Source organism: Saccopteryx bilineata, chromosome X (genome assembly GCF_036850765.1).
Source record: "Saccopteryx bilineata isolate mSacBil1 chromosome X, mSacBil1_pri_phased_curated, whole genome shotgun sequence".
In the NCBI taxonomy this organism is placed as follows: Eukaryota; Metazoa; Chordata; class Mammalia; order Chiroptera; family Emballonuridae; genus Saccopteryx; species Saccopteryx bilineata.
This window is the reverse complement of record NC_089502.1, coordinates 116128574-116272752: the sequence shown is the minus strand read 5'-3', so window position 1 is coordinate 116272752 and position 144179 is coordinate 116128574. Positions and strand designations below refer to the sequence as shown.

Here is a 144179-nt window from a genome sequence, read left to right as displayed (position 1 = left end):
GGCTTTCCATCTACATTATCATGTCATCAGCAAATAATGACGGTTTTACTTCTTCTTTTCCAATTTGGATGCTCTTTATTTCTTCTTGTTGTTTAACTGTTGTGGCTAGTACTTCCAGACTATGTAGAATAAGAGTGATGAAAGTGGACATCCCTGTCTTGTTCCTGATCTTAAAAGGATTGCTTTTTATTTTTTGCCCATTGAGTATGATGTTGGCTGTTGCTTTGTCATATATGGCCTTTATTATGTTGAGGTACAATCCCTCTATTTGCACTTTGCTAATATATTTTATCATAAATGGGTGATGGATTTTATCTAATGCTTTTCCTGCCCCTACTGATATGGTCATGTGATTTTTATCCTTAATTTTATTTATGTGATGTGTCATGTTTATCAATTTGCAAATATTGCCCCTGTCATGTATCTCCAGAATAAATCCCACTTGATCATGAGATATGATCTTTTTAATGTAATGCTAGATCCAGTTTGCTATTATTTTGTTAAGAAATTTAGCATCTATGTTCATCAGGGAAATTGGCCTATAGTTTTCTTTCTTTGTGCTGTTTTTATCTGGTTTTGGAATTAGGACAATGCTTGCCTCATAAAATAAGTTGGGAAGTCCTCCCTCCGCTTGAATTTTTGGAATAGTTTGAGAAGGATAGGTGTTGGTTCTTCTTTGAATATTTCATAAAATTTGCCTGTGAAGCTATGTGGTCCAGCACTTTCGTTTGCAGTGAGGTTTTTGATTACTGCTTCAATTTCATTTGTTGTAATTTGTCTGGTCAGGTGTTCTGAATCTTCCAGGTTCAGTTTTGGAAGATTGTATGTTTCTAGGAATTTATCCATTTAGCCTAACTTGTTCAATTTGATGGCATATAGTTCTTCATAGTATTTTCTTACTTTTTTTTTTTTTTTTTGTATTTCTGTGATGTCAGTTGTACTTCTTCTCTTTCATTTCTAATTTTATTTATTTGGGTCCTCTCTCTTTTTTTTCTTGATGATTCTTGTTAGGGTTTTATCGATCTTCTTATCTTTGCAAAGAATCAATTCTTGGTTTCACTGATCTTCTGTATTGTGTTTTTAGCTTCTATGTCATTTATTTCTGCTCTGATCTTTATTACTTTCTTCCTTCTACTTTCTACGAGTTTTATTTGTTGTACTTTTTCTAGTTCTTTTAAGTGTAGGGTTAAATTGTTTATTCAAAATTTTTCTTGCTTCTTCAGATATGCCTGTAATGCTATGAACTTCTTCTCTCTAAGAACTGCTTTTGCTGTGTCCCATAGATTTGGGGTTGTTGCATGTTCATTTTTATTTTTTATTTCTTCCTTCATCTTATTGTTAACCCATTCATTTAATAGTATGCTATTTAGCCTCCAAACATTTGAATTTTCTTTTTTTTTTTTGTATAAGACTTTTTTGTGCTGTAGTTGATTCCTAACTTCATAACATTGTGGTCAGAGAAGATGCTAGATATGATTTTATTCTTATTAAATTTATTGAGTCTTCTTCTTTTCAGTAACATGTGGTCTATCCTAGAAAATCTACCATGTGCACTTGAAAAGACTGTATATTCTGTTGCTTTGGGTAAAGTTTTCTGAAGATATTAATTAAATCCAGCTGATCTAATGAGTCATCTAAGGTCATGTTTTCCTTGTTGATTTTCTATCTGAATGATCTATCTATTATTATCAATGGGGTGTTAAATTCCCCTATTACTGTATTGCTGTTTATCTTTCCCTTTATTTCCATCAAAATCTCCTTTATCTATTTAGGTGATCTGACATTGTAAATAAATGTTTACAATGGTTTTATCCTTTTGTTGGATTGCTCCCTTTATTATCATATAGTGACCTTCTTTGTCCCTTATTATACCATTTGTTTTAAAGACTATTTTGTCAGATATAAATATTGCTACCCCAGCTTTTATTTACACTTGTATTTGTACGTAATATTTTTTTCTAGCCCTTTCTTTTCAGTCTGTCTGTATCTTTTTTCTGATGTAGGTATCTTGTAGACATTTTCTTATCCATCTATCTACCCTATGTCTTTTGATTGGAACATGTAATCCATTTACATTTAATGTTATCCTTGATATGTACTTATTTATTGACATTTTATTTTTTAAACCTATAACCCTTTCTGTCAATTTCCCCCCCTTTCCTGTTTTCATTACAAGTCTTTTAACATTCCTTGCAGTACATTTGTTTATTTATTTATTCATTTTAGAAAGGAGAGAGAGAGGGAGAGAGAGAAAGAGAAGAGAGAGACAGAGAGAGAGAAGGGGGAGAGGAAGGAAGCATCAACTCCCACATGTGCCTTGACCAGGCAAGCCCAGGGTTTCGAACCAGTGACCTCAGCATTTCCAGGTCAATGCTTTATCCACTGCGCCACCACAGGTCAGGCCTCTTGCAGTACATTTTGATGATAATGAACTCCTTTAGCTTTTTTTTCTCTCTGGAAAGTTCTTTATTTCTCTTTCAATTTTAAATTATCACCTTGCTGGATAAAGTATTCTTGGTTGTAGTTCCTTGTTTTCCATCACTTTGAATATTTCCCATCAATCTCTTCTGGCCTAAAATGTTTCTGTTGAGAAACATTTGAAGTAATTAATTATTGATACTTCTCTCTTGCAGCTTTAAACTTTCTTTGTCTTTAGTCACTGTCATTTTAATTATGATGTGTCTTGGTGTGGGCCTCTTTGGGTTTGGTTTATCTTACCTGGCATTCTCTGTGCTTCCTGAACTTCCGTGAGTTTTTCTTCATTAGAATAAGGAAGTTTTCATCTATTTTTTCTTCAAACAGATTTTCTATCCCTTGTTTGCTCTGTTCTCTTTCAGGTACTCCTACATGTGGATATTGTTTCACTGGTTGTTGTTCTACAGGTCTTTTACTTTCCTCAGCTTTCTCAATTATCTTTTTTCATTGCTCTGTTTGGGTGCTTACTGTATCTTGTCCTCTAAATTTCTGTTTCAGTCCTCTGTTTCATTATTATCCTGCTGTTGATTCCTTCGAGTGTATTCTTCATTTCAGATGTTGTGTTCATCATTGTTGCCTGGCTTTCCTTTATCATTTCAATGTCCTTTTTAATGCTTACTATCCATTTGTTTAAGTTCTCACTGAGATCATCCATTCTTATCCTAAAGTCCTTGATCATCTTATAACTATTGTTTTAAACTTCATCTGGTAGTTTGGTTTCTTCCATTTTATTTATTTCTTTTTGGGAGAATTTCTCTTTTTGTTTCATTTGGGGCATATTTCTTTGTTTTCCCATTTTGTCTATATATAAGGTAGCTCTGCTCTGACTCCCAAACATGTTTGATGTCTTTATAATGAAGGTGTCTTGTGGGGCTTAGTGGTATAAACCTTCAGATTACCTGAGCTACTTGCTCTAGGAATGTTTCTTTGAATTATATGCATCCTCCTGCTGTATATGAATCTTGTATGTTGTTGGTCTTTTTGTGGGAGGAGTTAACCCTTCAGGTTGACTGGCTCTAAGAGTCAACCTTGATCACTGTGTACTAGATGCTGTGTACTGATTCCCCATTAGAGTTATTCTTGGAACGGTCTGGTACCTCCTGGAGTCCACCTTTTAATGTGCTACTTGTGTGACTAGTTGGGTCTAGTGCTGGTGCTGTCTGAATTTGTTGGCTCTGGGTGCACCTGAGTGGGGTTCAGCTATGGCCTGGTTTCAGATGTTGTTTGTAATTAGCCATGATCTATCTGCCTAGAGCTACCACTCTGTACACTGTTTGTGGCTGAGTCAACTGTGTGTGGGTGCATGTGTGAAGGGTCAACTTATGTATAAATTGTGACTTCCTCATGCTTAGGGGTTGAGAGAAGCTCTGTAGAAGGATCCAAGCTCCTTAAGACTAGCTTTCATTTTTCAGCTGTTCCACCTCTCCTTACAGTTGCCTGCTTTTCCTGCAGAGCCTTTTGCAGGAAGATGGCTGAAAGAACTTGAGCTTTCCTCACCCCACAGACCTGTCCACATATTGTGAGTTTGTTAAGGCAGAGCAACTGAGGTTAGAAGGACAACATTAATGGGTCCTCTACTTGAGAGTTTCTTATTTTTAACATAAAATTTTATTTTAATTTATTGTGTTTACATAGATTCTAGTGTTTCCCTGAATACATCCTCCCTTCCCCTGTGCATCCCTCCTATACCCCTCTGTATAACACCTTCCCCCTTCCCTCCAGGATTTGCTTTTCTGCTCTCATCCCATCCTATCATCCTATCATCCCCTCTCCCTCTGTCTGCTTTTCCTCTGGATCCTTTGATCCCGCCTCTGTCTCTGTTCCATTCCTCAGTTCATATTGTTCATCGGATTCCTCAAATGAGTGAGGTCATATGATATTTTTCTTTCTCTGCCTGGCTTATTTCACTTAACATGATAGTCTCTAGGTCCATCCATGTTGTCACAAAAGGTAAGATTTCCTTCTTTTTCATGGCCCCATAGTATTCCATTGTGTATATGTACCATAGCTTTTTAACCCACTTGTCCATTGATGGAAACTTGGGCTGTTTCCAGATGTTGGCTATTGTAAACAATGCTGCCATAAACATGGGGGTGCATTTCTGCTTTTTAATCATTGCTGTGTTAAAGATTTGAACTCAGAAAATTATAAAACATTAATAAAAGAAGTCAAGGAAGATACAAACAAGTGGAAGCATATACTGCATTCATGTTTAGGAAGAATAAACATCATTAAAATGTCCATATTACCCAAAGCAATTTAAAAATTCAATGCAATTCTTATTAAAATACCAATGACATACTTCAAAGATATAGAACAAATATTCCAAAAATTCATATGGAACCAAAAAAGAACACGAATAGCCTCAGCAATCTTGAAAAAGAAGAATAAAGTGGGTGGTATCACACTTCCAGATGTCAAGTTATACTACAAGGCCATTGTACTCAAAACAGCTTGGTACTGGCATAAGAACAGGCATACAGATCAATGGAACAGATCAGAAAACCCAGAAGTAAATCCGCACCTTTATGGACAATTTATATTTGACAAGGGTGGTAACAGCATACAATGGAGTAAAGACAGTCTCTTTAACAAATGGTGTTGGGAAAATTGGACAGCTACCTGCTAAAAAGTAAAACTTGACGACCAACTTACACCATTCACAAAAATAAACTCAAAATGGATAAAAGACTTAAATGTAAGTCGTGAAATCATGAGCATCCTAGAGGAAAACATAGGCAATAAACTCTCGGACATCACTCGCAGCAGTATATTTGCTGATTTATCTTCACAGGCAAAAGAAATAAAGGGCAGGATAAACAAATAGGACTATATCAAACTAAAAAGCTTTTGCACAGCTACTTGAGAGTTTCTTGATCAGGCACTCAGTGTTGAGAAATTGATCCCTACTCCAGAGCCAAATTCTTCAGTCATTGTGGAAGACTCTGATTCTATTTACCCCAAGAGGGGTGAGCAACACGTTCAGGTTGAGTGGGGACAGCAGTCCCCTCTGCAGTGGAAGAAAGATTGAGAGAATCTCCTACTGGGGTTGATTGTGGCTCAGCCCACAGGTGGGGATTAAGCTTTTTGTCTGGTCCCCAACAATAGGCTTTAAGGAACTCACACTATAAATATCTGAGCTTTAAGCCTCTCACCCTTTTCCTTGGGAACTGAGCCCAGCAGGGTAGGGTATCTGGGACACAGCTGGGTTAATCCAAACAGCTTCTACTTAGGGACAATGTTTGCAATCCTGTAGATGTGGTTGGGGTAATTTTTTGCTTTGTTGGTTTAACTTCGGCTAAGGTCACAGGGGAGGCAAGAACAACTTCCCACTGTAAAATTTCCACAAACCCCTCCACCCACCAGTCTGACTCCCAGACTAGAGCTTCACCTGAGTGACAAGTTTGGAAAGTCCTGGCTCTCTGCATTGCACTCTGCTTTCTCAGCACTCCATGCATTCCTGGCGGGCAAGGATGCCTCCTAAAGCGCTGCCTCTCTGTAGTACTCTGCTCTTCCAAGATGCCATGCTTTCTTTCCAAGACCTTGCCAACTTTCTCCCTTGAGGATGGTACATACCAGCCTGTAAAGGGGAGCTGGGACCTTTTCCCTTTCCAGGGGTGCCAGGGACTCTGCTTGCAGGAAGATAAGAGGTTTCCCTCACAATACCTCCACATACCTCAGCTTCTGCTTGTCTGGATCCCAGTTCAAAGCTTCCCTGGGGTGACAGGCTCAGAAAGTTCAGGCTCTATGCATAGCTCTCTGCTCTCGCAACAGTCTATGCTCAAGGTGAGCAAGGCCAGTCTTAAAGTTCTGATTCTCTGTGTGTCACTCTGATTTTCCAGTACTGCTCTACTCTGTTTCCAAGGCCCTGGCAACTTTCTCTGTTTGGGGATGGTTCTCACCACCCAGTAAAAGGAGAGCTGGGACCTTTGGTTATTCCCAGGGTAGCAGGGGCTGTATTTACTGAGGAGATAAGAGTTGTACCTTCATGATACCTCCACACAATCCTGGTTCTGCTCACCTGGTTTCAGTCAAAAACTTCTTCAGAGACAGCTTTGTGCTGGATGTGGGAGAAGTTAGCTTTCTTTGAAGGCCACATTATTTAGTCATTGTCTGGGTCTCTGCCAAAAGCCTCAGAAAAAAGGGCATCATAAAAGATATTGCTAGTACTGAGCATGGCAGAATGGTTCTGCAAGCAGTCGGAGATGGGTTGTGCATTCCCTTGGTTGCTTCCATAATAATAAGAGTACTGGTACTTGAGAATGTGGCATCTGGGTCTCTGATTTTTGCTACCAGATACTATGTGGATATCTTCCCATCCTGTTGTTCTGTGTTGGGGATTTTTGTGTGGGCTTGAGACCCCACTCTCCTGGAGGTAGAGAGCTTCTTGACCATGATATCTGTCTGACTTCAGGCACAGAACATGGATGCAGGGGCAAGCCCCTTCTGTGCCTCTGCTTTTCTTACCAGTTTATATGTGATTTCTTCAACAAATCTTTGGTTTTAGGGTTTTTAAAATATATTTAGTCTTCAGTTGGTTATCCTGATTGAACGTTTGATGTTTTAGTTTTACATCTGGTTTGCGGCTGAGAGCAGGTGAATGCAACATTCACCTAATTTGCATCTATGTTGAAATTCCTCTTGGAAGTTTTATTTTTAGCAATAAAAAATATATTATTCTCTGGATGTACCATAGTTTATTTAACCATTCATCTAATAGCATTATTGCTTCTAAATTTTGGCAAATTATAAATAAAGCTGCTATAAATATTTATGGGCAGATTTTTATATGGATATATATTTTAAACTCATTTGGGTAAATACCCAAGTGTGTGACTGCTGGAACCTATGGGAAAAGTATGTTTAGATATTTAAGAAATTATCAACCTGTTTTCCAAAGTGGTTGAACCTATTTCCATTCTCAGCAGCAGCAAATAACAATTTTTGTTGCTCACATCCTTGTCAACATTTGGAGTTGTCAGTGTTTTGGATTTCAGCCATTTTAATAGATGTGTAGTGGCATCACATTCTTTTAATTTACAATTCCCTGATGAAGTCAATATTGAGCATCTTTTTATATACCTATTTTCCATTTGTATTTATTCTTTGATAAGATGCTACCTTTTGTATTATAAAAATGAAAACTAAAAATAATTATAAGAACACAGAAAAATACTAAAAAAATTAACTTTGAAGGCAAAGGTATTTCTTCATAAATCAAAGACTTAAAATGAATAAACAGTGATCATATACCTACTTTATACACGATTGTATTTAATGTTATGAGAGATATAAAAATAAATAAATAAAATAGTTGCAGTGACTTCCTTGAAGACAAACCAAAGTAAAGCTCTCAAGAGCCTCAGTTAAGAAAAGACCTTGTCCTAGGAAAACCAGTGCACATCTATTTATGTAAGCCATTTTGTCTTAGGCTATATTGACTTTATTCAAGTGAATCAGTCAAAAATAAAAACAAAAAGTATTCTTGCACTTTTATAAACTGTCCCTCTAGCTACTATAAGAAGTTTTCCACTCAAATTTAATCCATTGTTTCTACATTACAATGAGATTCAACAGTTGCATTCAGAATTTCTTCATTAACCTATACCTAACAGAGGGAAATGCCACAAGAATTTGTGGTAGCATTGAAAATAATAGTTAAAATAACTTAGTCTCATTTAGTTGACATGTGACCCCTGAGAATGGTAAGGAAACTCAGGAGGGACTTTAAAAGGAGAAATGAGAACCTCTAATTCCAAAATGAAATGCATAAAACAAAATAAAATGAATGAAATGAAATGGGGCCATTGATGTATAGAAAATAAGCCAGAGAGGGTGTATAACTAAGACATTAGACCACGGGGTGACAGAATGTCATCCCTTTATCTTCTTGCACTCATCACATTTGCTATTGTGGTTACACAGCTTTCAGATACTTTCCACACAGTCATTCTGCTTGGCTTGGTGGCTCCTCATGGGCACAATTTGTAACTTCTTGAAAGTCCCATGAGTTGTGACTGGTTCAGGAAAACTGCAGGAGTCGCAGGGTGTCAGACAGAAGGCAAGGTTGTGAGCAGTTTCAATTTCGAGACAGCCTGTGCGTGAATGAGCCACCTCTGGACATTAGTGTGTTGGTTTTGAAGAAATGATCTAATGTCAACATTTTCCTCAAAAGAAGAAGATATGGGAATTCCACACTAAAAATTGGAAAAACAAAAGCCACACATTTTGAGTAATGTTTTCTCCAATAATATGCCATGTAGAACAATGACCAATTTTAATGCTGTGAATTGAATTGTATTTGTAGGTGAGTATTGACTGATGAGAGAAAGCTTGTGAAAAGACAGTTGTGTGGTCCCTTTGTCACTGTTTTCATTGTTCTCTCCTATCTCAATGCAGCACATTTTAGCCATTCATCGAAAATGTGGCTACTTTATGAAAACCATCTGTCTGAATCACATCTTGTCTTTCCTGGAGAATATCAAGAAAGGAATATATCTAAGAACCATTCTGCAAGACATAATCACTATATAAATTAAGTCTGATAGGTAAAGAGCAGCTGTGAGGGAGAATAACACATCTGCCAGCCTCCTTGATTCACTGGGATAGCAATGGCATCCAGAACAGGTGCTGAGCAGGAAGACGAGGGGACCAGGGGACCAGATGCAGGAAGAAAAAACATGGCAGCTCTCCTTGAATCCCTCTTGACAGACAAGAGGCTTGAGGAGACATCCTCTCAATTGATTCTTAACATTATTCCAGGAGACCACCCTCAAGGCTGTATTTTCTTAGGTTATATGAGAAATTTGTTATGATTCACTTTAGGGTTTTTTTTTTTGAGAGTCAAGGGATTTAAATAAATGAAAAATTTGTCAGAAAATGATTGACAGCTTGCTTCCCCGTCTAGTTTCTGAGGAGTTGAGAGGTGCTGCGGGAAGAGCATGGACCCTGGAGGAGGAGGTGTGCTATGAGAACCTGGCTCACTTTACATTAGACCCCATCCACTTGGACAAACTCAGCCCTTGCTGAGACTCAGCTTTCTCATCCATAAAGTGGGAGTATTTACCATACCTGTCTCATGGAATTATTGTAAGAAACACATGAGACAGTGTGAGAGAAAGCCATTTGTACAATATAAATCACTATACACTCATTAAAATTTATTTTAAAACTTGTGATACAGCAAGACAAAGAATTGACCAGGATACAGACCTAATAATCCCAAAATAAAATTGAGAAAATTAACTAAGGTGTCACAACGAAAAACTGATGATTAATGCTTCTCATCTCTCCGTTCCTGTCTGTCTGTCCCTGTCTATCCCTCTCTCTGACTCTCTGTCTCTGTAAAAAAAAAAAAAAGAAAAGAAATAAAACAGTCTCAGACACAGATGGTAATTTAATTTTTATAAACCTGTTAAATAACACAAATTCAACTAAGTAAGTTTTAAAGATTTAATTTGTTTTATTGAATGATTTATGGAAAGGAGCTCCAAAGGGCTAAAGAAAGTGATAAGTTTTTAAAGGCAAAGAAGGAGTAAAACAAGACAGTCATAAACAAAGAAAAATAAATTATTTCAGGCAAGATCACTTTCCTTTGGGGGACAATACAGTCTGTATGGTCTATTAGAAGGATCGCCTCATTGGTGCTGACCAGAAAATTCCAGACTGACAGGTTAAGATTACGTTTCTGGGGAAAGTTGAAACTACAAATAAACTAGGTATTAACCTTTGTCTGCTGATATGGGGTTTACACTGGTGACACTATTTAGTGCTTATTACTTCTTTTTAACAGGCCCATAAGAAAATAGATTACACACACACTTTTTAGTAACTAAAGATAAAAAACTATAATGTTCATGTCTAAATAATGTGTACATTATAAAACCATGTACATCACTATACCTAGTAACTTACGTTAATTTCATTATACTTTATTTTTTAGAGTTTTAGGTTTATAGCAAAATTGAGTGGAAGGTACAGTTTTCCCATATAACCCTTGCTCCCACACATGCAGAGTCCCCCCCATTATCAACATCTACATGAAATTTTTATGAACATATTAAAAGGAAATAAATTGAAATTATGGTTTTGAGAAAGGAAGATAAATCACAGGATAATTTGGGGAAGAAATGACTGAATGAAAATGAATGGAAATGAATGTGGGAGAAGTATTTGATATAATATCAAAGTGAGAATTGAACAGGGATGTGGACAAGCAAGACTTTCTGCTTTTCCTCCTTTTACACATGACGTCTTGTGTGATTTAATGGTTTTTATCTGAGGATTCATGTCTTCTCTGAGAATGTGAGAGAAACAAGATTTTAACTGTACAAATCAAAGCTCATTTTGTCCAGGCACAGCTTGTCATCGTAGGACTTAGTTATATTTCTCATTGATTTACATGCTCATATTTATGCATCTCTGGCCAAACTCTGAACTTGTAGAAGTTCTACAGTGTGTCATATTCTTTTTATATTGTGCATAACACTGATTCAACCTCTTAAATAAAGAATACACTTAGAAATTTTTTGGAAAAATAATATTGAGACTAGAAAGATCTATAAGTTGTAGGAGCTTGCAGGTCATTTCAGCAAAAGTGAAGTTCAAAGTTCAAAGGGAAGTTCAGAATGTCAGAAGGGATGTTGATCCTTCTTAGTACATCATGAGGAAGTGCAAGAAGACACTATGTCTCATTACTGGCAATGCTAACATTGATCTGTTGGCTAAGGTGGTGTCTGTCATGTTTCTTTACAGAGAAGTTACAATTTCCCCCTTTTCATTAATGTGTACCTTGTGTGGAGATACTTTGAGACTAGGTAAATATCTTACTTTTGTTTTACTTTCTCCTATTAATTTTAGTATCCAATAATAATTTCTGGGATTTACCTAATGTATATTTTCTATTTCCATTATTCCTTAGCCAAATGTTGATTAGAATTCTACTGTTAGAAAGACTTGTCTTCTTTCACACTTTATTTTACTATATATTAGAAAGATAAATTTATGAAAATATTATGTCACATGTTTTTTAATAACTGACTTTCTTTGATTTTCACATATGTGTCAATGGGTATCTGTGGCAGTGGTGGGATTCAAATAATTTAACAACCGATTCTCTGCACTAATGACCGTTTTAAGTATAAAAGAATAATATACCAAAAGGTAGTTTACTATTTCATGCATTTAGTACTTAAATAAGAACAATAAAAGAGATATACAAAACTATATTATGTTATAAGGAAGAGTTTTAAAATATTAATGAAAAATATTAAATAATACCTGACAACAAACAAACTGTTATTTAAGATATTTCCATATTGTCTGACCAGTAGGTGGCCAAGTGGATAGAGCATTGGCTTGGGATGCTGAGGACCCAGGCTTGACACCCCCAGTTTGAAGGTTTGGGCATGGGCTCATCTGGCTTGAACGTGGCTTGAGTAGTTTAATATAGTCCCATTTGTTTATTTTTTTCATTTATTTCCCTTGTCCAAGGAGTTATATCAGCAAAAATACTGCTATGAGAAATTTCTGAAATTTCACTGCTTATGTTTTTTTTTTTGTAGGATTTTAATGGTCTGATATTGATCAATACGAGTACATAAGTTTCAGTTAAACATTTCTATAGCATTTGAACTATTGATTGCATTGTGGGTCTAAAACTGAAAGTCAAGTCATTTTCTATCATTATATATTTGTCTCTGTATATCACTCCTTTCAACCCCTCCCTCTGCTAAATATTTCATTTTTATTTATGTCCTTGATTTTCACTTTCTTAACTTACCTATGTATGAAATCATATAGTTCTTAGGTTTTTCTATTTACTAATTTCACTTATTAAAAACTTCTCAAGGTCCAACCATGTTGTCATAAATGGCACTTGTCATCATTTCTTATGGCTGAATAGTATTCTATTGTATACATGTACCAAATCTTCTTTATCTAAAACTCTACCGAAAGCACTTTGGTTGTTTCCATGTCTTGGCCACTGTGAAAATGCTACAGTGAACACAGGGATGCATGTGTCTTTGCATACTGATGTTTACAATGTTTTTGGGTAGATACCTAGCTGAGATAGATATATGGTAGTTGTATTCTTAAGTTCTTGAGGAACCACTATACTTTCTTCCCTAATGGCTGAATCAGTTTATATTCTAACTAGCAGTAAATGAGGATTCCTTTTTCTCCACAGCCTCCCCAACACTTGTTACTACCTGTCTTGTTGATGACAGCCTATTTAATAGGTGTGAGGTGGTATCTCATTGTGGTTTTGATTTGCATTTCTCTAATACCTAGTGAAGATTAGTATCTTTTCATATATCTATTTGTTGTTTGCATGTCTTCATAGGAGAAGTGTCTATTCAGGACTTCTCTCTTTTTTTTAATTGAATTGCTTGACTGTTTGCTGCGGAGCTTTGTTATTTCTTTATACTTTTGAATATTAACTCCTTACCAGAACTGTTGTTTGTAAATATCACCTCCCATTTGGCTGGTAGCCTTTTTGTTTTATTGTCAGTTTCTTTTGCTGTGTAGAAGCTTTTTAGTTTGATATAGTCATCTTCATTTATTTTTGTCTTTACTTTTCTTACCTTTGGGGTCAAATCCATGTTTTGAAAAAAAAAATGTTCTATACAGCCAAGGTTCATAACTTTAGTACTTATGTTCTCTTCTATGTAATTTATTGTTTCAGATCTTATATTTAAATCTTTTTTATTGTTTTTTTGGTTTTTTCTTGTTGGCACATTTTATTCAGAGCTACAAATGTATATTACAAAGGCATTGATATTTTTTCTTTAATAAATCTACTGCTAGAAACAGTTTGCTCACATGATGATTTTCAAAAACAGAAAGGCCAGAGTGCAAGAAAAGGCAATTAAGCAATAATAAGGGAATTTTCTAATTTTTTGTATATGATACAAAATAACTTATATTTTGTAAACAAACACTGATTAATAATAATGTTATCCATTTTTCCTGTTGGAAATATTATGAAAAGGCTAATGTCACTCATTCATGGATGCTTCAGTATTAGTTTAATAATTGAGTACTAATGAAGACTATGAATAATAAATCATAGATAAGGTTGGGGTAACTATGGTATGGCAACATTTAAGCAAAGACCTGAAGTAAGTGAGGGAGCTTTTTGAGCATTGGTAACAGCAAGTACAAAGACCTTGAGGCAGGAGCATACATGGAATTGTCCAGGAGAAGCAAGGAACTCAGTGTGAATGGAGTGGAGTGAATGAGGAGAGGGGTAGGACATGATGGAGTTCATCTACTATTTAAATCTTTGATTCATTTTTGAATTTACTTTTGTGCATAAAGACAAACTGTATTCAAGTTTCACTCTTTTGTATGTGGTTTTCCAATTTTCCCAGCACCATTTATTGAACAGGCTTTCTTTTCTCCATGGTGTGTTTTTGACTCTTTTGTCAAAGATTATTTGTCCATATACAGGTGGTTTTATTTCTGGGCTCTTGATTCTATTCCATAGGTCTGTATGTCTATTTTTCTACCAATACCATTCTGTTTTGATTATCATGGTTTATAGTATAATTTGAAGTCAGTTAGTGTGATACTTCTGACTCTATTCTTTTTTTGCATGATTGCTTTGGCTATTTGGCTTCTTTTATGGTTCTGTATAAATCTGGTGATTATTTTGTTGTTGTTCAATTTTTTTAAAAAATGACATTGGAATTTTAATGGGGACTCCATTAAATTTGTGTGTTGCTTTGGGTAATATGGTCATTTTATCTATGTTGATTCTTCTGATCCATGAACATGAAATATTATATTTTTCTGCTTTATTGTGTCTTTTTCAATTTCTTTTAATAATGTTTTGACATTTTCAGTGTATACATTTTTCAAATTCTTTATTAAGTTTATTCTTAGGTGTTTTTATTTTTCATATTGTACTTGTAAATGAAATTGTATTTTTCAATTCATTTTCTGAAGTTTCATTGTTGGCAATATAGGTAAGCAGTAAACTTATATACATTGATTTTGTATCTAGCAACTTTACTGTATTTGTTTATTGTTTCTAATAGTTTTTCAGTGATGCCTTTGAAGTTTTCTATAGACAGAATCATGTCATCTGCCCAAAGTGATACCTTTACTTCTTTTTTCACAATATGGATACCTAATATTTCTTCCTCTTGCCTTATTGCTCTTGTTAAAACTCCATTATTATGTTGAGCAAGAGTGGAGGAAGTAGGCAACCTTGTCTTGTTCCTGATTTTAGAGGAAAAACTCTACTTTTTCACTATTTAGTATATAGTATTGCTTGATGCTTTGTCACCTACGGCTTTTATGATATTAAGGTACTTTCCTACCTTTCTTCTATATCCGTTTTATTGAATGTTTTAAACATAAATGGATGCTGTATATTATTGAATGCCTTTCTGCATTTATTGATAGAATCATATGCTTATGTCCTTTGTCTTATTGATGTAGTGTATTACAATGATTAATTTACTTATGTTGAACAATTCTTGTGCTCCTAGAATAAATTTCACTTGATCATAATTTATTATTTTTTGAAAAGATTTCTTTATTTAATTGCTAGTATTTTAAGATTTTTTTGTATTTGTACAAATTACAGATATTGGCCTGTAATTTTTTATTTTTGTGTTGTCCATGCCAGGTTTTGGTATCAAGGTTATGTTGGCCTCACAAAATGTGTTAAAGAATATTGCTTTTTCTATTTTTCAGAAGACTTTGAGAAGGATAGGTGCCAAATCATCTTTGAAAGTTTGGTAGAATTTACTAGTGTTGCCCTCTGGTCCTGGACTTTTACTTTTGGAGAGGTTTTCGATAGATGTTTCTATTTCCTACCTGCTTATGGGTCTATCTAGGTTTTCTAATTTTTGTGATTCAATCTAGAAAGGCTGTATAGTTTTAAGTACTTATCCATTTTTTCTAGTTTGTTGAATTTGGTGGCATATATCTTTCATAATATTCTAGTATGGTGCTTTGTATATCTATGATGTCTGTGATAATCTCTCCTCTTTCATTTTGGATTTTGTTTATGTAAGACTTTTTTTTTTATCTCCTTAGCAAGTGTATCCAAAGGCCTGTTAATTTTATTTGTTAATTTTATTGATCTTTTTCAAAGAACAATTCCTTTGCTGTATTAATTTTTTTGTCCTCTGTTTTATTAAGATAAGCTTTACTTTTTACTTTTTCATTTTTCTGTTGACTTTGGGTTACCTTTGTTATTTTTTTACAAGTTCTTTAAGATGTAATGTTAGGTTTTTTATAGGGATCCCTTTTGTTTCTTTTTAAATTTTTTTTCTTTATATTTTTTAAGATTTTACTAATTGATTTTAGAGAGGGAAGAGAGAGAGTATGAGAGAAAGCATGAGAAGAGTGAGAAGCATCAACTCATAGTAGTTATTTCTTATATGTGCCTTTACCAGGCAAGCCTAGAATTTTGAACTGGTGACCTCTGTATTCCAGGTCGATGCTTTATCCACTGTGCCACCACAGGTCAGGGTCTTTTGTTTCTTAATATATGCCTATAATGGTAGTTATACTTACATCCCTGTTGTATATGAGTCTTAAATGCTGTTGGCCCTTTTGTGGGTGCCTCGTCTTGATCTGGTTGCACATGAAAGGACCAAGCTGCACACTTAGGTTGGATTTTACCAGCACCAGTCCTAGGAGCAAGTCAGCAAAAGACCCATGGTTCTTTGAGATCTGTTTTGTCTGCTGGATACTTGGAGCTAATCAGGCATCAGGAAAGGTAGTGGGTGTGGTTCCTGCCCCAGAAATCCAGGTTTCTGTCTTCTCTGAGTTTTTTTTTCTCACAGGCCTTAGTATGGTGTGGCTACTAGGAGTCCAGTGGGTATGGCTTTTGAAACCCAGATATTTGGTCTGTGCACAGTTTGGACAGTTTTTACTGAAAAACTATGGGACAGAAGTTCCAGTCATATTCTCAGGAAAATGTGGGGGAAAGCTCCAGCCTCAATGCCACAAAACTGAGTTACTGTCACCGCCTGAGTCTTTTCAGCCCCCTGCTTCCTGGCCAAGGCCTATTTCTTCTTAGCAGAGCCTAATCTCTATAAGGTGGGGCAAAAGATACTCCTGAGGGTGGGTCAGTTGCTTTATCCCAACCAAGCTAATGCCGTTTGGAGGGAATTGCTCTATCCAAGAAAGATAGTGACTGTGGTATTGGAGAATAATTCAGCATAGAGTTTCCAGTGGTCATCCCTTATCATGTCTCTCCCCAAGCCATCAATTTCATACTATGCTCACATGACTACAGTTTTCATAGACCTCCTTTCACCAGAGCCTAGGGTAAAAGGCGTTAAACAAGATTTTCTGCTTTGGCCCTAGAAGAGGGTGCCTTCTTCTCTGAGATCTATAATCTCTTTCTCACAGACAGAAACCTTGCTTCTTTTAAATGTCAAAAGCTATGTGGGCAACTCTTTTGGGCTCAGGTGTTCCTGGCTAGGGCATCTGACCTGGGGCTTAGATTTCACACTTCTCAGTGAAAACTTCCCTACAGCTGAGATGTCTCTCTATACCCTCAGCTGCTATTCACTCCTAGGAGTGGGGGCAGCCCTTTACATGTGTCTGCTGCTCCAGCCTCAGTGTGGCTGCTTCTGTGAATTTTTGGTTATAGACTCCTCTTCATTTAGTCTTGAATTGGTTTTTCAGAATTATTGTTCTTTAGTTATAGCACCAGTTTGGTCCTGGGAGGGGACAAGTAGAATGTCTGTCTGCCTTCCTTATCGCATCTTGGATCTTGTTACTCTTTCTTCCCCTTATGTTCATTTTCATTTGTTTCAAAATAACTTTTGATTTCTTCCTTGATCTCTTTTTTAACCCATTCATTGTTTAATAACATTATTTAACCTTAATGCATTTAAAAGTTTTTCAGCTTTTTAAATTATAATTTATTTTTAGTTTCATGCCATTATGGTCAGATAAGATACTTGATATGATTTCAAACTTCTTGGATATATTGAGACTTATTTTGAGTGCTCTCATGGATCTGTCTTTGAGAATGTTCCATTTGCACTTGAGAAGAATATATATTTTTATTATTTGGTATAAAATGCTCTGTAAATTCAGTTAAAGCCATCCAATCCAGTGTATCCATTAAGATCACTGTTGCCTTGTTGATTTTTTGTCTGGAAGATCTATCCATTGATTCAGTGAAGTATTAACATTTTTTTTTCTGTATCTATATTGCTGTTGATCTTTCCCTAATGTCTTCCTAGCTTTTCTTTACATATTTAGGTGCTATTATGTTGAGTGTATATATGTTTACAAGGGTTATACCCTATTGTTTGATCAATCTCTTTAGTATTAAGTAGCTACCTTCTTTGTCTCTTGTTATGGTCTTTGTTTGTAAGTCTGTTTTGTCTGATATAAGTTTTGCTACCCTAGCTTTTTATTTATTTTCATTTGACTGGAATGTTTTTCCTGTCCCTTCATTTTCAGTCTGTGTAATTCTTTTAATCTGAGGTGGTTCTCTTGTAGATGGGCCCACTTGTTCTTGAAGTCATAACTGACTAAGAAACAGTGAATGCCACAGGTTTGACATATCCAAGGGGAAGTCAAACTCAGCACTTCTGTCATCATATACCATGATCAGAGAGACAAGTTCATCACATTGTATCCCAATACAGTCAGAAGGACTGTTGAAAAAATCTATATAGGAAAGCCCTTTGGGGGGAAAATGTAATAAAGTAAACTAGAGAGCAATAGAAAACGGTTATTTGAATTCATTATTTTTATTACATCTCTAAAGTAATAAACAACATTTAATCTAAGTCTGTCTTTTTTTTAATTTTTTATTTTTATTCATTTTAGAAAGGAGAGAGAGAGAGAGGAGAGAGAGAGAAGGGGGGAGGAGCAGGAAGCATCAACTCCCATATGTGCCTTGACCAGGCAAGCCCAGGGTTTCGAACTGGCGACCTCAGCATTTCCAGGTCGACGCTTTATCCACTGCACCACCACAGGTCAGGCCTAAGTCTGTCTTCCAAATGTACCTATATTACAAAAGTGTGAATTCATTTTAAATAATCTTACTCTGTATTAGACAGCATGTCTTACAAGACCTCCAAGTATCAATGAACTATTTTTGCTTCATTGAAAGGAGTTAAGTTATAGGACTTGGTCTGCACCCTAAGTTAGTTAAGAAAAAAAAATATATACTTTCTTGTATACAAATTACTTTAATATAAAGTCTGACAGAAATCCCGCATTGAGCCAGAAAAATTTCTCACATTTTTGCGCCATAAAAGAAGTAAAACACAGTACGATAAGAATCTTTTCCTGGTCATGATCAAACAACACATTCTAAAGATTTTGATTTTTTTTTTAAATTTTCCAAAGGCATTAGTCCTTCAGGTATTTTCTTAGGTACCAAAAGAACTAATTGATTTAATTTACTGAGCCAAATCTACTACCAATTATGAAAATTATCGAGTTTGGTTAGTTGTTTCAATTATTCAGAGTGCTTTGTATTTGCTGTCTAAGAGGTAAACAACACAGTACAGATACTATGGTTTGGCTACTCAAAAGCTATATACAACCCTATCTCCTTTGTCTTCCTCCACCTAAGGACAGGAAAGCTAAATTAGTCATGGGTTCAGCCTCTGAAATCTAAACAAACAATTCATACAGTGCAGCAAATTATAGTCTTGGGCATTCATCCCAGATAAATTAAAACTTATGTTTAAGGAGGAGGGGTACAAAGAAAACTAGATAGAAGGTGACGGAGGACAATCTGTCTTTGGGTGATGGGTATGCAACAGAATTGAATGACAAGATAACCTGGACATATTTTCTTTGAATATATGTACCCTAATTTATTGATGTCACCCCATTAAAATAAAAATTTATTTATAAAAAAAAGAATGTTTTTCTGTTTAATCTAAGTAATTAAATTTATGGGCACATTAAAAAACTTATGTTTACATAAAAGTTGTATATATTGTTTATAGAAGATGTGTTTATAATAATCATAAACTCAAAACAGCCATAATATCCCTCAATAGATGAGTGGTAAAGCAAACTGTGGTATACCCACACCATGAAATACTACTCAACAATGAAAAGAAGTGGATTTTTATTACACACAACAGCTTGGATAGATGTCAAGGGTTTTATTCTGAATTTTAAAGAATAGCCTCAAAAAGTCTCATACAGTATGATTCTATTTATTACAACTTTATCAGAATGGCAGAATTATAGAAATATTGAACAGGTCACTAGTTAGGGATTTGGCTGTGGTGGTGCAATTATAAAAAGGAAACATCAGGGATATATCTGACATGATGAAATATGCCCTTATTATGATTGTCATAGTGGTTACATAGTTGTACAAATGTCATGAATTGACATAGAAAACACACAAATATTTTATCAATGTGAATTTTTTGTTTTTGATTTCGCATTATAATTTTTTAATATTTAACAATTTGGAAAACTGAAGAAAATGTATACAGTTATTTTTTGAGGGTTAAAATGTGGAAAATATAAATGTCTAAGTATTTTTATTAAAAAATGAAAATTGTCAGTTTGGATATAAAAGCAAGATACAAGTATATGCTGCCAACCAGAGATAATATTTGACTCAAAAGATATAAATAAATTAAAGCAAAAAAAATGAAGAAAGTTATATGATGGTAACACTATTTTAAGAGAATTTGAGTGGTCATATTAATATTAAACAGGATTTTAGAGTAAAGAATATTACTAAGGATAAAGAAGGTGTGTTCACAATAACAAAGGAGTCAATTTATCAAGGCATTATAACACTCTTGTATGTTCATTCATCTAATAACTGAGCTTTAAAATACATGGTGCCAGAAACAATAGAACTACAAGGAGAATCAGATAATCTAAAATGATATTCAGAGATTTCAAAGATCCTTTTTCAATAATTGATACAGCAAGTTTGACAAAATCAGTAGAGATATAGAAAAAACATTAACAACAAATTTGAGTTCACTGATATTTACAGAACACTCCATTTAACAATAGTAGAACATACATTCTTTTCAAGTGCACAGTGAACATTTACCCAGATAGATGATATTCTGAACCATGAAAGAAATCTTGATATATTTGAAAATATTCAAGTAATAGAAAGTATTTTTTTCCACAGTACTTGAATTCAGGACATATATAGCTACAGTAATCAACATAAAGTGGGCTTGGCGTAAAGGTTGACAAATAGATCAATGAAAGTAAATGGAGATTCCAGAAATATACTCACACTTATTTCAAAAAATGATTTATGATAAAGTACAGAGGCAATGTTGTGGAGAAAAAAAATCTATTCAATACATGGTGTTGGCGCAAATGAATATCCATATGCCAAGAAATGGAATTTGATCCATACTTTGTGTTATACACATACACACAAACAAGACAAAACAAACAACAACAACAAAAACACCTGAAATGCATCATAGACCTAAATGTAAAACCTAAAACCATGAAACATCTGCATGAAAACCACTGTGACCTTGGTTTAGGCAAAGACTTGATCCAGAACAAACTGACAATTTGTATTTCATCAAAATAAAAAATTAGTGCTTTCTGAAATATTCCATTAAGAGAGAAAAAAGCAAGCTACAGAATGTAAAAAATTATTTGCAAGTCATACTTCCAACAGAGGACTTTTGTCTACAATATATAAATAATTTTTAAATGTAATTGATAGTAAATTAAATAACCTGATAAAAAATGGGTACAGATTTGTACAGACATCTGGCTAAAGAAGTTAAACAGAGGGAAAACAAGCAGAGGAAAACATATTCATCATCAATAATCATTCCTAAAATACAAGATAAAGTCACAACAGTATAACACTGCATATCTATCAGAATAGCTAAAATATTTACTTTAAAAAGATAACACCAAAAATCTGTGAGTATGTGCAAGAACTATAACTCAAACTGGTGGAGGTGTAAAATGATACAATCATTTTGGAAAATATTTTGGCAGTTAAAAATTAAGCAGGTAACTATCTTATCTGTTCCACTCCTAGATATTTACCCTTAAGGAATAAAATTATATCTACATATAAATACTGGAACATTAACATTTAAAGCAGCTTTATTTTTAATAGCTCCCGAATTGAAACAATTGTTGATGATGTAGGATTCATCAATAGGTGAAGGAATAAACAAATTGTTGTATATCTATACAAAGAAATACTACTCAACAATAAAATGAATTTTTTGAAATAGATTTAGGTTTATTTTTAAAAATTGCAAAGATAGTTTGTAAATATCCAATACCCTGTCTCTTCTACTGTTTTTTAACAACTTTATTGAGGTATAATTGATAGTTAAAAAACCTTTACGTAGCCAATGTATAAATTAGGTAAATTTGGCAAAATTCATACACCTGTGGAATCATCACTGCAATCAAGATATAGAACATATGCATCACTTCCATCAATAGGTGAAGGAATAAACAAATTGTCATATATATAAAAACAACAGAATACTACTTGACAAAAAATGGATTATTGATACATGCCACAACATGGGTGAATCTCAAAATAATAGTGATAAGTGAAAAAGGCCAGACAAAAAAGATGCTATACTGTATGACTCTATTTATAAAACCTGGTAGAAATTGCACACCAATCTATACTGACAGAATGGTCAGTGGTTACCTGGCAACAGGAGTGGGCTGGGAGATTACGAAAGGGAACAGAAATGAGGAAGAGGGTTTTTTTTGTTTTTTTTTAATGAGCAAACTATTAGGGGTGGTGGATACGTTCTTTATCTTGACCGTGATGATGTTTTTACAGCTATATGTCAAAACTGATTAAATTGTACAGTTTAAATATATTGGGTCTATGGTATGTCAATTGCACTTTAATGAAGTGCAAATAAACCAATACCATAACTTGGATGAGTTTGGTCAGCAAAGTTGGCAATATAGAGACTTCTAAAACTACAATTCGCTCAACAAAAACTGAATCTAGAAGCTGACTCTAATTTTCTGCCCCCAGGAAATAAAAAATGGTAATTAGTCCAATTAGTCTTATTGGGTAATTAGACAGATGCACTTCTTATTGCCAATTAATCTCATCTGAAAAGTGAAATACAGACACTCTTATGATTTAAAACTTGCAGTATATAATATAATCATTTACTGAAAACATGGATTTCAGCAGGAGCAAAGTAATGTTTATATTTGGAATTTAAGAAGTGAGACTATGCAGAGAAAAGAGACACTGCATATTAAAATTTGTCATATCATTTATAAAATAATGTTTTCTAAATGGAAATTCTCTAGGCAAAAGAGTGTGAAATGGAAAAAAAGGCTTTTGCTTAAGTATAGGGAATTTGAAATAAAAGAGGAGGAACAAAGGAAAAATAAGTGTATCAGCTAGAATTTTAGATTTTTAAATACCAGGTTGCCCAAAAGAAAAATATATTTTGGTGTTTGTTTGAGTTACTGACAAAGATAAATATGCTTCTATCAAACTAAAGTTTGCATAATTTAACAATAATAGAGTAAATTGGAAAGTTTTTTTATGCATAACCAGTTATATCAAGTCCTAAGGATATATTAACCCAACAGAAAAAAATAGCTAAAGTTTCAAATTTCTTCATTGGAGCTACTAAGTGTACCTATGATATTTCAAGGATATTATTATGAAGAAGCTTTCTTTATACATTCAGATACTTGCTCAAATTGTATATTCACCATAAGACAGAGTTAATGTGTTTATCAATTATAATCACAGAGCAAATGTTTTAACTAATTGAACCTCAAATGAATTTAGGCACAAACAAGACTTTATCTATAACTTTATCAGGCATTTTATATGAGTCTTTGCAATGTACAATCTATAAATGATACAGATGAGAAACCTGAAAGAGAAAAATGTGGCCTGACCAGGCGGTGGTGCAGTGGATAGAGTGTCGGTCTGGGACGCGGAGGACCCAGGTTCGAGACTCCGAGGTCGCCAGTTTGAGTGCGGACTCATCTAGTTTGAGCAAGGCTCACCAGCTTGAGCCCAAGGTCACTGGCTCGAACAAGAGGTCACTCGGTGTGCTGTAGCCCCCTGGTCAAGGCACATATGAGAAAGCAATCAATGAACAACTCAGGAACCACAATGAAGAATTGATGTTTCTCATCTTTCGCCCTTCCTGTCTGTCCCTCTCTCTGACTCTGTCTCTGCAACAACAACAACAACAAAAGAAAAGTGTAAAAAATTTCCATAAATGAGTGTTATTCTTTTTCCCTTTTCACAGGTGAGGAATTTCTAACCTATTTAAGCTGTGTTTCCCATGTACTTATAAACCTTACCACTGTCCAAACTAAAATATTAATATTCCCTCTTCATGTAAAGAAAAACCACAAAGCACCAGAGGAACAGAACAAAATAAAAAGATGTGAAGTCGAGGGAGGTCTCTAAACAATGGTTTACACCAATATTTATTGTGTTATTCAAATAAAAAAATCCTCATGTATTTTTTTTAAAAAAGAGCATATTGCTTGTATATGTAAAATATCTGCTTTCTCTGAGTCATATACATACCTCTCATTCTTTTTATATTTCCCTTCTAGGAAATGAATCACTATTTAGTTTTTTAAAAATTGTATCATTTAAGAAAAGGTTAAAGGTTAAGCAACCAATGGAAATTGGATAAGAACAACTGTAAGACACCAAATTCTTGGCTGGTCTGATTCCATTGATCACAGGGAATCACACTGCAACTGACCCCTGAAGGAACCAAGAGTATAACCTCAGAATTCACTCTTCAGAGTTGCTTTCCTTCAACTGTCCATTAGTGGCATAATTTCCTCTGACTGTTTATCATCCCTGGAGGCAGCACCTACTTCACAAATATAAAAGTTCTCCTTATTACAACCACATTCTTTATTCAGTTAATTATTCAATTATATACACAATTTAGTAGTCATTTGTTGCAAATTTATTATGAGCCAGGCCAGCACCCTGTTAAGGAATGAGGATATAAAGATGAAGGAAATACAGAACTCCATCCCTTCCCTCTGAGTTCACAGCTTATCAGGAATGTTAATTGTGGAGTAACAAAACGGGGTCAGTAAGTGAGTAACAAGGAAGGCTAACTTTTATTGAGCACTTCATATGCGCTGCTTACTGTAACTGCTTTCTCCATTAACTCAGTTAATCCAGGCCATAAACTGTGGGGTAGGTATGATCCCTGGCCTCATTTTACAGTTTCAGTAATTGAAATGCAAAGAAAGGACTTTGTTCAAAAAGCAGATAAACTGTGGAACTCCCACTGCAACCTGGGCATTCTGGCTTCCAGAACGCACGTTCCAGCCCTGGTACAGAGGCTGGAGCACATGTCATCTACAATCCTACTGTCTCCTAAAACTTCACTAGGAAGTCACTCAAGTTGGGTCTAGAAAAAGAGGACAGATTTGTAAACCAGTTCAAGGGCCACTTAGGTGGCTCAGAGAGAGTCTTTCTGGCAGAAGGAAGAACCAAACTAAAAAGAACTTAAATGGCAGACTTGAAGAACAAAAGAAGTCACTAAAATTGTGGGGTGAAGGTGATACCTGGGATGGGCAGCAGCAGTGTTTCTGGGGAAAATGGAAAAGGAAGAAGTTTGAGAGCCAACAGGTGACTGCTTAGAAACAGGGTCCTTGGCCACTTCACTGTCTCCCTGCCTTCACCTGTCCACTTGTCCGCAGGTGAGGCCCTTAGAGAAGCTGGGCTGGGCACTGCTGTTGAATGATTCTTACCTCCACCGCTTGGTATTTTTGTTCCTTTTTTAGGACACTATGGCTGTCATCAAAGCCTATGTAGCTTCTGCTGGTTATCACTGCCTCGCAGATGCTAAATCTCTGTTATCTGAAGAAATTAAAGATTATTTTCTTCTTTTCTGTGTTATGTGCTGTTAGGTATGGTAGGAGAGGGCAAGTCAGGGAATGTAAAGATCCTACTGCATTCTGCTTTTATTTTATAAAGTTTCAGAAAAATTAGCTTGTTGAGAGTGTACTCGCATTTTTTTCCCTTCAAACTCAGACATGAGTTTAGACACAGCTACCATCCTACACTGGTATTAGAATTATTTCTCTGCTAACGGATAAAGGTTTGGCTTGCCTACTTGGTTGAGGCTTCCTTTAAAAATATTATCTCCAAGAAATTTTCTAAGTGTTTCTTGTAATCAGGGTTCTGGTTGCTCATTTGCCTAGTTGATTAGACTGCCTGGACAGGCATTAATCCTGTAACACATAAGCATGGCTTCCACTACCACCCTTGCAATCCATGCATTGCACCTGAAATAATGCAATACTGTTAACCATCGTTAAAGGCCTCTTCTCCCATTATTCCATTAAATATCCCCAATCTCCCAGCATCCTCTGTTCAGCATTAAAAATAAAAAATAAATAAATAAACATGTTGCAGTCTTTTGAGGAAAATACCTTACAAATACAGGAGGGTACCGAAATCAATTTTGATAAAACATAAAATGCTAGGTAGGCACTTAGTAGACCATTAGCACTAAAACAGGGATAATCAACTAGCCGTTTGGAGGGAGAAGCATGAGTGGATATGAAAACAGATGTGCTATTCAACAAGAGTCTTGAAGGAAGAATCAGATAATCAAGACATGGGGTAGGAGTTAAAGGGGGTGGGGCTAGGGCAAAAGTAGGGATTGTGAGCAGTCTGAGAGAAAAAAGAGAAGGACCAAAGATACATGGATGCTCAATAAATATTGAATGGAGAAGAAAAATGTGAACAGATAATAATAAACTACGTTTTTTTTGTTATTTTTTTTTTTTGTTATTTTTTGTATTTTTCTGAAGTTGGACACAGGGAGACAGTCAGACAGACTCTTGCATGCGCCCGACCGGGATCCACCCAGCACGCCCACCAGGAGGCGATGCTCTGCCCATCTGGGGCGTTGCTCTGTCGCAACCAGAGCCATTCTAGTGCCTGAAGCAGAGGCCATGGAGCCATCCTCAGCACCTGGGCCAACTTTGCTCCAGTGGAGCTTCGGCTGCGGGAGGGGAAGAGAGAGACAGAGAGGAAGGAGAAGGGGAGGGGTGGAGAAGCAGATGGGCACTTTTCCTGTGTGCCCTGGCCGGAAATCGAACCCAGGACTTCTGCATGCCAGGCTGACGCTCTACCACTGAGCCAATCGGCCAGGCCCATAAACTGTGTTTTTATAATGCTTTGCTTCTTCTAAAATATATTTACATAATTTATTTAATTTTCACAATACTCATGTAAGAAGGCAGGTATTTAGATCATATTTCACAGATGATGAATTTGAAGTCCTAAGAGATATAAATGACTTATCTAGTGACACAAAAGTGACATAAATACAATTCCTCTGAGGCCCCATAATCATGTCATTGCCACTTCAATGACTGCAGAACGTCCATCAGAAGCAGCAATGGGGGCAAATGTGTTCCCTTGACCTCTCCATTTCTGTGCGTTAGCTTCAGCTTCCACTTCAGCTTTTAGTTTAAATACAAAACAGCGAAGGCATTGTCTGAAATGCTCTTTGCTGATGAGTCATGACATCACACCCAGAAACTTGAGAAGCCAGAACAATTTGTGTGGACATTTTAATTGTGAAGTAATCATCATGGCCACATCTGTGTTCTGAAATGCTACTATGAAGCAAACAAAATAAAATTATAAGACAAATTTTAATATTGAAATTAGATGTGATGAAACATATTACTATCTTTACATGAACTGATAATGCACAACACTGTTTATTGTACTGAAAGGTGTTAAAATTAATTGTCTTCTGGGTGAGAACAATACCCCTTGTCCTCTAATAGTTACCAATTTTTCCCACCCATTTTTGTTAAATCTTGCATATATCATCAATGATTATGATCAAGGTGAACATTAGCATTGTTATTAGCAACAGCAGACAATATCAGGACATTTGCTTGCAGAAAAGGAACAACTCAACTCAAGAAAGAAAGACATTGTAATTTGTTGTGCAAGTAAAAATTTGCATCAAATACTGAATGAGAGCATGATGTGGAGAAACGGTTGTTGATCTGTGTTTGTTTTGATTCCCCAGCTTCACAGGGCTCCCATTGTCAGCTTTTCCCTACTGATCTGCCCCCTGGTAAAGAGGGAGCCATGGCACTCTGGGTCACCAGGAACACAAAAATTAATGCTGAAAATAAGGTGAAGATTGGTATGGCAGGCACAAAGCACATGCCTATGGTGACTGTTGCAGCCTCCAAGGCCAGGCTGAGACCAAGAACAGCTCATGGAGACATCGGTAACAAGTCAATGAACAGCCACAGGTCAAATTGCCTTGGAAAAAGGAGGTAAAAGTTTAGCTGCTGGAAAGGTTTGAAACTAAAAAAAAGAACCAAACAGAGATGAGGAACTTAATACATAAATTGAAAAATTAGGTAGCAAGTTAACTAATGAAACAGGCCAGATAAGAGCAGAGAATCAGAGGCATCGAGACAGGCAACTAGAGATGCTACAAAGAGAAGACGAGAGAGAGTCAAAAAATAAAAATTGATAGACATTTACAATAATTGTCTAATATGATCAGAAAGAGCAATATAAGAATAATGGGTACATCAGAAGAAGAAGGGGAGAAGGGAGCCTATTCAAACAACTAATTGATGAGAACTTCACAAGCCTATGGAAAGAGTTAGTGTTTCAAACCCAAGAAGCAAACAGAACGCTGAGTTACCTCAACCCAAACAGACTTACTCCAAGGCACATTGTAATAAAACTGTCAAAAATCAATGACAAAGAGAATCCTCAAGGCAGCTAGGGAAAAAAGAGCGTAGCATATAAAGGAAAGTCCATTAGGTTATCATCAGACTTCTCAGCAGAAACTCTACAAGCCAGAAGAGAGTGGAGCTAAACATTCAGAATACTAAAAGAGAGGAATTACCATCCAAGAATACTATATTCATTAATGTTATCCTTCAAATATGATGAAGAAATAAAAACTTTTCCAGATATACAGAAGCTGCAGGAATATATCACCAGAAAACCCCCAATGCAGAAAATACTCAATGGGGTTATTCTATCAGATACAAAGAACAAAACAATAGAAAACTACAAGTAAAAGATCCAACAAGGTTAAAATAAAAACAAGGATAATCTGTGACAACAATGATATAAAACAGGAGAGAATAAAGACCTGTAGTAGCAAAGGAGAACTGAGTGCAGAAGCACTCATAAGACAAAGGACTCTTGTACATAAGGAAGTTTTTTTTTCTCAACAACTTAATGGTAACCACCTATGAAGAAAACAAAACTAAAATACATAGCATTAAAAAATAAGAAGAATTGGGACATAAGCATGAAATACAACCAAGCAAACAAACAAACAGACAAAAACTGACAGAAACCCAAAAGAGAGAGAGAGAGAAAAAAAAGGAGGCACAGAGCTACTAGAAAACAAAATATAAAATAGCTATAGGAAATTCTCAAGTGTCAGTAATTGCCCTAAATGTAAATGTACTGAACTCACCAATAAAGAGGCACCGAGTAGCAGACTGGATCAAAACGCAAAACTCAACCATATTCTGCCTTCAAAAAACACATCTAAGGTGCAAGGATAAAAGTAGACTCAAAGTGAAAGGTTGGAAAATGATTTTCCAAGCAAACAATAGAAAATTAAATGTAATGAGGTGATATTAGTCAATAAGAGTACATGGATTTCAGGTAAGTATTTTTATAGCATTTGAAATGCTGTGTTGTGTGCCCATCATCCGAAGTCAAGTCATTTTCCGTCACCATATATTTGTCCCTATTGACTCCCCTGCCTCCCACACTCCTCTCCCAAACCCTTCCCTCTGGTAAACACTTCACTTTTATCTATGTCCATGAGTCTCATTTTAATGAGAAAAATTTAGGAGAACAGAGCACTACGTTAATCCTTATTGAAAAGATAATAGAAAGGTTTGGAAAATATCAATGAATCAATTACCATTTACAAGGTGTAAGGAGCATTATATGGGTACTGATTTAACTAAATCTATACATATTCTTTATCTTGTCATTGTAAAATTGATTTTGGAACAAGTTTGTTGCAAATGAAGGAAATTCTTTTGTAACTTTCTGTTTGCATTCTCAGTTTTATTTTTATGTTTAGTGCAATGTAATCCTTACCCTTGACACTATAATTATTAGGAGCGTATTGTACATGCTTTTTTATATAGACAATGTTATCTGTTAAAGCATTTATTACAGGAAATTGTAAAACAAAAATTGTAAAACACACACTAGCCTGCTGATATTTAGCTCAATATCTATTTTGCCCTTGCAAAAAGTGGTAACACATCTACTATAATGTGAAATAATTGATTTACTTATCAGTCAGAAAGCTTTTTAGTTCTAAATTTTCTTTTCGAAACTCTTAGCAAGAATAAATTTATGACTCTTAACAGATGAATGTGTTAACAGAGATTTTTTTCTTCCACAGTGAGTGATAAATATAAAACCAATGTTAATTCTGGCTAGTAAGATTAGTACTTTAATTACTTATTCCTCTCTTTGACTATTTGACAACTGCCCTGAGATTTACAGAATAAATAAAGGAGATTAATTGCTTTCTTTTAGGGGGAAACAAAGTTTGACATGTCAGGGCTCAGAACTGAGTTAACTCTCCAGCTAGCTCCTGAGCTTTTGTCTTTATCCTTGTCCCTACTTTCTTAGAACAATTGCCTAGAAATACCAAGAGCCCCTTTAGAATTCGGGACCATGTCTACTCTTGCTATTTTCCTTACTAAATATTGATGTCCTAACTGGAAAGCCAAGATCATGGCTGGTGCCCAGCATTTGCTGAGAGTTCTCCACAAGTCGCAGTGTCTGTTGGTCTGTCTGAATCGCCAAACAAGATCTTCCCCAAGATTTCCTGAGCACTTGCCAGTAAAAAAACCCAACTATACACTGGCTTTTGTGATGTTGTGCCTTGATTATACCCCACTGTGAATAAAAACAAATGTAAAATCCTGCAGTTTGAATCATGTGCCTAGTGTTGCTTTTCCATCTGAGTGTAAGACTCATTCTAGCTAAAGGCATGAAGACAATTTACCAGGTTTGAATTGTCTGGGGAATTACTTTGTAAATTATATAATTGTCAAAATATTGTACTATGCTGTAGACAAGAAACTAATAAAAAATAATATTGAATGTCAACCGTATTTGAACAACAACAACAAAAAAGCCAGAAGGTGTCAGGTTAGTAATTGGATAGTCTCAGGAACAGAAAGGTAAAGAGAAACTCAACTGGTGAATTTGCTATCTTCCCTTATCCTCACTACTGAAAACAGCTTGCATTTAATTGTAATAGGATTGAGGACAAGTTACCTCAAAAGATGCTACTTTGCATATTGATTATTTTGAATTAAAATTACTTGAAAAGTGGCTGTTGCAAAAAGGACATTATGACCCTATTATGTTCTCCCTGAAAGCAGGAACTAAATTTCCCATATAAAAAGTATCCTCCTTAGCACTGGCCAGTTGGCTCAGTGTAGAATGTTGGCCCAGTGTGTGGATGTCCCAGGTTTGATTCCCAGTCAAAGCACACAGGAGAAGCACCCATCTGCTTCTCCACCCCTCCCCCTTCTCTCTCTCTCTCTCGCTCTCGCTCTCGCTCTCTCTTGCTCTCTCTCCCTTTTCTTTCCTCTCTCTCCTCCTCCCACTGCCTCAATCATGGCTCCAATGGTTCTAGCATTTGGCTCCTGGTGCTGAGGATGGCTCCATGACCTCTCTGTTCAGAGCAGTGGAGCTGCTGCTCCAGATGGGCCCCCTAGTGGGCTTGCCAGGTATATCATAGTTTCAGTGCACGCGAAGAGGGAGAGTCTCTCTGCCTCCCTGCCTCTCCACCCCTCACTTAATAAAAATTTAAAAATAAATTTAAAAAAAGGTATCGTCCTTGAACCAAGACATAAAGATTCATTCTTATTGCCAGAAATGAAAATTATGGCCAAGAAGACTGTGTAAACAAACCCTGTTTCGATTATTCACTAATTAAGTACCCACGCCTAAGTTTCCTTGTTCTGGGAATTCCTAAATGTATTGTTCCTTTGTCTAAAAAGTAAAAAAAAAAAAAAAAAGCTGCCTGCTTTGGCCACTTCTTAGGTCCCACATCTACAAGACCTCTATAAGTATAAATTAATTTTTTTTCTTTCTCCTGTTAATATGTCTTGTGTCAATTTAATTATTAGACCAACCAAAAGAACTTAGAAGGGTAAAGGAATTTGTTTCCTGCCTTAACAATTGTCACAAATATAAACTATAATTAAAGAGCAAACACGGTCTAACAAATATAACAGAGACAAACATATAGAATGACTTTAATGTCGTACTTCAGCAAATAAAGCCTAAATCACTAAAAACATAAAACTTTGATCAATAGTTTTAGAGGCTGATTTTTATTATTTTCCTCTAAATATTGCTTTATGAAAACACTTTATAAGTTCTAACGTAGTTTTGGAAAGCACAATACTTATTATTGCAGAAAATATGAAAATCAAAACACATCAAATAATCTCCTTACTTTTTGAAAGATAAACTGAAAGGTAATTTATGAATTTACTGTTTGCTTTACTGCTGCAACCATGGACTATTTTACAGTAATTTGAACCTTAGTTGCCTAAATTCCCACAAGTTATATAACCTCTTTGGCCCTCAGTCAACCCATCTGTAACATGATACTTAAAATATATGATTCTTTTTTTTTTTTTTTTACTCTTTTTTTGACAAAGAGAGAGATAGACAGGAAGGGAGAGAGATGAGAAGCATCAGTTCTTTGCTGTGGCACTTTAGTTGTTGGTTGATTGCTTTCTCATATGTGCCTTGACCGTTGAGGCTACAGCAGACCAAGTAAGCCCTTGCTGAAGCCAGCAGCCTTGGGCTCAAGCTGGTGAGCTTTGCTCAAACCAGATGAACCTGCGCTCAAGCTGGCAACCTCGGGGTCTCGAACCTGGATCCTCTGCATCCCAGTCTGACGCTCTATCCACTGTGCCACCACCTGGTCAGGCGAAAATATGATTCTTGAGGGACTAAAAAGCAAAAACATGTGTGAAGTGCCCTGCAAATGCTAGGCACACAGTAAACAGTGCATGAAATTACTATTACTATTACTGACCACAGAGCTGTCACACACGTCTGGTCACTATGTAGCAAATCTGTGTATTCTATGACGCTTAAGCTCCAAGACTCCAAATTTGCTCTCTTCTGTCCTCTATTGTGGGCAGCTCCAGATGTTATCAACCATCATGTTTCCTAATTTTACTGGACACATCTCAAGGAACCTAAATTTGTACCCTGGGGTCTTCTCCTTTATTACAGGGGAGTCTGCAGTCTCAGCAAACTGAAGGTGATGCTAGTGTGAAATGATGAGGCTCACATCTTCTCTTGGTTTCATTTACAAATCAGTCTGCTTCCCTGACGGTCAGTCTTCGAGTAGCTCAGTGGGGAGACAAAGAAAAAAGAAATTCTTGCAGTCTTACACTTTGTTTGGTTTTGGCTTTGACAATGTTGACTTTTATCTGAATCCTATGCTTCTGGAGAAGAGCAATGGTTAAAGAGATTCACCCCCTCCAAAGTTTGTGTTCAGGGAATGGTTTACCACAAAGAACTATCCTTCCCCACAAGCCTTAGATAAGGTTAACAGATGTTTCCCTTCTCAAAAAGGCATATTTTGGGGTGACAAACTCTGCTCCCCTTATTACTACAATAATTGAGTACATCGATTTTTATGGTCAATATTTGTGAATATTTTCTGTATTAATAAAAATAATGTGAATTGTGCTGTTTTGGGGTGAGATGATTTATACATACAAACACATAACCATTAGGTCATATTTCTTAATGACATTTAAATCTATATGCTAATTGATTTTTTGTGTGATTGTTAACAAAAAAAGGAGTATATTAAAACCTCCCACAATGACTGTGAAGTTCATCCCTTTCTCACTACAATTTTGTATGTTTTTGCCTCTGTGTGCATGTGTACATGTGCACATGTATGTGTACTGAGGATATGCTATTATTTTATCTTCCTGATGAAATTAATCATTTATCTTTATGAACTAACTCTATCACATATAATGCTTTTAGGCTTAGCAAATCTACAGTATGGCTGTTTATGGCCATATATAATTGATTTTTTTTCTTTCCCTTTTTTTTTCTCCCATTCTGCTCAGCACCAAGATGACTTTCTTGCATCCCCTGTAAATAAGTGTAGTTTGAATTTTCTCTGATACTAAAGATGTAGACCTTTTGGATCACAGACTTCCCTCCTTGGGCAGACCTTGACTCTTGGCTTCTGTACCCACATTCCTTCTTTCCCTCACTCCTACTTAAGCCAGAGAATCTAACTCTCAAAATAAAAGGAGCTCTAAGTCTCTCAGGGTTTAAGGGGCAGTGAAGTGAAACTAATTTTTCTGCTTTCTGCTAAACTCCCTGGGTTCTCACTGAATCATGTAGTCTCAGCCTAAAGCTTTTGTATCATCTTACCTGATCTTCAATGTTTTTAAAGTGATGTTTTATAAATTTTATCCAAAGTTTTGAATTACTTTTAGTGGAAAGTTAATCAAATAATTCCACTCTAAACAGAAATAAAAATTAAACAAATACAACATTTTAGTACAAAGGTTCAGAATGAGTCATCCCATGATGTACCTCTGTGGTGAGTGGATTGTTTGGAGCTAAAGACAAACAAGACTCTGCGACTTCAAAAAAAATTCTACTCCACATTAACTATTTAGAAAAATTTGAATTAAGAACCATGCCCAGAGATAACCTTTTTTACCTATCCATAGAGCCGGGTAAATTTCTAATTACTGAATATCTGCTCTTCTTATCATTATACAATGGCCTTCCTACCCTCTGGAGCCCCAAGATTATCTTCTGGTTAGAATGTTATATATATCTTATTTACCTTTTCTATCTTAGAACTTTTTATTTACGTGGGGTCACTGACTATCGCATGTATGTGCGGTTTCCATATATTTGTAAATAATTAAATTTGGTGGGGTTTTTTTGTTAATATGTCTCATGTTAGTTTAATCTTTAGACCAGTTGGAGAACTTTGAAGAGTAGAGGAAAATTTCTTTCTCAGCCACAATACCAACATGCGCAGTCTCACACTAGAAATGATGACAGAGAAAAAGTAGTTGTAAAGAAATTCTGACTGTCTCATGTTGGCTGCATCCCCAAATTTCTTGCAGTTGGATGACTGAGAATGAGGCAGATTTTGAACATTCTGAGATTCCCAGTCTTTCACAAGAGAGTTTGAGGAAGGTTCCGTGGATGTGAAAGGATTCGTTGTTTTAGATAAGGAAGATGACATTTATCTCTGTAGATCTGGCATCAGAGATCAGGTTAGAGAGAAGACAGCAAATGGAATTGATTACAAAGTCAGAGGTATCTCAGGAAAGGCAATAGTGAGCAGAAAAAGGCTGTGGACCCAAGACCAAACCAAATGTGACACATGTTCACAGTATATGTATCCCAGAGGAAAAGAGATGGTAAAGATGGAAATCTAAAATACCCTTCTTAAATAATACTAAGAAAAAAATTAGAAATTACCAAGTTTACCTATTTATTCAAATTTTTATGTGTTCTTTGCTCTGCAAATTGAAAAATAAAGAATAAAATATGGTACTTTAACTGTTTGCGCAAGTTACATCTCTGCCCACCAAATGTTTTTATTAAGCTAATTGTACTGTAAGTGGGGGCTAGTCTGAGATTCCAAAGATTTTTTTCATTTTTATTAAGGTGGAATTTACATGACATAAAACTAATCATTTTAAAATGAACAGTTAAGTGATATTTAATACATTCACAGTACTGTGCAACTATCATCTACAACTATCATCTATAAGTAGTTCCAACACATTTCAATCATTTCAAAAGGTAATTCTGCAGCTATTCAGCAGTTATTTACCATTTCCCTCTCTTGATAGCCCTTTGCAACTACCAGTCTGCTGTCTGTCTCTATAAATAGACCTATTCTGAATTTTTTCTATAAATAGAATCATACAATATGTGACATTTTGTGTCTGGATTTTATCATTGGGCATAATGTTATTCAGGTTCTTCTGCACTATAGCATGTATTAGACCTTAATTTTTTTCGATGAACAATATTCTAATATATATACATACATTAATTTGTTCATCTGTTGATGTACATTTGGGCTGTTTCCACATTTGGTTATTGTGAATGGTGTCACTATGGACATGTAAATGCATATATTTAAAATATATATATTTATTTAATGGCTTTCTTTTAATTCTTTTGGGTACATGCACATACTTAGGGTTGCAATTGTTGGAAATATGGCATTTTGTTATTTAACTTTTTGAGGAACTACTTTCCACAGAAGAGAAGCCATTTCACATTCTCATCAGTAATGTATAAGTGTTTTAATTTCTCCACATACATGTCAACACTTGTTATTTTCTGTTTGTTGATTATTGGCATTCTAGAGAGTGTTGGTTAGTTTGCATTTCTCTAGTGACTAATAATGTTCAATGTCTTTGCATGTCTTTGTTGTTTGTTTGTTTATCATTCTTGGAGAAATGTCTATTTAAGTCTTTCAGCCATTTTTTCAAATTAGGTTGTTTGACTTTTTGTTGTTGAGTTATATGAATTTTTTATACATTCTGAATGCTAAAATCTTACCCAATAGACAGTTTGAAAATATTCTCTTACATTCTGTAGATTGTCTGTAGTATAGTTAATTTTTATAAAGTCTAATTTATTTATTCTTTTTTTTATTTTGTTGGTCATACTTTTGGTTTCTTATCTAAAAATCCATCAGCAAATCCAAGCTTATAAAATTTACTCCTTTATTTCCTTGTAATAACTTTATAGATTAAAATTTATATATTTTACCTATATTGAGTTCATTTTTGTATGTGAAGTAAGGTAAGAGTTTAATTTCACTTTTATATATATGTTGATATCCAGTTATCTCAGCAGTATTTGTTAAAAGAGAATAGTCTTTCTACTTTTTATGGTGTAATAGAATGAATTGTATTCTCTAGCAATTCATATGCTGAGCCCTAACCCATACTGTGTTTATATCTGAAGCTGGGCCTTTCAAGACAGGTAAGTCAACTTAAATGAGGTCATACATATTAGGCTCTAATCCAATATACCTGGTGTATTTATAGGAAGAGAAAGAAACACCAGGGATACACAAAGAGAAAAGACCATGTGAGGACACAAGAAGATAGCCATCTGCAAGCCAAGGAAGGTGGTCTTGGAAGAAATTAACCCTGCTGGACCTTGACCTTAGGTATCCATCCTCCAGAACAATAAATAGCAAATTTTTATTTTTAATTTACTCAGTCTGTGATTTTTTGCCATGGCAGCCCTAGTAGACTAAAACAGATGACCTTGGTACCATTATCAAAAATCAATTGACTTTAGATGTATAGGTTTATTTTTGCACTCTTAATTCTATTTCATTGTTCTTTATGCCAGCAGCACACTGCTTGAATTACTGTAGCTTTTTAACAAGTTTTGAAATCAGAAATGCAAGTCCTCCGATTTTGGTGTTTGTTTTTTTTTTCTTCCAGGATTGTTCTGGTTATTTGTTGCCCCATGCAATTCCATATGAGTTTCAGAATTTGATTCTCCATTTTTTTTTCATATGAGAGAGGGGAAGATAGCAAGACAGACTCTTGCATGAGCCCTGACTGAGATCCACACAGCAACCCCATCTTGGGCCAATGCTTGGGTACTGAGCTATTTTTAGCATCTGTGGCTGATGCGTTCCACCAATGAGCTATCCTCAGTGCCAGGAGCCACACTCTAATAAATTGGGCCACTGGCTGCGGGAGGGGAAGAGGGAGAGAAGGATGAGAGGAAGTGGGAGAGAAACAGGTGGTCATTTCTACTGTGTCCCCTGACTGTGAATCGAATGCTGGATGTCCATACACCAGGCTGATGCTCTACCCACTGAGCATCAGCTAGGGTCAATTCTCCATTTTTTTCTACAAAAAAAAGTACCATTGGAATTTTTATGGTAAAGACATTGACATTGTAGATTGCTTTGGATAGTATTGTCATTTCAACAATATTAAATCTTCCAAACCATGAACACAGAATATTTTTCCATCTTTCAGGTCTTCATTAATTTATTCAGTTCTTCTTAATGAATTATCCTATTTGTCACAGTAAAAAATTCTTCTTTATACCTTGTAACAATTTTTACATAAATTTTAAGTCTTAATTTTGTTTGATTTTAGTATATTTATTCTAAATTTCTTTTGATCACTATTTATATGTAATACCTTTTTCCATTCTTTTGATTTCAACCTATTTTTGTCTTTGGCTCTAAAGTGAGTCTCTTATACAGTGCACATAGTTAGATGATTATATATATATTACAATATATATCATATATATTATATTATATATTATATATGTATGTGTATATATATCCATTGTATAAATATCTGTTAATTACTAAGCTTAACCAACTTACTTATAAAGCAATCACTGATGAAAGAGAATTTATTTGTGCCTTTTTGATATATTTTTTCCTGAATTTCTTTCTCCTTTTTTCCTCCATTTCTTTCATTTATGCTTTCTTCTGTTTTTAATTTTTAAAGTATATCACTTTGGTTTTTCTATGATTTCCTTGCATGTATATTCAAAAAATTATTTTCTTAGTGGTTATATAAGAATTGCAATTAGCACACTAAATGTATAACCATATAGTTTGAATTAATACCAACTTTCTTCAATAGCATACATAAACTCTGTTCCTACATAAATCCTCTCACTTTTATGTTATTGTTGTCACAAATTACATCTTTATACACTGTATGCACATTAAGGTAGATGTATAATTACTGTTTTATACATTTGCATTTTAAGTTATGTAAGAAATAAAAAGAAAAGTTACAAACAAAAAATTCAATTCCATTGTATAAGTTGTTTTGAATAAAATATTCATCATTTGAATAGAAACTTAATTGACATACTCATCAAAGTGTAGAGACAGCTGATAACAAATAAATAACTTTTTTCATCAGGGAAGCAGAATTGTTGAAAATAAAAAATATTTATCGAGTACAGTTACCAACTACAAAAGGACAATTATATCCTATCTTTTGCCTCTGTAACTGAACTAAAATTAGATCTTGAGTTTTTATTTCAGCTCAGTAACAAAAAATTTAATTGTTCAAAATTAAAGGTAAATTCTAGTTTGAAACTCAACCGTTTTTAAGGTGGCAGTCTCTAGTTCAGGGATTTCCTGTGTCTCTTTTCTTTCTATTTGCCCTGGAAGTGATCTATGTTCCAGGGGAATTTATAAATATGCTGGCACTTGGGGATATATGTAACTTATTATACATAGCTCAACACCAGAACCAACTAAAAACTGTCATTAGGCAAGATAAAATTGTATTATTGGTTGACATCTAGCCACTGCCTCTGTGGTTCAAATGTCCATAACCTTGTGTTCTGTTGAACCCAGTTTATTATACACCAATATCTGTCTCCATTTTTCTTCATTTTTAAGGTCCCTCCAAGTCTCCAGCACACTTTTAGTCATTTTTATGTCCCTCTGAAAGGTGTAAGCCACTATTGGATGTTCCTATAACCACTACATTGAGTGCATACACTCACAATTTATTACTCTAAAATGAGGTGCCAAAGTAGCCTTGGGACTTCTCCAAGAGCCTTACACTAATTTTGTATTTAGGTCCCAGTAAATCTGTCTGGATTTCTATCATACAACAAGCCCTAGGAAACAGGCTGGAAACATATAATCCACAATTTAACATCCTTGATCAATTCTGCTAATTATTTCTAATTTTCTAAAGGTAAGACATGGGTTCTTTATCAGGACAGGACAGGAAACTGTTCTTACATCTTTATACAACTCTTAGTAGAACATAGATAGCATAATCTCTAGGTCTGCTTCCTTCAAGGGTGAGTTTCTTGGAATGCCAGGTTTTCCTTGCTCTAGTGTGTTCTATCTGTTTAAACAATCCACTCAAAAAACTAACTTGCCCTGGCCGGTTTGCTCAGTGGTAGAGCGTCGGTCTGGCGTGCAGAAGTCCTGGGTTCGATTCCCGGCCAGGGCACACGGGAGAAGCGCCCATCTGCTTCTCCACCCCTCCCCCCCTCCTTCCTCTCTGTCTCTCTCTTCCCCTCCCGCAGCCAAGGCTCCATTGGAGCAAAGATGGCCCGGGCGCTGGGGATGGCTCCTTGGCCTCTGCCTCAGGCACTAGAGTGGCTCTGGTCGGGACAGAGCGACGCCCCGGAGGGGCAGAGCATCGCCCCCTGGTGGGCAGAGCGTCGCCCCCTGGTGGGCGTGCCGGGTGGATCCCAGTCGGGCACATGCGGGAGTCTGTCTGACTGTCTTTCCCCGTTTCCAGCTTCAGAAAAATACAAACAAAACAAAACAAAACAAAAAAACGAACTTAACTTCTGTATTCTCAAGTGGTTTAACCTTTGCCTGAATCAATTATCATCAATGACCCAATGTATAAAATATTCCAGATTATTAAAAAATGGGAGAAAGAAAAGCTTTGGTTATGATGAAAATATAGTTTCCTGCCACAACTACAACAAAGATATGTGGATAATTAAATTACTGGATTTGGGATAATATTTTGTTTGGATCTATATAGTAGCATATGTTTGAAATATTTTATTGTGAGAAAATTGAAGTTCTGATATGTTAATTGATGTGACTGAGAACCCAGTGCTAATTAATAACAACTCTGTGTACAGAAAAGAAAAATATTTTTTTTCTTTCTGGAAGCTTGAGAACTGGAGCAGGATAAATAGAAAGAGGCTTCTGGCTAGCTGAATATCAATAATTCAAAAACATGATTGTGCATTGTATTCAACTACACGGCTTTTAAAAAATATATATGACTTTCTTACAGCAAACATATAGTTTCAGGATGTCTGGGGTAGGTTCCTCTTACCCCTGTATTTAAAAAATAATCTCCACAGATAATTTCTATGCTTTATAAAATAAAGTTGAGGAGCATGCGTAATGCACATTCAATCTGCCTCAAATGTTACCTTTCCTGGGCTTCCTTCCAGCAGCTCTTTCCTAGTTTCTTTCAGCACCTGAAGACCATCTGGGCAGCAGCTGAGTCAGGCATCAGATGCACAACCTTAGGCAGTGTTTTTCACACTTTTGTGGGTTTCAGGATCATCTAGGATACTTGTTAAAAATACAATTATCAGATGCCACTTCCCAGTTGCATGAACTGCTTTATGGACATCTGATAATGAGTAATTAATAAATGAATCTATGCTAAAATTTGATCCAAAGCCTGCTTTATTATCACCTAGAAGGGAGGCTGTGGGCCCGTTGCAATTTTTACCTTCATCACATGTTTGGTAGATCTTGTATATATACCGAAAGAACTGAAGTTCGGCACAGGGAATACAGTCAATAATATTGTTATAATTATGTATGGTACCAAACGGGTACTTGACTTATTGTGATTATTGTACTGTAAGGTAAAAAAATGTGTAATCACTATGTTGGATATCAGAAACAAATATAATATTATATGTCAATTATAATTTAAAATTAAATAAATAAATAAAATTACACAGAGAAACAAAAAATAAAAAGAAGAACTTAATAGAAGCCTGTGACCAAGTTAGTTAAGGTCTTAAGACTTTATTTACCCAAGAGAGTGTCTCCAATAGTTGAACTCTCCTTCCTATGGAGGCTGCAAATAGTCTGTCTCCTGGTCCTGGTTTTGGAACATAGTCTGGCAGAGAGTGGGAAGTAAGCATATTTGCCTGTTGAGAACCTGGCAGGATGGCATGTAAAAACACTTTCCAAATTATTTCTATTTCTGAGCCTGCCCCTGGACATATGAACTGACTTCCACGCCTGGAAAATAAGCTGTAATGTTTGCTCAGTAAAGAGTTGGAAATCACTGTATTTGTTGATTGATAAATGCCTGTTTGCAGAATGGAGAATGCTTTCCATGCACAATCTGTCTCGCAATAATCCTCAGATAACACAGATGGCTAGAAAGTTTGGTCCTGAAAAGCTCTGGTATCCCAGGGGCTTGTGTAGGGTTTAATTACTTTACAGGTAAAACAGGGAACAGATGTATAACACCAGGTGCAACAGTAGAGTGAACCTCAGTATCAGTCCAAACCATCACTTCTTGGCTCTTTGTATAAATCCTGTGAACACATAAACGGGAGGCCAACATTTTGTGTGGTGAGGTCCAAGGCTTGTACTGCCAGATGAGGCAGGTGAAAACCATTAGGAGGAATACTTTGTCAGGATAATTATTAGGGCAGCCTCCTGAAACCCAGCAATCTATTTATTAGTGTATATGTATTGCATGTATATGGTCTTTGTGTATGTGTGTGTGGTCAGAAATCTTGGGGATTATTTTTAAATTTGAAAGTAAGAATTTTTTCATAATTTTTTTAAAATTATATTTATTGCAGAGAATTTCTGTGTACCCCAAAACTTAGTTTCTCTTCTTGTTAACATCTTTAGAACCGTAATACATTTGTCAAAACTATGAAACCAACACAGACATATTACTAATAATGAAATTACAAATTATATTTGGATTTCATTAGTTTTCTTCCACTTCTGATTTCTTTTTTGTTACAAGATCTAATCCAGGTCACCACATTACATTTAGTTGTTATGTCTCCTTTGTTACCTGGCTGTGGCAGTTTCTCAGATTGTTCTCATTTTCCATACACTTGACAGTTTTGAGGAGGACTAGTCAAATATCTTGTAGATTGTCCCTCAATTTCACTTTGTGATGATTTCTCATGATTAGACTTAGTTATGGGTTTTTATAAAGAATACCAAAAAAGGGGAAAGGGGAGGGGGAGGAGCACAAAGAAACTATTTAGACAGAAGATGACAGAGGACAATCTGGCTTTGGGTGATGGGTATGCAACATAATTGAACGACAAGATAACCTGGACTTGTTATCTTTGAATATATGTATCCTGATTTATTGATGTCGCCCCATTAAAAAATAAAATTATTTTTAAAAAAAAGAATACCAAAGTGGTAAAATGTTGTTCTATTAACATTATATAAATGTGTGCACACTGTCAACAGGACTTATCACTGGAGATTTTAACCTTGATCCTGGACCAAATAAGCATTTGCTTAATTTCTTCACTGCAAAGTTACTCTATCTCCTATCCATATCCTTATTATTTATTTATTTATGTATTTATGTATTTATGTACGTATTTATTTATTTATTTTGGCATCATGTCATTAACTCTAGCCCTCTCAACGTGAGTCAGGAAAATTTAGATGTACTTCCTGAGAAGTAGCTAATCAAATTATTTGGAATTATTTTGTAAGGACGATCTGTATCCCTTCCACTAATTATGTATTTATGTATTTATCCATTCAATCATTTATTTATTATATCAGTATAGACTCAGGCATACTGCTTTTATATTACATATTTTATATACATAATATGTATGGGATTGTTTTTTTAATTAAATTAGATTTCTTTCCTCATTGTTTTGTAATTTTTCACCTATAGATCTTGCACATAGTTTGTTAGGTTTTTACCCAAGAACTTAATTTTGGGGGTGCAATTGCAAATGGTATTATCATTTTGTAATTTCAAATTCTATTGACCTTATACCATGTGACCTTGCTGAACTCACTTAGTTGTGAGAATTCTGCAGTAGATGCAGATTTTTTTAGATTTTCTACATGGATAATCATGTTATTTGAGAATAAAGAAAGTTTTATTTCTTACCTGCCAATTTGTATATCTTGCATTTCTCCTCCTGCCTTACTTTCTAGATAGTACTTCTAATAAATGTTGAATAGCAGTGGTCAGAGAGGGAACCTTGACTTATTCCTAATATTAAAGTGAAAGCACTTAATCTTATAATATTTGTACAATGTTAGCTCTAGAATTTTTTTGTAAGTACCCTCAGTTGTGTTAAGAAAACTCATTTTTCTGCTATTGTTTTTGAGTGCTTTTATCATGGATGGATGTAGAATTGTTTCAAATAATTTTCGGCATCTATTAATATAATTATATATTTTAATTTATTTTGTTAATATGATGAATTATATTAACTCATTTTTGTGTGTTGAATTAGCTTTGAATTCCTGTAGTGAACCCCTCTTGGTTGTGATGTATTTCCATTTTTATATGTTTATGGATTCAATTTGATAATATTTTCTTATGGATATTTGCAACTATGTTAATAAGAGATACTGGTATATACCATAGCTGCATTTTATTTTAATACCTTCATTTGGTTTGCTTATTAAGGTACTGATGACCTTATAAAATGAGTTTGGAAGTGTTCTCTTGTTTTCTAGAAAAGGTTGTATAGAAATGGTCATATTTCTTCCTTAAATTTTGGTAATGTTTCTACAGTGAAATGACTCAAATTTCTGTTTTCTTTTCTGTGGGAGTTTTAACTATATATTCCATTTCTTTAATAAATTTAGGACTATTCATGGTACCTATTTTTGTTTGAATGACTTTTATTACCTTGTGACTTTCAGGGAATTGGTCTCTTTCATCTAAGTTATTGAATGTATGGGTATAAAGTTGTTGACAACATTCCCTTATTATCACTTTAATAGCAGTGGAATCAGTACTGTGTATGTATGTATGCATGTGTATGAGTGTAAAACTATCCCTTTTTAGTAGACATTTGGAATTTCTTCTTTTTCTTTTTTGTCATCACAAATAATGCAACAGTGAGCATTTTAGCACTTATTTCTTTGTATATGTGTGTATTATTTGGAGGATAATTGGTGAGCCAAAAAGTATGTGTTTTTAACCTATTTATAATTATTATTCAGATATTGCAAAAATTACCTTCTATTTTTTCTCAACAACAGTATATGAGAGTGTCTTTCCCCCTATATCTTCACTAATAATTGATAACAAGAATTACAACATTATTGTAAATCTTATAGAGGAAAAGTATTTCACCCTTGTTTGATTTTAAATTTATCTGATAATCAATGAGGTTGTCTATATTTCAAATGGCAACCTAATATTTACACTTGATTTGTTTGAATTTTGTGAACTTTCCCTTGAATTGCTTGGCTTATCCATTTAATTTGTAAGTGTTAATTGTGTATTGGATATCTGTCTCTGTGTGTTGAATATGATAAAAATCTTTTCTCCCAGTCTTTTAACTTCAAATTTTATTAATTATTTTTTCGTACAAATGTTTTTGATTTTTGTGGGTTTTTTTGTATTTTTCCGAAGTTAGAAGCTGAGAGGCAGTCAGACAGATGCCCGCATGTGCCCGACCAGGATCCACCTGGCAGGTCCAACAAGGGCTGATGCTGTGCCCATCTGGGGCATCGCTCTGTTGTGGTCGGAACCATTCTAGTGCCTGAGGCAGAGGCCATGGAGCCATCCTCAGCACTGGGGCCTACTTTGCTCCAATGGATCCTTGGCTGCAGGAGGGGAAGAGAGAGATAGAGAGGAAGAAGAGGGGGGAGGGTGGAAAAACAGATGGGTGTTTCTCCTGTGTGCCCTTACCGGAAATCGAACCCAGGGCTTCCACACACCGGGCCGACACTCTACCACTGAGCCAACCAGCCAGGGCCCAAATGTTTAATAAGACAAAGTCTATCGATCTTTTTATGGATTTTAGATATTGTGTTTTGCTTTAAAAATAAATATGTGCTTAATATACATGTTATCATGAGGTACAATAAATAAAATAGAAGATTACACTTCAATTTGCTGACAATGGTTATTTATAAGAAGAAAAATGTAGACCGAGGCATAAAGAGGGGTTTTTAAGTAAGTTTCCTTGTGTATAATTGTGATGCAATGCATAGATATTTTATAAAATACTATATCCATGGATTAGCTGCATATAAAAAATAACCTTCAAAAGCTATATGTAAAAATGAATCTTTTTCTCATTCTTTAATTTCTACTGTACTTACTTTTTAATTGAATTTATTGAGGAGACACTGGTTAACAAAATTATACAAGTTTCAGGTGCCCAATTCTGCAGCCAACCTTTATTGTTTGTTCATCCCCCAAGTTCAGTCTTATTCCATCACCCTGTATCCCCCCATACCTTCCTCCACCTCCACCTCCTTGGCAATCACCATACTGTTTTCATGCCCATGAGTTTTCTTTTTTCTTTTTGTCTCTGCTACATCACTGAGCCCTACCTAAACACCCTCACCCCACCAGACAACTATCAACTTGTTCTCTATGTATGAGTCTGTCTTATTTTTGCTTGTTAGTTCATTTTGTTCATTAGAGAGAAATCATACAGTACATGTCTTTCTCTGATGAGATTATTTTACTCTCTGGGTCCATTCATCCTGTAGCAAAAGAAAATATTCCCTCTTTTTTGTGACCACAAAGTATTCCATTTTGTAAATGTACCAAAGCTTTTGTATTCATTCATCTACTGATGGGCACTTGGGCAGTTTCTAGGTCTTGGTAAAGAACACTGCAATGAACGTAGAGGTGCATATTCTATTGAATTAGTGTTTCAGAATTCTTAGGATATATTCCTAGAGGTGGAATCACTAGGTCAAAACGCAATTCCAATTTTAATTTTTTGAGGTTATTCCATACTGCTTTCCACAGTAGCTTGCCAATGTTCATTCCCACTAACTCTACTCAACAGTTCCCTTTTCTCCACCCCCTCACCAACACTTGTCTGTTGATTTATTGATTAAGTCATTTTGACAGGTGTGAGGTGTTATCTCATTGTGGTTTTAATTTGCATTTCTATGATGATTAGTGATGTTCAGTGTGTTTTCATATGTCTACTGGCAATCTTTATGTTCTCTTTAGAGATTTAGGTCCTTTGTCCATTTTTTAATTGGATTGTTGTTTTTCTTTTGGTGTTGAGTTTTATAAATTTTAGATATTAATCCTTTATTGGATGTATTGGTGAATATGTTCTTCTATTCAGTGGCTTGTCTTTTCATATTGTTGATGGTTCCTTTTGCTATGCAAAAATATTTTGGTTTGATGAAATCCCATTTGTTTAGTTTTCCCTTTTGTTTCCCTTGCCCAAAGAGATATATCAGAAAAAAATATTTCTGTTAGAAGTGTGTGAGATTTTACTGTCTATGTTTTCTTCTAAGATTTTTATAGTTTTGTATCTAATATTTAAGTTATTAATACATTTTGAGTTCATTCTTGTGTATGATGTAAGAAGGTGGTCTAGTTTTTTTGTTTGTTTGTTTGTTTGTTGTTGTTTTTTGCATCTATCTGTCCAATTTATAGAAGAGACTGTTTTTACCCCATTGTATGTTATTGTTTTCTTTGTCAAATATTAGTGGACTGCATATGCATGTGTTGATTTCTGGGCTTTCCATTCTGTTCCATTAATCTATATGTCTGTTTTTATATTAGTAACATGCTATTTTTGGTTAGTATGGCATAGTTTGATATCAAGTATTAGTATAGTTTGATATCAAGTAGCGTGATTTTTGCAACTTTGTTCTTTCTCAAGATTGCTGTGGTTATTTGTGGTCCTCTGTGGTTCCACATAAATTTCTGGAAATTTTGATCTAGTTGTTTGAAATACACCATTGATATCTAGATAGGAATTGCACTGAATTCACCGATTGCTTTGGGTAGTATGGACATTTGAATGATGTTAGTTCTTTCTAACCATGAACATGATATATCCTTCCACCTATTTGTGTCTTCTTCAATTTCTTTATTCAGTGTCTTATAATTTTCCTGAATACAGATCATTTTTATCTTTAGTTAAATTTATTCCTGGGCATTTTATTCTTTTTTTAAGAAATTGTGAATGGATTTTTTTTTTATTTTCCCTTTTGGATAGAGCTATGTTGATGTATAAAAATGAAACAGATTTCTGGATATTTATTTTGTACCCTGCTGCTTTACTGAATTCATTTATCAGGTCTAGTAGTTGTTTTGGTAGAGACTGTAGGATTCTCTACATACAGTATCAAGTCATCTGCAAATAATGACAGTAATACTTCTTCCTCTTCATCTTGGATGCCTATGTCTTTACATACCAATGTTTTTGGTGTTGGATGTGCATCAAAGTTACTGTTTTGATCCCCAGTCAAGGCACACACAGGAACAGCTTATTGTTCATGACTCTCTCTCTCTCTCTTTCTCTCTCTCTCTCTTTCTCTCTCTGTTTCCTTTCCTCCTCTCTCTCACTAAAATCAATAAACCTGGTGTGAATGAATTAACATTAGACATAATTTTTGTCAGATCCTCAAAAAACAAATTTAATACATACTAATGTTTTTGAGTTTTGGGGATAGACATCCATTAGAGATATTACTGAGTCATATGATAATTCTATTCTTAAGTTTTTGAGGAACCACCAAACTTTCTTCCATAATGGTTGTACTAATTTGCATTCTCACCAGCAGTGAATGAGAGTTCCTTTTTCTCCATAGCCTCTACAACACTTGTTATTATTTGTCTTGTTCATAATAGCCAATCTAACTGGTGTGAGGTGGTATCTCATTGTAGTTTTAATTTGCACTAATCATCTTCGACAAAGGAGCCAAAAAAAAAAACAATGGAGAAACAAAAGCCTCTTCAATAAATGGTGTTGGGAAAATTGGAAAACTACATAAAAAAGAATAAAACTTACTACAGTTTGTTACCCTGCACAAAAATTAATTCAAAATGGATCAAAGACCTAAATATGAGACTTGAAACTATAAATTACATAGAAGAAAACATCAGTACTAAGCTCATGAACCTTGACTGTAGAGAATAATTTATAAATTTTACCCCAAAAGCAAGGGAAGTAAAGGCAAAATAAGTGAATGCCACTACATTAAACTAAAAAGCTTCTGCACAGTAAAAGAAACTCAGAACAAAACAAACAAGCAGCCAACTAAATGGGAGATGATATTTGCAAACAACAGCTCAGATAAGGGCCTAATGTCCAAAATATACAAAGAATTCACAAAGCTCAGCAACAAACAAGCAAACAATTCATTTAAAAAAATGAAGAGAAGACCTGAACAGACATTTCTCCCAGGAGGACATACAAATGACCAACAGGTATATGAAAAGATGTTCATCTTCACTAGTTATTTGAGAAATCCATAGTTGAATCTTAAGTCTTGGAAGAGACAAAACTGCTCTTGTCATTCTGAATCTTTCAAAAGTGCAATGAGATGTGAGTAAGGAGGTGATGAGACCATTTACAGTGATTTTCAGGGATTTATAGGGTCCAGCATAAAGTTATCCTGTGAGGAGCTAAAGTACTATAACTTTCTATACATGATTGAGCTTTAAAATTGCTCTTGAAGACATGGACAAGAGAGTGGTGGTTACCAGGGGTGGGGGGAGGGAGGACGCAGGAGGGAGGGAGGGAGAGAGTTAGGAGGAGGGGGAGGGGCACAGAGAAAACTAGATAGAGGGTGACGGAGGACAATCTGACTCTGGGTGAGGGGTATGCAACATAATTTAATGACAAGATAACCTAGACATGTTTTCTTTGAATATATGTACCCTGAATTATTAATGTCATCCCATTAACATTAATAAAAATTTATAAAAAAAAAAAAAGAAAATTGCTCTTGAGTATGCATGAAGTTTCTATTGGCTAAATAGAGCTGGGTTTTATTAATAACACTTTTTTTTAAATTTGTTTATTTTTTTGCAAGAAAGACAGCAAAAATATTGAACTGCTCTTGTATGTGCCCTGACCAGAGATTGAACCGGCAACCTTTGTGTGTCAGGACAATGCTCTAACCCAGTGGTCCCCAACCCCCGGGTAGTGGACCGGTACCGGTCTGCAGAGAAAGAATAAATAACTTACATTATTTTTGTTTTATTTATATTTAAGTCTGAATGATGTTTTATTTTTAAAAAATGACCGGATTCCCTCTGTTACATCCGTCTAAGACTCACTCTTGATGCTATCTCATAAGTTCGACAATTATATTTAAAAATACCACAGTTTTTACGCCAGTCACATAATCTTATTTTGTGCATTTATCCGTCTCACCCTAAAGGCCGGTCCGTGAAAATATTTTCTGACATTAAACCGGTCCATGGCCCAAGAAAGGTTGGGGACCACTGCTCTAACCAATTTAACTGTCTGGCCAAGGCTGTTGCTAATAACACTTTAATCAGGCTTTCTTGATGGGCATACAGGACTACTGCAGAAGATAGAATTATGATCCCATATAGGAATTAGTAGAAATCTATTTGTTTAATGGATAACCTACCATATTTAAATAAACTTTAAGTTAAACACCTCTGCTTTTCTATAGTCTAGGAACTTCTGAAAATGACGTTTTATATATATTGCCATATAATTATTGAATGCTTTATTATTTGTGATGTTTTGATTTCCTATGATGTTAATCAAGAAAACTCAGTTAAATGAATCACCTCAACTAAATCACCTTTCAGTTTGTTCATTTTCTTAGTTTTTACCTAATATTACTAATCTTATACTAAAGAATTTAATACAATTTGTTAAACCCTTGAGCTGTAGACTTTGATTGCCTGCTGCCACCATTCCCTTAACTGACTAGATTGGCATCCTTAGGTTACTTTTTTAAAGGCTCTCTTTCAGTTTTCTATTTTTTTAATATTTATTTTTAATTGAGACATAATTGAGATATAACATTTATAATTTAAGTTGTACCATATGTTTATATGATACATTCAGATATCATGATATGATTACTACTGTATGTTAGCTAACTATTTGCTAATTTAGAAAAGGGAATTGCTATTTACAATCTTTATCAACAGAGTTGTAAGAATTTCATTAAAAATCTTATATTGGGCTAATAATAAGCACTTTAAAAATGTTAGCTATTATAATACTCAGTATATAAAACTTTTTAGTGGTTTTTTTTCTCCCAGTAACTTGATTCTTAAAATAAACAGGTCATAACAAAATATGACAGTTTCTTACATGGATTAGTTTGATCACTTTACTATTCACTTCTTCTGCCTTTTTAAAAGCTGTCTTGAAAACTTCCCTTATCTTTTATGAAAACTTGTTGAAAGAGTACAGGATGTAATTCAGTCCTACTTTTGTGAAATCAAGTTTCCCATCTCCATTTAGGAGTAATTGTTTTGCTTAGGTTATTAGTGTATTTAACATATCACTTTACCAAGAATATTCATTCAAGAAAACAGAGGTAGGGGTCAATATTCTAGGCTACTCTTCACTTTATTTTATTTTATTTTAATTTTGATGTTTTTATTTTGCATTTCTACTCCATGCTGAACAATGAGATTAAAACAAAACAAGATAAAACTATTTCTAGAAATCCATCATTTTTTTCTTTTAAATCCTAATCCTTCTCTATATACTCGAGAGTCGCCTTGAACAAAGGTATGATAGGGACTTGGCTAACTCCAGTAACTAAAAGGAAAGTGGATAGTGGTGCAGCCAGGCCTCAGAGGCAGTGGGAACAGTGGTGTTGCCTGACTGTTTCATTGCAGTGTTCTGCTTTGTCTTTTGTAAGCCAACTTCTTCCCCAAGTCCTTCCACTTGGCTCCAACAGCTCTTATCCTCACAGGTTCACCATCATAGAAGGGCTGAGCAGAGCCCAAATCCCAGAGAATCACTCTGACTTCTTGACACAGTCCACATCTTTTTGTCTAAGAAGGCACGCAATTGTGATTGCCAGCTTTCATTAGAATCCCATCGTTGCAGTGAAAGAGTAAAAAGGTTGTACCAGGAGATTGTGATGCTTCCAGATCAGCTGATAAGGGTTGGGATGGGGGCTATAAAAAATATACATAGCCCTGGCCGGTTGGCTCAGTGGTAGAGCGTCGGCCTGGTGTGCAGGAGTCCCGGGTTCAATTCCTGGCCAGGGCACACAGGAGAAGCGCCCATCTGCTTCTCCACCCCTCCCCCTCTCCTTCCTCTCTGTCTCTCTCTTCCCCTCCCGCAGCCGAGGCTCCATTGGAGCAAAGATGGCCCAGGCGCTGGGGATGGCTCCTTGGCCTCTGCCCCAGGTGCTAGAGTGGCTCTGGTCGCAACAGAGCAATGCCCCGGAGGGGCAGAGCATCGGCCCCTGGTGGGCAGAGCGTCGTCCCTGCCCCTGGTGGGCGTGCTGGGTGGATCGCAGTCGGGCGCATGCGGGAGTCTGTCTGACTGTCTCTCCCTATTTCCAGCTTCAGAAAAATGCAAAAAAACCCCATATACATAGAGAGAGGTAACCTTAATGTTCACATGCCTGAATGTGTCATCTGAATTTTTGGTTTCAGTCTATGTGACTGTGGAGAAGTGATGTGTCTTCCTTAAAGCTTAGTTTCTTTATTTGGAAATGAAGATGTGTAATATCAAGTGCCTCATTCATGGGGCCTAGCACAATAATGTCACAATAAATGAGACTTCTTATCATGACTTCTGTATTGGCTAAATGATCTCAATCTTGCTAGTAAATAAAGCAAATATAACTTTTCACTTTGAAAACAGAAGGCTAGATCAAATTCCTTTTATTCAGGAGCTGAAATAATAGCCATGATAATCAATATTATTGAGGTTGTTGGAAGTATGGAAGATAGGCCTGTGTCCAGGAGTTAAGTTACCTTCCAAAAAGGAGTGACTTTTGGTGTCTTGTCAGGTGTTATAGCTATACTTGTAAACATAAAGACAGTCTATTTAAATCATATTGGAAAAAAAAACTTGTGGACTTAACCAGTTTTTAGCATGAACCCTTAGACCAGTTGACAGAGTGTGAGACTATCAGCAAGCTCTTCAAGAGTCAACATTCTTATGTTGGCTTTTTTCTGATGACTCTCTTGGATGGTTACTTATGTATGAGGGAATTTTAAGGCTTCTCCAGAGAAGTCATGTGGGTTTGCGAGGAGTTGGAAGCCAGTGGATTGGAAGGAAACAGTAGGATTTAGCCACTGTACATATCTCATGTAAGATAACTAAAAAAATATGTATTTCCAAACCTCTCAGTAACTTAAATTGCAACCAAGTGCCTGCTGAAAACAGCTTCAGAAATGTAGGCTTGCAAAGACTGGCAAGTTCGTTGATGTTTGGCACAATGCATTCTGTGTAGCCTTACACAGCTTTGCTAATACCTGGAATACAGGCATACCTCAGGGATATTGCAAGTTCAGTCCCAGACCACCACAATAAAGTACATATCACAATAAGACAAGTCACGGAAAATTTTTGGTTCCCCAGTACGTATAAAAGTAATATTTATATTATACTGTAGTATATTAATTATGCAATAACATTTTTGTATAATGAGTATATACTTTAATTAAAAAAAGAGTATATACCTTAATTAAAAGTACTTTATTATTAAAAAATGCTAACCATTATTTGAACCTTCAGCAGTCATAATCTTTTTGCTGTTGAGTCCTGACTTGATGTTGACAGCTGATGACTAATCAGAGTGGTGGTTGCTGAAGGTTGGGGTGGCTGTGGCAATTTCTCAAAAGGAGACAAAAATAAAGTCTACCACATCAATTGATCTCCCTTTTACAAAAAAACTTCTCTATAGCATGCGAGGCTGTTTGATACCATTTTACCCACAGTAGAACTTCTTTAAAAATTAGAGTCAATCCTCTCAAACCCTGCCACTGCTTTATATAATATTCTAAATCCTTTGTTGTCATTTCAATAATGTTAGCAGCATCTTCACTGGGAATAGGTTCCATTTAAAGAAAACTTTCTTTGCTTATTTATTTTTTTTGTATTTTTCTGAAGCTGGAAATGGGGAGAGACAGTCAGACAGATTACCGCATGCGCCCGACCGGGATCCACCCGGCACGCCCACCAGTGGCGAAGCTTTGCCCTCCCGGGGGCAATGCTCTGCCCCTCTGGGGCATCGCTCTGTTGCGACCAGAGCCACTCTAGTGCCTGGGGCAAAGGCCAAGGAGCCATCCCCAGCGCCTGGGCCATCTTTGCTCCAATGGAGCCTCGCTGCGGGAAGGGAAGAGAGAGACAGAGAGGAAGGAGAGGGGGAGGGGTGGAGAAGCAGATGGGCGCTTCTCCTGTGTGCCCTGCCCGGGAATCGAACCCGGGACTTCTGCACGCCAGGCTGACACCCTTCCACTGAGCCAACCGGCCAGGGCCTCTTTGCTTATTTATAGGAAGCAACTCCTCATCTATGAAAGTTTTATCATGCTATTACAGCAATTTAGTCACATCTTCATCTTCAGCCTCCACTTATAATTCTAGTTCTCTTGCTATGTCTACCACATCTGCAGTTACTCCTTCTACTGTAGTCTTGAATCCCTTAAAGTCAACTATGAGGGTTGTAATCAACTACTTCTAAACTCCTCTTAATGTTGATATTCTGATATCTTTTTTCAAATTACACATGTTCTTAATGACATCTACAATGGTGCCCTTCCAGAGGTTTTTCATTTATTTTGCATAGATCTTTCAGAAGAATGACTATCTATGGTAGTCATACAAAATGTATTTCTTGAATAATAAGATTTTAAATTTAAAATTGTTTCTTGCCTGACAAGGTAGTGGTTCAGTGGACAGAGCATCAGACTGGGATGCGGAGGGACCAAGTTGGAGACCCCGAGGTCGCCAGCTTGAGCACAGGCTCATCTGGTTTGAGCAAAGCTCACCAGCTTGGACCCAAGGTCGCTGGCTCGAGCAAGGGATTACTTGGTCTGCTGTAACCCCATGGTCAAGGCACATATGAGAAAGCAATCAATGAACAACTAAGGTGTCGCAACGAAAAACTAATGATTCATGTTTCTCATCTCTCTCCATTCCTGTCTGTCTTTCCCTATGAATCCCTCTCTCTGACTCTCTCTCTCTGTCTCTGTAAAAAAACAAAAACAAAACTTTTTCTTGATGTATGTGCTCCAGATAGATGTTGTGTTAGAAGGCATGAAAACAACATTATTCTCTTTGTTTTTCCCCATCAGAGCTTTTGGAAGACCAGGTGTATTATAAATGAGCAGTAAAATTTTGAAAGGAAACTGTTTATAAGCAGTAGGTCAACAATGGGCTTAAAAAATTCAGTTAACCATATAGTAAAGAGATGTACTAATATCCAAACATTGTTGTTCTATTTGTAAAGCACAGGCAGAGTCCATTTATAGCAAAATTCTTATGGGCCCTAACATTTTTGTAATGGGAAATTAGCACTGGCTTCGACTTAAAGTCACTAGCTGCATTAACCCCTAACAAGAGAATCAGGCTGTCCTTTGAAGCTTTGAAGCCAGGCATTCACCTTTCCTTCTAGCTATGAAAGTCTTAGATGGTATCTTCTTCCACTATAAGGCTGTTCTGTATATATAGAAAATCTGTTGTTTAGTATAGCCACTTTATTAATTACTTTAGCTATATATTCTGACTAACTTGCTGCTGCTTCTACATCAGCACTTGCCATTCCATCATGCACTTACTTTTGTTATAGAAGTAAAATTTTTACCTTAATCCTCATAAACCAGCCTCTGCTAACTTTAAACATTTCTTCTGAAGCTTCCTCACCCTCCCAGCATTCACAGAAATAAAAAGATTTGGGGTCACATTCTAGATTAGGCTTTGTCTTAAGGGAATGTTGTGGCTGGTTTGAGATAACCAGATGACTAAACCTACTTTTCTTTCTTATCGTTTGTGTGTTTATTGGAGTAGTACTTTTAATTTCCTTCAAAAACTTTTCCTTTGGGTTCACAACTTGGCTATTTGGTTCAAGAGGCCTCGCTTTCAGCCTATCTCAGCTTTCGATTTGTCTTACTCACTGACTTTAATCATTTCTGACTTTTGATTTAAAGTGTGAAGAAAGTGATCCTTTCACTTGAACATTTAGAAGACATTATAGGGTTATTAATTGGCCTACACACAAAATTATTGTGTCTCATGGAATGTGAACACCCCAGGAGAGAGAGAAAGATGGGTGAATGGCTGGTCAGTGGAACAGGCAGAACACACAGATTTCGTAAGTTCATCATCTTTATATGAGTGCAGATTTTTGTACCTTGAACCATTTACAATAGTAACATCGAAGGTCAATGATCACAGATTGCCATAACAAATATAGTAATAATGAAAAAGTTTGAAATATTATGAGAGTTACTAAAATGTGACAAAGGGACACGAAATGAGCAAATGCTGTTGGAAAATGGCACTGATAGATTTGCCTGAGACAGGATTGCCAGAAACCTTTAATTTGCAAAAAAAAGAAAAAAAAAAGAACCAAAACAAACAAAAACAATGCAGAATCCGTGAAGCGTGCAATGAAGCAGAGTGCAATAAAACAAGGTATGATATGCCCCGTAGTCACTCTATAAAAAGGGCAACGTGTTTTGATTGCTTACACAATCTGAAGGCAAAGGGTATTCTCCTTATTTTAAGTGCAAAACACTGAAGTTTGGTTATGATTTAAATGTTAAAACAATTATTTTTATGAAATAAAAATAGATTTGGAAGCATGTTCCCCAAATCCGCTGAGCCTATATTTAGTTGAGAAAAAAAGGTTAGGATCGATTCTAATATTATCCTGTGGGAGCATTTCTCAAAATCATTTTTCACCCAGATATTATTCCACTTCAAGGAGAAAGTTTAAAACAGCCTTGTTTGGAGTAAAAAAACTTGGTTTTCTATCTAGATATAATCATTTTTCTTTGAAAAATCATTCACCTGTAAGTCCTTGTTTTAAAATTATTACTTGGAACCTGCAGTTTTCTCCTCCTCCAATCTTCCATCCAATACGTGGCTGAATATTGTTTGTGATGTTTCCCATTTAGGCATCTATTCAGGTCTACTTGGTTAACTTGTTCCCCACAGGAAAGATAAATGCATTTTATAGAATGTTGTACGCAGCATTCATTCTAATTTACCTTCATATTATTGAACACAGATTTTTCTCTTCCTATATAACTTCATTATGGTGCTAAAGTGAAGTGTGAAGATTTACAGGTCTCTTTGCAAAAGAAGTATTATCTGTGAACTCAAAAGCAAAAAAAAAAAATTCACTGGCAAGTGCACCAGAATGAGGGGGAAATATTGATGGTGGGAAAGAAAAAGATCAGAAGTAGCATTTTGGTTTGTTTTCCCAAAAGAAGACAACCTGCAATGGTGAGCAGCACAGTGTGCTGTTCCGAGATATCCAATACTATGCACTAAAATGTCACCTTGTGCATGACAGGTGTTTGAGCCAAGTCATCAAGGCCAATTTGAATGTGAGAGGCTGATTTCTGCATAGTAGAAACATCCTCAAGGATTTTGTGTTGGAAGAAACAAGGCCATATAGGCTGAATCTAAAAATTCTAAGTTTCAATTCTCCCCTCTCTAAGTAAATCCTCCCTTTTTCTCCCAGGCAATCACACGTGTCTGTGGCTTTAACAATGAGATTCTGTTACTTCACTATTGATTTACTTGAGATGGTTATGAAAAGATAAATCATTTGTGAACATACAAAACTCAAGTCGCAGTGCCTAGTCTACTGACTACTACATGCCAGGTACAGGACTATTGCCTCAACGTTGGCAAATGTCCATGGGTCATTATAGAGAAACAAAGAAATCGTGTTTCCTTCTTAGTCATATAAATGTGTATCTAACTTAAGCTGCTGACTCCTAGGTGTCTGGTTAGGGTGGGTACTACTTGCTCATAGGTGTTACTAATGAAGAATAAATTATAACATCCCTATCAATAATTATGACCAATATATAAGGTGGCCACATTCCTTACAAAATTTAACACTCATTCCTGGAGAATAAAACTGGATCTGGGCTTATTGATTCTTGCAACTAATGCTTTTACTTGTGTATTCAAGCGTTTCTTTTTGTTTTGTTTTGTTTTTTAAAAAGTATAGAAATTTAGTGGACTATGCTAAACATATTTTGGGGGTTTTTGTTTTCCTTTCTGTGAACTTTCTGTTTCATCATTTTAAAAATACATCGAATGCTTTCCTTAATCTTCAGCCATAGTCTCTCATTCTTCAGTATCACCCATACCACACACTCATTGGATACACAATAAAGACCAGGCATCAAGCAGCGCCTACTTTCAAGATGATCACATAAAGAAGAGGACATGTGGAAGAATATCAGTCATTTTAGTGTTATGTGACAGTGGAGCATCTCCTGATTCCATTTGAGAACTATGAAAATGCTCGGCGAAGAGTTGGCATAAGTGAGCTAACTTTTGAGAGAAGAGTAAGGATTAGTCAGAAAGATGAGCATACCGACAGAGGAGGAAAGGAAATTCTAGCAAATAGAACACCATGGGCAAAGACCTGGAGGTTTAAGATAGGTTAGCACATTGAAAGAACTAAATATAGACAGTATGTCTGAAGCAAGTGATGTGTTTGTGCACATGTGAGTTTGTGTACACATGGTGATGATGTAATGTAAGAAAGGGTTGTGGACTTTTAGGTCACTTGGCTTGATACACTGTTCAAATGTTTTCAGGACATAAGAAATAATCCCACTGCAAACAAAACAGAAATATTCTATTTTCCAATTAACGTGGGCATTAAACAGGGGGAAAAATAAACTAAGCCAAACACAATTTCCTTTAGAAATTCATCAATCCAGAAAGAGATGGAAGAAGCTGAAGACTTAGGTAGAAGGCAGTTTATAAATTTCTCTTACCTTGGATTTTTGCACTGCGGTTTCTCTTTTATTGTTGTTGTTGTAATTATATTTTAAGTTGCATGTTTTATTGTTTTCAATGTCAATCCTAGTACTCAACTAAATATCCAAATATAGACTGACTGTAATTTACAAATATATTATGTCCCTAAATCCTCCTTCTAAGTTGGTTGTTTTAATTCACTAGTTGTTCGCCCACAGAAATAGTGTTACAAAAGTAAGGAAGCATACTCAGTACCTCCGGTGCCCTAACCCAGGCCCTCATTTTTCTCCCCTGAGTGACTGCAATAGCCAAGCCTTCTTGCATTAAGCTCAGAGTGACCTCACTAAGATGTATTAATTTCACATCTTAAATCCTTCCAGTGGTTCCACATTACCTTCCATAACAAGTGTAATCTTATTAATACCATGCACAAAGCATCTCTGTGCCCGTCAACTTATGCTTTGCGTTCCAGTCTCACAGAACAGTTGGCTTCTTCTGGATACACTGGCTATGCTGCATCTCCTCTATGCCTTTGCATATTCTTCACACCCAATTTGTTATCATCACCTTCTCCTCTTTTAGAAATCAGTCCAGATATCACATCTAAAAGTCTTCTTTGTCTGTTTATTCATTATTAAATGGCAATGTATTAAATATGTGGTGCTTGGCACTGTATGAGAACTTGGAAATACAACAATAAACAAGCAGTCTCTGCCCTCAAGAGTTTGGATGGGATATAACTGAGCAAATAGACTCCTGAATATAGGTAATTAGTTTGAGGAAGGAAAAGCTGTATTGGAGCACAGTACTTGGCAGTAACTAATCCAAACTGGAAAGAAAGATTCTCAGAGGAAGTGATTTCTAAACCAAGACCTGAAAAATGAATTGAAATGACAAGTCAAATGAGGAAGGGAGGAAAATGGAAAGTGGTGTTCTAAAAAGAGGAAACAGCCTATGCCAAGGTATAAAGACAGACACAGTAACATAATTTTCAGAGTCCAATGTAAAAGGAAAATGTGGGGCCTGTAAGTAAAAACAAAAATAAAACCCACCAGAGATAAAAAAGTGCACTTAATAGTATTTAAATATAAAATAAAAGTTTTTTCCTTCCATGTTCTTTCTCTCTCAGCTTGCCATGGTGTTCCCCCCCGCCCCGAATATCTGATGTTGTATTTCTTCTTGTAAGTGAATACTAGCAAGGCAAGTGTAAACCCTTATATGGGTAGGTCCCTGAAGGTCTGGCCTGAAGTTAGGAACACATGTGGCTTACAGGCTGCCTATTTCATCCCCCACCAGCAGTCAACCCAATGAGGCTTTGAGAGTAGAAAGTTGTGCTGGGCATCTTGCTTCCTATTGGTCACAGATTAGCACCTTGTCTCCATGGGTTGCAGATGAGCAACCCCAAAGGGATTTCAACATCCATGCTGGGACACACTTAGTTTTTGCTTGATTAGGGGTACACAAAAGGCTTGGTTCCTCTAAGTTGACTTTAAATGAGCTGTGACATTGACAGCCTGAGACATATATAGACATTGTCATTCCTTGTTCAAAAATTATGTGTGACACACTCACCTGTATTCAACCCTCTCTGTAACTCTGTCCAGCTCCATCTTCCACAGAATGTAAGGCAATAGTGATTGCTGGATGGGTGAAGGGAGAAAGAGGCTGTGTGAGACAGAGAGCACCAGGGATAAGGAGGGGGTTCTCACAGATAAGCTGAGAAGTAACAAGAGGTAAGGTAGTCTTAGTAAAAGCTTCAAGCTCTGTCACACTCTCCATTGACCCATGGAGGGTCACACAAAACTACCAAATGTCAATAAGGTACAGTGAGAATCTGTGATATTTGAAATAAAAGTCCCTCCCTACATTTTCCACCCAGCTCAGTATGATGGAAGACTCAGGTCTCTCTCTGCTCCTAGTTTTCTGTTCAAGACAATGATATCTTCTCCTGAGAGGCAGGCAACCAACACTTCTCAATCTCAGCAGCTTAGTGTTGTATAAGCTCTTATTCTCGTAAAGAATAGGCTGAGAAACATGTTGATCTCTTCCTCTACTCAGCCCCTACTTTTAAGCCAGAACCTCACTCTAGCCTGGGCAGGCCATAGCACAGAGGCTCTAATCACTATCACCCCAGCTCACTCCTTGGGTACAAGTTCTATGCTAGAAGAATTATACTATGAAGACCAAAGGATGGTACCTCAGCCCAGTACCCTGCTCATGAAGCAGAGGTGTTACTCTGAGAGAACTGGGCTACATGTCATGCCCCTAGTTCTGGATCAGTAGTGATTTCTCTCAGAGTAAAAGGTAAGCAGTCAGAACAGAGAACTGTAATTCTATTTCCAATGAAAATTACTTCATTTGGAACAGGATATTGAAGGCTAAGAGATCTTGGGGTAATCAATTACAAAGAAGCTGGTTGTTCAATGAGAACAGCATGCTATACTTTAAACAAGATTGATATATATCAGAGAGAATCAGGGAAGGAGATAACTAGAAAGAGCCCTCTAGTTTGGATCAGATCTGAAAGACTAGCCTCAAAGGTTATCTCTGAAAATAGACAGAATATAATGGGATCAGACTGCAGAGCAATCTGTGCCTCAGGGCACTATTGAAACCAATAGCTAAATCAGCCAGTGATTAATGAAACCAAACAGCTACAAGTGAATCCAACCAAAGTGGAGACATGAGGAGAAGAAACAAAGAGCCCTGTTAAAGTCACTGTCATACAGGGTAAATGTGTCCATGTACAAGGCTGTGCCCTCTGAAGAGTTACATTGCAGGGTACATCCTGCTGGCAAAATAGACTTTACTAAAATAGTCCAGCCAAACCACTAAAACAAACAAACAAACAAAAAAACAAGCAAAGAACAATGATCAAGGGAGAGGAGAGAAGGTTAGTATCTAGGGTTGCTACAATATATTATTTAAAATTTTAATACTTAAGAAGCAAGAAAATATGACCCATACAGAAACAAATTCACATCAAATATTATAATTAATGGTAAATGACTGAATGTATTTCCCCTAAGATTAGAAGCAAGACAAGAATGTTCACTTTCACCACTACTATTTAACCTTGTATTGCCTCTACTTAGGACAATTAGGCAAGAAAATTAAATAAAAATCATGCAGACTGGAAAGAAAGAAGTAAAACGATAGTTCTTTGCAGATAACATTATCTTATATATAGATACTCATAAGGAATCACAAAAACAAACAAACAAACAAAAAACAGAATTAATGAATTACTGATTTAAGTCATGTTGCAGAGTACAATATCAATGTACAAAATCTATTTTGTTTCTCTACTTCAGCAATGAAAAATAGGAATATATATATATATATATATATATATATATATTTTTTTTTTTTTTTGCATTTTTCTGAAGCTGGAAACAGGGAGAGACAGTCAGACAGACTCCCGCATGCGCCCGACCGGGATCCACCCGGCACGCCCACCATGGGGCGACGCTCTGCCCACCAGGGGGCGATGCTCTGCCCATCCTGGGCATCGCCATGTTGCGACCAGAGCCACTCTAGCGCCTGAGGCAGAGGCCACAGAGCCATCCCCAGTGCCCGGGCCATTTTTGCTCCAATGGAGCCTCGGCTGCGGGAGGGGAAGAGAGAGACAGAGAGGAAGGCGTGGCGGAGGGGTGGAGAAGCAAATGGGCGCTTCTCCTGTGTGCCCTGGCCGGGAATCGAACCCGGGTCCTCCGCACGCTAGGCCGACGCTCTACTGCTGAGCCAACCGGCCAGGGCGAAAAATAGGAATATTTAATTAAGAAAACAATTTCATTTATAATAGCATGTTAAAAATATAATACTTAGAATAAACTTAACAAAAGAAGTATAAAATAGACATTCTGAAAACTACAAAATATTGTTTTGAAATAAATTAAAGACCTAATGAATCAAAAGATGTCTCATGTTCATGGCAGAAGACTTACATTGTTAAAATGGAAATTTTTCAAGGTTTGATCTGTATAGTCTATTCATTCCCTATCAAAATCACAGTTGAATTTTTTTCAGAAATTGATAAACTGATAATAATATTCATATGGGATTTCAAGAGATGCATAATGACCAAAATGATCTTGTAATAGAAAAAACAAAGTTGGAGGATTTCCATTTCCAAACTGCAAAATTTGCTATAAAGCTACAGTAATCCAGACAGCCAGGCCCTGGCATAAGATTAGATGTATATATCAATGGAATAAAAATGATAACCCAGAAATAAACTTTACACTTATAGGGAACTAATTTTTGACAATTATGCCAAGACAATTCAATAGGAAAACAACAGTGTTTTCAATGAGTGGCGCTAGGGCACCTGGATAGCTGCATACAGATCAATGAAGTTCCACCTTTTCTTTTATTTCACACACAAAGATTAACTCAAAATGGTACATAGACCTTAATGTAATTGCTGATATTAGAATAATCTTATAAGAAAATATGAGTAAATCTTTATGACCTTGGTCGGGTTAAGCAAAGTCTTTTTAGATACACTAAAAGCACAAGCAACTAAAGGATAAAAGTAGATAAATTGTACTTTATCAAAATTAAATCCTTTTATACTTTAAAGGACACCATAAAAAAAGTAAAAAGACAACCAAAAATGGGAGAAATATTTGCAATTCATAATTCTGGTATGGTTCTCATATGCAAAGTACATAAAGAACTCTTACAAATCAACAATAAAAGACAAAGAATCCAGTAGAATTAGTGCAAGGACTTTTATTATCCATCAGAGAAGCCATAGAGAGTTTTGAAAAATAATTGACATGATCTTTTATGTTTTTAAAGATTACCTTGGCTGTAGTTTGGAAAATTAACTATATAGAAGCAAAAATAAAAATAGTGAAGCCATTCAGGGAGCAATTGTATCAAATTAAGGGAAGATGAAAGTTGCTTAAACTAAAAGTGATAACCATAGAGGTGCTGGAAAGTGGTCAGATTGAAGATGTGTTCAAATGTAAAAATAAAGTGTTGCTGAACAGTTAAGATTGAAATTTGTCATTTATATTTTTTATTGTTAGTCACATACATAATTACTAATTTTTAGTATGTGTATTTATAAAAGTCTTTGGCAATTTTACATTGTCTGACTTTATTAAGCAAGACTAGGACACTGCTTGTATACAATAATTGATAATACCCCAGGATGTCAGATAGATTATTCCAGAGGAGAAACTTTTCCTAAAATAGTACCTTTCATCCTTGTAATAGAATTGAGGATTACCTAGGCAATCAGCTTTCTAAGAGTGGCTCAAATGATTGGATTTTGGAACCAAATCCGAGCACTGCCACTTGCTTGCTTTTTTATCTTGGCTACGTTATTAACATGTCCAAATCTAAAGGTGTCTTCTATAAAATGTATAAAATAATAACTCGGTAGGCTTGCTGAGAGAATCATGCTTTTCTATATTTAAAAAGTCTATTACAGAATAAAAAAACCCATTGTAGTAACCAACATAAGCCATTCTAATGCATTCATAGATAAAAGAGTTTTATAACTTCAATCATCCTCTATGTATAAAAATAAACATGTATACATTGTGACACTATTCATTTTTTAAAAACCTTATGAAATTCTGAGTCATTAAATACTAAAATTATCATCATTCACCTTATTGCCTCAACATATTTTGAAAATCTGTTAATTCCTTAAATTTTGAGATAGAAAATATTTTGGGAAAACAAAGATGGTGACGGAGTAGGTGGATGTTCTAACTGACACCTCCCAGGAGCAAATTGGATTACAACTTAATTTAAGAACAATCATCTTGAGAAACCACTTTGGACTAAACTAAGAGGAGTTTATAACCAACTATCACCAAAAAAAAAGCCACACCGCCCTGGCCGGTTGGCTCAGCAGTAAAGCGTCGGCCTAGCGTGCGGAGGACCAGGGTTCGATTCCCGGCCAGGGCACATAGGAGAAGCGCCCATTTGCTTCTCCACCCCTCCGCCGTGCTTTCCTCTCTGTCTCTCTCTTCCCCTCCCGCAGCCGAGGCTCCATTGGAGCAAAGATGGCCCGGGCGCTGGGGATGGCTCTGTGGCCTCTGCCCCAGGCGCTAGAGTGGCAGGCGCTAGAGTGGCTCTGGTCGCAACATGGCGACCCCCAGGATGGTCGCAACATGGCGACGCCCAGGATGGGCAGAGCATCGCCCCCTGGTGGGCAGAGCGTCGCCCCATGGTGGGCGTGCCAGGTGGATCCCGGTCGGGCGCATGCGGGAGTCTGACTGTCTCTCCCTGTTTCCAGCTTCAGAAAAATGCAAAAAAAAAAAAAAAAAAAAAAAAAAAAAAAAAAAAAAAAAAAGCCACACCAAGACTGGTAGGCAGGGCAGAGATGCAGAAAGGGGCTGCCCCTCTCCCAGGAGCAAGCAGAGGCCCAGAGGGATGCTCAAGGCAGGGTGAGTCACCCTGAGAGGTGAGGGTGTTCAGCCCCAGGCCCAGAGCCTCAGCCTACAGCCCCAGAGCCTAAAAAAGGCAATCAGACAGCAATTAGTTGTGAAAAGATCCAGGTTTCTGTTGTGAAAAAGAGATGGTGCTCTCAGACACAGACTCTGTCTTAAAGGGCCCATGCAGAAAACATTGTTCATAGCCACTTACCAGGGGCTCTGGCTCGAGATTTCTGAGAGGACTGGAGTTGCGTGAGGAGAGTTTAAAGTTAGAGGCCCAGGGAGAGACATTGAGGGGCACAACCACCAGAACCCCTGTGCAGAAATCCCCTCTGAGTGGCATCAGCCTGGGGAAAGAAGCTGCTCTGCCCTCGGAAGTCTCTCCTTCCCCAGCCATGGTGATGGGTCGTTCTGAGAGGCCAGGAAGCAGGAAGCGCATCAGTGACTAAGTTTTCTGATGTTGAGACTGGAGCTCCCTTCCAAACTCTCCTGAATCTATGACTGATGCTTCCACCTCACTGGAGACTCAGTTGAATCTATCCAGAAAGTAGGCAGACCATACCTCTGGGTCTCAGAAGCCACACCCACCAGACTCCTAGGACCACACCATACTGAAGTCTGTGAAAAAAAATCTGGAAAGACTGAGACCTCCTGGGGCCCAGAGGCAAAGCCACACCTACCACCCTTCCTAATCGCTGAATTTCCACAGGCTCTAGACTTTAGCAGAGGTTTTTTCACGACTGAGTCCAACAAGCAACCAGCAAACAGAGGCTGCAGGACGTGAGACTCAGAGAAACTTGGCCGTTTGAGCACAGATTCCCCCAGGCCCAGTGTGGGTAAAGACCAACCTAGGAGGGCAGCTTGATACTTTTATGTACACCTGGGCCTAGTAGAGGCAGCCACAAACTCTGAATTGCTTGTAGCTCCAAGAAGGTTGCTGAGGGCCAGTCAGGGGCAGTGTCACCCACTGGTCTGCACTGGGTTCCTGCTAGGGAGGCCCAGGGCTGGCACATCCAGGGGCCAGCTGCGGAAAGCATCAGTTCAGGATCTAACAACCCTTGATAGAGTGGTATCCTATGGAAAGTATTCTCAAACCTGGCCCAGCTGACACAACTTCCACTCCATGTGATCAGCACTGGCACAGTGGCTCATGTGCATTGGATAGAGTGCAGCTTCACATTCATCTGGCCTGGGTGCTGGATGTTTTGTCCTGCTAGGCTAGATTCCACAGGGGGAATGAAAAGAGGCTTGGAGTATGGATATTTAACATGTGGTCCCTGAGAATCTCTTGTTGGATCTGGTCAAGGGGCTTAGCCACTTTCGGGAGGGGCACAGTCAGCCTCAGAAAAGGACTCTCCCAATCTACCTCCCTGAGACTGGGGTCTTACCAGCTGAAAGAGCTATGGCAGAGGGGACTGTTGGCCACACTCCATTTGATCGTGCTGCTCATCTTGTGGAAAAATAAAATTTGAGTATCCAGCAGTGGCTAAGGGACAAAGCTCTAGAATAGAGGCCACATTCCCCATACTGAGCTACTGATCAAGAGACCCCTGAAGAAGGGGGTCCCACAAACATATTCACAACCTCAGCTACCCTAACCCACCAAGTGTGCAACCTGAAGAGGGGTTGGTTGGGTGAGGCCAATCTGAGCCCACACTACAGTATTACTATAGAAGACTCTGTGGGAAGACCAGGTAGTTGGAAGAGGAGGCAGAGCAGCTGAAAAATGGAGACAAATCTTACAGAGCTTGGGGTTTTTATGGAGCTGATGTCATCTCCAAGCAAGAGGAAGCTGATCCTTACACACAGGTTGGCCCCTCTGACAGTATCCAGGCACAGAAAACACAGATACAAACAGCAAAAAGTGCAGTAGCTGCAGACTGGTAGCCCACAGTGGGTTATAAACAACAGCTGACAGCAACTCAAGAAGAACTAGAGCCAACAATACTGGTAGTGGGTGGCAGACAGCACCAACCCTAGACTCAACTACCTACACAAGCAGCACACCCAAACGTGGAGTCTAGCAGGCACCAGACACTGTGAAGAATAAATACATCCAATAGGACAGACATTGCACAGTGTTTAATACACATGATCAAGGTTGACCCTTAGAGCCAGCAAGCCTGAAGAGATAAGCACACCCATGAAAGGAGCAACTACATCTAATACTCACATACAAGAAGAGGGAAAATAGTAGCCTCAGGAAGCATTCCTAGAACAAGGAAAACAAGTGTCCTGGAGGACAGTGTCCCTGATCCCATCTACTTCATAAAGACTGAACAAAAATTTCAAAGTCAGACAGTGCTACATAATACACAGACAAAATGGACAGGCAGAGAAATGTGACCCAAATGAATCAACAAGAGAAATCCCTAGAAAAAGAACTTAATGAGATGGAAGTAACAAAACTACTAGATGCAGAGTTTAAAACAATGATTTTTAGGATGCTCAAGGATCTTAGAGCAACAATGGATGGACATAATCAGCACCTAAATAGAGATAACAAGCATTTAAAAGGACATTGAAATCATAAAAAATAACCAGTGAGAAGTGACAAACACAATATCAGAAATGAAGACTGCACTAGAAGGAATTAACAGTAGGCTGTAGGAAGATGAGAATTGAATCAGTGATTTAGAGGACAAGGTAAGCAAAAGCACAGAAGCAGAGCAGCAAAAAGAAAAGAGGCTCAAAAAGTTGGAGGAAACTCTAAGAGACCTCTGTAACAACATGAAGAGAAACAACACCTGCATCATAGGGGTTCCTGAAGGAGAAAAGAAAGAACAAGGGATAGAGAACCTATTTGAAGAAATCATAGCTGAAAATTTCCTTACATTAATGAAGGAAAAAGTCACACAAGTTCAAGAAGCACAGAGAGTCCCTTTAAAGAGGAACCCAGGAGGACCTATAGCAAGACACATCATAATTAAAATACTCAAATTATGGGATAAAGAAAGAATACTAAAAGCTGTAACATAAAAGCAGTTAGTTACCTACAGAGGAGCCCCCAGAAGGATGACATCCAACTTCTCAACAGGAAAAATTGAGACCAGAAGGGATAGGCAAAAAAAAATATTCAAAGTGATGGAAGGCAAGAACCTACAACCAAGATTTTTATCCAACAAGGCTATCATTTAAAATTGAAGGAGAAATAAAAAGCTTCTCAGACAAAAAGAACTCAAGGAATTTGCTACAATCAAATCAGTACTGCAGGAAATGTTAAGGGGTCTGCTGTAAAAAGAGCAAAGGAAAAAAAATTGATAAAAAGTGGATTGTAGATTTAAAGAATAAATGTCAATAAACGACTGCATATCAATAATAACCTTAAATGGAAATGGATTAAATGCTCCAATCGAAAGACATAGAGTAGCAGCATGGATAAGAAAACAGGACCCGTACATTTGCTGTGTACAAGAGACCCGCCTCAGAACAGAAAATACACATAGACTAAAAGTGTAGGCATGGAAAAAGTATTTCATGCAAATGGAAATGAAAAAAAAAATGCTGGGGTAGCAACACTTGTATCTGACAAAATAAACTTTAAAACAAAGGCTATAGTAAGGGATAAAGAAGGTCACTACATAATGATAAAGGGAGCAATCCAACAGGAGGATATAACCATTGTAAATATCTATGCACCTAATATAGGAGCACCTAAATATATTAAGCAGACTTTGATGGATATAAAGGGTGAGATCAACAACAATACTGCAATAGTAAGGGGATTTTAATACCCTACTAAGATAAATGGATAGACCCTCCAGACAGAAAATAAACAAAGAAACAGCAGCCTTAAATGACACACTAGATCAACTGGATATAATAGATATCTTCAGAACCTTTCACCCCAAAGCAGCAGAATATACATTCTTTTCAAGTACATTCTCTAGGATAGACGACACGTTAGGACAGAAAACAAATCTCAATACATTTAAGAAGATTGAAATCATATTAGTCATCTTCTCTGATCACAATGGCATGAAACTAGAAATCAACTACCCTTGAATCCATATAACCACAATAAATTACAATTAATAAAAAAAAAGATGCAGGAAAAAATGTAGAGCTGAGTGAGAAATTAAAAATATACAGTTATTTTACATTAAAAATAGAATACTTTATATTGCTAAAGGTGAGAGTCTAAATGAATATACAACAGATATTAATGTTTATGTCCCTATTAACTCAGAAGAATTAAACTAATAAAAAACTGAAAATAGCCCTGGCCGGTTGACTCAGCAGTAGAGCGTCAGCCTAGCGTGCGGAGGACCCGGGTTTGATTCCCGGCCAGGGCACACAGGAGAAGCGCCCATTTGCTTCTCCACCCCTCCGCCACGCCTTCCTCTCTGTCTCTCTCTTCCCCTCCCGCAGCCGAGGCTCCATTGGAGCAAAGATGGCCCGGGCGCTGGGGATGGCTCCTTGGCCTCTGCCCCAGGCGCTAGAGTGGCTCTGGTCGCAACATGGTGACGCCCAGGATGGGCAGAGCATCGCCCCCTGGTGGGCAGAGCGTCGCCCCATGGTGGGCGTTCCAGGTGGATCCCGGTCGGGCACATGCGGGAGTCTGTCTGACTATCTCTCCCTGTTTCCAGCTTCAGAAAAATGCAACAAAAAAAAAAAAGAAATAAAAAACTGAAAATATCAAGACAAAGAAAAAAACCCTGAGTATCAGTAGAAGATTTTAGCATGTTTCAAAAAGAAAAATCAAGTAAATCAAAACATTATGTCAATAGTAGACTTCATTAACATAACAAACTAGGTATATCTATAGTACTAAGATAAATATTGTATTCTGACAATCAAGATCTAATCATATTTCCAGTTGTACACAGAAATTTCACAAAAATTAACCATCAACACACACCCCACACCCCATAGACACTCCATTCATATTATAAACAACATTCTCAATCCACTTTAATATAAAACCAGAAAATTCCCACCAGAATACCTACACTAAGGGGTGCTTAAAATAAGTTTTTTAAAAAGATAAAAGAAGAAATCTTGAAACATCATGAGGTTTAAATGTGAATAATAAGCAAAAAATATGAGTAAATACAATAAATCTTTCTTCCCTTGTGTTTTCTAAATTATGTTTGTCAATGAAATCAAAAGTTATAACGCTGTTTTATGTGGTTCTAAATGCATGTAGAGGAAATTTTGATGATTATGTTATAAATGGGGGAGGTAAATGGATTTAAAGGAAGTAAGGTGTATATATTCTACTCAAACTGGTAAAACAATTACACCAGTAGACCGTGATTAGTTATACACACAAAATATGATTCTTAGAGCAATAACTAAAGAAATTATATGAAGGTAAACACTCAAAACCATTATTAATAAATAAAAATAAATATAAAATAAATGATTATGTATTCTACATGAAGGCAGGAAAAGAAAACAAGCATATAACGGAATGAACAAAATTTTTTAAAAAATAAATGCCACATTTAAACTCTTGATGTAAATACTTACATTAAATGTAAATGATCTAAATATACCTATTAAAGAAAATGAATTGCTACAATAATTTATAAAACATGACCCAATTATACACTGATTACAAGAAACTTACTTCAAAGACAGGTTGAGATACACATATTGAAACTAAAAGAATGGAAGGAAAGAAGAAATTATTTTATTAATATTGATAAAGAACATTTCAGAGAAAAAAATAACTAGAGACAGAGAGATACATTAAATAATGATAAAATGATCAATCCATGTGGAAGTCTGGGGTTCAATTCCTGGCCAGGGCACACAGGAGAAGTACCCATTTGCTTCTCTACCCTTCCCCCTCTCCTTTCTCTCTATCTCTCTCTTCTTCTCTTGCATCCACAGCTCCACTGGAGCAAAGTTGGCCTGGATGCTGAGGATGCCTCCATGGCCTTCGCCTTAGGTGCTAGAATGCCTTCGGTTGCAATGGAGCAATGCCCCAGATGGGCAGAGCATTGACCCCTAGTGGGCATGCTGGATGGATCCTGGTTGGGTGCATGCAGAAGTCTGTCTCTCTGCTTCTAACTTCAGAAAAATACAAAAAAAAAAAAGGATCAATCCATTAAGAAGAAAAAGCATCTTCATACTGTTGTTTGTGTCCATAAGTTTTTATTTTTTGTCCTTTTTTTATTCTTGCTCAATCCTTCCATCCCTTTTACCCAGCCCCTCCCAATAGCTGTCAGCCTGCTCTCTATGGATGAGTCTGTCTTTATTTTGCTTGTTAGTTAATTTTGTTCATTATCAAATTTTTAAAAAAAGGAAAAGAAAAAACAAATTAATATGAATGTACCAAACTACAGAACTTAAAAAAAAATGTGTCTTGACCAATGAAAAAACAGAAAGGAGAAATAGAGAACTACACAATTATAGTTTGAGACTTAAAATCACTTTCTAAATCATTGGTTGAACAACTAGACAGAATATCAAATTTATAGAATTTAATAATGTCATCAAACAACAGGTAGTAATATTTATAACATTATATAGATTATATAACAAGAGCAGAATACAGATTTATTGCAAGTGTCCATAAAACTACATCAATATAGACTACATCCTGGGCCACAGAACAACGGTCAACAATTTCAAAAGAACAGAAGTCATACAGATAGTGTTCTCCAGCCTGAATGGAATCAAAGGAAAAATAAAACATAACAAGAAAATCTCTAAATACCTAGAAACTAAGTAATATACTTTTGAAGAATCAATGAACCAAAGCAGAAATTCCAAGTGAAATTAAGAAATAATAATAATAAATTAAATAAAAATGAAAATAGAACTTAATCAAAATGTATGGGACACAGCTAAAGCAGGGACGAGACACAAATTAATAGCACAAAATGCATTCATTGGAAAAAAGGAAAAGTTTCAGATCAGTAATCTAAGCTCCTACATAAATAATGTAGAAAAGGAAGAACAAAATAAATCCAACACAAGCAGAAGAGAGGAAATAATTAAAATAAGAGAAAAAATCAGTAAAATTGAAAGCAGAAAAAATAGAAAGATCATCAATGAAGTAAAGTACTGGTTCTTAGAAAATACCAATATAATTGATAAATCTCTAGTAAGAACGACAAAGAAAAACAGAAAAGACACAAATTACCAATATCAGGAATAAAACAAGGGCTATCACTAAAGACTTTGCAGGCACTTAAAAGATAATCAGGGATTATATAACCAATTCTACACACATAATTTTTATTATTTGGATGAAATTGGCCAATTTATCAATATGAGATTTGTCCTCTAAAGACCATGTGACCTTGGAGCATACCAGAAACATGTTATGAAGAGATCTGCATGTAAGTTGCATTGGCATCAGCATTAATGTCATTTCTCTAACCAGTTTCTGAAAATTATTGCTGATAACTCTATGTCTCTATCTTACCTTCTTTTCAAAGAATTTTACAGTCCAAGTTATGACAGAAATACACTACACAGATTTAATTCAAAAGAAAAGTACATAAATTTAAGCTACTGTAGTTTTAAGTGATAAAGAAATAAAAATACAGCAATAGATTATGAATGCATACTTGAAGAACAAAATACAACACATAGTCTCAGAAAGCAGATAAAGGCTCTCTACAAAAAATTAGTTACCTGACTGGCCTGGAGACAGGCATTGCCTAGCAACCTTCAGTGATTTGCATTAAGTCTGTAGGCTTTATATTACTAAGGCATAAACAGATGTCTGTACTATTCTTTAAATCACTTGTTTGTTTGGCTTCCAAAGCTTGTACTCAGTTTTTTTTTCTTTCAACCTTCACCATGTCCTTCTAATCTTGGCCAGATTGATACATCATTCAGACCAAACATACATATTACTTGTTTTTAACAAATACCACAATCTGACCTGTCTCTGAGGACACTTAAGAAAACTACTATTCCCATGTCTTTATTTAAATTTTCCTTTTGTCACAGTTTCACTTTCCCAAATAATATTTGCCTCACTTATTAACCATATCAGTGGTAGTAAATTATCAGGATAAGTTATCATTGGTGCCTCTTGATTTTCATAAGAGGTCACTTACAGATCATTTTCTAATGAAGACTATCACTAAAAATAAAATACTCAAGTGTTTCCATCATTTAAAGTGAAGTTGCATCTTCTTTTTTTTTTCTTTTCTTTTTTACAGGGACAGAGAGAGAGTCAGAGTGAGGAATAGATAGGGACAGACAGACAGGAACGGAGAGAGATGGGAAGCATCAATCATCAGTTTTTTGTTGCGACACCTTAGTTGTTCATTGATTGCTTTCTCATATGTACCTTGACAGTGGGCCTTCAGCAGACCGAGTAACTCCTTGCTTGAGCCAGCGACCTTGGGTCCAAGCTGGTGAGCTTTTTGCTCAAAGCAGATGAGCCCACGCTCAAGCTGGCGACCTCGAGGTCTCGAACCTGGGTGCTCCGCATCCCAGTCCGATGCTCTATCCACTGCACCACCGCTTGGTCAGGCTCATCTTCTTCTTTTTTAAAAATCCACCATTTCTTTTTGTTTGTTGGGTCAAAAGAAAAAAAAAAAAGACAGTTATATCCGTAAGTGGAGGAGTTGCTAAAGTCCTCTTTAGAGAACATCACTATTTCCCCCTGCCTTACCATGCATGCCAAAGTATGTGGCCAATTTAGCCTTGTCCCTTTGGTGGTTTCTTTTCACACTGCTGTCTCATGAGGCTGTGGAAAAGTTAACAGTAAAAAGGATCTCAGAATTCTTGGCACACTCTGTGCTACTCTCTCCACATGTTTGTTCCCTGAAATAGCTTTTAAATTCTAAATTCTGCACCATGAAAGTCATTGGGATTTCATCGTGACAGTACTGGCCGGCCAGTCAGTATAGTTACAGCAGGCCTATGTGATACTGGCCTTGATACTGGCCTATGTGATATGACATGCAGTGTTCACAGCTGTCAAGCCTGAGCTCAGTCACTCCATCCATACTCACTCTAGACACACTAAAAGATTACAAAGTAAAACTTCATTTGCAATTTCCTTAGAAGCATATTTCTCAGGTATCTAGTTTCAGATATCACATTTCTATAATAATTCTTTTATTTTTTTACAATTTATTTATTTATTACATTTTATTTATTCATTTTTTTAGAGAGAGGAGCCACAGAGAGAGAAAAGAAATAGAGAGAACAGAGGGAGGAGCAGGAAGCATCAACTCCCATATGTGCCTTGACCAGGCAAGCCCAGGGTTTCAAACCAGCGACCTCAGCATTCCAGTTGACACTTTTATCCACTGTGCCACCACAGGTCAGGCCAGATATCACATTTCTTAACTAACTAGTTGAAGTTTTCTGAAACTGTGAAATTCAGTCTTAGTCATAAACATGCCTTATTTCACAGGAAGTTTGGCAGAAATCTCAGCTATAAATGAGCAAATGCAAGCCATTAAAGAACACAGTACATGTTGCAGGAAGGGATTGCCAATATGTTTATGCTAAAATTAAAGAAGTTTTCTTACTTTATTATGAATAATTAAATAATGTTAATACTTTGTTAAATTTCTTCTTATTTGGGTCACTGATTATGATAAAAAGAAAATACCTCAAACAGGAACAAATGACTCTTTCTTAAACATTTGTTTTTCACTTCTATTTTTTGAGAAATTTATGACATACTGAGATTTAGACTGAGTTATTTACTACCACAACTCAATGGACAATTTCTACTATTTAACTACAGTTTGAGTTATAAAGATCTAGCATAAGATAGAATAAAATATATCTTGACAACTCTGGAGAAAACGAGCCTGTTTTAACTGCCTTAGTTTGCGCTCTCTTGCCAAAATCACACACCTAAAAGTATAGCTGTTAGCAGTCTATGTTTCATTTTTTAAAATTTATCTTTTATAGACTCAGATTTACTGATCATTGAACACAAGTTGCATTGTTTTTAGGGTCTCTCCACTGGCACTAAATTTGAAGAACGTGCCCAGGAGATCACAGAAACAAACTACGGGGAAAACCAAAAGAAAATAAAACCCCAAACCACAGCATTACCCTTAACCTTTCTTCCCAGTATTTCTTGTCTAAGTGCCTCCATCATTTTTGATAGCACATGACCTGTTCCATATTCTCCAACCTCTGAAATCTTGTGCCACTTTAAAAAAAATATCATCCTATGCTCTGCCCATTTTATTAATAGTCAGATGAGCCAGTTTGTTTCCCAAGTTTCACGGATCACTCTTCCTCATTGCCTAATGTTCAATACTTTAAGAAATTTGTCTCATATATTTTAACCAGTGTTTTCTAGTTAATTCATGTAGGAGGTAAATCCAGCCTATTAATAGATCTTAAATAGAGGTGGAAGATCTCTTCTTTTAAATTTTTTATAATTTTATTTAGAAAATTAAATTTAATGGGGTGACATTGATCAATAAGAGTACACAGGTTTCAGGTGAACATCTCCATAGTATTTGAACTATTGATTGTGTCGTGACTCAAAGTCAAATCATATTCTGTCACCGTATATTTGTTTCCCCTTATTCCTTTCCCCTGCCCCCCAAACCCTGACATCCACTTCAATTTTATCTATGTCCATGAGACTCAGTTTTATATATCCTACCTATGTGTGACATCATATACTTCTTAGCTTTTTCTTTTTTTTTTTTTTTTTTTTTTTGTATTTTTCTGAAGCTGGAAACGGGGAGAGACAGTCAGACAGACTCCCGCATGCGCCCGACCGGGATCCACCCGGCACGCCCACCAGGGGCGACGCTCTGCCCACCAGGGGGCGATACTCTGCCCCTCTGGGACATCACTCTGTTGCGACCAGAGCCACTCTAGCGCCTGGGGCAGAGGCCAAGGAGCCATCCCCTGCACCCGGGCCATCTTTGCTCCATTGGAACCTCGGCTACGGGAGGGGAAGGAAAAGACAGAGAGGAAGGAGAGTAGGAGGGATGGAGAAGCATATGGGCGCTTCTCATGTGTGCCTTGCCTGGGAATCAAGCCCAGGACTTCTGCACGCCAGGCCAACGCTCTACCACTGAGCCAACCGGCCAGGGCCTTTCTTAGCTTTTTCTGATTTACTTATTTCACTCAGTATAATGTTCTCAAGGTCCATCCATGTTGTCATAAATTATACTATGTCATCATTTCTTATGATTGAGTAGTATCCCATTGTATATATGTACCACATCTTCTTTATCCAATTCTCTATCGAAGGACACTTTGGTTTTTTCCATGTCTTAGCCACTGTGAACAATGTTGCAATGAACATTAGGAGGCATGTGTCTTTGCGTATCAATGTTTGCGAGTTTTTTGAGTAAAAATACCCAGTAGATAGATTGCTGGGTCATACAGTAGTGCTATTCTTACTTTTTTGATGGATCACCATGCTTTCTTCCATAATGGTTGTACCAATTTACATTCCCACCAGAAGTAGAGTTCCTTTTTGTTCAGTCTCTCCATCACTTGTTATTACCTGTCTTGGTGATAATAGCCAATCTAATAGGCATGAGGTGATATCACATTGTACTTTTGATTTACATTTATCTAAATGATAGCAAAGATGAGCGTCTTTTCATACAGCTATTGGCCATTTGTATGTCTTCTTGGAAGAAGTATCTCTTCAGGTCTTCTCCCCAATTTTTTTTTAATTGGACTGATCACTTGTTTGTTGCTTAGCTTTGTGAAGTCTTTACATATTTTGAATATTAACACCTTATCACAGCTGTTGTTTGTAAATATCAACTCCAATTTGTTTGGCTGCCTTTTTGTTATGTTTTCAGTTTCATTTGCTGTTGAGAAGCTTTTTATTTTGATATAGTCCCATTCATTTATTTCTACCTGAACTTTCTTTGCTTTTGGAATCAAATTTATAAAATGTTCTCTGTGGCCAAGATCCATAAGTTTAATAGCTATGTTTATATCTATGTAATTTATTGTTTAGGTCTGTGATCTATTTTGAACTTCGTGGATTAGTCTGCGGGCTGCACAAAATTGTTCGGCGGGCTGCATGTGGCCCACGGGCCGCGAGTTTGAGACCCCTGGTTTACACCATGCCCCTTAACATTTCCTGCAGCATTGGTTTGGTTGTAATGAATTTCTTGAGTTTTTTGTTTCTTTTTTGTCCGGGAAACTTTTTATTTCTCCTTCAATTTTAAATGATAGCCTTGCTGGATAAAGTAGTCTTGGTTGTAGGTTCTTGTTCTGCATTACTTTGAATATTTCTTGCCATTCCCTTTTGGCCTCAAGTGTTTCTGTTGAGAAGTCGGATGTCATCCTTATGGGGGCTCCTTTGTAGGTGATAACTTTTTTTTCTCTTGCAGCTTTTAATATTTTCTCTTTATCGCTTAGCTTTGGTATTTTAATTATGATGCGTCTTGGTGTAGGTTTCTTTGGGTTTCTCTTTAATGAAGTCCTCTGTGCTTCTTGGACTTGTGAGAGTTTCTCTTGCATTAATTTAGGGAAGTTTTCAGCTATGATATGATTGAACAAAGTCTCTATCCCTTATTCTTTTTCTTCTTCTTCAGGAACCCCCATGATGCTGATGTTATTTCTCTTCATGTTGTCACAGAGTTCTCTAAGAGTTTCCTCTGACTTTTTGAGTCTCTTTTCTTCTCTGCTTTCATGCCTTCATTCCAGTTGTCCTCCAATTCGCTGATTCGATCCTCAGCTGTATCCATTCTGTTTTTAATTCGTTCCATTGTGGTCTTCATTTCTGATATTGTATTTGTCATTTCTGACTGATTCTTTTTTATTATTTCAATGTCCTTTTTTACGTTTGCTATCTTTTTCTTTAGGTGCTCGTTATGACCATCTATTGCTGTTTTAAGATCTTTGAGCATCCTAACAATCATTATTTAAAACTCTGAGTCTGGTAATTTGTTTATATCTGATTCATTCAAGTCCTTTTCTGGGGATTTTTCTTGATTCATTTGGGTTGCATTTCTCTGTCTTCCCATTCTGTCTGTGTATAAGAAGGGTGTAGCCATAGGATTCCAATGGGTTTTGCCTCTGTGTTTCCTAGGTGTGGTCTGTCTGCAGGCCTGCGACCCCCTCTGCCACTGCCTCAGGCGTTCAGGTATGGGTGTTGCAGGCACTGGCCCACTGCAGCACTCACTATGGTTTCTGCCTCTCCTCCACAGGTGGGACTGTGTTCAGGTGTCCAGGCTACATGCCCTGGCAGGCCTCAGCCTTTGCCCCACCCTTTTGGGTGGGGCTGTACTTCATGTTGGGGCCACAAACCTTGGCACTGCGGGTGGTGCCGCACACCTATGCCCAGCCACAAGTCTCCACTTATTCCTGGCTTTTTCCCTGCCCCCACAGGCAGGGCTGTGCTCAGGACAGTGGCAAGACTGGGCTCCAGAAGTGGGGCTGTGTACCCTCGCTCAGCCATGGCTCTCCACCTGTTCCCTGGCTTTCACCTCGCTCCTGATGGCGAGGTTGCACTTGCATGCCTGACCACAAGCTCCGGCTCCCAGGTGAGGCTACATGCCCCTGCTCAGCCATGGCTCTCTGCCAGTTATCTGGCTTTCACCTTGCCCCTGCTAGCGGGATTGCAGGCAGGATCGCTCTAGCTCACCTGGCCTGCAGCTGGGTCAGACCACTTTTGTGCGCCCCTTCCTACTCCGCCGGTCAGGACTGAGCTCACGCTGGGCCTCAGTTGTGGCCGGCTGGCTTCTTCCCCTGCTGATGTGACCATGCTTCCATGTCCCACCACTGCCACTGCCCACCCTTCGGCGAGCCCTCAGCAGTGTGGGTGGGGGTGCTGCAACTGAGACCTTACCACTCAATACTGTATTCGTTAAGGCTCCCTCCTTCTAAGCAACAATTCTCTGAGTGCCATGGGAGAGCTTGTTTGGCTTGTGTCCTGCTTTCCTTTGCTGGTATTTCTGGTTCCAGGGGAATTATTCACTTTAGATTTGGAGAGTGACTCAACCCAGGGTTAAAATGACTGTCTCTCAAAGTATTTCTCCCTGTGTCTCCTAGATTACTCTCTCTTCCTGCTACTTTGGTCCTCTCATCTCTGCCCATCCCCCAGAGTCTTGGGTGAGTGGTTGTGAAAGAGGTTTTCTGTGCAGTCCCTTTAAGAAGAATCCTGGGTCTGAGAAATCTCTCTCCTTCTCACAAACAGTATCCTGGCTTGTTTTTGCAGCTAAATACTGTCCACTCAGCTCTTCTAGTCTCTGGGGCTGCAGGCTGGGGCTTTGGTCCTGGGGACCAGGACCCTCCCCTCTCCACTAAACTCACTTCCCACCACGTGAATCCCTCTGGGTTGCTGTTCGCGCCTGGGAGCTGGGCAGCCCTCTTCGCATTTCTACTTTTCCTACCAGTCTCAGTGTGGTTTCTTCAGTGTTCCTTGGTTAAAGAGTCCTCTTCTAAATTTTTAATTTATTGTATTTACATGGATTCAAGTGTCCCATTGAATATAACTCCCTCCCCCCCACCCCTGTATCCCTTCATATACCCCGCTTCCCCAACTCCCTCCCCTCCTCTAGGATTTGCTCTCCTTTTATCCATATCTCTGTGTTATGTATATATAGTTTTACTAATCTCTTTACCTTTTCTGATCCCATCCCCTCATCCCCCTCCCCTCTGACTGCTATCCTTCTGGTCCATGTGACCTTGCCTCTGCCTCTATTCCATTCCATCATTAGATTCCACATATATAAGAAGGAAATCTTGCTTTTGTGACAGCATGGATAGACCTGGATATTATTATGCTAAGTGAAATAAGCCAGGCAGAGAAAGAAAAATATCATATGATCTCACATATATATGTGGTTTTATCTCTGGGTTCTAAATTCTGTTCCCTTGGTTGTATGTCAGTTTTTCTGCCAATATCATGATTTTTTTTTATTTAGAAAAATAGATTTAACAGGGTGATATTGATCAATAATGGTACATAAGTTTCCAGTGGACATTTATATAACATTTGAACTGTTAATTGTATTGTATACCCATCACCCACAGTTGAATCATTTTCAGTCACCTCATATTTGTCCATCATTACACCCTCCCCCACATAGCCCTCCCCTTGGCAACCACTTCACTTTTATCTCTGTCCATAAGTCTCAGATTTATATCTCACCTATGTGTGAAATTATACAACTCTTAGATTTTTCTGACAGTATAACACTCAGTATAATGTTCTCAAGGTCCATCCATGTTGTCATAAATGGCAATATGTCATCATTTCCACTCTGTTTTAATTATTGTGGCTGAAGTATAATTTGAAATCAGGTAGTGTGATACCTCTGGATTTGTTCTTTTATCTCAAGATTGCTTTGGCTATTCAGGGTTTTATATGGTTCCATATAAACCTGGTGATTTTTTTGTTCTATGTCTTTAAAAAATAACATTAGGGGCCCTGGCCGGTTGGCTCAGTGGTAGAGCGTCGGCCTGGCGTGCATGAGTCCCCGGTTCAATTCCTGGCCAGGGCACACAGGAGAAGCGTCCATCTGCTTCTACACCCCTCCCCCTCTCCTTCCTCTCTGTCTCTCTCTTCCCCTTCCGCAGCCAAGGCTCCACTGGAGCAAAGATGGCCTGGGCACTGAGGATGGCTCTGTGGCCTCTGCCTCAGGCGCTAGGATGGCTCTGGATGCAACAGAGTGATGCCCCAGAGGGGCAGAGCATCACCCCCTGGTGGGCATGTCAGGTGGATCCCGGTCGGGCACATGCGGGAGTCTGTCTGACTGCCTCCCCGTTTCCAGCTTCGGAAAAATGCAAAAAAAAAAAAATAATAATAACATTAGGATTTTGATGGAGATTGCATGAAATTTGTATATTGCTTTGGGTAATATGGCCATTTAAACTATGTTGATTCTTCCAATCCATGAACATAAAATATTTTTTTCCATTTCATTGTATCTTTTTCAATTTTATTCAATGTTTTGTAGGTTTCAGTATGTAGGTTCTTCACATCCTTTGTGAAGTTTATTTCTAGGTATTTTTGTTGTTGTTGCCATTGTAAAATGAATATTTTTTTTAGTTTATTTTCTGAAGTTTTTTTGTTGGTGTATAGGAAAGCTGTAGACTTGTATATTGATATTGTATCCTGTGACTTTACTGTATTGGTTTATTTTTTCTAGTAGTTTTTTGGTAGAATCTTGGGGTTTTCTATACACACAATGATGTCATCTGCAGAAAGTGATACCTTTACTTCTATGCTGAATATGGATGCTTTTTATATCTTTCTCTTGCCTGATTGCTCTAAGATTTCTAGGACTCTGTTGAATAAAAGTGGAAAGAGTCGGAATCCTTGTATTGATCCTGAATTTAGAGAAAAAGCCTTCGGTTTCTCACCATTGAGTATGATATTGGATGATAGTTTGTACTGTATGGCCTTTATAATGTTGAGATACTTCCCATCTACACTCATTTTATTGAGTGTTTTAAACATAAATGGATGTTCTATCTTATTGAACGCTTTTTCTGCATCTATTGAAAGAATCATATGATTTTTGTCCTTTGTTTTTTGATGTGGTATATTACATTTATCAATTGGCATATATTGAACGATCCTTATATTTTTGGAATGAATCCCACTTGATCATGATGTATTATTTTTTAATGTAATGCTGTATTCAATTTGTTAGTTTTTTGTTTGTTTGTTTGTTTTAGGATTTTTGCATCTTCATTTATTAGAGATAATGTGCCAGACGATATTTCCCTGAGGAGGGGAGAGGAGGGAAAGAGAAGAGAGAAAAAAAGGGGGAAATAATAAATTATTACTGTTTTTTTTTGTGGGGTGTTTTACCTTTTTTTTTTTTTTTTACTTTTTACTCTTTATTAATTCTAATTAGTGCTATCAATAAGACCACCCTCAGATGCCGATAAGAAAGAGGAAATTGAATATTATGGATACAAAAGAAAGAGAGGTAACACAAATAGATGTGGAAAAATCTATGGAGAAAAGACTTAACATATTGGAAGCCTTGGAGCTAAATGACAGAGAATTTAAAATAGAAATCTTAAAAATACACAGAGATATACAAGAAAACACAGAAAGGCAATATAGGGAGAACAGAAAACAACTCAATGAACACAAAGAATATATTACCAAGGAAATTGAAACTATAAAAACAAATCAAACAGAAATGAAAAACTCAATTCACGAGATGAAAAACGAGGTAACAAGCTTAGCTAACAGAACAGCCCAGATTGAAGATAGGATTAGTGAAATAGAAGACAAACAACTTGAGGCACAACAGAGAGAAGAAGAAAGAGACTCAAACATAATAAAAAACGAGAAAGCCCTACAGGAATTGTCTGACTCCATCAGAAAGAATAACATAAGAATAATAGGTATATCAGAGGGAGAAGAGAAAGAAAATGGAATGGAGAATATACTCAAACAAATAATAGACGAGAACTTCCCAAGCCTGTGGAAGGAACTAAAGCCTCAAATTCAAGAAGCAAACAGAACACCAAGTTTTCTTAACCCCAACAAACCCACTCCAAGGCACATCATAATAAAGATGACACAAACCAATGACAAAGAAAAAATTCTCAAGGCAGCCAGGGAAAAGAAGATTACAACATATAAAGAAAGGCCTATTAGATTATCATCAGATTTCTCAGCAGAAACTCTACAAGCTAGAAGAGAGTGGACCCCAATATTTAAAGCCCTGAAAGAGAGGAACTTTCAGCCAAGAATACTATACTCATCAAAGCTATCCTTCAAGTATGAAGGAGATATAAAAACATTCACAAATACAGAAAAGATGAGAGAATTTATCAACAGAAAGCCCCCACTCCAGGAAATACTAAAGGGGGTTTTCCAACCAGATTCAAAGAACAAAAGAAAACAACACCACAAGTAACAGCTCCACCAAGAACACAATAAAACCAAACTTAAACTGTGACAACAAAGGAAAAAAAGGGGGGAGAGGATGGAGATTAACAGTAGCAAAGGATGATGAAGTGCAGAAATACTTATAAGATAGGGTACTACAATGAATATGGTAGGTACCCTTTTCATTACTTAATGGTAACCACCCTTAAAAAAACCACCACAAAAACACTTGACTTAAAAAAGGTAGCAACAGAGGAAAGAAGTATGGAACACAAACAAACAAAAACAAATGATAGAAAAACAAAAGAGAAAAATCAAACTAGATACAAAACTAACAGAAAGCAATTTATAAAATGGCAGTAGGGAACCCACAAGTGTCAATAATTACACTAAATGTAAATGGATTAAACTTACCAATAAAAAGACACAGAGTAGCAGAATGGATTAAAAAAGAAAATCCAACTATATGCTGCCTACAAGAAACACATCTAAGCAACAAGGATAAAAACAAATTCAAAGTGAAAGGCTGGAAAACAATACTCCAAGCAAACAACACCCAAAAAAAGCAGGTGTAGCAATACTCATATCTAATAATGCTGACTACAAGACAGAAAAAGTACTCAGAGACAAAAATGGTCATTTCATAATGATTAAGGGGAAGTTGAATCAAGAAGACATAACAATCCTTAATATATATGCACCAAACCAAGGAGCACCAAAATATATAAGACAGCTACTTATTGACCTTAAAACAAAAACTAACAAAAATACAATCATACTTGGAGACCTCAATACACCGCTGACGGCTCTAGATCGGTCATCCAAACAGAGAATCAATAAAGATATAGTGGCCTTAAACGAAATACTAGAACACCTGGATATGATAGACATCTACAGGACCCTTCATCCCAAAACGACAGAGTATACATTTTTCTCTAGTGTACATGGAACATTCTCAAGAATTGACCATATGTTGGGCCACAAAGACAATATCAGCAAATTTAGAAAAATTGAAATAGTACCAAGCATATTTTCTGATCATAAAGCCTTGAAACTAGAATTCAACTGCAAAAAAGAGGGGGAAAAACCCACAAAAATGTGGAAACTAAACAACATACTTCTAAAAAATGAATGGGTCAAAGAAGAAATAAGCACAGAGATCAAAAGATATATACAGACAAATGAAAATGAAAATACGACATATCAGAATCTCTGGGATGCAGCAAAAGCAGTAATAAGAGGAAAGCTCATATCACTTCAGGCCTATATGAACAAACAAGAGAGAGCCGAAGTAAACCACTTAACTTCACACCTTAAGGAACTAGAAAAAGAAGAACAAAGACAACCCAAAACCAGCCGAAGAAAGGAGATAATAAAAATCAGAGCAGAAATAAATGAAATAGAGAACAGAAAAACTATAGAAAAAATCAATAAAACAAGGAGCTGGTTCTTTGAAAAGATCAACAAAATTGACAAACCCTTGGCAAGACTCACCAAGGAAAAAAGGCACAGGACTCAAATAAATAAAATCCAAAATGAAAGAGGAGAGATCACCACAGACATCATAGAAATACAAAGAATTATTGTAGAATACTATGAAAAATTATATGCCACCAAATACAACAATCTAGAAGAAATGGATAAATTCCTAGATCAATACAACCTTCCTAGACTGAGTCATGAAGAAGCAGAAAGCCTAAACAGACCAATCAGCAGGGAGGAAATAGAAAAAACTATTAAAAATCTCCCCAAAAATAAAAGTCCAGGCCCAGACGGTTATACTAGTGAATTCTATCAAACATTCAAAGAAGACTTGGTTCCTATTCTACTCAAAGTCTTCCAAAAAATTGAAGAAGAAGCAATACTTCCAAACACATTTTATGAGGCCAACATAACCCTCATACCAAAACCTGGCAAGGATGGCACAAAGAAAGAAAACTACAGACCAATATCTCTAATGAATACAGATGCTAAAATACTAAACAAAATACTGGCAAACCGAATACAACAACATATTAAAAAAATAATACATCATGATCAAGTGGGATTCATCCCAGAATCTCAAGGATGGTTCAACATACGCAAAACGGTTAACGTAATACACCATATCAACAAAACAAAGAACAAAAACCACATGATCTTATCAATAGATGCAGAAAAGGCTTTTGATAAAATACAACACAATTTTATGTTTAAGACTCTCAACAAAATGGGTATAGAAGGAAAATATCTCAACATGATAAAGGCCATATATGATAAACCATCAGCCAACATCCTATTAAACGGCATAAAACTGAGGACTTTCTACCTTAAATCAGGAACAAGACAGGGTTGTCCACTCTCTCCACTCTTATTCAACGTGGTGCTAGAAGTTCTGGCCAGAGCAATCAGACAAGACAAAGAAATAAAAGGCATCCATATCGGAAAAGAAGAAGTAAAGCTATCACTTTTTGCTGATGATATGATCCTATACATCGAAAACCCGAAGGACTCCACAAAAAGATTATTAGAAACAATAAACCAATACAGTAAGGTCGCAGGATACAAAATTAACATACAAAAGTCCATAGCCTTTCTATATGCCAACAATGAAATATTAGAAAACGAACTCAAAAAAATAATCCCCTTCACGATTGCAACAAAAAAAATAAAATAACTAGGAATAAACATAACAAAGAACGTAAAGGACCTATATAATGAAAATTACAAAGCATTGTTAAGGGAAATCGAAAAAGATACAATGAGATGGAAAAATATTCCTTGTTCTTGGATAGGAAGAATAAATATAATCAAAATGGCCATATTACCCAAAGCAATATACAAATTTAATGCAATTCCCATCAAAATCCCTATGAGATTTTTTAAAGAAATGGAACAAAAAATCATCAGATTTATATGGAACTATAAAAAACCCCGAATAGCCAAAACAATCCTAAGGAAAAAGAATGAAGCTGGGCGCATTACAATACCTGACTTTAAACTATATTATAGGGCCACGATAATCAAAACAGCATGGTATTGGCAAAAAAATAGACACTCAGACCAATGGAACAGAATAGAAAGCCCAGAAATAAAACCACATATATATGGTCAAATAATCTTTGATAAAGGGGCCAACAACACACAATGGAGAAAAGAAAGCCTCTTCAACAAATGGTGTTGGGAAAACTGGAAAGCCACATGCAAAAGAATGAAACTCGACTACAGCCTGTTCCCGTGTACTAAAATTAATTCAAAATGGATCAAAGACCTAAATATAAGACCTGAAACAATAAAGTACATAGAAGAAGACATAGGTACTAAAATCATGGACCTGGGTTTTAAAGAACATTTTATGAACTTGACTCCAATGGCAAGAGAAGTGAAGGCAAAGATAAATGAATGGGACTACATCAGAATTAAAAGTTTTTGCTCAGCAAGAGAAACTGATATCAAAATAAACAGACAGCCAACTATATGGGAACTGATATTTTCAAACGACAGCTCAGATAAGGGCCTGATATCCAAAATTTACAAAGAACTCATAAAACTCAACAACAAACAAACAAGCAATCCAATAAAAAAATGGGAAGAGGACATGAACAGACACTTCTCCCAGGAAGAGATACAAATGGCCAACAGATATATGAAAAGATGCTCAGCTTCATTAGTTATTAGAGAAATGCAAATCAAAACTACAATGAGATACCACCTCACTCCTGTTAGATTAGCTATTATCAACAAGACGGGTAATAGCAAATGTTGGAGAGGCTGTGGAGAAAAAGGAACCCTCATTCACTGTTGGTGGGACTGTAAAGTAGTACAACCATTATGGAGGAAAGTATGGTGGTTCCTCAAAAAACTGAAAATAGAACTACCTTATGACCCAGCAATCCCTCTACTGGGTATATACCCCAAAACCTCAGAAACATTGATACGTGAAGACACATGTAGCCCCATGTTCATTGCAGCACTGTTCACAGTGGCCAAGACATGGAAACAACCAAAAAGCCCTTCAATAGAAGACTGGATAAAGAAGATGTGGCACATATACACTATGGAATACTACTCAGCCATAAGAAATGATGACATCAGATCATTTACAGCAAAATGGTGGGATCTTGATAACATTATAAGGAGTGAAATAAGCAAATCAGAAAAAAACAAGAACTACATGATTCCATACATTGGTGGAACATAAAAATGAGACTAAGAGACATGGACAAGAGTGTGGTGGTTACCAAGGTGGGGGGGGGAGGGAGGACATGGGAGGGAGGGAGGGAGAGAGTTAGGAGGAGGGGGAGGGGCACAGAGAACTAGATGGAGGGTGACGGAGGACAATCTGACTTTGGGCGAGGGGTTTGCAACATAATTTGATGACAAAATAACCTAGACATGTTTTCTTTGAATATATGTACCCTGATTTATTAATGTCATCCCATTACCATTAATAAAAATTTATTAAAAAAAAAAAAAAAAAGAGATAATGTGCCAGGTTTTGGTGTCAGGGTTATGTTGGTCTCGTAAAATGTTTTAGGGACTATTGCTTCTTCTACTTTGTGGAACATTTTAAGAAGAATAAGTACCAAATCTTCTTTGAATGTTTGGTAGAATTCACTAGTATAGCCATCTGGTTCTGCACTGTTATATTTTGGGAGTTTTTTCTATTTCCTCCCTGCTTATGGGTCTATTTAGCTTTTTCACTTCTTTGCGACTCATTCTAAGAAGATTGTATAGTTCTAAGAATTTATTTATTTCTTCTAGATTGTTAAATTTGATGGCATATAACCTTTCATAGTATTGTAGTACTATCCTTTGTATATATGTGATATCTGGTAATTTACCCTCTTTCATTTCAGATTTTCTTTCTATGAGTTATTTCTCTTTTTTTCTTTTTGAGTCTAGTCAGGGTTTTTTCAATTTTATTGATCTTTCCAAAGAACCAGCTCTTTTTTGTATTAATTCTTTCTCTTTTTTTGTATTCTATATCATTTAGTTTTGCTCCAATTTTTACTATTTTCTTCCTTTTGTTGACTTTGGGTTTCCTTTTCCCATCTCATCAAGAGTAAGATTGACCTGACCATTTCTCTTTAATGTTCCTTGTTGATTACCTCTCTTTTCTGCAGCTCCTTTGCTCTGTTTTGGTCTTGATAAGAGAGTAACTAGATTTCTTTGATCTGCTCTCACATCTTTCACCTCAAGCTGTCATTTCAAGCGTTTTAAATGACCTCTCCCAATGAAAAAAATAGAAAATGTTAATAAAAGAGTGCTTGCTCTTTAAAATGTTCATTGTTTCATAAATTTCCCATTTGATAATGAGGTCCAGGACTCCACTGTTGCTAGCAATAAAATACATTTGGATTTTCAACTTTGAAAAAAAGGAATGGATTATTTCTTCTGACTTTTCTACTCCAATATTTTTAGTCCAGAAAATACTTAAGTCAAATTAATTTTATTATTTCTAACAGATAAAGAAAATATTAATTATTAATGTTAGTTTTAGGCCCTGGCTGGTGGCTCAGTGGATAGACCATCATTGGCTCAGTGTATGTACATTCCAGGTTCAATTCCTAGTCAGGGCACACAGGAGAAGCGACCATCTGTTTCTCCCTCCCTCCTTCTCCCCTTCTCTCACTTTTCCCCTCCCACAGCCAGTGGCTCAATTGGTTCAGGCATGGCCCCAGGCACTTAGGATAACTCCATTGGAGATCATCAGCCTCAGGTGCTAAAAATGGCTTTACACTTGAGCATTGGCCCATGATGGGGATACCAGGTGAATCCTCATCAGGGTAAATGTGGGATTCTGCCTCACTATCCTCCCTCCTCTTACTTAAAAAAATAAATTAGTTTCACATGATTTTTAAATATAGGGACACATTTCTCCAAAATATAAACATTCCAAAGGAAAAATAATAAAACCAAAACAACAAAAATAAATAAATACAAGAAAAAAAAGAAACAAAGATAAAAAATCACAAAGAAAATATTTTAAAAGATTTAAAAATGAAAGAAAATATAAACATCCCATTTAAAGAACATTTTTAGTTTTCAGAGTAAAATTTGGAGAAATACAATAGCTTATCTGGTCAGGGATCAGCATAAATAATTAATAAAACTGAATACCAGTTCTTATCCTGGTAACTTACCAAAGGCTAGCTGTCAGAGAAGTCTGTCTACCTTGAGTGCAGCATAAGGATGATGCATCATTTGTGTTGAGTCTACAAACAATATCAAAATGAACTAAACGTGAGTTGGCTTTATATTACTAGTGATGTTATAAATATTATCTGGGATAAAGTACATTTATCTTAAGAACTCTTTTGTTGGTTGATATAAGTCTTAAACTTTCTTAATCATTAATGAGTTTTAATATAGTGCTATAAATGGAATTTTGAAATAAGCATTTTTTTATTATTTACCTTTACAGAAACATTGAAAGTTCATTTGGAAAACCTATTACACAAGAATTCCTATCACACAGTAATCAGCTACATTCTTAAGTCCTCGGTAATTTGAACATTTAAAAAGTTGATTCAGATTGAACAATGATTAATCAAGCAAAGATAAAAAAAACTAATTTATATCAATCCTATTGTTTTATGTGACCAATTTGAATTTTCACTTGTACTTAAAATTTATAATAGTGAAAGAATATTCATAGCAATATTATTCATAATAGCCAAAAGGTGGAAACAACCTAAATGTCTGTTGACTGATGAATGGATAAAGAAAATGCAGTTCATATACGCAATGGAATAGCATTCATCTTTAAAAAAGGAAGTAAAGGCTTAAACATGCTACAGTGTGGGTGAGCCTATAATGTATTATGGTAAGTGAAACAAGTCAGACAGAAAAGGAAAAATATTATATAATTCCATTTATATGAGATGCCTAGAGTGTTAGTTGCCAGGGTCTGGCAAGAGGGAAAAATGGAGAGTTATTATTAAGTGGGTACAGCACATTAGTTAAGAAAGATAAAAATGCTCTGGAGATTCATGGAGGCTGTGGTTACACAACAATGTGAATGTATTTAGTGTTTGTAGTTTCTCAGCCTGTCATCCCTCTGAATCTCTGGTTCATGAAGAGCAAAGGGAGATGGAAGGAAAAGGCAGATCACTCCAAGTTAGTAGGTGGCAGGCTTAATAACCAAGAAAACTTATTTAAGAGGCTTGTCTTAGGTGTCTGCAAGACTAGATCTCTGTACTCATCTGCCAGAATATTAAAGTTTATATAGAGGCTTTAATGGGATTTCATCACTACACCAACCAGATGGTCTCAACAATACATTACTTTCTCAAGGCTGCATCTTTTAAATAGCTACTAATGTGGAAATGGTAGGCAGAATATACTCCAAGCACAGGGGAAGGTGTGAGGAACCCCTGGGTACTAGCCTGGGTCCATCTCGTGGGTTAACTGGCAGTCATGTGTTTTCAATGACTTCCTCCAACAATGCTATTGAACTGTCTACTGAACAATGATTCAAAGGATAAAATTTATGTTGTGTATATTTTACAATAAAAATATTAAAATTTCATAGCTTTTGCAAGCTGGTAATATATATATACACATATATATATATATACTGGTTATATATATATACATACATATATATATAATATTTGAAATTAATCATATCTGATTTGGGGGTCAATATGATACTCCCTGCTAATCTTCATTAAGTATCACATAATACCTGGATCACCTAAAATAATACAGGAATAAGAGTTGTCCTTTTTTCTCCTGTAAAATAAACTATTTCCAATGGTCATTTACGACTACTTGTTCATTCTTTAAAGTAGATCAGGTTACTCCAGAGGATATGACCAGAGCCACCCTTGCATCCCACTTTCTGGTTTTCATAGTGAGCCAACTAGGGACAGTGAGGATTCCGCCTTCCTTTCTCTTGGTGACCTTCCAAGTCAGAGTACAGCTATTACACTCCCTTCACTACTCTCCACTTCAGTGAAGTGAAAAGTAGGTTTTCTTCGGGAAAAAATCTTGTAGACCCTGTTTTTATATGTTTGATGGTTCTTACAATAACTTTTCATTTAGAAAAAAAAGGCTCCTTCCATATGCTGTGCACCATACACGCATTTAGGAGAATCATTCTCTTTAATTTTGCCTTTTTTTCATTTCTTTATTAGAGCATCATTTCCTTTGGCAAGTCTCACCTGTCATTCATGAGAGCGAGGCACACGAGGGTTGGATGAATACTTGTTGCAGCTCCACTGTGCTTCCTCGTGTCAGAGTACTGCAAATCCGGACCCTGATTAAGAATAGTCTCGCCTCATCTGACTGCCGTGCTGGATGAAGATCTCAGAGGAACCCATGCAGGAAAAACACTCCTGACAACATGGCCCCTCACTGTTGGCCCCCTCCTTCTAGGTTCCCAATCATGAGGCCTCTTAGCTTTTCCTAGAATGTAACGGCTACATTGAGGAACGTTTCTCTCCCCCCTCACTCTTACTAACTTCTTATAGGAGTTGATGGGAATCTATGTACTAAATCGCCCTATAAGCATGTAAGAACCTCTATTTTTAGGATCATTTGGATGTTTTGACATTTAAGAATAAAAACTGAAACTTGTTCTGGTCGTTAGAGCCATCATAAAGGAGGACACAGCCTGTGTTTACTTGAATGATGGGCTCACTGGAGAAGTTTTAAACCAATTTGCAAGGAACAAAAGATGCCTTTATTTTGTTTCTATTTCTTTTTTAATTTTTTTTTTCATTTTTCTGAAGCTGGAAACAGGGAGAGACAGTCAGACAGACTCTCGCATGCGCCCGACCCGGATCCACCCGGCACGCCCACCATGGGGCTACGCTCTGCCCACCAGGGGGGATGCTCTGCCCATCCTGGGCGTCGCCATGCTGCGACCAGAGCCACTCTAGCGCCTGGGGGAGAGGCCACAGAGCCATCCCCAGCGCCCGGGGCCATCTTTGCTCCAATGGAGCCTTGGCTGCAGGAGGGGAAGAGAGAGACAGAGAGGAAAGCGCGGCAGAGGGGTGGAGAAGCAAATGGGCGCTTCTCCTGTGTGCCCTGGCCGGGAATCGAACCCGGGTCCTCCGCACGCTAGGCCGATGCTCTACCGCTGAGCCAACCGGCCAGGGCCTTCTTTTTTAATTTTTTTTTAAATTTTATTTTTATTTACTGATTTTAGCCCCAGAAGAAGGGGGAGGGGAGAGAGAGACAGACAGACAGACAGACAGATAAGAACATCAATCTGTTCTTGTATGTGTCCTGACCGGGTATTAAACTGGCAACCTCTGTACTTAAGGCCAACACTCTAACCAACCAAGCTATCCAGCCAAGGCTCTGCTTTTTTTTTAATTAAGTGAGAGGAGGGGAGTCAGAGAGACAGACTCCTGTGTGCATCTCCACTGAGATTCACTGGCAAGCCCCCACGGGGCGATGCTCTGCCCATATGGAAGTTGCTCCTTTTGCTCAGCAACTGAGCTACTTTTAGCATCCTCAGTATGGGGGCCAATTCAGTGGACTCAATTGGGCCACGGATATGAGAGTGGGCAGAAGGGAGGAGGGGTAGAGATGGTTGTTTCTCCTGTGTGCCCTGACCAGTAATCGTATCAGGGACATCCACAAACCTGCGAAACTCTACTACTGAACCAACTGGTCAGGGCTGCTTTTTTTTTATATACAGTGGTCCCTCATCTATTGCAGGGATTAGGTTCTAGAACCCCCCAAAAGAGGTGAATATCTGTGAAGTAATGACTTTATATTTATTTTATTATTTATATATATTTTAAGGCTTTATAAACCCTCCCCACAGTCTTATAAACTTTTTCCAAACTGTTATTAACTGTTCCTATATTCTTAGAAACACTTCCTATGCTCTTAACATTTTCTATACTCTTAAACCTACGTAATTTTAACAACATACAAAATTCTATTCAATATATGGGTACTCATCAGTGAATATACTACAAAATGATGAAGATGATGATTTAATACTCTTTTAGCCCTGGCCGGTTGGCTCAGCGGTAGAGCGTCGGCCTAGTGTGCGGAGGACCCGGGTTTGATTCCTGGCCAGGGCACACAGGAGAAGCGCCCATTTGCTTCTCCACCCCTCCGCCGCGCTTTCCTCTCTGTCTCTCCCTTCCCCTCCCGCAGCCAAGGCTCCATTGGAGCAAAGATGGCCCGGGCGCTGGGGATGGCTCTGTGGCCTCTGCCTCAGGCGCTAGAGTGGCTCTGGTCGCAACATGGCGACGCCCAGGATGGGCAGAGCATCGCCCCCTGGTGGGCAGAGCGTCGCCCCATGGTGGGCGTGCCGGGTGGATCCCGGTCGGGCGCATGCGGGAGTCTGTCTGACTGTCTCTCCCTGTTTCCAGCTTCAGAAAAATGAAAAAAAAAAATTCTTTTAATATGTTTTAATTAATATTTTTATATTGTTTTTAATTTTTACACTACAAAATGATTATTTTACCACAAAAATAATTAAAATAATAAATATATAAAAGAATACCTATATACTGCAAAATCCTGCAATATAACAAAAAATCCACAATACAAAATTAGATATATACAATTTAAAAATCCGTGATACAGGCCCTGGCTGGTTGGCTCAGCGGTAGAGTGTTGATCTGGTGTGAGGAAGTCCCGGGTTCAACTCCCGGTCAGGGCACACAGGAGAAGTGCCCATCTGCTTCTTCCACCTTCCCCCTCTCCTTTCTCTCTGTCTCTTTCCCTCCTGCAGCCAAGGCTCCATTGGAGCAAAGTTGGCCCGGGCACTGAGGATGGCTCCATGGCCTCCACTTCAGGTGCTAGAATGGCTCCAGCTGAAATGGAGCAACAATCCAGATGGGCATGCTGGGTGGATCCTGGTTGGGTGCATGCAGGAGTCTGTCTGCCTCCCCGCTTCTAACTTCAGAAAAATACAAAACAAAAATAAAATAAAATCTGTGATACAGTGAGAATGTGAAAAGTGAACTGCAATATGGCGAGGGATGACTGTAGTTAAATAAAATGACTCACAAAATATTCATGGTCACTGCACTCCTTAAGAAAGGGGTAGTCTTTTAATAATATTATCATGGGTATATGAATAAAGAAAGGCAATTTATAAAGGAAAATGTGTACTATTCTAATGCTGATTACTGTTTTTATTTGTAGGAATATGCTATGAAAATATGCAGAGTTAGGATGACAATTAGAGGCAATGAAGTGTCCTAGGGCAAAATCTCTGAACAGATGAGAGTCCAGTACATGCTAAAAACAGAAGAACAGCAGGATAAGATTCAGTAACAGAAATATTTAGGCTCTCAGAACAAAGATTAAGAGTCAGCATGTTCCTTGTACTTTACTTCACCTTCTGAAAACTTCTGCTCTCTGCTTCCTTGAGTTATTTGTACTGGCTAATAAATAGCTGAGTAAGGCTGGGGAGAAGGCTTCAGTCCTTCAGTCTGCTGACTGGGACTGTTGTCCTCTCTCAGCACCTCAGAGCATTTCATCTAGTCTCCGAGTATTTCATTGTCACCACAACATTCATTCATGCTACCCTTTCATATAATTTACAGTTTTAGTGTTTAAGTACATTTTCAGATTAATGTTTAAAAGCTTCTAAAAAAGAGACAGTCTTCATTCTGTGTTTTACTTACCCAATCCAATTAGCAAAGCTATGTATGTATTTACATGTATATATACTAAATATATCACATATATGTACCTTATGCATATATATTATTTCATATATATTTATAATGTATACTTTACATGATACATATGCACATATTATATCTCACACATGTTATACTTAATATTTCATACCTGAAGTGATTCTCATTTTAACAGACCTAATGAATATTAATTCAGTATATTAATAAATTTAAACTAAATTAGGATTTTTCATAGTTGATGTGACTCGTATGTATTTACATACATATATACTAAATATATCACATATGTATTACACATCTATTATATATTTATATTTTGTATACATACTAAATATATCACATTTTTATATCTCATATTATATGCCTCACATGTATGCATCTTATATAGCTTATAGGATATATATGCATATATTATATCACACATATACCTTATTTTTAATATTTTCATTCTTTGTGTGATTCTTATTTTAACAGACTTATTTTTTATCCTTTAGGAAGTAAAAGCCAAATAAAAAGATTTAGAATCCTAAAGAGATCCATGTTAGGCCCTGGCTGGTTTGCTCAGTGGCTTTAATGGCATATGGACATCCTGGCTTTGGTTCCCTGTCAGGGCACACAGGATAAATGACCATCTGCTTCTTTCTCCTTCCCTCTCCCCCTTCTCTCTCTCTTCCCCTCTTGTAGCCAGAGACTTGATTGTGGCTTCAGGCACTGAGGATAGCTAGGTTGGTTTGAGAGTATTAACCTCAAGTGCTAAAAATAGCTTGGTACTAAAGAATCAGCTCCAGATCGGGTTGCTGGGTGGATCCCAATTGGGGCTCATGCAGTGCAGGAGTCTGCTTCACTATTTCCCATCCCCTCACCTTAAAAAAAAAAGTCCCGCCTTACACTTTTAGCCGTTAATGATGCTATGAATTCCTAGGCTGTCTGCTAACAAACACATTGTTAAAAGTGCTAATACTGAAACATGAAATATACTGAGTGAGAGCCAAAGCGAGGACTCCAGTTTGTAGAAGAGTGAGCCAGACACTCATTCTGGGGACAGATGGGACAAATAAAGACACCAGAGCAGGAGAGGAACTGATGACATTTTGAGAATTCTCCCTGGGGCTGGATACAAATCCCTCCCTTTACATATTCTGATTTCACCACAATTTGAGAGCCCTTCTGACACCTTCACAGCGTGGCAGACACAGCCTCTTGAGCAGCTTGATGTGGTGCCCTTGTGTGTAGAAAGGCATGATTTGCTCGGATGTGGAAAGGTGAAGGGGCACACTCGGAAGGCTCCCTCATGAATTTCACAGGCAGGCCTCTTTAATGCGGTTGTTTGTTGGACCTGCCAACTGAAATAAGTGGTGAGAAATAAAATCAGCGGTCCAGCAGTAGGCTAGAATGCCGGCTTAATCGTGGCCTTTGTCAAGTGAGATTGTCTTGTAATGCAGTGGAAATAATTCTGGAGGGAAAGGTAGAACTGTGGCAACTTAGCCCTCTTGGTCTAAAAGAAAGTTGCTTTGGCCTGCAGGAAAGATGGCTTTGTTAATTTAGGCAGGTAGCTAAATATTGATAGGGAAAGAGAGCAAAGGGAGTGAAACATTCTATTTTATAAAACTGGAAAACATGCTTCAGTAAGAACCTTCACCATCCCATCTAGCTTAATTTGCTAAAAGGCTATAACATTCACAGACTAATTAGTCCATTGTGCCCTCAGAGTCCATTATGCCTCAGCCCTCAGGGACTCAGTCCTCCCTCTCCTTAAGAAGAACTGGTTTTTCCAGTTCCCAGTTCCTTGGGGTAAAAGGAATCAGTTCCTAGAATGGGGGGGTCACAATGGTGATCACAGAGTTTTGTCTATTAACATCAAGTTTAGAAGAAGAATCTGACTGACTAGTGGGAATAACCAATCAATACAAGCCTAGTGAATTCCAAAGAAACTGGTGGGCTTAAAGGAATCTAATCCTTCCTAGTCCCAATATATAAACAGTTAGCAGAGATCCAGCTCTTTTTGCCCTTCTCCCCTTCTCTCTGCCTTCCTGCTTGGGAACACAGTTGTCCAGTTGCCTCCCATGCTGTGCGGGCTGGCAGCCATCTGTGGCATGAGTGTCCCACAGTCTCCCAAGGACAGGTTTTGAGCAGCACCTGGACTACACTAAGCTTTGATATTGGCCAAACCATGGTGCAGAATATCTGAATTTAGGTCTTTATAACTGGGCTTGCTGAATACTACACTGAACTTTCCTTTTGGTGGGACAGATGGAGATAGGACACTGAATGCCTGTGAGCAACCTTCTATTTCATTCCTGAATAAATCTTACTGCAACAGTCTAAGCTTCTCCAAATGCAGGTTTTTTGAATTTTTTTTTCTTTCAGCACTGTACAAGAACCACATTTTCACTGGCATCAGAACCAGCATCTCTGTGGCCTATGAAGACGCCCTGGCCTATAGAGAAGCCACCTTGGTCTGTAGAGAAGCTTCTTTGGCCTGTGAGAAAGTCACCTTGTTCTGCACAGAAGCTATTGTGGCCTATGTAGAAGCTGTGCTGGCATGCTGTCCCTGCACTTGGGCATTACTCTATGTGGGTGTCAACTTGTCATTCTCAGGTGTAATTACTTCTTTTTTAGTTTGTTCTCTAACAAGCACCTCGTGCGTATAAATCTACTTCCAATGGCACATCCTCATCGACCTCTTGGCAACTTCAATACCGAGGATGCTATATTAAGCACACTCAGAGCACCACAGTTCATTTTCAATGCTTTCGCAGTGGGTTGTCATTGCTTTTCCCTTTATTCCTTCCTTCTCATTCCAATGGCTTCATCATTTCAAATATGGTCTACTTAAGACCTAAAACTGCATTCTACAGTGTACATTCTGGCTCTTTTAGTATGAAAAGTGAATGATATTTTCCTTTAATTTTCCCCTGTTGGTCAGGGGTAAGAGGATTAGTATAAGAAAGCCAGGCAGAACAATAAAACAAATTTTTCCACATTCCACATTTTCCTAAATTATTAAATGCAAATTGCTAATCACATCATTTTGCTCATGTGAGACACACATACACAGAGAATCAAGATGTTGTTATCCACTGCTAATTACAGATGAGAGAGGATTAAGTTGGAAAGAATCTCACTGCAGGAAAATGGCAAAGAATAAAAAAAACAAAGGAGCCTAATATTGTTATTATTCAACAGAGAAACAAGAAAAAAAAATTAAAGCTTTTCTTAAAGGAATTCTAGAGGCAATGTGATAGGTTTTTATAACCCAATTAGCTTGTTTTTTGTTTGTTTTACATTCAGAAGTCAAACTGTACCAAAGAACATTTTTAAAACAGGAGAACCCATGGTAAAGCAAAATGTCCCCAGCATGGACAGGAAAAAAAGGGGCTTGATAATTTCATAACAATGAGTTCTTCACCATAAAATCCTTGATTTCTGCTCCATTTTGTTATTTTCTGCATAGTATCCTCTATTCCCTCATAACATCATAAGCTTTAAACCCAAGCCATCAAAACAGGCATACTTTCCCAATATGATTCTGAAACTTGATTGGTCATGCTAAATTAATCTTAGCCTACAATATAGAGTACATGTTCTTATGCCTCAGAGATGTATTTGTTCTTTTTTAGGTGTTTCAAGAAATAAATTATATTGCTGCATAATGCAATATAATTCCACGCCTCATTATGTTTTTTATACTGATTGAACCTGTCTGCTAAAAGAGAGATTTGGAAAGTTAAAAGCTTCAGATATCCAAACCTAGTTGAATTCATATTATCTATCAAACAAACATACAGTGACCTACAGACTTGTAAAGGAAGAACTTGGACCAATTGTTGATAAAAATTGCATTTAAATATTTGTAAGTCTCGGCCCTGGCCGGTTGGCTCAGCGGTAGAGCGTCGGCCTAGTGTGCGGAGGACCCGGGTTCGATTGCCGGCCAGGGCACACAGGAGAAGCGCCCATTTGCTTCTCCACCCCTCCCCCTCTCCTTCCTCTCTGTCTCTCTCTTCCCCTCCTGCAGCCTAGGCTCCACTGGAGCAAGGATGGCCTGGGCGCTGGGGATGGCTCTGTGGCCTCTGCCTCAGGCGCTAGAGTGGCTCTGGTCGCAATATGGCGACGCCCAGGATGGGCAGAGCATCGCCCCCTGGTGGGCAGAGCGTCGCCCCTGGTGGGCATGCCGGGTGGATCCCGGTCAGGCGCATGCGGGAGTCTGTCTATCTCTCCCTGTTTCCAGCTTCAGAAAAAATGAAAAAAAAAATAAATAAAAATAAATAAATAAATAAATAAATATTTGTAAGTCTCCATCATTAAGGAATAAAATGATTCTTATTTTCATTTGAGCTAACAGTTTAAAGTGAGATAACAGAAAAATGTTTTCTTAAAAAATTTAAAAGTATATTGGCACCCCTCATGGTTTACTTGATTCCTGTTCTATAATGTATTATCTAGAGTGTCTGAAACCTCCATTTTTCCTCAATAAAATATGAAACTATAATTAATTATCAAAATTTACAAAAAAGAGCATTATTTTTAGAGAAACTTTAATGAGCTGAGTTTTGTAGGGAAACAAGCAGAATAAGCTAAAAGCAAGGGTGATGTCATTTTGTCTGTTAATGCAGATAAATCTGCCCCTAATAAAAGCCCAGAGTTCACTGCAAAATGCAGTTGCAGGGAAAAGCTGATTATAATGTAAATTATGTGATTTCAGTTCATAAGAGAAGCACAGGCAACTGAAATCTTGACATCATTTACACATTTTATTTTAGATATTCATCTCTACATTTTTCCAAAAAAAAATACACACACACACACACACACACACACAGTAAGGGGGGAGAGAGAGAGAGAGAGAGAGAGAGAGAGAGAGAGAGAGAGAGAGAGAAGGAAGGAAGGAAGGAAGGAAGGAAGGAAGGAAGGAAGGAAGGAAGGAAGGAAGGAAGGAAGGGAGGGAGGGAAGAAACAGACAGGGGCAGACAGGCAGACAGGAAGAGAAAGAGATGAGAAGCATCAACTCATAGTTGTAGCAGCATAGTTGTCCATTGATTGCTTTCTCATATGTGTTGTGACTGGGGGCTCCAGCCAAGCCAATGATTCCTTGCTCAAGCCAGCAACCTTGGGCTTCAAGCCAGCAACCTTTGGGCTCAAACTAGTGACCATGAGGTCATATCTATGATCCCACGCTCAAGCTGGTGACCCCATGCTCAAGCTGGTGAGTCCTCGCTCAAGCCAGCAACCTCTGGGTTTCAAAGAATATCAGATCAATAGGTCCTTAGAATATCAGATCAATGCTCTATCCACTGTGCTACTGCATGGTCAGGCCAAAATAAATATTGCACCATATCTATTGTGTTGTCTTTTTTGAAAATAAATTTAATGGTAAAAGATCCACTTGCATTTAATTTTTTTAGAATTGGCAAGTTATTCTGTCACTTAATCACAAAATAATGATTAAGCATCTACTACTACATGTGCTACGGGGTTAGAGCTGTGATAAGACATTCACCGCCTGAGCCCTAACAGAGGTTATAGCTTAGCTGTTTTGAGTTTGCATATTTCTCCAATCCAAGGCTAACAGTCATCCCAATTTCCTTTAACTAACAGCTACCTCCATACTAGAGGTGTGATCTCTGGCTGTGGCACAGAATTCTCTCTTTTAGAAGACATCTCATTAGGTTGAAGCTGCCAATACTAGCAGCATCTCTATCCCCAGAAATAAGTGACAGAGCAGATCGACCTTGGATTCCAAATACCACAGTTTGGGCTTCATTTTCTCAAGTGAGTTTGCACATCAAGAGGAGGTGTTAATATTCTAAGGAAAACCAAAAGGCCTGTATATTCCTTTTCACTCCACCTCATTTTATTTTTCTAAGTGAGTGGAGGGGAAATAGTGAGATAGACTCTCGCATGTGCCCCAACTGGGATTCACCCAGCAACCCCTGTCTGGGGCCGATGCTCAAATCAACCAAGCTATTTTTAGAGCCTAAGGCTGACACTGGGACCAATTGAGCTATCCTCAGCACACAGGACCATTGCTTAGACCTATTGAGCCACTGGACACAAGAGAGGAAGAGGGAGAGAAGAGAGAGAGGTAACAGAAAAGAAACAAATGGTTGCTTCTCTTGTGTGCCCTGATTGGAAATCTAATCTAGGATATCCATATGCTGGGTTGACACTCTATCCACTGAGCCAGCTGTCCAGGACCACTCCATCTCTTTTTATTTCAGAGAGATGATGCCTTCTTCACTCACTATTCTGCATCCTGGCTTGGTAAGTATAAGCACACATTTCAGAGGAGAGAAGATAGAAGTACTATTTTCTGTCTATGCTATCTTGAACATATGATGTAGCATTGTGTTTGTTCATTTGTTTGTTTTTTACAGCTTTAATGAGGCATTATTGATATAAAATAAAATGTATTTTTTAAAAGTTTTTAGTTTGATAATTTTTAACCTATGTGTGTGTCTGTAAAATCATTATCACAGTCCAGATAATGAAAAAAATCAATAACCTCAAAAACAATTCCTTACATTGCTCATTTGGTATTTAACATTCTAAGCCCAAATTCATCTGTGAAACCAGTATGAACATAGTAACTTCACACTTTTGTAGTCAAAAATCACAAAATACAGATAAAGAATATACTATGTACCAGGAGATGAATCTATATTATATGATTACACACACTTTGCATTTAGTGAATCTCAATAACTGATAAAGTTCTGACTACATGTACCACTGTCTCTTTCTTTTCTCCCAGTGAGTCAAACTCCTCCTCTCACCATTATAAGATAGAGAAGAAGACTGTGACTTGAATTGAACATAAGTTTACTGAGCTAGTCGAAAGATAACAGAGAGCTGGGCATTTTGAACTATCTAAGGAGTGGATGGTAACTACAGATACAAGTCCTGGTGCTGGTTGACAGCTGAGCAAATGTCTGTGCATGTCTGTGGAAGGGAGGGGGTGAATCAAGGGCAATAATGTACTATCTGAAGGAAGCCTGACCTTTCATCAACAGCTGACATCACAGGATAGAGATCTGCAAAATTCTGTCAGCAAAGAAACCACAATCTGATGTAGCACAAAGTGTAGTAGGACACTTAGTGCCAAGGAAGAAGTTACATTTACTTGAGTCGAGTCCAGGGTCTACTTCCAGAAAAGCAGTTTATAAATTTTGCTTTCTGATGAAGCATTTCTTATGATTATAAAGAAAAAGCATGTGAGCATGTCCAAACCAATCATACTCATTCATAACTGTGTGACTACTTTTGCATTACTTTTTAAAGTTTCTGAAAATATGTGCTCATATTTGTTTGTTTTCTTTATTTTTTAAAGATGTTATTGTTGTTCTTCATCTCTATCTCTATTTAATGATTTGTCCTATTTATGGTGTTATTCTCAGACTAGAGTTGTCCAGGGAGCTTATTAAATGCATATTCCTGGGTCCTGTTCCAGACATACTGGGAGTAGGAAAAAGGAACTGCCAAATAGAGTAAATACTGCATAAATATTTTTTAAGTGAGAAGAGGAAAGATAAAGAGACAGACTTCTGCAAGCGCCCTGACCAGGGTCCACCAGGCAATCCCTGTCTGGGGCTGATGCTCAAATCAACTGAGCTATTCTCAGAGCCTGGGGCCGATGCTCAAATCTATGGAGCCATGGGCTTTGAAGAGGAAGATAGAGAAGGGGAGAGGGAAGGGAAGATAAACAGGTGGTTGCTTCTTCTGTGTACCCTGACCTGGGATTGAACCCAAGACATTCAGATTCTGGGCTGACAGTCTATCCCAGGGGTAGTCAACCTTTTTATACCTACCACCCACTTTTGTATCTCTATTAGTAGTAAAATGTTCTAACCGCCCACCAGTTCCACAGTAATGGTGATTTATAAAGTAGGGAAGTAACTTTACTTTATAAAATTTATAAAGCAGAGTTACAGCAAGTTAAAGGATATAATAATAATTACTTACGAAGTACTTTATGTAGAATTTTTGCAAAGTTTGGCAGAATAAATCTTTATAAAACAACTTACTTTAGCTAAATCTATCTTTTTTAAATTTTTTTATTCATTTTAGAGAGGAGGGAGGGAGAGAGAGAGAGAGAGAGAGAGGGTGAGAAAGAGAGAAAGGGGGGAGGAGCAGGAAGCATCAACTCCCATATATGCCTTGACCAGACAAGTGCAGGGTTTTGAACCGGCAACCTCAGTGTTCCCAGGTCGACGCTTTATCCACTGCGCCACCAGAGGTCAGGCTAGTTAAATCTATCTTTTTATTTATACTTTGGTTGCTCCACTACTGCCCACCATGAAAGCTGAAACGCCACTAGTGGGCGGTAGGGCCCAGGTTGACTACCATTGGTCTATCCACTGAGCCAACCAGCATGGGCCTCTGCATACACAGTTTTTGAGACCATGTTATATTTACTTAAATATTTAACTGGCCCTGGCTAGAAGCCTTATGGATAAAGCACCAACCCAGCATGCGACAGGTAGTAGATTTGACCCCCAGTTAGGGTATGTACGAGAAGTGATCAATGGGTACACAACTAAATGGAACAACTAAGTGAAACAATAAGTTGATGCCTCTCTCGCCAATGGAAACATTTAAAAATATTTCCTTATTTTAAGTTTATAGTAACTTTATATGGTACATTTAAAACTAATTTTGAAAAGGTGAAACTAAAATTCAGAAAGCCTGAGGAATTAAGCAAAGTCAGACTGTCACAACATATGGGTTGATTCTCAAATAAGTGATTTTTCTGCTATGTTTCTATGGGTCTGAATTTTGTAAAAGGTTACGCCTTTTGTATGTCTATTAATGTTTATCCTTCTGGAATCTCTTGCATATCAGCCTAGGTTAAATATCAGTAGCTTTGATGGCTTTATTAAGGCTGAGAAAAATATTAGTTGCCTGAAAGAATAGCTGTGATATGTTTAAAATAGATGTAGTTGGTAAGTCCATGCATGGAGCAAAAAGACCATAAGCAAGAAGTCATCCAAAAGAACATAAAGAGGGCCATTTGGACAACCTCTTCTTCATTTTAAATACTTTGTTAGTTAGCTATCCACTGATGGTGGGAACACTGTAGGTCCTCTTTACATAAAGGTTGAGGTAACCTTACATGAGTTTAATGACATACAACTTACTGAACCCTATCTAATTTTATAAGCATGGCATGCAAGACATTTGCTTCTATAAGTCAGAGGGCCATAACTTGACCTTTTTCCATGGAGTCCTTTCCTTGCTCAGAAGCCAAGGCACTGCTAACCACAACATTGATTCACCTGGGAAACATCATGCCATAAATCCCCCAGTTATGACAGCTGCTTCTCTGGGAACAAGAAACTGTCTGCTTCAGTTACTGAGCTGGGAAGTCCTTATTGTCCTTCTCCAATTGCACCTCAAGTGAAGTCTCATTTTCCCCTCAGGATTAAATATCATCATGGGAGAGAGTTCTTGTTAAAGGCATATGTCCTCACTGATGACACTCAGCTGCTGCAGGGAAAAACTTCCAAGATCCAGCATGCTGAGAAATAAGAAACACATCAGACAAAAATTGACTCAGAACTGATGAAAACCCTCAGGGAAAATGTATGTCTGCTGTGAAGTAGTCCCATTAGATATCATTAAATTGTGCAACATAAATCTCATTTTATGAGTTGGGCAATGGGCAATCTGCTCTGACATTGCATTAGATTAAGATATTTCCTGAATATTGAGTATAGCTCAGAATAACCAGGATATTGGAATTTATTATAGTGAGAAGGAAAAGTGAGGGTCCTAAAAGAAAAATTGGTATGTTCTAATAACTAAGTGTGGTGTCAGATGGGTATGAGCCATATCAGGATGATCACTTAGTAAGTTATATATTGTCTAATCGCTGTGTTGTACACCTGAAACTAATAACTAATATAATGTTGCATGTTAATGGTAATTGATGAATAAAAAATAATTTAAAATAGCTATCAAAGATTAAGTTTTGAGTTTTGAAGGTTTAAAGTATTGTTAATATATTGAAGTTCCTAATTCATTGTTGTGGCTGTGATACAATTTCATCTCACTTATATATTTGGCTGTAGACTTTGAACAGTGCTTTGTAGGTCACAAATGCTGTCTTCCAATCAATTACCTGCTATTAGTTTTATCAATTACTCTTCCAGGTCAGCAAGTCATTCAACCTCTTTGAACCTTTATCTTCTGTGGTATATTGTATTTTCAAAAGATGGCTGCAAAAATACCCCATATTCCATAAGTAGAGCATAGTCACTCCTTTTCCAATATGTGGTCTCTAATTCTTCTCTTATTTTGCTGGATGTTTTTGTGACTCACTTGTAATGAATAGAATAGGATGAAAATTATGTTGCTTGATATTTAAGGCTCAGTTATAAGAGGCATTGGTCCTTCTGCCTTTCTCACTAGAACACTAGCTGCTAGATCCTTATGTCACCATGAAAAAGTCCAGTTGCTCTGAGACGGTCATGCTGTAAGGATGCGAAGTCATAAGGGAGGCCATGTATAGATATTATTTCTGTTGGCAGCTTTTGTATTCAAGTTCTGCCAGCCCAGATAAATGAGCCCCACATAATAACAGTCCTTGCCATCAATTAACCCTCAGCATTCAAGTTTCCCAACTGAGTCCCCAGACATTATAGAAAAGAAACAAGAATGGCCTATTGTGTCTTTTCCAAATTTCTGACCCACAGAATCTGTGGTCATAAAAAAATGCTTCTTTACAATTCTAAACTTAGAACATTTGTTGTGTATATTTATAAAAGTCTTCATATAATGTTAAAGAAGTCAAATGAGTATATGTCTGAAAGAACTTCTAAGTTGTAAAGTGCATCTGTCATATGTGCAGAAAGTTCTCTTTTTCCTGCTGTAAATCAAGTTCTGCAGGTATTATAGGTACTTGCTCAAAATAATTCCCACTTTAAAAAATGTTTTTTCTTCATGATTTAAAAACCTTAGCTCTTTGGAAGAGCTTTTCATCAGTCTAAAATAATAATTTCTGCATAATTATACTATATATATTATATATATACACACACAAATGTATATACACCTATGTGTGTATATATATATACATATAGGTGTATTATACATATATTGTATATTATATTGTATATTGTATATTATATATACACCTATGTATATATAATACACAGTCATACACACAGGCATCCACATACACATAATATATTTTCATGTTTATCACTAACAAATGCATCTAATTACAATATATTTACTAGATAAAAATTTTTGCAAATATAGGTAGTAAATAATAACCTAGTATATATAGATTGAGCATGAAAAGAAACATGCAATCTCTGGTCCCTCAGCCATATAAGGTCTCAGAAGTGACTAGAATACAAGTTCTTGAGCAGCTCAAAATCTCTCTTCAGTTTTTGTCTGTGATTTAATTTTCTTTCTGAGTTGGTTTCATTCTTTCCTCTCTCTAAAGGTGAAACCTAAGTCACAAATATATCCAAGAAGTACATTTCATAACATTACTCACTCGATATCCAAAAGTCATGAGGAAGTTTGTGATGATGATGGTGGATGGTTGAGCACAGATGACTCTGACATGCAAGACATTTAAATGGCTTGGGGAAAGGGGCAACAGTTTATAACAATTTAAACTAGGACTTGATATTTTATAAAATGAATATTAGTCTTCTTATCTGCATTAAATTTTAAAAATGTATTTTCTTATTTTAATGCATTTTTACTTACAGCATACCACATAATTTTTTAAAAAAACACTTGAAAGTATCTAAGAGATCAAAAGTTGACATTTTTTAAAGACTGTTTCTGGAAGAACTTACTGTAATTATTTAAATCTACCCAAGGGGAGGTCTTCTATTTCACTGTTCATCAAGTTGATGAGAAAATGTTTAATAGCCAGACAATCATTTACTATCATTTCAAGTACCTAAAGTTTAGTCCAGACTCAGAGTAGATTAAAATAATAGTTACAACCAAGGAAAGAACAATTTGTTCCCGTATGTAGAATTACCACTTTCTTAAAGGTACCTAAATCATTTCTTGCATTTTAGGTTATTTGTGTTCAGAATGGTATGAACATATCACCTGTCACAGAGACTACATGAAAATGATTTGAAAATTACATAGTTTATTGCTAAACTTTTATAAGCACACTATTAGACAGCTTTCTTTTATTCTCTGAGTTTATTTTTCTGTGCTCTTAAACTCTGCCAATTCTACTAGTGGATTCTGGTCCATGTGCATTTTTAACTGCATTCTATCTTAGTGTTGACCTATATGAAACCATGCCATCTATGTAAAACCTACTCACAACCTTGGCCTCATTATTAATTCTCTTGTGCTTTTAGTTTAGCTTGAAATGCCAGCCATTCTTTTTCTATCTTTTTTTGAAATGTCAGGTATTTAATATTATAATATCAAAGACAGCACAACTAGCTTAAAGATGTTTTTTCTATAGATTGCTAAAATATAGCATTTCTAATCACATCTGCATGTTAAGTCTGCTCTGACAATAAATAGGCAGTTACTCTCCTGAGCCCACAGCAAAACTTGCCACAATTTTCATTTTATTTTTTATTTATGATGTGCAGTGAAAGGGTTGGTAAATACTCAAGAGAGATGCATAAGAAGACCCAAAAGAGAAAAAAGGGGCAGGACGAAATACAGTGTGTCCATAAAGTCATGGTCCACTTTTGACCTGTCACAGAAAAGCAATAAAAGACGATAGAAATGTGAGATTTGCACCAAATAAAAGAAAAACTCTCCCAGTTTCATACCTATTCAGTGCAGTTCAATGTGGACTCCCGCAGATTTTTTAGGGCTCCTTAGGTAGCTATCCCGTATAGCCTCTACAGACTCGTAACTGACTGATGGCCTACCAGAATGGGGTTTTTCCACCAGACTGTCGATTTCCTTCAACTACTTATCCCACCGAGTAATGTTATTCCTATGTGGTGGCGCTTCATTATAAACGCGCTGATATTCACGTTGCACTTTGGTCACAGATTCGAATTTAGCGAGCCACTGAACTTTCCTCTGTACCGTCCACATCTTGATTGGCATGGCCATGGGCTGCTCCGCTGTATACACGGTGTTACGTCATCATCTGCGCCTGCACACATGCTGCCACATCATCCTACAGAAACTAGGAGGGTTTTCCTTTTATTTGGTGCAGATTTCACATTTCTATTGTCTTTTTGTTGCTTTCCTGTGACCGGTCAAAAGTGCACCATGACTTTATGGACACACTGTATTATCTTTAGTTTCTTGGTGAAACATTTATAAGATCTTGTAAGTTTTTTTTATTGATTGATTTTAGACAGCAAGAGAAAGGGAGAGAGAAACAATGATTTACGTTTCCACTTATTTATGCATTTATTGCTTGATTCTTGTATGTACCCTGACTGGGTATATAACCCATATTCTGGCATATTGAGGTGATATTCTAATCAACTGAGCTACCCAGCCAAGGCTGAGATTCTTAACTACAGTCTTATCATCTAAATTTTTAAGAACACCTGATTGCCCAAAGCAATAATTTAACATAGACATTAACTTTAAGATTTAAAATAGAAGCACCCTTAAAAGGGTTTCCTTTTTTCCACTTATTTTATTGCTTGAAGTCATTATTCTACATCTATTACCACCATTTCATATATTGTATGAAACACCATTTCATATATTGTATGTACTTGTACTTATTTTCTTATGGCCATTATGATATTCACTGAATGCATTTTACTCTTATATAGATAAAAAAAGCCTACAATATATTGTTATTATTCTTGTTCAGAAAGAGAGAGTCTACATCATAACTATGCACAGTGACAGATGGTTACTAGATTTATTGTGGTGATCACTTTTTTTTTGTAGCAGAGACAGAGAGAGTCACAGAGGGACAGATAGGGACAGACAAACAGGAAGGGAGAGAGATGAGAAATATCAATTCCTTGCTGTGGCTCCTTAGTTGTTCATTGATTGATTCCTCATATGTGCCTTGACTGGGGGGCTACAGCAGACCGAGTGACCCCTTGCTTGAGCCAGCGACCTTGGGTTCAAGCTGGTGAGCCTTGTTCAAATCAGATGAGCCCGCGCTCAAGCTGGCGACCTCAGGGTCTCAAACCTGGGTCCTCCCCATCCCAGTCCGACACTCTATCCACTGCGCCACTGCCTGGTCAGGCAATGTGATCACTTTTTAAAGTACATAAATGTTGAGTCATTATGTTGTACATACAAAAATATAATATTGTGTGCCAATCATAATTAAAAATAATTTAAAAACAAATGTATGTAAATATTTTTTTATTTATTTTAAGAGAGGCAGGAAGAAAGATCAAGCTGCTCCTGTATGTGCCCTGACCGAAGAATGAAACTAAATAAAGCCTGACCTGTGGTGGCGCAGTGGATAAAGCGTCAACCTGGAAATGCTGAGGTCGCCGGTTTGAAACCCTGGCTTGCCTGGTCAAGGCACATATGGGAGTTGATGCTTACAGCTCCTCCCCCCTTCTCTCTCTCTGTCTCTTTCTCCTCTTTATCCCTCTCTGTCTCTCTCTCCTCTCTAAAATTGAATATTAAAATAAAAAAATGGAAAAATAAAAAAAAAAACTCTTCCACAAACTCCTTGATACTCTTCAAAATGTGACACTAATTCCCTTCACCTTGATTTAATGATTTGGATAAGGGACTTTCATCTAATAAATAAGATATTGAGGAAATGACAGTGTCCTCAACTTAGGAGCCTAGGTCATTGAAACTAAATAAAAATTTTAAAAAAGGAATGGCTAAGACATGGAAACAACCAAAGTGTCCTTCGATAGAGGATTGGATAAAGAAGATGTGGTACATATATACAATGGAATCCTACTCAGTCATAAGAAAAGATGACATAGGATCATTTACGACAACATGGATGGATCTTGAGAACATTATACTGAGTAAAAGAAGTAAATCAGAAAAAGCTAAAAATTGTATGATTCCACACATAAGTAGGATAAAGAATTGAGACTCATGGACATAGATAAGAGTGCAGTGGTTACCAGGGGAAATGGAATAGGGGAGGAAGAGGGGAAATGATATAAAAAGGGACAAATATAAGGTGACAGAAGATTATTTAAATTTGGTTGATGTATATACATCATAATGAACTCTCCAAATGATGTGGAGATGGTACTCTTGTTGACCAATGTCACCCTGTTCCATTTAATTTTCTAAAAAAAAAGTGAGATTTCATACCCAAGCTTGGTGGTAGCACATAATAGTCCTTTAGAATAAGATTTCATCTTTGCCCCATTGATGCACCACCTTGTGGATATTCTAAGTTTTCATAAGATATGTTCGCAGATCCTGAATGCGATTGAGAAGGAGGAAGAGGACTGCTGGACTTAAAAACTCGTGGTCTTCCATTCAAGAGTTAAACAGGAAGTAAAGCTACAGGGATGTGCTCAGATTATGAAATTCTTTCCACAATGCATTTATAATGTGTGAACATTTTTGCATGTATTCCATAGTTTAATAAAAAAGTTTCAAATTAAAAAAAAGTATTTGGAAAAAATTCAAAGTGATAAAAGAAGATATTTTTTTTTCTCTTTTTTTTTTATTAAATTTAAAGCAGTGACATTGATAAATCAGAGTACATATGTTGAGAGAAAATATCTCTAGATTATTTTGACATTTGATTGTGCTGTATACCCCTCCCGCAAAGTTAAATTGTCTTCTGTCACCTTCTATCTGGTTTTCTTTGTGCCCCTCCCCTCCCCTAACCCCTCTCTCCTTCTTCACCCCATCCCCCCTCCCCCAACCCCCCGCCCCTGTTGCCATCACATTCTTGTTCATGTCTCTGAGTCTCATTTTTATGTCCCTTCTATGTATGGATTCATCTCATTTTTTTTTTTTTCTGATTTACTTATTTCACTCCGTATAATGTTGTCAAGGTCCATCCATGTTATTGTAAATGATCCAATGTCATCATTTCTTATGGCTGAGTAGTATTCCATAGTATATATGTACCAAAGTTTTTTAATCCACTCGTCCTCTGACGGACACTTGGGCTGTTTCCAGATCTTCGCTATTGTGAACAATGCTGCCACAAACATGCGGGTGCATTTCTCCTTTTGGAGCCGTTCTATAGTGTCCTTGGGGTATATTCCTAAAAGTGGGAAAGCTGGGTCAAAAGGCAGTTCGATTTTCAGTTTTTTGAGGAATCTCCATACTGTTTTCCACAGTGGCTGCACCAGTCTGCATTCCCACCAGCAGTGCAGGAGGGTTCCCTTTTCTCCACATCCTCGCCAGCACTTATTCTGTGTTGTTTTGTTGATAAGCGCCATTCTGACTGGTGTAAGGTGATATCTCATTGTGGTTTTAATTTGCATTTCTCTAATGATTAGTGATGTTGAGCATTTTTTCATATGCCTATTGGCCATCTGTATGTCCTCTTTGGAGAAGTGTCTATTCATCTCTTTTGCCCATTTTTGGATTGGGTTGTTTGTTTTCCTGGTGTTGAGTTTTACAACTTCTTTATAAATTTTGGTTATTAACCCCTTATCAGACGTATTGTCAAATATGTTCTCCCATTGTGTAGTTTGTCTTTTTATTCTGTTCTTGTTGTCTTTAGCTGTGCAAAAGCTTTTTAGTTTGATATAGTCCCATTTGTTTATCCTGTCTTTTATTTCACTTCCCCGTGGAGATAAATCAGCAAATATATTGCTCCGAGAGATGTCGGAGAGCTTACTGCCTATGTTTTCATCTAAGATGCTTATGGTTTCACGGCCTACATTCAAGTCTTTTATCCATTTTGAGTTTATTTTTGTGAGTGGTGTAAGCTGGTGATCTAGTTTCATTTTTTTGCAGGTAGCTGTCCAATTTTCCCAACACCATTTGTTAAAGAGGCTGTCTTTACTCCATTGTATTTCCTTACCTCCTTTGTCAAATATCAGTTGTCCATAGAACTGTGGATTTATTTCTGGGTTCTCTGTTCTGTTCCATTGATCTATATGCCTGTTCTTATGCCAGTACCAGGCTGTTTTGAGTACAATGGCCTTGTAGTATAACTTGATATCAGGAAGTGTGATACCTCCCACTTTATTCTTCTTTTTTAAGATTGCTGAGGCTATTCGTGTCCTTTTTTGGTTCCATATAAATTTTTGGAATATGTGTTCTATATCTTTGAAGTATGTCATTGGTATTTTAATTGGTATTGCGTTGAATTTATAAATTGCTTTGGGTAATATAGACATTTTAATGATGTTTATTCTTCCTAACCATGAGCACGGTATATGCTTCCACTTGTTTGTATCTTCCTTGATTTCTTTTATCAATGTTTTGTAATTTTCCGAGTACAAGTCTTTAGTCTCCTTGGTTAAGTTTACTCCTAGGTACTTTATTTTTTTGGTTGTAATTGTGAAGGGGATTGTTTCCTTAATTTCTCTTTCTGACTGTTCATTGTTGGTGTATAAAAATGCTTCTGATTTCTGAGTATTGATTTTATATCCTGCCACTTTGCTGAATTTATTTATCAGGTCCAGTAGTTTTTTGGCTGAGACTTTAGGGTTTTCTATATACAATATCATATCATCTGCAAATAATGATAGTTTTACTTCTTCTTTTCCAACTTGAATGCCTTTTATTTCTTCTTCTTGTCTGATTGCTGTGGCTAGGACTTCCAGGACTATGTTAAATAAGAGTGGTGAAAGGGGGCACCCCTGCCTTGTTCCTGATCTTAAGGGGATTGCTTTTAATTTTTGCCCATTGAGTATGATGTTGGCTGTGGGTTTCTCATAGATGGCTTTTATCATGTTGAGGTATGTTCCCTGTATTCCCACTTTGCTGAGAGTTTTGATCATGAATGGGTACTGGATTTTATCAAATGCTTTTTCTGCATCTATTGAAATTATCATATGGTTTTTCTCCTTCTTTTTGTTTATGTGATGAATCACATTGATTGATTTATGAATATTGTACCAGCCTTGCCTCCCCAGAATAAATCCCACTTGATCATGGTGTATGATTTTTTCTATATATTGTTGGATCCGGTTTGCTAATATTTTGTTGAGGATTTTAGCATCTATATTCATCAGAGATATTGGCCTATAATTTTCTTTCTTTGTGTTGTCTTTGCCTGGTTTTGTAATCAGAATTATGCTCGCCTCATAAAAGGAGTTTGGAAGTCTTCCTTCCTCTTGAATTTTTTGAAATAGTTTGAGAAGGATAGGAGTTAGTTCTTCTTTGAATATTTGGTAGAATTCCGTTGTAAAGCCATCGGGCCCCGGACTTTTCTTTGTTGGGAGTTTTTTTATAACTGTTTCGATCTCCTTTGGTGTAATCGATCTGTTTAAGTTTTCTGATTCTTCCAGATTGATTTTTGGAAGATTGTATGTTTCAAGGAATTTGTCCATTTCATCTAGGTTGTCTAGTTTTTTGGCATACAGTTCTTCATAGTATTTTCTTACAATATTTTGTATTTCTGTTGTGTCAGTTGTTATTTCTCCTCTCTCATTTCTAATTTTATTTATTTGAGTCCTCTCTCTCTTTTTCTTGGTGAGTCTACTTAAAGGTTCATCAATCTTGTTTACCTTTTCAAAGAACCAGCTCCTAGTTTCATTGATCCTCTGTATTGTTTCTTTAGCCTCTATGTCATTTATTTCTGCTCTGATCTTTATTATTTCCTTCCTTCTACTACATTTGGGCTTTACTTGCTGTTCTTTTTCTAATTCTTTTAGATGCAGGGTTAAGTTGTTTATTTGAGCTTTTTCTAGCTTCTGAAAGTGTGCCTGTAGTGCTATGAACTTCCCTCTCAGCACTGCTTTCGCTGTGTCCCATAAATTTTGAGTTGTTGTATGCTCATTGTCATTCGTTTCTAGGAATTTCTTTATTTCTTCTTTGATCTCATTCTTAATCCATTCATTATTTAACACCCTGCTATTTAGTTTCCATGTGTTTGAGAATTTTTGAGCTTTTCTGCTGTGATTCATTTCTAGTTTCATGCCGTTGTGATCGGAGAAAGTGCTTGATATGATTTCAGTCTTCTTAAATTTGTTGAGAGCACGTTTGTGCCCTAACATGTGGTCTATCCTAGAGAATGTACCATGAGCACTTGAAAAGAATGTATATTCTGCTGCTTTAGGGTGAAAGGTTCTGAAGATATCTATTAAATCGAGTTGATCTAGTGTTTCCAATAAGTCTGCTGTTTCTTTGTTAATTTTCTTTCTTGAGGATCTATCTAGTGATGTTAGTGGGGTATTGAAATCCCCTACTATTATAGTATTGCTGTTGATCTCGCCCTTTAAATCCATCAAAGTCTGTTTTATATATTTGGGTGCTCCTCTATTAGGTGCATAGATATTTATAATAGTTATATCTTCCTGTTGGATTACTCCCTTTATCATTATGTAGTGGCCTTCTTTATCTCTTACTATATCCTTTGTTTTAAAGTCCAATTTGTCTGATATAAATATTGCTACCCCAGCTTTTTTTTCATTTCCGTTTGCATGAAACGTTTTTTTCCATCCTTTTACCTTCAATCTGTGTGTGTCTTTTGTTCTAAGGTGTGTCTCTTGTAGACAACATATGTATGGGTCCTGTTTTCTTATCCATGCAGCTACCCTATGTCTTTTGATTGGATCATTTAATCCATTTACATTTAAGGTTATTATTGATATGTAGTTGTTTATTGCCATTTTCTTCTTTAAAGGTGTATTCCTTTTTTTTTTTTTTTCTGTATTCTTTTCCCACTTTATCTGTTTACACCAGGCCCCTTAATATTTCCTGCAGCATTGGTTTGGTTGTAATGAATTCCTTGAGTTGTTTTTTGTCTGGGAAGCTTTTTATTTCTCTTTCAATTTTAAATGATAGCCTTGCTGGATAAAGTAGTCTTGGTTGTAGGTTCTTGTTCTGCATTACTTTGAATATTTCTTGCCATTCCCTTCTGGCCTCAAGTGTTTCTGTTGAGAAGTCAGATGTCATCCTTATGGGGGCTCCTTTGTAGGTGATAACTTTTTTTTTCTCTTGCAGCTTTTAATATTTTCTCTTTATCGCTTAGCTTTGGTATTTTAATTATGATGTGTCTTGGTGTAGGTTTCTTTGGGTTTCTCTTTAATGGAGTCCTCTGTGCTTCTTGGATTTGTGAGAGTTTCTCTTGCATTAATTTAGGGAAGTTTTCAGCTATGATATGATTGAACAAAGTCTCTATCCCTTGTTCTTTTTCTTCTTCTTCAGGAACCCCTATGATGCGGATGTTATTTCTCTTCATGTTGTCACAGAGCTCTCTAAGAGTTTCCTCTGACTTTTTGAGTCTTTTTTCTCTTTTCTTCTCTGCTTTCATGCCTTCATTCCAGTTGTCTTCTAACTCGCTGATTCGATCCTCTGCTCTATCTATCCTGTTTTTAATTCCTTCCATTGTGGTCTTTATTTCTGATATTGTATTTGTCGTCTCCAACTGATTCTTTTTTATACTTGCTATTTCTTTATTTAGGTTTTCAAACTGCCCCTCCATTGTTGTTCTAAGATCCCTAAGCATCCTTACAATCATTATTTTGAACTCCGCATCTGGAAATTTGATTATTTCCATATCACTCAGTTCATCTCTCGAAGGTGTCTCTTGTGGTTTCATTTGTATTGCACTCCTTTGTCTTCTCATCTTTTTTTTATTTTTTATTTTTATTTTTATTTTATTTATTTATTTTTTTTATTTGTAGAGTTGGTTGAGTCTAGGCTTGGTGTTGTCTGCCTCCAGTTTTCAGTTGTGTTATTTTTAGGTCTTCCTGGGTTGGTATCAGCTATTATTTGTAATCCACTTTCGGATTTGGGAAGCTTTGAAGTCTTGATTTGTTTGTTTTCTTAACAAGTGATAGTTTTGTTAACTGATCTCAGCAGGGGGCTTCCTTGAAACTGTAACCAGGAATGCTGTGGGTGTAACCTGAGACGCTGAAGGTCTCTTCCACCAACTAATCTCACTGGGGACAGGGTTTTTTCTCAGCTTCAGTAGGGGGAGGTGTATCTCAGATCTCCATGGAGACCTGAGTTACTGCCCCTCCTCCCCACTTCTTGTTTTCAGCTGTGTCTTGTTGTGCTGATTGGAGCTGGATAGATGTCCGGAGATCTCTGATCTGGAAGCACTTCAGCTCTGTTTTGTGAAAGGTTCAGTCCCTCCCCCAGCTATGGCCGCCTCCAGCACGAATGAGTCAGCTTTTTTATTTCGTTTCTTGCATACCTTAGCCCCTCACAGTCTGTCCCTCTCCCTGTCTTTTCCACTTGGGAGATAAGCTGGTCTTTTCAACCCACCTTGCTCCCTGGTCGCCAGGTAAGTGGCTGTGAGCAGTAGTTTCTGCTCTTTTTCCTCTGTGAAATCCTCTCTGGGCTCTCAGCCTCACCCCCCTCCTTCCGTTCCTGTAAGCAGAGGAGATTCAGGCACTCCTTACCAGGATTATTGTGGCTTCCTCTTTGCTCCTTGGTTTTTGAGAGCTGTTCTTGCAGATCAGTGTTGGTTTTTCATGCTGATTTTTTCTAAATTGATTTGTATTCCAGTTTGGTGTTGAGAGCTGGGCGTCTGTGCATCCGCCTACTCTGCTGCCATCTTCTCTCCTCCAAAAGAAGATATTTTTAATTTAACCAACTGAGATGTCAGATGAAGCAATTTATAATGATATATCTTAACAACTTGTAAATTAAGTCATTGCACAGATTTGTTTAATGGCAAACTGATTTACAAAATAAAAGTTTCATATCAGATCATGGCACAAAATTGGTTATGGATGTTCAACTTTGACTAAATAAAAGACCACATGATGAAGTGTCTAATTGGGAAACAAATGTGAAGAAAACCGGCCATGGCTGGTTGGCTCAGTGGTAGGGCGTTGGCCTGGCATGCAAGAGTCCTGGGTTTGATTCCTGGGCAGGGCACACAGGAGAAGCACCCATCTGCTTCTCCACCCCTCCCCTTCTCCTTCCTCTCTGTCTCTCTCTTCTCCTCCCGCAGCCGAGGCTCCATTGGAGCAAGGTTGGCCCGGGCACTGAGGATGGCTCTATGGTCTCTGCCTCAGGAGCTAGAATGGCTCTGGTTGCAACAGAGCGACACTCCAGATGGGCAGAGCATCGCCCCCTGGTGGGCATGCCGGGTGGATCCTGGTCAGGCGCATGCGGGAGTCTGTCTGACTGCCTCCCCGTTTTCCAACTTCAGAAAAATACAAAAAAAAGGTCAAAAAAACCAAAATTAATTTTTAAAACAATGATAAACCTTTAAGATATAATGCAGTGATACCCAAAGTCAAGGAGAATTAGTAGAAAGAAAAAAATTCAAAAATCAAGCATAAAATTAAATTCAATATAAAATTCAAGGCCATTAGCATCCTTTATAGTTGTCATGTTTGAGGAAGTAAAATATATTAGTGATGAAAAACATGTCTTTATTCATAGACTTATAAGCCAGAGCACAGTCTATATGAGTTGCAGAGAGAAGATACTTTCATTTTAATTATTGGTTTAGTGGACAAGGATAGTAATATGAGTAGATAATCTGTCACAATACCTGTAACTCATTGAGTTTATATACTAAGTGTTGAGCTTAGCACCTTCTCATTTAATTGTGCCAATATTTCTGCAAGCCAAAGTATATTATTTTCATATTGTAGAGAAAAATGTGCATAGATGGACCAAAGGCAGCCCAATGAAGAAAAACACTGGGCAATTTATCCTAATATTGAAATTAGAAAAAGAAGAGGAAGTAGTACAAGCCAACCAGAGATTAGGAACTGAGAGTAAAAAACTGACAGAGAGAAAAGAAAATGTGTTCATGGCAGACCACAGTTGGTCTTGGCCCAGTGACTCTCTGGGCTGTGTTATTGCCTGCACATTTTCTATGGCCCTTGTGATCAAAGTGTGGTAGGATAATACCTGAGGTATAGAAAGAAGAGTTATAGCAACCATAAGGAAAACCCGTGGTGTGAAATACACTTCCTCCTTTTGTCATGTTACTTCATTTCTAAAAAGTGTCTCAGGTTTAGGGAATACATATGAGTAAATGGTCTATGATTTGATAGTATTTTTATTTATTTATTTTTATTTGTTTGTGTTTTTCTGAAGTGAGAAACTGGGAGGCAGAGAGACAGACTCCCACATGTGCCCAACCAGGATATACCCCGCATGCCCACTAGGGGGCGATGCTCTACCTATCTGGGGTGTTGCTCAATTGCAACTGGAGCCATTCTAGTGCCTGAGGTGGAGGCCATGGAGCCATCCTCAGTGCTCGGGCCAACTTGCTCCAGTTGAGTCTTGGTTGCTGGAGGGGAAGAGATAGAGAGAAAGGAGAGGGGGAGGGGTGGAGAAGCAGATGGGCATTTCTCCTATGTGCCCTGGCCAGGAATTGAACCCAGGACTTCCACACACTGGGCTGATGCACTACCACTGAGCCAAATGGGCAGAGCTACAGTATTTTTAATATTACCAGTTATCACAAGTGAGAGAAAGGAAGCTAGAGAGACAGACTCCAGCATGCGCCCCAACCCGATTCACCCAGCAATTCTCGTTTGAAATAGATGCACGAATCAACCTAGCTAACCTAGCTATCCTCAGTTCCTGTACCAATGCTCAAACTGGTTGAGCCACTGGCTGTGAGAGAGGAAAAGAGAGAGAAGTGGGGAGAAGGGCGAAGAGAAGCAGATGGCCTCTTCTCTTGTGTGCTCTGATTGAGGATTGAACTTGGGATGTCCACACGCTGGGCCTATCCACTGAACAAATCAACCAGGGCCTAATTGTGCATTTTAAAATTAGTGATAAATATGCTATGCCAAATGGTTGCAAAATCAGTTGAATGTTTTCTACTATTTAAATTTTTTTTAAAAGCTCAGTAAACTGGTTTAAAGATGATTTAAAAATTATTTTCTTTAAAGCTCTCAAATGTTTTTTTTATTTAATAAGCTTTTGTTTCTGTAAGAGAACGGTTATGATAATGTTTTATATTACTGCAGGACACTGAGAAATACTTGTACACTGAAGGCATATAATAAAAAAAATATATGCCATTTTTTTGTAGCTCTCACTTTTGTATATTTAAAACTAAATGATCATTTTCAAGTTAAATTCTGCATTGATCAATCTAAAAAGTGAAGCATTTTTACTTTTCTGTAAGGCCTGGTCACGATACTTGGCATCCTTTATAACTGTCATGTACAAGAAAGTGAAAGACATTGGTGGTGAGAAACACATGACTATATGGGCTGACTAGAAAGACAGAGTGTAATCTGGATGAGTTACAGAGAAAAGGTGAAGAAAAGCTATGCAGTCCGCTCTCTGCAGTGTACCTTCGGCAGTTTTGCTCTGATTTGATGGCTCTGAAATTCAAAAACTAAACATTTTAAAACTTCTGTCAGGTTTTATGGGTAAAAATAATGTTAATGTGGGATGCTGCTTTTATGGGATTACTATATTTCACAGAAGTATCTGTGATAGCACTGTCCAATAGAATATGAGGCTCATACAAGATACCTTTAGTTACTATGCAATACAAATAAAATATGTAATTTTATAAAAAGGAAAGATAATTAATAGTTATCAAAAAGAGAATGGAAATAAATAATATATAAATTTATAAAAAGAGGGGAGGTGCCCTGGCCGGTTGGCTCAGTGGTAGAGCGTTGGCCTGGCGTGCAGAAGTCCCGGGTTCAATTCCCAGCCAGGGCACCCAGGAGAAGCGCCCATTTGCTTCTCCACCCCTCTGCCTCTCCTTCCTCTCTGTCTCTCTCTTCCCCTCCCGCAGCGAGGCTCCATTGGAGCAAAGATGGCCCAGGCGCTGGGAATGGCTCCTTGGCCTCTGCCCCAGGCACTAGAGTGGCTCTGGTCGCAGCAGAGCGACACCCTGGAGGGGCAGAGCATCGCCCCCTGGTGGGCAGAGTGTCGCCCCCTGGTGGGCGTGCCAGGTGGATCCCGGTGGGGCGCATGTGGGAGTCTGTCTGACTGTCTCTCCCCGTTTCCAGCTTCAGAAAAAGAAAAAAAAAAAAAAAAGAGGGGAGGTTCCCAAAATGCAGGAAACTAAGTGGATATTACACTCACCGCCTCTCAGGACCAAAGTGGAGTTATAACTAAATTTAAAAACAATTATCCTGAAAAATCAAATCAAGGCTAAATGAGGAGTCTTATAACCAAGGATTTACAGAAGATGCCACATTAATACTGGTAGGAAAAGGGGAGACACAAAAAGAGCTGGCCCCACGTCGAGCTCAGGTTCTGGAAGGATATCTCAGCTGGGGCAGGTCCCCCCTGAGAAGTGTAGGGCCTAAACCCCAAGCCAGGCATCCCAGCCTGAGACATCAGAGCTGGGAAAATTATCCACATAGCATTCGGCTGTGAAAAGTGATGAAGATCATGTCTGCCAGAAAGAGACAGCAGTCTACAGGAATATGAGCACCCTCTTAAAGGTTCAATGCAATAATACTTTATATGTGGTTATATGCATTTTTAAAAATAACTCTATATGAATTATCCTGTGTGGTTGTTTTAGCATCTATGTGATGTAGTCATAGGTCTACTTTGTTTCACAGAGGACTCAATTAATGTTCTGAAATGCATTGTGACTTTATCAGCATCTCCATGATTAATCACCAAAGAATTAGAACTAGAACCGAGGGCAGCATTCTGAAGAATTCTGTGCTGTTATCTCTACCCTTTCACCTTTCCTGAAGCAATGTTGGAGGCATCAAGACAATCTGAATTGAGAAAAGTTTGGTAATTGTTTTAAATCTAGGCTAATGCTAATGTGAACAGTCATTGTGAGATCTCACTGTGGACAGCCTCTGGCTGAGTACTCTGTATGCTTTGCTTCCTATCTTCACTGCATCTCTACAAAGGACTCTAATTACAATTTCTAACTTACAGATGAGGGGGATGGATGTCTTGGGTAGGTAACCAATAATGTCTGGTTTCAGTCAACTCTGAGAAAACTTAGAGCATGAAATATCGATCCTATGCAAATAAATTCATCATCTTACAGGCTAACTTGTCCACAGAGAAGTCTTAGAGATTCTGTTTGGGGACATGTGAACTAAATCAACTATCACCACTCACTTTGGGACATGCCAAAGTGTTGTTTTAAAATGTCTGTATTATGGTTCATCATGGTGAAGGTAGGAATCTGTATGGCAAGTTAGGACTCTTTTTTTTTTTTTTTTTTTAGCTTTAAGGGTATTAGAGTCTGACATTTGAATACTCCATAATCCTTGCATATTTTTATGTTAATGCTCCTGAGAGACTAGGTAGAGAGAAAGTTAATAGAGGTTAACTGGCAAGGACAAATTCTGAGAGTCTGAACAAATCTCTTCGTCTCAGCAGAGCATCACACACAAACTTAAAACAACACTAATTTATTGTAATCTTGTCTCACAGAAGTAGGTGACGCTTGAACATCAATTAGAAGAAAGTGCTATGAGTTTTATTTGCCCAGAGTGATTTTATCCTATTAAGAATGGATCTTACAGAGTGAACACTCCATTTATGTAGTGCTCACTGAAATTAGAAAAGCTTCTGGTTCATTAGCTCTTCCATGAGGGTGGAAACTCAGATAGAATCTTTAATGTATGGTGGATTTTAGAACCCAAAAGACAACTAGATTAGTTTAGCTTGCAGCGTTATATGACACTAATGCTATGAAGAGGAGACATCTCTAAGATAGATGCTTGACTAGTAGCAAGTTAATAACTTAAATTAATACTTCAAGCAGAATTAACAACCCCACTAGCAACAATTCCCTTTTGTTGTGCACTTGGCACACAATTTAGTTTAAGCAAATGGCATTTGAATGCTTTGGATATCTTCTTTGTTTTTGAAAGGCATGGCTTTCCTTGACTTTAGAAATGATCATTCCTTTTTCTTTTTCTGAATATCTTTGATCACAATCATAACATATGTCAGCTCAAAACATGGCATCAAGGCTTGACAAATCCAGTGTGCAATAGAGTAATGCCTATCAATGAGGCTTAAAAATGGTGTTTAAAAGGTTTCCTCCTGTACTATCACCCAACCTAAATATTTCCAGCCTGCCCTGATTTGTCAACTGATACCCTCTGGGTTAAAGTATTATTTTCTAGAAGGCTTTTGCAAAATGACTATATGATATATAGAGGAGACAATATAGAGCTTGCCATTAAGTAAGTATCCAATAAATATTTACTAAATTAAATGTTCATTAAGTGGCATCACTTTTAAGCATGTTAGTTTGGGTTAAATCCTCAGGTTAAGGTCATAAAGATAAATCCAGTGAAGATGGAACTCAGCACAGAGGACTTTGTAAACAGAGGAAGAACACAGAACAGGAGGTATTTGAACACTGAGGACATTTAGCATCTACTAGCTATAAAAGTGGAGAAACGTTAGCTGATCTCATCAAAGATATCCGGTGCCAGGAAGAGTGTGTGGCAACATACAATATGGTCAGTAAATATTTGGGGTATAACAGAAGGTAAAATTTGTTCACATCAAAGTTTTGCACACATGTGTGATATACGGAGGTAGCAATACAAGTAATGATTACAGAGACTGAGAAAAAACAAATAAGCCAAAGAATCAGCCAAAAATAAGGGTCTTTCTGTAAAGATAAGCTAAGGAAGATAAATGGACTAAATATTCTAAAAGTGCAAAAGAAAAATATGACGAGTAGTGAGAGAAAGCAATTAAGATTTTCCTCTTCCTATCTCCTGAGGACGGGCTCAGGTGTTCATCTTGTGTGTGAACAGTATTTGCCAACTACCATGTGGAGAATGTCTGTTTATTATCTCATTTAATGATGACAACAATTATGAAATTATATCTGTTATTATCTACATTTTAGAGATGAAAAAACCAAGGCACTGAAGTTCACACAGCTAACAAGGGACAGAGCTGGGATGTTAGCTTTCAGAGGTTTAAGGATGTTGGACACATAAATTTTGGGGAAAAAATTCTAAGTGCAGTACAGTATGAAAGACAGAGGTTTAAGGATGTTGGACACATAAGTTTTGGGGGTATAAATTCTAAGTGCAGTACAGTATGAAAGACAGATCCTTGAACCTCAGGTGATGTTTTGATTCTTGAGGCATAGAGACACTTAGTGTACTTAGCACTCACAATGCAGAGAAGCAAAAGACTGAACAGATTGTCACTTGGGGAAGCCAAGGTCACAGGGAGAGTTTTAGCTTTCATATATCAGTACTATGTTTCTGCTGGTTATATATATATATATAATATATATATTATATATATGTGTGTGTATGTGTGTGTGTGTGTGTGTATTTATAATTAAACATTTTCAATGTACCTCTAAAGGTGCTCACTGGGAGACAGTAACATCTGTGGGGTGACAGGTTAAGGGACAACATGAAGAAAAGAATGAAATCAGACAAACATTCCTAAGAAAGTAAAAACTTGCATACCGTATTTAATCCTCAAATATAAATACTAGAAAGAAAGATAAAACTAAAAACAAAATAATGATTATTAACAACATTGGGAATTGAGATTTATATTGTCTCATTAAGTTTGAGACATTTGCCCCATGTCAAATAGTTAGTGGATAGCAGAACCAGAATTGACTTCTGTGAAACTAACATTAGAATAAATAACAATGAATTTGTGTTGGGCTGGGTGATTATGAATTTTCTCTTCTAAATTTTTTTCTGTGGCTAATTAACTTTTAAAGTGAAAAGGAGAAAAGAACATATCAGGTATAGATCTAAATAGAAATGTCAGCACTGGCAAAATCCATATCATAGCAAGTTACCAGATTTGTTCTCAGCTAAAACCAGGGAGAAGAGAGTATTATTCCACAGGAAATGAGTTTGTGAGCAGCTGCTCTCCATTACCATGGCAACTCAGAGTTGTTGGATTTTTTTTTTTTTGGACTTTCCTCAGATGCAGTACCAAGAAAACCCATGTTGGAAAAATGTGTCCAATCGTTCAAATGCTCTTCTAAAAGAATTACAGTTCACAGGCCAATTCTTCATAGCCTCAGCCCTCTGATTAAGCTGAGGACAATAATAAGATTAAGGTGAGATATGCTTTGATTTAGTGAGCTGGCAATGGTGGAACTGTGAAACCTTGAATGTTATCTTGGCCCAGCACTGACCAGCTGTGGGACCATTGACAATTTCCCTGGTTTCTCTGAACCTTGGTTTCCTCATCTGTTACCTGTGGCTCAGTTGTCATTTGTCATGAGGACTCAGGAACACATTAGCATGCAAAATGCTTAGCATTGTTCCACATCCCCAATGAGTGCTTAATAATATGATTGGCCCTATTATGGATTTTAATCATTTCTTCTATTCCTCCCACAAACATGTATAGATAGCCAACTTTGTGCCAGGCACTGTTGTAAGCACTGGGAATGCAGCAGAGAACAAAACTGATAAAATTTATGGGACTTACAGGCTGGTGGGGAGACACACAAATAAGATTTTAAAATAATGCATGTGTAATATTAGGTAGTGATAAATGCTAAAGAGAAGGAAATAAAGAGAGAGGTGTGAAGAGTCAGTATAGAGAGTTAACTTCTAGTTCACGTGCACAGGGAAGGCCTCTCCGATAAGGGAATTGGAGTAAGGACGTGCAGGAACTAAGGAGCCAGGTTGATATCTGGCTGAGGGGCATTTCAAGAAAAGCAACAGCAAAAGCAATGGTCCTGAGTTGGAGCTTGCCCAGCATGTCTGAGGACAATAAGAAAGTTGTCTTGTTAAGGTGAGTCTGAAGGGGGCAGAGAGGAAGTGGGGAGCTCTGTCAGGGACAGGAATTCAGACCAGAGGTGAGCTTAGACCAGGCTGGTGAAGGTAGGGACGCTGAGCATTGGTCAGATTCCTGACATCTTCTGTAGGTCGAGCTAACACAGTATGTGATGGAACAGCATAATCAAGAGAGACTTAAAGATCTCCGTGCTAATTTACACTCACTGCAAAGCTGGAAATAATGATCCACTCATGGAGAGCACTTCAGAAATATTTAATTCTCAGAGTTGGAAGATCCCTTAACTCCTGCTTGTTAAGCCATGTTGTTAGTCCTTGTTTTCCTTGTAACCATGATCTGGCTTTCAGCAAATTACACTCCAACAATTTTCAGAGGAAAGCACTGCTTCTCAGGGCAATCAAGTCTATCCTTATATAATTCTTATCATGAGTGTTACCTGTCTCTCTGAAGCATTATATGATAAATAAATATAAATATAACTATATGTTGGTCCATTTCACCTTTCCAATTTCCAAGGATTTATTTTTTGGATTTCTATTTTGATATTGAACATAGTCTATATCACACCCAATACTGTGATCTACACATAGAGGAAACCTTTCAGGCTGAATCCAAAGCACTAATACAAATAAAAATGGAGCTAAGGACAGGACTATGGAACTACCTCAGTAGTAAATTTCTATCACAGTAATGCCAATTCATTTGTCAGCATTGATGTAGTCACAATAAATCGACCTATTAAAAAATAACCTAATAATAATCCCAGAGCTGCCTCTGGGGGACATGGGTCAGAGCATCCCCTTCAAACTGGACTTCTTTTATGGTTGTATCAGTATTTCTGCTGTGCAGTGGCTCTGTAATGCTAACAAGAAGTCTGACATGCCTGCCAAATGCCCATACTGTTTTTGTTTTCCTCTGTTTATTTTGTGCTGGTTTGTGCAGCCCGAGCTGTTCTGCAGTTGTACCCTGAGAACTCGGAGCAGTCGGAGGTGATTACAACCCCAGCTATCACAGGCTGACTTCACTGGTGGTGTGGTGTTGGACTATCCTTACAATGCCTAAGCAAAGAGGTTCTACCTCTATTTGTTTTCTGGACCATTCACTTTTCTTTCAAAAGCTGAATGAAATTAAGGATGAAGAAGAAGCCAGGAAATTCACATTCACAAAAGAGAAGGTCCCTTAAAAGATTGTGAAGTGCAGGGTGGTGAGGAAGAGCAGTAAGAGGGTGCCAGAGAAGAAGGAACACTTTAGACATCAAGGCAAGGAAGTCACACCTGACATTCAGCACACCAGCTGCAAGCGCAGGCCCCACTTCTAAGCAGTTAGATCAGGGGTCGGGAACCTTTTTGGCTGAGAGAACCATGAACGCACATATTTTAAAATGTAATTCCATGAGAGCCATACAATGACCCGTGTACCTTACACATTATCCAATAAAAATTTGGTGTTGTCCCGGAGGACAGCTGTGATTGGCTCCAGCCACCTGCAACCATGAACATGAGCAGTAGAAAATGAATGGATTGTAGTACATGAGAATGTTTTATATTTTTAACATTATTATTTTCTTTACCTAAAGATTTGTCTGTGAACCGGATGTAGCCATCAGAAGAGCCACATCTGGCTCATGAGCCATAGGTTCCCGACCCATGAGTTCGATGCATCAAATAGGATAGCTAAGGGTCCCCATGGGTGTAAGCTGTGCCACTCAGCACAGGCACTTGCCTCTGGAAAGTTTTATATATTGATGTGTCTACTTCATTGTGCACAAAATAGTGTTTATAGAAAAGTTCTGAAAATATTTCAAAGTGTTTTCTTCATTAGACAAGATTCCAAGAACATCTGATTTTGTTCTAAAAGCAATAAACCAATTTTTGTGTGTGTGTGGGGGGAAATAACCTAAATTTAGCCAGTGGTTTTCTAATTCTGTTTTTCCCTAGGAGAATAATAGGACTTTATAATAGTGTCTGGAAATCCAGATATAGCATGCATTTTTTATTTTGTTAATTACTCTTAAAAATCAAATAAATTTGACTGTTTCTAATTTATTTAGTAACCACCTTAAGTTCTAGTGAGTAGGGCTCAACTATTCTTTTTTTAATAAAATATTTTCCTATTAGACTAATGAGAAAACATTTTTTTCCAACTTTTACAAAGGTACATTTTACATACAGACAAATTCACCCTTTTTAGTGTGTTGATCTGTAAGTTTTGACAAACATACATAGTTGTATAACCAAAACCTAAGTATGTTATAGAGCTGGTTCATTAACCCCAAAATGCTATCAAACTCTATTGTATTCAACCTTACCAACACACCCTGGCTACTTTTGAATTAATCAAGCAAACAATACAATTAAAGAATGGGGCAAAGATTTGAACAGATACTTCTTCTAAGACATACAAATGGTTAACAGATATATGAAAAGAGGCTCATCCTCACTAGCTATTCGAGAAATGCAAATCAAAACTACAATGAGATACCACACCACAGGTTAGATTGGCTATTATCAATGAGACTGGTAATAACAAGTGTTGGAGAGGCTGTGGAGAAAAAAAGAACCCCATTCATTGCTGGTGGGAATGTAAACTGGTACAGCTATTATGGTAGTTCCTCAACAAATTAAGAATAGAACTACCATATGACCCAGCAATCCTTCTACTGGGTATCTACCCAAAAACTTAAAAACATTGGTACATAAAGATACATACACCCCACACCAGGTTCATCACAGCATTAATCATAGTGGCCAAGACATGGAAACAACCAAGGTGTCCCACAATAGAGGATTGGATAAAAAAGATGTGATACACACACACACACACACACACACACACACACACAATGGAATACTATGCAGCCATAAGAAATAATGACCTATTACCATTTATGACAACATGGATGGACCTTGAGACCATTATACTGAGTAAAATAAGTAAATCAGAAAAAAACTAAGAACTATATGCTTTCACACATTGGTGGGATATAAAACTGAGACTCATGAACATACATAAAAAGTGAAGTGGTTACCAGGACTAAGGGTTTGGGAAGAGGAGGGTGGGAGGCAGGGGAGCAAAGTATAAATATATGGCGACAAAATAATGACTTGACGTTGGGTAATGGGCACTCTACACAACAGTTGAAATGCTATAGAAATACTTACCTGAAATCTATGTACTCTTATTGATCAATGTCACACCATTAAATTTAATTTTCTAAATAAAATTAAAAAGAAAAGAAATGAATAAAATCTGGAGAGAACATAATTAATCAGAGGAGTTATCAGATTGCCTCCCTAAACCCTCACTGTGAGCATTGTCAGAAAAATACATATTTTAGGAGAAATACTGATAAAAATGCTTTATAACCTTTGTCTCAATATGAGTAGGATATATCATCATGCCAGAAAACATAAAAGTTAAGCCAAAAGTCTTTTCAGGGAAAAAACTCACTCAGACTACTAATTAGATTGGCAAAATGATCTATGTGACACTGGAACAGAAAAGACTTACTTTATGGGGGAAGATTGATGACAGAGTTACTTTGAAATATTTCTGTCTCTTTTATACAAATCATTGCTTGCAACTTCATAAAGTGTTTTACTTATCTTGAATATTTAATTTGCAAAATTATACTATTCTTCTATTTTATCTGATATTTTCTTCCATACCAATTCCATGCTCCAGCAAATCTATGGAATATTGAAGTTTTCTGCAAAGGAGTTCTCAATAAAAAAGAAGAGGTCACCTGCCTTCTAAGACTAAAAGTATTTCCAGACCCATATAAAGCAGGTTTAAAGAAAATATCACCTTTAAATCAGCTAGCAGAATCAAGGAAATGTTTTTGGTGAAAGGGCTTACCCGATACTGTTCAAATTTCACTGTCAGCGACCACAATCATTTATCTAGAGAACACTGAATCCAATTAATTTAAAATTGATGATAATGACAATAACAATGACAATGAAGTAATGCGTCTTGGCCTAGTTTTTGAAATAAGAAAATTTAAGAAAATGGTAATTCATTCACTAAAAAAACAAACAAACAAATAAAAACACTTATTGAATGTTGATCTTTTCTGAGTCTTGAGAACAAGAAATAAAATCAAGTATGTCCTATTCCAGCTAGAGTAGAGCAAGATTTAGAAAAATGGGCACCCAGTAGATAGCAAATATTACATCAATTCATCAGAAATAGGTGAAGCCAATTTTTGGGCTAAAAGCTTTTATTCTCATATCATTATATTTAAAATGAGAGATTTAATACTGCATGCATATATTTTTAATTATTTAGAATTATATTTTATTTTTGTTACAACTGGACAGCATTAGCTATTTTCACTAAAGATAAAATTATCTTACATGGATCTTGTTGCAAAGTTTGGATCAAAGCATGCTTAAAACATTTTTCTCCTGATTTTCAATTTGACAATATAGTTCTGAGTTTTAAAAAAAATTTCTGATTTATATTTCTTCATTTTTATTTATATTTTTTCAATTATACTGACGTACTCATATAGTGTATAACATAAAACACAAAGTAATTGAAACAAAAGGTATTCTGGAATTGAGACCAACCATATCCATCATATCAATAAATGTCAGTAAGTTTAAATTGACTAAAAAATAGATATTTTGTAATTAGTTCCTAAAGAAAAATCCAAAAGATAAAATAAGAACCATACCTAAATTGCAGTGATTGAAAGTTTAAAAATAAAGAAATGAATCAAGATTTACCAAATAAATGGAGACAATATAAAAACAGAAGTTATCTTGGAAGCAGACACTGAAGAATACAAGCAAAAAAAATATTAATTGAAATAAATAAGGATGCTTTATAATGTTAAAAGTTTTATTTCACAATAAATATATGAGATCAATATCTATGCATTAAATAACACAGTAAACATATAAAACAGTATACTCTTTGTGAGAATGTAAACTGGTTTGACCACTATTGAAAAAAAAATATGGAGTTTCCTCAAGAAATTAAAAATACATTTACCATATGACCTTCCTTCTAATTTATTTTATTGGGTTTTTCTTGGTTTAGTTAAATGACTTTATTATATTTCCTTTGAAATCAGTAATTATGTGGGTAACTTGTAATTTAATCTTCTTATACAGTGTAATTTGACCTAGTTACATGTCTTTCCTTAGTTCAAACAACTCTTGTTTTATTCTCTTTTTCTGTAACTAGATTTTATATTTCTGTTTCAAGATCTCTAATGCTTATATGAGAATATTTAGTCAGTTTAGAATGCTGGGTTACAGTTTTAAGTTCATGAGTTTCTATTTTTGGGGAGCAGGGTTGTTATTAGTGGAAATGTCGTGCTTTAAATTTTTAATTTTCATACTATATTTTTGTTGTGTGAATTTTCTTATATTTCTATTCATTTCATGCACAGGATTAATCACTTTAGACTGCCTTTTTATAGTTTTTTTTTCATGGATGACATTGCTAGTTCTCTTTTTCCACGGGATTTTTAATTTTCTGCTCTTACTACCTACTTCCCTTTCACTACCACATCTTCAAGAAATAGCATTCTCTCCATATCTAATTCTCCATCTGAAGCAATGCTTCTTTGAGGCTTATACTTGTGATTCTACTTGATTTCAAACCCCTTCCCTGTAGACAATTCTGTAAAGCACCAAATCCATCTCTGTGATTAGTATTTTGTCATTTGGTGTTCAATTCTCTTTTTTGGGGGTGATTTTTATCTATGCTTTGTCTAAATCTCATGTGTATTTCTGCAGTTCTTCCACAGAGTTCCTTTAATATCTTCTCCCCTGTATCTACGCCACATACTTACAGTGACTAGCAATGGAAGTTCTATTGAAATTTATTATTCTACCTTGAAGTAATTTGTAGTGCTGTGCATTCATTGTCTTCTAATAATGCTGAAGGTATCCCTTATGTATAGTTTTGTTTATTCTTTTTGATCATATTTGTATATATATATATATATATATATATATACACACACACACATGTTTTTAGATTTTTTTGGTTTTATTTTGTGTGAAAGGTGTGTGAGGAGAAACAATATCATGTGATTGCCAATAAACTCTAAACACATATACCTGTATTACATCTGAATATTTGCCTATTAAATCTCAAAACCAAAATTTTTATTTGTACTACAAACATGTTCCTCATACCATATTCATTATCTCTATAAATGGATTTTTATTCTTCAAGCTATTTGGACTAAAAGGATATGGTGAAATCTTTGAATATACTTTTCTCTCAGAACCCATCTATTAAATCAAACCTATAAAATATATAAAGCATCCAACCATATTTCATGCCAAATCCACTATTTCCACCCCAATCCAAGCCACCATTATTCCTTATCTACATGTCAGCAATAACTTATAACTCCCGGTTTTTGGTTTTGCTCCACTGAAGTATGGTTACCAAACAGTAGATAAATATAGCCTTACTAAATGTGTATTATAACATGATATAATTTAAATTTAAATTGCCTGCTATGCATAATGCTGTTCCATTCCCTATCAATCTCTCTTAATTATTTTTACCAGACTTTCACTTGCCCATGTGTTTCAAACACACAAGTCTTAGTGTTTTATATGTAACAGAGTATTGCCCAGCCTTTAAAAAGAAGCCAATTCCGTAATATGAGGCAATATGGTGGACCTTGAAAACATTATCTTAAGTGAAAAAAGCTTGACCCGGAAAGGCAATACTGCATGATTCTACTTATGCGAGTAAACTAAAATAGTCAAATTCACAAAATCAAAGACAAGAATGGTGGTTACCAGAAGTTAGGGGAGGAGGAATGGGGAGTTATTCATCAACAGGCATAAAGTTTAAGTAAAATGAATTAACTCTAGAATCTGCTGTACAACATTGCACCTATAGTGACCAATAATGGATTATACACTTAAAACTTAAGAGGATACATCTCAGTTTAAGTGCTCTTACCACAATAAAATCAAAATAAATAAAAAGGAAAAATATAGAGATGATACATTTTACTAATATATAGAATGAAAGAGGAAGAATCATTATAGATCCAGCAAACACCAGAAAGGTAATAATAGAATTACAACAAATAACTTTACACACATACATTTGATAATTTACATGTGAAAAAAAATTATTCAAATGTACACACTACCATACCACACTAAATCTGAAATAGCCCTATAGCTATTAAGGAAATTCAATTTTTAATTTTGAAAACTCCTTCAACAACAAAAAAATCACCAGATCCACATGGTTTCACTGAAGAATGCAACCAAATGTTTAAAGAAGTAACACCAATTATACCCTATCTTTACCCAATTAAAAAAAAGCTGATAACACTTGAAACTCACTTGTAAGCTAGTATTATTTTAATATTAAAAATAGATGAAAGTAGTACAAAATAATAAAAATATAAACCAGTATTCATCATAAATATAGATAAAAAACATTAACAAAATATTAGCAAATAAAAGTTTGATAATATATAAAAATAATTTTATAGCATTCCAGGAATTCAAGACTATATAAATATTCAAAAATCAAACAATATAAACTAGCATACTAATAGAAAAAAGAAAAATAACATGATTATTGGGCTGCATACAAAATATGATAAAATTCAATATACATTTTGAGGAAAAAGTCTTAGAAAACTAAGAATAGAAGTAAACTTTCTTAACTTGATAAAGAATATCTACAAAATAAATTACAGCTAACATACAGATTTGTTTCATTTAACATGGGTGACAAGCAGGAGAAATCGTAAACAGGTTGAGAATATGTACTTCAGAACTGTGATTCTAGAAAATCTGAATTTTTTTATGGGAAAAAGAGTATTGGGAGATTATTAAATTTGATTCATTTTCAGAGGCCATACTGAAGGATACAATTCAAAAATTTCAAAATTAATTTAGATGAGCAAAATTAGCTCGAGTGTCAATTCCCATTCCCTTAAAAGCATTTCCCAATTTGTATAAATTTCTAATTTATACAAATAAAGAGTTAGTGTTATTGTCATAACATATTTAACTGTTCTCTGTTTATAAAGCAATATTACAATAAAATTCATTCTTTCATAGCCAATATATTAGAAAGTTGTGAAAACATGTGTGTATTTAAAAAATATATTTAAATTGCAGAGAGATTAAATTTACACATTTGTTAAATACCTAATTTTCATTAATAAGAATACAGTGTTTTATTGGAGCTGAACTTTCTAATATCACTACTGAGATTCATTTCTTGGAAAAAAAGAAAAAGAAAAAGCTGAAACCTATTTTCACCAAAGTTCCAACCCTGATGGAAAATCAGCTTACAAAGACAATAACAATAATGTTGGGAAAGTTTTTCATCTGGGAGAACCAGTGGGGAAGAAAACCATCCTTGTGGCTATTGGCAAATTAAGTTAAGCAGAGGACCATGATACAGAACAACAAACTTCAACTGTGCACTAAGTATGTAGCTCAGGAATTGTCACACACTGGAAATTCTCAGTGAGTCTATGAGATGTCAGGAAAAAACTTAACAAGCAGTACATTTCCTAAACGGGTATGTATCTGTTGTACAATGTCGAAATCCCAATATGTTTTGCACAAGATTGCAATCAGCCTTCATTTCCATTCTGTGTGATGTTTGTGACCAAAAAAACAACAAAACAACAACGACAAAACACCTTATTGGAACCCTGTGTGCCTTTTCAGAAAATACTTTTTCAAAGATTTCTGTCATAACATCTAGATTGTCCTGGGTAGGAAGGGAGCTTTTGTGCTCTTAACTCATCTTGGGTTTTGGCCCCTTAATTGATGTTAGTGCCCTATCACTTATCCTTGGCACTCACTTCAATATGATAAAGTCTGCTTAATGTAAAAATTTGTTCATCTCTTGAGGAGGGCTTTGTTTGTAACTAGCTCAATCACTGTAGCGGGCAGACTAAGCTGCCCAAGAGAGTTATTACCCCAAGAAGCAGATTTCAAACAATGGGCAGGGCAGATTTCCCTAGTGCCAATGGCTTTAGGCGACCCCTGTGTTTTGGTCGTTCAACCCCCGTCGGGGTCGCAACCCACAGGTTGAGAACCACTGCCCTGGTGGGACTAAATTCGGATTTTTCAAAGTATTTACTACCTTATTAATAAATTGTTAATGACTTCCTCCCTACTTTGTCTCACCTCCCCATCCTCTAAAATGTTTCTTCAGATCAACTTCCAAGTGAAATCTTTGTCTCAAGTTCTGCTCTTTTGTGACAGCAAACTAAAACAAGCTTCTACTTTGGAATTTTTAAACTCCATAAATGAACAGAAATATATCTCTAGGTTACCAGGTCCAGAGTAAACCCTATATACTTTATATATGAATTGAATTATAGTTTTAAAGGAAAAAGACCTCACAAAATGAGTATATAGTTTAAGTGACATTTGAAAAAAGGAAGTTCTGCCTACTTTGGCCTGATGGTAATAATGGAGCTCACATCTTGGTAGATGCATTGTATATTCATTATTTAGGTAAACCCAAGCATTTCAAACCACCACTTATAGGAACCATTTTCTTGGCCCTTGCCTCTTTTTTCCCTGAGTCACTATTCTACCTTCTTCATCAATATATGATATATTCAGAAAATGTCAGGGTTGTTAGCAATCAACATTCCTTAAGCCTTCGCCTGACCAGGTGGTGGCACAGTGGATAGAGCATTGAACTGGGATGCGGAAGACCCAGCTTTGAGACCCTGAGGTTGCCAGCTTGAGCACAGGTTTATCTGGTTTGAGCAAAGCTCACCAGCTTGGACCCAAGGTCGCTGGCTTGAGCAACGGGTTACTCAGTCTGATGTAGCCTCACAATCAAGGCACATATGAGAAAGCAATCAATGAACAACTAAGGTGTTGCAACGAAAAACTAATGATTGATGCTTCTCAACTCTCTCCGTTCCTGTCTGTCCCTATCTATCCCTCTCTCTGACTCTCTTTCTGTCTCTGTAAAAAAAACCAAAAAACAAAAAACAAAAAACATTCCTTAAGCCTTCGAAGTACCCCATGAATGACAATTTGAGATGTTGTGAGAAACATATTCATTAAAAGAGTATGAGCCAGAAACAACGAAATAAATACAAATTTGTATTAGAGAGTCAACAGTCCCAATGTTTACAATCATCCAACTTCGCTAACATACCCCTTTCGTTTCCCTCATCACTATTGCCACTCATGTTTTTCAGGTCTGGATTGGTGCTTTGAGAGACCATATTCTGTAGGTAGTTTTTCCATAATTATGCATTTTATCTTTCTAGAGATTTCTGAAGAACCCCCCTGATAGGCAGGCAGTTGCGAGTGTTAGGCTAAGTAACTAGTTAGACATGAGCCAGGACAAGCAAAGTGGGGAAGAAATAAATTGTTCCTATGCATTCCTGCACATCTGCAGAGTTTTAGAAGATCTTTAAGCCAGAACAGGTCCCACCACACCCAGACTTGTGGTAGTGAGTTTCCAGATACTGTATCAGCAACATAGCAGTACAATGAAGACAGATAAATGAAAGGGAGAGACTGGAGAGAAGGGGGAAAAAAGGAGGGGTGGAGTAGGGAACAGAAAAGTCCAATAAGTAAAAGCACATAAATATTTAAATTCTGTGACTGATCTTGGCACTCATTCTTGCAAGTGAGTTTCCTGCTCAGACCCTTCTGAGTGTATTCCTTCACCGCAAATAAGTCCTGGCTTTGCTTGCTGCACTTTACCTCTTGATTGAATTCTTTCTCTCACAAAGACAAGAATTTAAGCCTCATCATTTCACCAGTAACACAGGCAAAATTGTAAAAGAGAATAAATTTGTGCTGTAATCCATTACCTCAATTTCCATATCTTCAGTAGTTCATGATCCTTTCATTCAAGTGTAGTATATTTTTTCTTAGTTTACCCTTATTTCGACCTACACTCAGGAAATATCCTGACTTCAATTATTTAAAAATTAGATGTATTAGCTCTCCCAAGACGGGAATTCTTTCTATTCCCTGAATGGAAAGTTTTATATCTCATTGAAGAGATTTTGGACACAAGTAGGCAAGTAATGACTGTAGGAATGGAAAAACTTCCACTTAGTAAAGATTGGGGCATAATTAGAGTGTCCTACAATCATTTATGATTAAATTTATATACGCTTATAGCCTGTCAGACAAAAATCTTTCAGTTTTGTTCAAGAATATAGCTATCTGGTAAGCACAATGTGTTAATTGTACCATCAGGAATAGAGTAAGGCAAAATGTGCTATCGTACTTTTAAAATCTGTCATCATTGGTGGTATAATTCCAATCCAAGTCTGACAATGTGAGAGCCAAGGTGTCTAATGGAATAAATGAGAGGGACAGAAGATAATGTTCCAACTCAAACTGGCAAACAAGAAGTAAAAAGGGTGAATTTCTCTTTCCTTTGACTTTTGTTCCATTCAGGTGCTCAATGAGTTGAATGATGCCTCCCCACCTTGGGGAAGGCAATCTACTGAGTCCACTGTTTCAAATGCTAATCTCATCCACAAACACTCAAAGGACACACGCAGAAATAATATTTAATCTGAGCAATAGGTGGTGTAGTCAAGTTGACACATAAGACTAATCACAAATTCAACCCTTATCAATCTGGCACCCATACACATCTCCTTGAAACATACTTAATCTTATATAAATACAATAACAAGATCATAATTCCACCTAATATAACTATCTTGCACATGAGTGAAAACAAATTCTTTCCCCAAAAGAAGTCCTTCAGTAATGTTTATACTTCTTGATATTTTTTAACTTAAATATGTTGACGTAAATTTAACAATATTTAAATGCTATTATATAAAATCAATACATCTTATCTTACATGATAAAGGAATAGAGAGGAAAAAATAAATACACACACAAATGTATTCATAGCAAAATAATAGGATGAAAGACAATAATTACCATTTTCATTTATGTAACTTGTCACATTATAATAGCTGGTATTTATAACTAACTTCTTCCACTTCCCTTATCTATTCCCTTTACCTTCTGCAAGCATCTCAACTGATCATGGTTGTTTACCTTTTGGGGTCACCTAACCTTCATTTCTGAAGGGTCTGGGCTCTTAGTAGCTCTGCCTGCATTGAGTTGTTGTAATATTCCATTGACCTTGATCATAAGGCATGGGAAGAAGAAAAGACACTGTTAACTGATCTCCTGTATTCCAGAGATATTCTTTATTACTATCATTGTGAAGTAATAATCCAATTTCTCCTTGCCAGTCAGAATCAGTCAACCCAGCTAAACCATGACTCCCTTCTTTGCCTAGTGATTCAGAGTCTCAAGGAAACCAAGGTGACAGTTTTAATTTACAGTTCAATGACATAAGTTTTATGTCTCTTGGTGGAAGAATTCCTCTTTCTGGAACTAAAAACTCTAGAACAGTAGCAGGTAAAGTCATGGTAACTGTAAGCAAAAGTTTTGCTATTGAGTTATTAGGGATAATAGAGTTTGATGCCACTCTCATTTCTACCCCTTGATTTTTGGACCCAGAAACCCTGATTATTGGAGAAGCAGCACCATATATTAAACATCATATATTGGACACATAAACAGCCTTCTTGAGGAGCTTGCCCCAGCAATACAAAGTATCAATATTAACACGGGTTGGCACTGTAACAGAGTTTTCAAAAGGTCATTCCACCATTCTATATAGGCAGATGTTTCAGGATAGTGGGGAATTTGGTAATACCAGTGAATTCCATGAGCATGTGTCCATTGCTACACTTTTTCTGTAAAGTGAATTCCTTAATTAGAAGCAATATTAGATGGTATACCATGAGAGTAGATAAGTAATTCTATGAGTCCACTAATAGTAGTTTTGGCAGAAGCATTGCATAAAAGAAAGATACTTTTTTTAATCCAGGTTATCTACTCCACTAAGATAAACAACACTGTCCCTTTTATCATGTAAGTAGTCTGATGTAGTCAACCTGCCAGCAGGTACCTGACTGATCACCCTGAGGAATGGCGCCCTATCTGCGACTCAGTGTCAGTTTCTGCTGTTGGCCAATTGTAAACTCACCAATGGTTGCAGACAAGTTGGATTTGGTGAGTAGAATTCAATATTGCTGAGATCGTGTGTAACCTCCATCCTTGCCACCATGGCCACTTTGCTCACCAGCTCACTTGGAGATGATAAGTGTGTCTGGGAAAAGAGGTCGAGTGGTATCCACTTCATCCTATCAATTTGATTATTTAAAACATTCTTCGCTGAGGTCATCCTTTACTGAGCCTCACATGGGACACAAATATCTTCAAATTTTTTGTCCATTCAGTGAAGTCCACATACTTCTTCACCTAATTTATTTTTCACCAATTTTGTTTTTTTTAATTTTATTTATAAAATTAACTTTAACAGGATGACATTGATTAATAAGAGTACACAGGTTTCAGGTAAACATTTCTATAGCATTTGAACTGTTGATTATGCTGTATACCCATCAACCAAAGTCAAATCATTTTCTGTCACCTTATATTTGTCCCTCTTCATACCCTTCTTCCTACCACCACCCCCTTCACATGCCCCCAAATCCCCTTGCTCATTCCCCTCATTCCCTTTCCCCTGGTAACCACTCCACTTTTATCTGTGTCCATAAGTCTCAGTTTTATATCTCACTTACGTGTGAAATCATACAGTTCTTACCTTTTTCTGATTTACTTATTTCACTCAGTCTAATGTTCTCAGGGTCTATCTATGTTGTTGTAAATGTCACTATGTCATCATTTCTTATGGCTGAGTAGTATTCCATTGTATATATGTACCACATCTTCTGTATCCAGTCCTCTATCAAGGACACTTTGGTTGTTTCCATGTCTTAGTCACTGTGAATAATGCTGTGATGAACCTGGGAGGGGATGCATGTGTCTTTACGTACCAATGTTTTCGAATTTTGGGGGTAGATACACAGTAGAGGGATTGCTGGGTCATATGATAATTCTATTCTTAATTTTTTGAGGAACCACCATACTTTCTTCCATAATGGTTGTACTAATTTTCATTTCTAACAGCATGCCAGCAATTTTCCAGTCATGTTTTTTCCAAGTCCCTGTCCATCCAACTAAGCCATTGGCGGCAATCCATTAACCAGTACAGCGGGTCTTAAAATACACATTTTGTGCAGTCGTTTTATTATAATGTTGATGAGGAAAAAAATTTATTCTTGACCAGAGCCACTATCTGTGTGGAGTTTGCACATTTTCCCTGTATCTTCCTTCACAGTATCTGGTTTCCTCCCACATCACAAAGATGTGCACATGAGGTGAATGACATGTCTCAATTGTCCAGTCTGAGTGAGTGTGTGTGTGTGAGTACACCCTGTTTTGGAAAGCTTTCCTCTGCAGGGAGTGCCTGCCTAGCAGTCTGAGAAGCAAGATAGGCTCTGGCCACCCAAGATCCTGAACTGGAATAAACAGGTTGAAAAAGAATTATCTTACTATTTTTATTAATCTTTTTAAAATACATGTATACCTCACATGCGTTTCAATGTTTAATATTGGAAGTGGTTTAAAATTTTATTTAGAAGTTTTGTGATATGTCATTTCCAGAAATATGCCATAAGAACTTAACTTTTTTTTAAATAATTTTATTTTTTTAATGGGGCGACATCAATAAATCAGGATACATATATTCAAAGATAACATGTCCAGGTTATCTTGTCATTCAATTATGTTGCATACCCATCACCCAAAGTCAGATTGTCCTCTGTCACCTTCTATCTAGTTTTCTTTGTGCCCCTCCCCCTCCCCCTTTTCCTCTCCCCCCTCCCCCTGTAACCACCACACTCTTATCAATGTCTCTTAGTCTCACTTTTATGTCCCACCTACGTATGGAATAATGCAGTTCCTGGTTTTTTCTGATTTACTTATTTCACTTCGTATAATGTTATCAAGATTCCACCATTTTGCTGTAAATGATCCGATGTCATCATTTCTTATGGCTGAGTAGTATTCCATAGTGTATATGTGCCACATCTTCTTTATCCAGTCATCTATTGACGGGCTTTTTGGTTGTTCCCATGTCCTGGCCACTGTGAAGAATGCTGCAATGAACATGGGGCTGCATGTGTGTTTACGTATCAATGTTTCTGAGTTTTGGGAGTATATACCCAGTAGAGGGATTGCTGGGTCATAAGGTAGTTCTATTTTCAGTTTCTTGAGGAACCACCATACTTTCTTCCATAACGGTTGTACTTCTTCACATTCCCACCAACAGTGTATGAGGGTTCCTTTTTCTCCACAGCCTCTCCAACATTTGCTATTACCTGTCTTGTTAATAGCTAATCTAACAGGTGTGAGGTGGTATCTCATTGCAGTTTTGATTTGCATTTCTCTAATAACTAAAGAAGATGAGCATCTTTTCATATATCTGTTGGCCATTTGTATTTCTTCCTGGGAAAAGTGTCTGTTCATGTCCTTTTCCCATTTTTTTATTGAATTGTTTGTTTGTTTGTTGTTGAGTTTTATGAGTTCTTTGTATATTTTGGATATTAGGCCCTTATCTGAGCTGTTGTTTGAAAATATCATTTCCAATTTAGTTGACTGTCTGTTTATTTTGTTATCAGTTTCTCTTCCTGAGCAAAAACTTCTTAGTCTAATGTAGTCCCATTCATTAATTTTTGCCTTCACTTCTCTTGCCTTTGAAGTCAAATTCATAAAATGCTCTTTAAAGCCCAGGTCCATGAGTTTAGTACCTATGTCTTCTTCTATGTACTTAATTGTTTCAGGTCTTATGTTTAGATATTTGATCCATTTTGAGTTAATTTTAGTACAGGGAGAAAAACTGTAGTCCAATTTCATTCTTTTGCATGTGGCTTTCCAGTTATCCCAGCACCATTTATTGAAGAGGCTTTCTTTTCTCTTTTGTGTGTTGTTGGCCCCTTTATCAAAAATTATTTGACTACATATATGTGGTTTTATTTCTGGGTTTTCTATTCTGTTCCATTGGTCTGAGTGTCTATTTTTCTGCCAATACCATGCTGTTTTGATTGTTGTGGCCCTAAAATATAGTTTGAAGTCAGGTATTGTAATGCCCCCAGCTTCATTCTTTTTCTTTAGGATTGCTTTTGCTATTCGGGGTTTTTTATAGTTCCATATAAAACTGATGATTTTTTGCTCCTTCTTTAAAAAATGTCATTGGAATTTTGATGGGAATTGCATTAAATTTGTATATTGCTTTGGGTAATATGGCCATCTTGATTATATTTATTCTTCCTAACCAAGAACAAGGAATGTTCTTCCATCTCATTATATCTTTTTCGATTTCTCTTAACAATGGTTTATAGTTTTCATTATATAAATCCTTTCCATTCTTTGTTATGTTTATTCCTAAGTATTTTATTTTTTTTGTTGCAATCGTGAAGGGGATTATTCTTTTGAGTTCGTTCTCAATTGTTTCATTGTTGGCATATAGAAAGGCTATTGACTTCTGTATGTTAATTTTGTATCCCGCGACCTTACTGTATTGGCTTATTGCTTCTAGTAGTCTTTTTGTGGATTCTTTGGGGTTTTCGATGTATAGGATCATATCAGCTGCAAAAAGAGATACCTTTATTTCTTCTTTTCTGATATGGATGCCTTTTATTTCTTTGTCTTGTCTGATTGCTCTGGCTAGAACCTCTACTACCACATTAAATAAGAGTGGAGAGAGTGGACAATTCTGTCTTGTTCCTGATTTAAGGGGGAAAGCCTTCAGTTTTGTGCCATTTAATATAATGTTAGCTGATGGTTTATCATATATGGCCTTTATCATGTTGAGATATTTTCCTTCTATACCCATTTTGTTGAGAGTCTTAAACATAAAATTGTGTTGTATTTTATCGAAAGCCTTTTCTGCGTCTATTGATAAGATCATGTGGTTTTTGTTCTTTGTTTTGTTGATATGGTGTATTACGTTAACTGTATTACATATGTTGAACCATCCTTGAGATTCTGGAATAAATCTCACTTGATAATGATGTATTATTTTTATAATATGTTGTATTCAATTTGCTAGTATTTTGTTTAGTATTTTAGCATCTGTATTCATTAGAGATATTGGTCTGTAGTATTCTTTTTTTGTGCCATCCTTGCCTGGTTTTGGTATGAGGGTTATGTTGGTCTCATAAAATGTGTTTGGAAGTATTGCTTCTTCTTCAGTTTTTTGGAAGACTTTCAGTAGAATAGGAACCAAGTCTTCTTTGAATTTTTGATAAAATTTGCTGGTATAGGCGTCTGGGCCTGGACTTTTATTTTTGGGGAGGTTTTTTAATGGTTTTTTCTATTTCTTCTCTACTAATAGGTCTTTTTAGGCTTTCTGCTTCTTCTTGACTCAGTCTAGGAAGGTTGTATTGTTCTAGGAATTTATTCATTTCGAGTTCTTTCTCTTTTTTCCTTGGTAAGTCTTGCCAAGGGTTTGTCAATTTTGTTGATCTTTTCAAAGAACCAGCTCCTTGTTCTATTAATTTTATCTATAGTTTTTCTGTTCTCTATTTCATTTATTTCTGCTCTGATTTTTATTATCTCCTTTCTTCGGCTGGTTTTGGGTTGTCTTTGTTCTTCTTTTTCTAGTTCCTTAAGGTGTGAAGTTAAGTGGTTCACTTGGGCTCTATCTTGTTTGTTCATATATGCCTGAAGTGATATGAACTTCCCTCTTATCACTGCTTTTGCTGCATCTCATAGATTCTGATATGTCGTATTGTCATTTTCATTAGTCTCTATATATCTTTTGATCTCTGTGCTTCTTTCTTCTTTGATCCATTCATTTTTTAAAAGTATGTTGTTTAGTTTCCACATTTTTGTGGGATTTTTTCCCTCTTTTTTGCAGTTGATTTCTAGTTTCAAGGCTTTATGATCAGAAAATATGCTTGGTACAACTTAGATTTTTCTGAATTTGCTGATGTTGTTTTTGTGGCTCAACATATGGTCAATTCTTGAGAATGATCCATATACACAGGAGAAAAATATATACTCAATCACTTTAGGATGAAATGTCCTGTAGATGTCTATCATATCCAGGTGCTCTTGTGTTTTGTTTAAGGCCACTATGTCTTTGTTGATTCTCAGTTTGGATGACCAATCTAGAGCAGTCAGCAGTGTATTGAGGCCTCCAAGTATGATTGTATTTTTATCAGTTTTTGTTTTAAGGTCAATAAGTAGCTGTCTTATATATTTTGGTGCTCCTTGGTTTGGTGCATATATATTAAGAATTGTTATGTCTTCTTGATTCAGTGTCCCCTTAGCCACTATGAAATGGCCATTTTTGCCTCTGAGTACTTTTGCTGTCTTGTAGTCAGCATTATCAGATATGGGTATAGCTACACCTGCTTTTTTTTTGGATGTTATTTGCTTGGAGTATTGTTTTCCAGCCTTTCACTTTGAATTTGTTTTTAATCCTTGTTACTTAGATGAGTTTCTTGTAGGCAGCATACAGTTGGATTTTATTTTAATCCATTCTGCTACTCTGTGCCTTTATATTGGTGACTTTAATCCGTTTACATTTAGTGTAAGTATTGACACTTGTGAGTTCCCTATTGCCATTTTATAGATTGCTTTCTGTTAGTTTTGTGTCTTGTTTGATTCTTCTCTTTCATTTTTCTATCTTTTGTTTTTATTTGGTTGTATTCCATACATCTTTCCTTTGTTGCTATCTTTTTTAAATCATGTGCTTCTGTGGTGGTTTTTTCAATGATGGTTACCTTTAAGTAATGAAAAGGGTTCCTACCCTGTTCATTGTAGTGCACTATTTTTTGAGTACTTTTGCACTCCATTGTCCTTTGCTACTGTTAATCGCTATCCTCTCACCCCCCCCCCTTTCTTTTTGTTGTTGTCACAGTTTAAATTTGGTTTTATTGTGTTCTTCTTGGAGCTTTTACTTGTGGCTTTGTTTTTTTTTTGTTGTTCTTTGTATCTGATTGGAGAACCCCCTTAAGTAATTCCTGGAGTGGGGGTTTCCTGATGATAAATTCCCTTATCTTTTCTGTATCTGTGAATGTTTTTATTTCTCCTTCATATTTGAAGGATAGCTTTGATGGGTATATTATTCATGGCTGAAAGTTCCTCTTTTTCAGGACTTTAAATATTGTGGTCTACTCTCTTCTAGCTTGTAGAGTTTCTGTTGAGAAATTGGATGATAATCTAATGGGCCTTCCTTTATATGTTGTATTCTTCTTTTCCCTGGCTGCCTTGAGAATTTTTTCTTTGCCATTGGTTTGTGCCAATTTCATTATGATGTGCCTTGGAGTAGGTTTGTTGGGGTTAAGAAAACTCGGAGTTCTGTTTGCTTCTTGAATTGGAGGCTTTAGTTCTTTCCACAGGCTTGGGAAATTCTCATCTATTATTTGTTTGAGTATGTTCTCCATTCCATTTTCTCTCTCTTCTCCCTCTGATATACCTATTATTCTTATGTTATTCTTTTTGATGGAGTCAGATAATTCTTGTAGGGCTATCTCATTTTTTTAAAATTTTTGAGTCTCTTTCTTCTTCTCTCTGTTGTGCCTCAAGTTGCTTGTCTTCTATTTCACTAATCCTCTCTTCTATCTGACCTGTTCTATTAGCTAAGCTTGTTACCTCGTTTTTCAGCTCGTGAATTGAGTTTTTCATCTCTGTTTGATTTGTTTTTATAGTTTCAATTTCTTTGGAAATATATTCTTTGTGTTTATTGAGTTGTTTTCTGAGCTCCCTAAATAGCCTTTCTGTGTTTTCTTGTATATCTCTGAGTATTTTTAGGATTTCTATTTTAAAGTCTCTGTCATTTAACTCCAAGGTTTCCAATATATTAAATTTTTTCTCCATAGATTTTTCCTCATCTATCTGTGTTACCTCTCTTTCTTTTGTATTCATGATATTCGTTTTTCTCTTCCTTAATGGCATCTGAGGGTGGTTTTGTTGATAGTATTAATGAGATTTAATGAAGAATAAAAAGTTAAAAAATAAAAATGAAAAATCGAAGAGTTGTTTTTTAAATTAATAATTAAAGAAAAATAAAATAAAATTAAAATTAAAAAAAGGAAATTATCCCCCCTCCTTTTTTCCTCTCTTCTCTTCTCCCCTCTTTCTTGAGAAAATCTTGTGGTGAACTGTGAATTATATTATACTAAATAGAACAAACAATGCCTGTAATGGAGGGCCTGCCTTGGGGAGAAGTAATAAAGGGGCAAAAAAGTGGGGTATGGACCCACAAAATGCAAATAAGGAAAAAATTTGGGTCAAGAATAAAATGATTTGCTTTTATGTGTTGGTTGACTAAGAGTTATGATGAGAGGAATAAGAGGGAAACAGGAAAATGGGGGGACAAATTAAAAAATTACTATTGTATTTAGTGGAACAAGAACTAGATAAAATGGATAGCCAGGGATGGGAGCACTGCTAGTGAGTTAAAAAGGTGAAGGTGAAGCAAAAACCTTCCAAAATGCCACAAACATAATTTTGAGTCCCAGATAAAATAATTTGTTCGTTATTGAGGTTTGAATGAGAGGAGATGTAAAGGAGAAAGGAAGAAACTAATATAGAGGGAGAAAAGAAAGAGAGAGAGAAAAAAAGAGGCAACCACTCAAAGAAGAAAAAAGAAAAAAGAGGAGAGAGAGGGAGAGAGAGAGAGTTAAGGGTTTTGGAGTAAAACCCTCATAGAGAGAAAGGAAGAGGAAAGGAAAAATAATGGGAGATGTAACACTTATGGGTAGTGTAGTTCAAGGAGAGGAGAGAGTAAGACTATCAGAGAGTTAAACGACCAACTTGGAGGAGGAAAAAAAATCAAGAATGAAGATAAGAGAAACAAACGAACAAATATAATAAAATGGGATAGGTTATAAA

The 144179-nt window shown here is 36.8% G+C and overlaps 1 pseudogene; it reads left to right on the top strand.

Moving 5' to 3' along the window:
* Positions 1–27568: 27568 nt before the first annotated feature.
* On the top strand, positions 27569–124696 carry LOC136317811 (probable 18S rRNA (guanine-N(7))-methyltransferase pseudogene; annotated as a pseudogene).
* Positions 124697–144179: the final 19483 nt, after the last annotated feature.